General features: G+C 43.8%; 1 protein-coding gene and 2 long non-coding RNA genes across 5 annotated transcripts; 1 reads left to right on the forward strand and 2 right to left on the reverse strand.

Moving 5' to 3' along the window:
* Positions 1–32,057: 32,057 nt before the first annotated feature.
* Positions 32,058–35,006, reverse strand: LOC307217308. Its single transcript, XR_013839552.1, has 2 exons — positions 34,925–35,006; positions 32,058–32,166 (listed from the first exon to the last, which is right to left on the reverse strand). It is a non-coding gene; the product is annotated as an uncharacterized lncRNA (long non-coding RNA).
* On the forward strand, positions 34,974–105,296 carry MME (membrane metalloendopeptidase). 3 transcript variants are annotated; one of them, XM_079977854.1, is made up of 23 exons: positions 34,974–35,128; positions 48,062–48,231; positions 50,843–50,878; positions 62,679–62,840; positions 65,307–65,387; positions 67,782–67,877; positions 67,983–68,101; positions 69,421–69,486; positions 71,755–71,889; positions 73,389–73,490; positions 75,888–76,024; positions 76,131–76,224; positions 80,927–81,055; positions 84,283–84,381; positions 85,669–85,749; positions 86,302–86,405; positions 88,120–88,178; positions 93,062–93,181; positions 94,394–94,527; positions 97,311–97,376; positions 100,970–101,065; positions 102,154–102,230; positions 104,516–105,296. In XM_079977854.1, exons 2-23 carry the CDS (start codon positions 48,072–48,074, stop codon positions 104,613–104,615), a joined length of 2,253 nt encoding a protein of 750 aa, XP_079833980.1. In that variant the 5' UTR covers positions 34,974–35,128; positions 48,062–48,071; the 3' UTR covers positions 104,616–105,296. The 3 variants fall into 3 exon arrangements, with proteins under 3 accessions (XP_079833980.1, XP_079833979.1, XP_079833981.1); XM_079977853.1 differs by lacking the exon at positions 34,974–35,128 and adding an exon at positions 47,759–47,858; XM_079977855.1 differs by lacking the exons at positions 34,974–35,128; positions 102,154–102,230 and adding an exon at positions 47,759–47,858.
* A 2,582-nt stretch (positions 105,297–107,878) lies between these two features.
* LOC307217313 lies at positions 107,879–109,594 on the reverse strand. The gene is made up of 2 exons (XR_013839557.1): positions 109,251–109,594; positions 107,879–108,873 (listed from the first exon to the last, which is right to left on the reverse strand). It is a non-coding gene; the product is annotated as an uncharacterized lncRNA (long non-coding RNA).
* Positions 109,595–124,693: the final 15,099 nt, after the last annotated feature.

The following is a 124,693-nucleotide window of genomic DNA, read 5'->3' on the forward strand; positions in this document are numbered from 1 at the left end:
TCTGTGTAATCATTTCCCTACATTTAGAGAGAGTTCTTACTCTAAAAAACAAATTTGCAGAATTGCATTAGAACTGTATAACAGATTTCACTTGCCAGCTCTGTGATTCACAAAAGCAAGAATAATATTTCAAAAATCTACAAAGAAAGCCATTCATTCATAACCCAAAGTGGTATATTCTGATGTTTTATTTATAGCAGCCTCTGAGAATGAATTTATTTTCACTTCAGCAAATCCATTTTTTAAAGGCCATTGTTGCAGATGACAATATATGGGTGATGCCTTGTGCAGTGTAGGGCTGCAATCTGGAGGAATTAGAAGCCTTTCTCATGTGAGGCAATTCTAGAGTCATTGATCATATCTTTGAAAAGATGTTGAGCATCAATGAAAGTCACTCCCTGGAAGAGCAGCTTTCTTTCTTTTCATTTTTAAAGGGGCATTGGAAGAAATACCCCCTGATAAATAGAATCTCTCTCAATGCAGTTGGAACAAATTCACCTGAGCAGCTTTCATTTTCAAGGCCAGCCCTGTCATTAGGTAGACTGGTATGATGGGACAATGAGCTACTTGTGCGTAAAAGGATTAGTCCCTCGGAGTTTGCTTAACGTAGCAAAGCTCTGCCTTGAGCGGAGCCCTTGGACATGGCTCTGTTAGTCACTGGTAGAATCCGACAGTGGGCGCTTGCGGAAACGTTTCCAGCATAAAAGCTGCTTGACGGAAACGCGTCTCCTAGATTCCCTGCGTGACAGCTTCCGGCGAGGGGTGGGGGTCGCTAAAGGGAGCCTTGATACCTCCTCACTGTTCTCGCTGGAAGTGTCCCAGAGCCTCCCCTCCGACTTCCTGTCCCTGGAAGCTCCTGCTCCCCCCCTACTGGTTCCCTCTTCTGCTGCTGAATCTCTTCTATCCTCCTGGAGCCCTCCCACCACCTGTTCTTCCGATGGCAGTTCCCTGACATCCGGCATGGCCACTTCAGACAGCTGTTTTGGGGTGTCAGGAAATGACCTTAAATTATTAGTCATTTGATTCATTGATGTTGTGATTCTTAATGCCAGAGAAGGGGAGAAGCACTTGGAAGGCTGAGTTTCTGCCTGAGGTGCATTTGGATAGTTGAGAACCCTTTTAAATATTTCTTTTACTTTCTCTCTTAAGTTCTGTATATTGTAAACATATCTTACAAAATTGTCATCCTTTCTATGGAAATTTAAACATTTGGTAGAGGAAATCCCACTTCATTTTATCATTTAATTAATATGTTTTCAGTCCATTTTTCCTTCAGGAAAGTGCTGGTGTTGTGGGTGCCATGCAGCATACATGGCCCTGGAACTGAAATTTGTGGGTGCCTGGCCCCTTTGTGGAGAATTCTGTAAGTGCTCGGGCACCCAGGGACCCAGGGAGTTGGCGCCTAAAAAGTCAGGATAGAATACCTGCCATCTCACCTATCTCCCTTGCTCCCAGCAACATTCCTGGGTCATTCCATATCAAGTGATCCAACTTTTTTTTACCTCATAATTCAAACTCATAACTTTAACCTCATAACTCAGCTCTCATAACTCAAAAACTGGATGAGATGAAAAATTAAATTTTTAGAGTTAAACGTAGTTTGGATCATTCAACAAGCGTACAAAATATGAAGAAATTTGGATGCCACGAGGTAAAAAGTTGGATCACTTGATATGGAATGAACCCCCTGCAAGGTGTTGGCTTTGAGATAGTGACCGACCCAATGTAAGGTGCCCGTTTCATATGCTATTCACCCTATAACAAGGCACAAGCCAGAGGGATCCAACATTTTAGATTACAGTTTAAGTATGTAAGCCCCATCTATTTCAATGAGAGAGAACCCAATTTCAGTGGACTAAGAATAAAAAAATCCTGTGTGTGTCTACAGATGTAGGGGTGGAGGAGAAATTCAGTTTGCTCATATTTTAACGCAACCCTATCCCATTCACACTTCTCTAGGTTATATGCAAGCCAAATCACAGGTTTCCTTGCAAATTTTTCATCAGAGTTTTCTAGTCAAAGAATGTGGGCAAAATGCATTTATGCTTGGGGAAAGTGTGCATAAAAGCACAAATATCAATGGCAATAACATACAAAAATGCATTTTGTTAGGAAAAAATACTTGCAAAAAGTTCTGTGTTGGGCAAAAATTCATATTAAAAGAAAGGAATGCTAAAATGCTGGTGACTTTTCTTGATGGCTTTTTTTAAAAGAAAAACACAAACCAGTGTGGAAAACGGAGCTTCAGATTATAAAACCGAGATACTGGGAGAAACTAAAATTGAGAGATTTGTCCATCCCTAATGTAAGTTCAGCTGCATTAACTGGACTCACATATAGGGGCACGGGATTGCAACTTTCTACCTGCTTAGTCTGCATAGGATTGTGTGGTTACTTTCCCATTGTCCCAAAGTTGCAAATGCAGCATGTGTGTGTTATGTTTTCTCTCCCTGCAAGAGTTGAGGGGGTTGTGAAATTTCAACATGGCATGCCGCACTGATTTGGGGACAAAATGAAATAGGATGCTTTAAGAAAGCTAGGCTTTCCTTCCTTCACTTCCTCCAGACTTGCCTGCTGCTCTTATTCCTCCCCTTTCTCCACAATGGGATGTCAGATTGTTTTGGCTGGGAGTTGAAGTTGAACAGTTGGTACCACTGTAGCACCCTGCTTGTGGTTAACGCTTAGCTGGAATGAAATATTCAACGCAGCAATAGAGAAATTAAAATAGTAATTTATTTGTCAGACAAATAAATATGAGGCACAGTGGTATATGGTTACCAAGCTCTGGCCTGGCCTCTTGCCATTCTGGCCAGCACTTATATTTCCTTAATCCAGCCCCCTTGCTCCTCCTGTGGCTGCCTCTGTCCAATCAGCCTGGTTGAAATTCCTATTGGCTGTTTGCTAGAGCCAATCACAAAAGATACACCCATTTCCTTCTTGCCCTTTTATGGAAATCAAAAAGCTATATATTCTTCTATCTATAAATGACAAATAAGTAGTAATATATCTTACATGTGTCTCAACAAGGAATCTTAATTACCAGCTCACCTCTTGCCCTCCTTGCCCTATTGCCTTCCAAAACAGATAATTAATCTTAAATTTTTATCTTATGCATATGTCAAAGATTGAGTTCACATCAACATTGAGATCTCCTTCATTTGAAGGTTTCTAAACAAAAGGCCTGACAACCATATATTAGGAGCGCTCGATTGGCGTCTTCTGTCTGGCAAGGGGGGGCTGGTGCCTGACTTAATTTCAGGATAGTTACAACTCTTACAACTATATGAAATAAGAATCTAGCATTTCTTAAATCCTTTGCATAATTATATTTAAACTAATATATTTAATACATAAATAACCTTTTAAAAGGAAAAGAAATCTTAAAAGGATCTTAGTTTAAGAAACAAACAGCTTTTGAAAAGTCTTCTGAGAAAATGTTCTGTTTCTACCAGCTAGATGCTTTTTCACTGCTCTTGACCTTCTTTAACCTTAGGAAGAAGATATGGCTCATTTTACTATTTATCCACCCTTAATTTGTAGGGTCAGTGTAACCTTGGCTGTCAGCCTGTAATTCCCTTTTTACGACTTTGAGAATTGTTTTCTGCTATAAATCAGGGGGGCCCCTTGTCTAGGAGTAAAAATATCTTGCCAAGGTTTTTAAGCAACTGGTCTCCTGGCATAAAATATTTGAAAATCATTAAGCTTTTTAAGATACAGGCCCTGATCAAACATATAAGCTTTAATAAAAATGCAGGCTTATGATTAGATGCCTCATTCCCCCCTTTCAAGCTCAAGGACCTTCATCCCAAGTGTCCTTGATAGCTTGACCTTCATCATATTCCTGAGGTAAAGCTCTGTATAGGGCCATGATATGAGGTAGAGTTTCATTTGAAATCATCTTGCTAATTGTACTTCTAAAACATGAAATGATACATGGCACCATACATAAAACCATTATTACTACTGTCAAGAAAAACAAGCAAGACAATAGTATCCCTTTGAGTCCTGCGACATTAGGTAACCAATTGGTGAGCCATCCCATATCCCATCCTTCCCATGTTTGTACTGGGACATGTGCTATATTCTCCATCTTTGTGGCCAACACACGGATTGCCTCACCATTATCAGAAATGTTGAAGCAACAGGCATTCCCTGTCAAGTTCAAGACTCCACATAGGCCTCCCTGCCTGGCAAGTACATAATCCATTCCCATTTTCAGCTGCAAAATGGCGGCTCTACTTTCATCCAACTGTTGTGCAATAAGTCTCAAACTCTGGGCCGTTGCATTGGTTACAAGTTCCACTACTGCTTGCAATCGAATTATTCTGTTTAGATTATAAATAGGATCCCGTGCCCCTTGTATGAGCTCACCAGGATTCCATGAGGCAGGATCATAATAGGCTATAATGCGCTCTGGTGGCCAATCATCAGTACCGCTCCAACTTTGGGTACTTCCTCCTGCTATATGAGAAATGTCAGCGTTTCTTCGTGTACGCTTGGCCGAACTAGTGGGCATAATCCACATTGGTGGTAATACCCATCCCAAGAAACAAGTCCCACTCCATTTGGAAGGGAGTTTCTTGTATGCCCATTCTCCACATATCCACCACAACCATCGGGTCTGAGGTTTTTGGTACGTGGAGTGCAGAAGGCGAAATATCAAAAGGGGTAGAGAGTTCACAGTGCAGTATGTTAGATTGCCTTCTTCTGTCACAGTTATGTTCCATACCATTTTCCATGCATGAATAAAAGGAGGTGCACAGGGCAAGGTATTCCGAGTTCGATACGTAGTACCGTTTGCCCAGGTTTGACTATTCTTAATATAATCCCAAGTATAGTGGCAATGAGAAGAACCTATCATGGTAGGATCAGCTGCATCTGATGATTTATGCACACAGAATTCCCCTTGCACAGGTATAACTCGTATTGGTTTAGTTGAGTTCCATCCGGGGAAATTCTGTACTTCTGTTTGGTGTGGCATTTCGCTTACCATACCAATGGCATTTAATGGTATCGGTAATAAGGGCATACCTCCCTCTGAATCATCTGGCCCAAGAGAGCAAACAAGGCAATTAGTCCTATTTGCAACATTGGCTACCATCTCAGCTAAGCCTACCCACATATTGTGGTCATGGCGGAATCCATATTTAGCAAATTTGGTCAGATTCAAGGACCCTTCCCCTTCCCAAGGGATCAGGATTAATAATAAAATCATGTTGATGTCTAGCATATGCATTCCTTCCACAAAAGATTACCTTATTGTGATAGCAAATAAATATTAGCCCCAATATAATTCCCCCAGTGACAGAAATGGGGAACCACCAAGACCAAAACATATATCCCGAGGATCCCCAATGAGTAATATCCCTTATAATTGTTCCACAAGGGGGCAGTCAATCAATTGTATAAGAGAATCTTCCCGTCCACAGTCACTGGTTCAGACGCTCCTCAAGCTTCAGGCGTGCGCAGGTCAGCCAGCTTCCAGGTTGTGGCTGCAGCAGGCCGGTCGTCTAAATGTTGCCCGTGACCTAGCCCGTTCCCGGTAGGGCTAGATACAGGGGTTTTTGGAGAGAGTCAGTTTTAAAGGATTAGAGGGGTCACCTTTGCACGTCCAACTGCCTTCAGACTTCTTCAAACGAGAGTGATGAATCCAGGGGGTCACCTCAGCTACCTTCACCGCTGTTGGAGTAGAGAGCAAGACGGTGTAAGGTCCACGCCACTTAGGTGCAAGTGGATCGCGTTTCCACTCTTTCACCCATACGCTATCGCCAGCCTGGAACTGATGAATCGGCTCGGCAATGCTGCACGGCGTGCGCTCGAGGGCCCACCTGTTAAGAGAAACAAAAACACGGGAGAGAGATTGCACTTGTTCCTGTGTCACATGGTCTCCTATTTGTTTAAGGTCAGCTGGAATATCCTGAACAAAGGAGGGTGGCCTCCCATACAGGAGCTCAAAAGGTGACAACTTAAGTCTTTTTGTGGGTGCACACCGAACACGAAACAGTGTTATGGGTAACACATCTACCCATCCCAATCCCGTTTCCTGGGTTAATTTTGCCAATTGGGTTTTCAGAGTCCGATTCATTCTTTCAGTTTTCCCTGAACTCTGAGGCCTATATGCTGCATGCAGTCTCCATTTCACTTGTAGGACTCGACATACTTCTTGTACTACTTGATCAATGAATGCTGGCCCATTATCACTTCCAATGCATCTAGGTAATCCAAACCTCGGGATCAATTCAGTGAGGAGTCTCTTAGTTACCTCTCGTGCCTTTTCAGTTCGGGTGGGAAAAGCTTCAACCCATCCGGTAAGAGTATCTACAAACACAAGGAGATACTTGAATCCCTTAGAAGGGACCAACTCTGTGAAGTCCACAATTAGGCTTTCCATGGGGACGTATCCCACATGCTGAATTCCAGGAGGTTGTACCGGTCCCTGCCTGGGATTGTTTTTAGCACAAAGAACACATTTCTGTGAAATGCAAGTTGCTAATTGTGATAGATTAATAATATACAACTTCCGACTGAGACTCTCTCTGGTTGCAGTACCGCCAAGGTGAGTAGATTCATGATAATTTCTTACAATTGTGCCTGCTAGATGATGAGGTACATAAATCCTATTATCCGGCAGGATCATCCAACCGTCCTTCACAACCGCTCCTTCCTGTTCAGCCCACTTCCTCTCTTCTGGGGTATAGTGAGGTTTAACTTCTTCTGGAACTACCTCTGGTATGAGGGCTGCTATAAATCCTCCCACAGGCTTTTGGGCTGCCTCTCGGGCTGCTTTATCAGCAGCATGATTTCCTCTGGTTATTGGATCCCTTCCTCGTCCATGACCTTTGCAGTGCATTACAGCAATCTGTTCTGGAGCCCATACTGCTTCCAACAGGATTTCTACTTCAGGTCCATATTTCAAGGCCTTCCCGTGGGCTCCGATTAGACCTCTTTCTTTCCATAGAGCTCCATGTGCATGCAGGGTTAAGAAGGCATATTTAGAATCAGTATAGATGTTTGCCTTACATCCAGCTGCCAATTGCAGAGCTCTAGTTAAACCTATAAGTTCAGCTTTTTGTGCTGAGGTGCCAGCAGGCAAAGCTTCAGCTTCCACAACTTCCTCATTAGTGACCACAGCATATCCTGCTCGTCTGGCACCTTCATGCAGGTAACTGCTACCATCAGTATAATATACAACATCTGGATTTTTCAATGGCTCATCTTTCAGATCGGGTCTACTGGAATAAACTTCATCCATTATTTGGAGACAATCATGTGATTCTTCATCATCTACCTCTGGTAGGGGCAGCAAAGTCGCTGGATTGAGCATATTCACTACTCGTAGATGAATCCTGGGATTTTCACACAATAGGCCTTGGTATCTAGCCATCCTTGGGTTCGTTAGCCAATAACTACCCTTATATTCCATGAGTGTCAGAACAGCATGAGGTACATTCACATACATCGTCTGGCCAAAGGTAAATTTATCAGCTTCTTTGACAAGGCTTGCAGTGGCCGCTACTGCCCTTAGGCATGGAGGCCATCCTTTTGCTACTGAGTCCAATTGTTTAGACAAATAAGCTACTGGACGGTTCCAACTTCCTAATCTCTGGGTCAGGACTGCCGCTGCAATCCCATTCTGTTCATGTACATACAGCTGAAAGGGTTTTTCCGAATTAGGCAATCCAAGGGCTGGGGCCTCCATAAGTCGTTGTTTGATAACTAAAAAGGCTTGTTTCTGCTCAGGTCCCCATACAAATGGGTCCTTTTCTGCACCTCGAGTGCTTTCATGTAAGGGCTTGGCCAGACTGCTAAAATCAGGTATCCATAGTCTACAAAACCCTGCTGTTCCCAGGAATCCTCTAAGTTGTTTTCTTGTGGTAGGTTCTTTGATAAGGCAAATAGCTTCTTTCCTCTCTGGTCTCAATGCTCGTTGTTGGTGTGAGATGTCAAAGCCCAAATATTTGACCTTTTCTAAACATAACTGTGCCTTTTTCTGGGAAACTCGGTAGCCAGCTTCCCAGAGCAAGTGGAGCAGTTCCTCTGTCCCTTCTTTACAGGTATCAAAATCCTTTGCCGCTAGTATAAGATCATCCACATATTGCAGAACCACCTTTTCTCCCGGTATTGAGGGGTAACTTGTTAGATCCTTCGCCAAGGCAGTGCCAAATAAAGTTGGGGAATTTTTGAATCCCTGGGGCAATCTTGTCCAGGTTAGCTGGCCTTTTGTTCCTGTCAAAGGGTCTTCCCACTGGAAGGCAAATATAGGTTGGCTCTGTGGTGCCAGCCGGCAACAGAAGAATGCATCTTTCAAGTCCAATACAGTAAAAAATGTTGCTTCTGGTGGGATCAAACTCAGCAAGGTATATGGGTTTGGTACATTTGGGTGCAAGGTCTCGATAGCCTGGTTTACGAGCCTCAAGTCCTGTACTGGCCTGTATTCATCTGTCCCAGGTTTTCGAACAGGCAAAAGGGGTGTGTTCCATTCTGATTGGCAGGGCTTAAGCAGACCATATTTTAATAGGCGGTCCAAATGTTTCTGGATGCCCTCTGCTGCTCGCCGGGGTAAGGGATATTGCTTTACAGATACAGGGGTAGCCATAGGTTTTAGGGTTACTACAATTGGAGCTATATTCTTAGCCATTCCTGGTGGGCTATTTTCGGCCCATACTCCTGGTGGCACCTGTAGAGTTCGGAGGAGCTTGTTTAATTCTGTATCTAATGTGGGTTGGACTTGCAAGGCTGACATTAGGCGCCATGATTGTTCCTTAGGTACTGAGAGGGTAATTATTCCTGCTGCTTTTGATGGCAGTTTCATTTCTGGACCTCGAGGAGTGAAGGTGATTTGGGCCTGCAATTTGGACAGCATATCTCTGCCTAAGAGAGGTATTGGACACTCAGGTATATACAAAAACTGATGGGTTAAACGATGTCCCCCAATCTGGCATTCCAAAGGTTGGAGGAAAGATCTCTTAGCTGACTGTCCAGTGGCACTTTTAATGACTACACTTTTGGATGCCTTTTTCTGCAATAGTTCTGGGAGTACTGAGTATTCAGCCCCAGTATCAATCATAAAGTCTATTAAATGGCTCCCTAATTGAATCGTGACCGTGGGCTCCTGGAAGCCTAACTTTATGGAGTCCGGTCGTTCCTAGTCTTGGGTAAAATCCTCTTCTGCCAGTCCAATGAAATTGTCTCTACTCCGTCCTTGTCCAGGTCTCTGATATCTTCCATCTCGGATCATTCCCCGTCCCCGTCCCTGGTTTCTTGGGCCGGAGCCTGGGCCTGGGCCTGGACCTGGGCGTACTTCTTCCAACCTCAAGGGTTCAGGACACTCCCGCTTCCAGTGACCCTCCTTCTTGCAATTTGCACATTGATTCCTTCCCAGTGGTGGATTCTTTCCCCGTCCTCTCCCTCCATTTAAGGGGCGGTAATCTTGCTTCACTGCTGTGGCTAGCATTACCATCTTTTCCTTCTGCCACTTCTTCTTCTCTTGTTTCTCAGCCTCATCCCTATTCCGATAAACTCGGCGTGCAATGGCCATAATTTGGCTCATCAGCATCCCTTCCCATCCTTCTGATTTCTGAATTTTCTTACGAATGTCAGAAGCGCACTGGGCCACAAATGTAGCAGTAATCATTCTGCTGTTTTCAGGGGCTTCAGGGTCAAAAGGAGTCCATATACGATAGGCTTCCTGCAGCCTCTCTAAAAAGTCTCCCGGACTCTCATTTGGTTTCTGTTCTACTTCTGAGACTTTAGACATATTAGTGGGCTTCTGGCATGCCCTGCGGATACCTTGCACAAGTGTCTGGCGGTAGGTGGTAAGTCTGGCCAGGTGAATTGCATTGTTTGGATCCCAGTTAGGATCTTCCAAGGGAAAGTTGTCCTGAAGATGACGATCAATATTAAAAATATTTCCCACTCTGGCCTGCTCACGCAAATATATCTGTGCCTTTTCAATTATGTCTCTCCTTTCCTCAGTGGTGAAAAGAGTATTTAGGAGCTGGCGACAATCTGTCCAAGTAGGACTATGAGTATTTACTATTGAAGTCACCAAGTCCATCATAGCCTGAGGTTTTTCTGCGAAAGATGGGGTGTGTGTTTTCCAATTCATCAGATCTGTAGTCGTGAATGGAATATATTGCAGGGTCGAAGTTCGAGGTGGCCGTGGTCCGGGTTGCCCGTTGACCAGCACAGGCTCCTCAAGTGCATCAAATACTCTTCTAAGAGGGGCTACTACATGACCTTTTTCTTCACTTTGCTCTAGGGGCCTCAAATCATAGGGGATGGTATTTGTCCCAAGGCGTTCTTTTAGCAGCTTTATACGCCTGGCTGTATTGCTTGCTGACCGATCAAGGTCTCCCTGTAACTTCTGTAATATTTCTCTGGGACTTGGATGTACAGGGGTTTGGGGTAGGCAATCAGTTGTTCCACTAAAGGAGACTGTAGATGGAGGTCTATTAGGAGTCACAGGTGGAATAACCACTTCTGCTTGGGCTTTATTATAGGACTCCAATGCCTCCTGAAGATATTTATCATAATCTATCAAGGAATCAAGCTCTGTGACTCCACCCCCATTATTCATTCCAGTTTCTTGCCTTGGGGTTACAACTGGTGGAGTGTTTGGATTAGGCTCCCTTCGATGTGGAGCATAGGGTGGAGGTGGAAGCACCTCTTCCTCTGGTCCCTCAAAAATGGGTTTGAGTTTATTTGGCAAGATTCCTTTCCTAGCTTCGGCTTTTACAGCCAATAATTTGCATCGTTTGACTTTGCATTCCCTTATCCATGGAGGATTTTTATTTAATGTGCTCAGCCAAGAATCTATATATGAAAATTGTTCTGGGCACCCTCCAGTTTCTTTGGTGATATCAGACCAAAGTTTGCTTACTAAATTTATATCAAAGGTTCCCTGAGATGGCCATCCAGTATTGTATTTCGGCCATTCTAATTCACATAACGTTCTCAAGCGCTCTGGCGTCATTTTGACTCCATATGCCCCTGAGAAGGCTTTCTTAAAATTATTTAACATACATTCAAGAGGTGTATTTCCCCCCTTTGAACCCCCAATTCCCATTGTATGGCCCTGTGAAGTATCCACTCAGTCACACATACACACGCTTTGTGAGATTCCTTGCCCAGATGGAGTCGCCTCACTGGGAACCGAAGTACTACTCACTCCACACTCAGGTCAGCTACAAATTGCTCTGTACTTTCTCACACATACAATGCGCTGGATACTTCACCACACTCTACCTCCCAACCTTTCCCTACACCAGATCACCATCTGATGTACCCAGCCACCTAGCGTACTCAGTTCCCCCTTACTGAGACGCAGAAGTTTGATCAAGACTTCTCTTCCTCCCAATTAATTGGAGGGCCAAAACCCCTTTGTGCACTTACCCTTGGCTGGTTCCCCCCGGTCCGTCGCCGCCAGTGAGCAGGGTATCAGACAGACGAGTCTTCTGCGTTCCCCTGGAAAAATTTCCCAGTGCGCGCTGGGTAAGCAGTTTAGAGGTCCTCTCTCTTGTACCCTGCCCAGTAGGGCGAAGGGGCTGCGTTCCAGCAGACCACTTATCCGAGTCACAGAGGCACCATAAAATGTAGCACCCTGCTTGTGGTTAACGCTTAGCTGGAATGAAATATTCAACGCAGCAATAGAGAAATTAAAATAGTAATTTATTTGTCAGACAAATAAATATGAGGCACAGTGGTATATGGTTACCAAGCTCTGGCCTGGCCTCTTGCCATTCTGGCCAGCACTTATATTTCCTTAATCCAGCCCCCTTGCTCCTCCTGTGGCTGCCTCTGTCCAATCAGCCTGGTTGAAATTCCTATTGGCTGTTTGCTAGAGCCAATCACAAAAGATACACCCATTTCCTTCTTGCCCTTTTATGGAAATCAAAAAGCTATATATTCTTCTATCTATAAATGACAAATAAGTAGTAATATATCTTACATGTGTCTCAACAAGGAATCTTAATTACCAGCTCACCTCTTGCCCTCCTTGCCCTATTGCCTTCCAAAACAGATAATTAATCTTAAATTTTTATCTTATGCATATGTCAAAGATTGAGTTCACATCAACATTGAGATCTCCTTCATTTGAAGGTTTCTAAACAAAAGGCCTGACAACCATATATTAGGAGCGCTCGATTGGCGTCTTCTGTCTGGCAAGGGGGGGCTGGTGCCTGACTTAATTTCAGGATAGTTACAACTCTTACAACTATATGAAATAAGAATCTAGCATTTCTTAAATCCTTTGCATAATTATATTTAAACTAATATATTTAATACATAAATAACCTTTTAAAAGGAAAAGAAATCTTAAAAGGATCTTAGTTTAAGAAACAAACAGCTTTTGAAAAGTCTTCTGAGAAAATGTTCTGTTTCTACCAGCTAGATGCTTTTTCACTGCTCTTGACCTTCTTTAACCTTAGGAAGAAGATATGGCTCATTTTACTATTTATCCACCCTTAATTTGTAGGGTCAGTGTAACCTTGGCTGTCAGCCTGTAATTCCCTTTTTACGACTTTGAGAATTGTTTTCTGCTATAAATCAGGGGGGCCCCTTGTCTAGGAGTAAAAATATCTTGCCAAGGTTTTTAAGCAACTGGTCTCCTGGCATAAAATATTTGAAAATCATTAAGCTTTTTAAGATACAGGCCCTGATCAAACATATAAGCTTTAATAAAAATGCAGGCTTATGATTAGATGCCTCACCACCTGTTGCAGATTCTTTGGTCCCTGTTATCTCAGCAGCAGCCAGCAGCCCTTGGCCTTTCAAAAGCCAATTCACTGAGGAAAGATGGAAGGGGGAGTGTGCACTTGATGTTCAAACGGAATTTAGAAACTCTTCCGATTCATAGTTGGAAACTACGTAGGAGATTTCTCAGCGAGATGCAATCATTTGCTACTGGTGTTAGAAATATAATATCGGTCCAATTTTGCTTTCTGTTATGGCTAAGATTACAATAATGAAATTTGGCAGGGGGGCAGGCGGTTGGGGGGGAAACAGCCTCCTTGGATTAGCCAAGTCTGTGTTATAATGAAAATGTTGGAAATCTCTAAGTATGGGGGAAACTGTCAACACTCACAGAGGGTGGGAGAATTTGAAAATAAGTAGAAACTATGTGAGTTCTGCAACTTATATAGATTAAAGAAGTGAGATATATATATATATAATTTTAACTTTGGTTTAAGTAATATTCCCTGTAGATCTGCTTTTTAAACTATCATTAAAAATAAAGATGAAATAAAAAAATTAAAAAAAAACAAATCTAGGTAACTAAATTGTATGTCTGGGCAGGCCTGAGAAACAAAAAAAGTTTTCAGGTGGTTTCTAAAAGAAGATAGCCTGCCGAATGTCAATAAACAGGGAGTTTTAAAGGCGCTGATGCAGTAAAAGATAAACTGGGCATTATGTGGCACTTGTAAAAATGTGAGTTCTGCAGATCAAAGTGATCAAATAGGCATGTATTGGGCAATAAGATGCCTTATGTCAGTGGTTTTCAGTCAGTGTGCCCTGGCACCCTGGGGTGCCTTGAATGATGGTCAGCGGTGCTGTGGACAACACTGGTTTCTCTCCCTCTTTCCTTCCCTCCCTCCTCTGATGCCCTCTCAAGTCTCTGCCTCCCAAAGGCTTGCACAGCTGTTTGTTGCAGCAGCCCTGGCTACAAGCTCCGCAGATGAATAGTGCCTCTCTGGGGCTGGCCAGGGGGTGCTGGTTGCCAGGAGCCGAGGTGACTTTGGAGTAAGCAAGCAAGCAGGCGTGGGAGCCCAGCCAACCAGTCCACCAGCTCTTGCTGTTGGGAATGGACAGACAAGTCCCAGGCCCCTATGGGGCAGTGTGAGAAGGCACCTCTCTTTGGGGTGGGGTGGGGGCAGTTCAGAGACCAGGCTTGGCAGCAGTGGTTGCCCAGAGGACTCTCAAGGAGAGGGGAGAAGAGAGGAGGCTGAGGGAACACTTCATAAGGGAGGGTGTTCATAAAAGGGGTGAGAGGCTGCCAGCTCTGCAGGCAAGGGGTGACATAACTGGGCTCCTGAGTCCCACAGAGGTTCTGCAGAAAGAATGTAGTTGATCATGGGAGCCGTGGACTCAGAAAGGTTGAAAACCTCTGCCATAAGTAAACGACTCCCATTAAGATCGTTATATATTTTCAACAGAAAGCATTTTGCTTATTCATTTAATGCTGATCCTGTTTTTCGGTCTGCAGCTAGGTCTGCCAGAGCCCAGTTAATACTCTCAGCCTGAACATGCAAGGGCAAAAATGTGTAAGGGGCATGGCGTGCACATCTGCCCCACCCTAAATATATTTATGGGTGCTAAGTTTACTTATTCCACCCTTGAACTTCCCATGTTGAGAGGGAGGGTCTGAAGGAGGCATCTATTAGGGTGTGGCTGAACCTGACTGGAAGCTCTGCTCAGCAGTCCTGATAACACAGGACTCCCAGTTCAGGGGAACATACTTAGAAGTTTTTGAGCACTTTTGGAAGGAAGATACATCTTTACCTGCTCCACCCCTGACATCGGGCGTACAGAACCTTTCTGGTTTCTCAGGCCAGATACTTCTCAGAATCCACCTTTCAGGTCAAATTTGACAGATGGGTGAGGCTGCTCATCTGTCAATCATTTTGCAACATTATGGCATCACATGATTGACAGGTGGGCTAGGTACCCATTTGTCAAAATAATTTTTGCTTAAAAAGAAAATAGGAGGAGGCTTCCAAAAGCCTTTTCGAATCTCCTCAACTTTCAGAACAGAGGGTTTTGCAAGCCTCCCCTAATTTTCCTTTTTTTATTATTATTATTATAAGTCACTTTGGATGGGTGTTTGCCCAGAAAAGTGACCTGACTTTATTTAGACCATATACCAGTCAATTAAATCACATTGGTCTATTCCTCTCCTTCTGTTATGAATTCTGCATTTAGGACACTTTCTGCACTCTTCTATTATATTCAAGATAATTTCTAAGTAATAATAATTTAAAAATCATTTCATGTTTTCTACACTGCTAAGGTACATCTATCTCTTTCAGCTTCTTAATCTTTCTGATTTTGACTTTCTGATTGACAGTCCCCATTATTGACTGCATTCTTTGATTTTATCTCAGTTGGATTATTATAAATCCTTAGTCAACTTGCCCTTATCTCATCTTAGGTCACCCATTCAGTCTTTCATTCTTCGCCTTGTCTTACTTCTTAGCCTGCACATTTCATTATGTCACTCCTTGTTTGTTGTCTTGTCATTGGAAAACTCATCCCTTCTGCATTCCATTCAATATTGTGTTTGTTCTAAAAGGCACGCCTCTCTGTGTGAGGCACGAGAGCAGGGGTGCGACATGGTCACTCCTATGTAGGCATGGCTCCACCTGACCATTTGGGTTGCTCTCAGTTTCTCTCTTTTTTTAGTATATATATATATATTATTTTTCACCAACCACCAAAACACAAACAGTGAAACCCCCCAGGCAGCTGATACATTGGGTATACAATATTCAATAAAATACATATTCAATAATATTCAATAATAACATATTCAAATTAACCATATGTACACTTCTATACAGTGGTACCTCGGGTTAAGTACTTAATTCGTTCTGGAGGTCCGTTCTTAACCTGAAACTGTTCTTAACCTGAAGCACCACTTTAGCTAATAGGGCCTCCTGCTGCCGCCGTGCCGCCGGAGCACGATTTCTGTTCTCATCCTGAAGCAAAGTTCTTACCCTGAAGCACTATTTCTGGGTTAGCAGAGTCTGTAACCTGAAGCGAATGTAACCTGAAGCATATGTAACCTGAGGTACCACTGTATACCTTAACACTCCTCCTTCCACAAGGTTTATTTAACTTTTAACATTTTAATTGCCCCAAATTGTTCAAACCTACTCAACCTGACCATTTGGGTTGCTCTCAGTTTCTCATTCTTCCAAACTTTAAAATGAGTTCTCCATATTTCCACAGCAGTTTGCAATATTGTGTGTGTATATATATATATATATATATATATATATATATATAAACCCACAAGAAATTCAGCTGCACTGGCTCTGCTTTAAATAGTGCCTTGCCCCCAATTGTTTCAAGCAAAACTAGATGGGAAAGGAATGGCATATCATGGAAATCAACAGTCTGTTAGCAGAGAAACAGTGGGGAACATGTTACAGGTCTGGTCACTGTTCCAGTCAAACTGCTTCATCGCCCTACCCACAAATCTAACCAGACAGGTATTGATCTCCTTGAACTCTTTCTGACATTTATTATGAAATTTGCAAGCTGCCAAAGGAACCTAGGGTGGCATTTGTATATTTTGCTTCAGCTTTGCTTTTAAATCTTGATTTGTTTGCTTCCATGCAAGTACTTGAAAGGTGATAGGAAAAGAATGTGTTTGCATGTACAGTGGTGTTATGGGGTGGGGGGGAGCAGCAACCAAAAAATGGAAAACGAGTGAGGTCCCAACTGAAGAAGAATGGCAACTTAAACTGATGGAATATGCACAGTTTACAGACTTAACATATAGAACAAGAGAACAAGAGCAACATACATTTAAAGAAGTTTACAAAATGTTTATTGAATATATGGGGGGAATTGTGTACACTTGAAAACGTTGGCAGCATTAAGATAAATTCAACAGTGTAAATAAGTTTTGACGGATGTCATAATGGAATACTGAATGGTTTCGTTTACGTAAGGGATTTATGGTATGCAAAATTAACCACGGAAAGAGAAGAAGGGAAGTCATTGATACTTTAAGGTTGTTTAAATGAATGTTCTAAAATGCAAAACAGAAATTTAATTTAAAATTATACGAAGAAATGGGTGTTGGGGGCAAGGTGGTGGTGAGGTTGTGGGGGGCAAGCTCTAGGTCTGTGGCGGTGACCCTACAGGTGTGTGTGGCACCTTCAGGACTGCTGCCAGCAAGCTAAAGTTCCCTGGACCTCACCACTATCCCTGCCCTTGCCCTATCCCCATTCTGACAAATACAGTGTGACCACCATTGTGAGTGGACCATTGCCCCATGCCTCCCTCATGTGCCACTATTGTGTGTCTCTACGTATGTTTGGGTAAGGTAGCAGAGATTCAGCAGGCACCCTTTCTTCTTACTTACAGGCATCTCTCGAAGACCTTGGCCTTTGTAGCTGTTTGGTTATTATACCCAACCCATCTGGCTGGGTTTCCCCAGCCACTCTGGGTGGCTTCCAGCAAAATATTAAAATATTAAAATACAATAGTCTATTAAACATTAAAAGCTTCCCTAAACAGGGCTGCCTTGCTGCCTTCAGATGTCTTCTAAATATCAGATAATTGTTTATTTCTTTGACATCTGATGGGAGGGCATTCCACAGGGCGGGTGCCACTACCGAGAAGGTCCTCTGCCTGGTTCCCTGTAGCTTTGCTTCTCACTGCGAGGGAACCGCCAGAAAGCCCTCGGCACTGGACCTCAGTGTCCGGGCAGAACAATGGGGATGGAGACGCTCCTTCAGGTATACTGGACTGAGGCCATTTAGGACTTAAAGGGTCAGCACAAACACTTTGAATTGTGCTCGGAAATGTAGTGGGAGCATTTTTATTAGCCAGTCACATTAATGATTATCTGTATTGTTTTAAATGGTGTTTGATGTTTTAATGCCGTACACATGATGAGATATTTTATGATGCAGTGGTATAGAAATACTTGAATGAATAAACAAACAACCAACAAACTCTGCCTCCTCTCCTTTCTTTTTAATGGTGTTAAAATACCACCCCTTTTCTTGATTATCTTTGTTACATTGCTGTTCTTGAGAAACTGCTGTGGATTAAAAGTATCTAGAAGCTTTCCATTAAAATAAAAAGAAAAACCTGAGGCTCAAACCTGAGCAACTAGAAAACATAAAGCATCTTAGCATCAGTATATATGTATGTCTTCATTTAATGTCCTGCTTCCTTCCAGCATCTGACAAATTTGATTTCCTACCAATCCTCTCTTTTAACTCTTACGTTGGAAGCAATGAAAGCTCCTTACAGTTTTGTGCCCTTACAGCAGAAATTGAGGGAAAGTGGAGAGGTTTTGAAAAGAATTCCTTCAAAAGTAAAACCAGATTCACTTTATTTATTTATTTTAACAAGAGAAAAATATTGGGTTAAATTTGCCTGACTTTTCTGTATGATGTACAGTGGTACCTCAGGTTACATTCGCTTCAGGTTACATACGCTTCAGGTTACTGACTCCGCTAACCCAGAAATAGTGCTTCAGGTTAAGAACTTTGCTTCAGGATGAGAACAAAAATCGTGCTCCGGCAGTGTGGTGGCAGCCGGAGGGCCCATTAGCTAAAGTGGTGCTTCAGGTTAAGAACAATTTCAGGTTAAGAACAGACCTCCGGAACGAATTAAGTACTTAACCTGAGGTACAACTGTACAAAGGAGGCAGCAATGCTGCTGAATGCCAGTTGCTAGAAACCGCAAGAAGGGTTTCCCAAAGGCATCTGTTGTTGGAAGTACAACAGGGATCATTAAGAGTTAATTCTGTTATTGGTCCAGCAGATACCAGACTGATTCTAGCTGGCAGTTCTAGTCAGTTGAGAGTTAGCTGTCAGCAGGGGGGCCAACTTGAATAAAACATTGGTTGTTGTTTTCTGTGTTGCCGCATCCCCTCCTAGAAATCAATTGTTAAAATTAAAAACTCCAAATGTGCAGGCTTTCTTGCCCAAACCTCCTATTGCAACAAAGTCCCCTTGGATGTTGATTTGAGCTCCTTAGATGCGAACTATGCTTATTCACTGCACTGGCACTTTGCATGGGTTCCCAGGCATCCTTTGTATGAATACTGCATGTCTTCTAGATTTGACTGGGTTCTGGCTCAGCTTCAGTTCCTTCCTCTTTTATCCTGGCTATTCTTTTGTCAAAAGGTTTGTTTCTTCTCTGTTCAGCTAATAATCAGTGTGAGCTGTGCTTATGGAGGATATGAGGTCAGCGAGAGACACACCTCACTTAAGTGCAATGTATAAGCTTTAGCTATTTAACGGAAAACAATAGTTAAGCCTTTAATGGAAAACATGTCCTTTTTGTTGCCTGTTGTTTTAAGGAAAACAGGCTACAGAAATGCTGTTTCGTCTCACTTAATATGCACCCCTCACCCCCCAAAAAACAGTATTTGAAGCATGATTTATTACTTGGAAGGACATCAACCAGCAATTGCTAATTACAAAGAAAGACAAGACTTAAGCATTACGTGAGTTGTAATGAAATCCTGATGTTCCTTGCATGTACAGGTGCACCAGTTATTGTTATTGTTGTTGACCTTCATTGGCATAGGTGGAATTTCCTTCCATGATGGGGGCTGAAGCTCCACAGCTGCATTCTCAGCATGGAGACCTCCTAACACTGACAAGACTGTGCAAACATCATTATTAGCAAAGCAAGTATGGCTCTTCGAATCTGGGGCATGGTGTTCCAATGTTCCTTTTTAAAATGGCAGACGCTCAGCATTTCAGCAGACAGATTCCAGCACCTCGCGTTAATTACGTAATTTTAATATGTCACAGCGGAGCAATCAGGCACAATACTAAGCATAATCTCTGGTTGTGGAGCAGGAAATAAGGTGGTAATATAGAAGCCAAGTCAACCACAGCACAATAACAAGGGAACAAATGCGTTCTTACCATGCCAAACATAATAAAATAACAGTATCGGGACCATCTGTAACTCTACATTATCACAAAGCACGTAAGCGCTGGCAACCAGAGAGATTTGGGGAGACAGACAGTCCTGTAATAGGACTATAAAAGATAGCATCATGAGAATAAATAAATTAAAAGATGCTCTTTAATGTAAGCAAATAAATTGCGGTTAAGATGGTGCCCCAGTAAAATACATGAGGAGAATTCAAATGGTAACTAAATGGAAGAGCAGACTCCAGCTATTTTTAGTGTGGCTTCTGCATATTACAGTGTGATGCTGCAAGTATAAATAATGTTGTGGTAGCCCCAGGCTAGCACTGAAGTACAGAAGACACAAAAAAAATCCCACCTAACAAAACAGAAAGAAAAAAAGATGCTGGAAATCTCTGCCAAATGTAAACCACATATTATGCAAGTGATAGACTCGCTCGGCAGCCAGGCCAAGCAAACATTTCCTAACCTATCTTCTTTAAGCAGCAGAAAGAGAGAGAGAAAATAACTTTTCTTGGTAAAGTGCTGGTTCACTGTTTGCAACCCTTCAGAGCTAGTTGAAAAAGCTTGTCCCAGATCCTGCAAGTTCACCCGAACCACAAACTCCAACTGCCACTTGCTGACTCACACCCTAAACCACAGGCTTGGAAAACTGATAGGGACATGAGTAGAGATTGCAGTGAGAGCCAGAGAACTATCTGTCACTCTGACAAAGGGCTGCTGATTTTACCCCTAGAGAACATGCCCTGATGAGAAGCATCCAGCAAAAGTCAGCAGCAACCCTGCTGAAGAACTGGTTGGACTGAGTGTCAAACGATCCACTGAAAGAAAGGAGGTTCTAGGCAACCCCACCTCCTGTATAAGGATCTGCAGAACACACTTTCAAGGCATAAGCTGGGATCAGCTTACTGCTTTCATTCAAGCTGTTCTCCAGAGTGCTTGTCCTGAAGACGCAGGGTCTACATCTGTCCACATCCTAGGACTTCACTTCTAGCCCAAAGCGAGCCCAGCTGTAACAAGACCCTAATGAGAAGCAGGTAAGTGAGTAGGCCCCATGTCTTTCACTGAGAGTATTTGGGTGAAAATCTCTTCCTTTAGGGGGGCTGGGTGGTGCTTGTTTGTTACAGTTGGTCAACAGCAGAAGTTCACAGACAGAAAAGAAGCTCTCCAGCTGTGACATATATATCTCAGCTTATTTCAGTTTAAAGCTAGAAATGTAGCATGTGGATGTAACCAATATGAGCTGTATCCAGCTTTCTCATTCCATCAGTGCAAGGATTTCCATTTGCACAATGGAACTTTTCCACCTCCTCCATCCGTGGCCCTCCAGAAACTGTTCTGGAGGTTCCGCCAATCCTCCAGAACAGTGTAGGAAAGGGTAAAGGATGTGTGCAAGGAGATGGGGGGGGGGAGTACCATTGCACAAACAGAAATCCTTGTACTGAAAGAAGTTACTTGGATACCACCCTAAGTTTATAATACACATATTGTACGCTTGGATTAAGTGTTGTTTAAGGACTGTTCCATTATTATTATTTTACACATTTCACAATGGCTAAATAGGCTAAATAGGCTCCCAAGCAATGGGGATTGTTATGATCTCAAGCTAGGTGGTCACAGGGTTTGAGTATGTTTCTCTCAATTATGCCCCAAGAGTCATGAGCAGCTTTTCCCGAGACTCAGAAACTACAGAACAAATTGGTGCTGTCATGGTGGCCAAAAATGACATCAAAAATGTTGTGTAGAACAAAGTTGATGTATTTTTCTCCCCGGATCTGTGCAGCTGCACTGAGCACAGAAGCACGTTCGTTTTTTTTTAAAAATCACAAAACATCTCTCATCCATGCAATTCAGAGATGTTTTAAAACCACATTTTATAATCGCAATGTAAAAATAACAGGCGGTGCTGAAAGTTCTCCTTACCCAACAGGTAGCTAATACTGTCACTCTTGACAATTCTAATAACCTTGATAGAAAATGTCAGGAATCAGCCCTGCTTCTCTTACATATGAATGTCACAAGTCATTTATTAGCACAGGGGTAGCCAACATTGTGCGGGACGCAGGTGGCGCTGTGGGTTAAAGCCTCAGCGCCTAGGGCTTGCCGATCGAAAGGTCGGCGGTTCGAATCCCTGCGGCGGGGTGCGCTCCCGCTGCTCGGTCCCAGCACCTGCCAACCTAGCAGTTCGAAAGCACCTCCGGGTGCAAGTAGATAAATAGGGACCGCTTACCAGCGGGAAGGTAAACGGCGTTTCCGTGTGCGGCTCTGGCTCGCCAGAGCAGCTTTGTCACGCTGGCCACGTGACCCGGAAGTGTCTCCGGACAGCGCTGGCCCCTGGCCTCTTAAGTGAGATGGGCACACAACCCCAGAGTCTGTCAAGACTGGCCCGTACGGGCAGGGGTACCTTTACCTTTACCTTAGCCAACATTGTGCCACCCTGATGTTACAGGACTACAGTTCCCATCATCCTTAGCAACTCGCCATGCTTTCTGGGGCTGATGGGATATGGAATCCATCAACATCTGGAAGGCACTACATTACCCCCCCCCCATTAGTACCTTCCACAATACTGCCTGCACAACCAGAATTATAAATGTGACAGCAGACAGGAAAGCAGTTCTGTTTTTCACCATAGCAATCTGCTTTGGGGGATGGCATCTATATAAACTTCGTTATGAAAGCGTTCTCTTTTTAGGAGCATAGTAAGCAGCAGAATTAAGATGACAGCAGCAATTATTGCTGAGTAACAAAAATCATCAATGAACTTCAAGAGCCATTCTAAAGAAAGAAAGAAACCCGTTTACCTAGTAACTAAAAGCATGCAAAGGTGGAGGACTGTTTTGGAACTGAGTGGCACAGCACTGGTGGCACTGTGTTGAGAAAGTATGTACTGCACAGCCACCCCGTGTTCCTCAGACAATGGGGGGCACATAAAGAAAACCTTACCTTTCTTCTCCAATAAACATTCTGAGGCTAAATCTTATTTAATACAGTGGTACCTTGGTTTTAGAACAGCTTAGTTTATGAACAACTTGGAAATAGAACGCTGCAAACCCAGAAGTAGATGTTCCGGTTTGTGAACTTTGCCTTGGAAGCTGAACACGTTCCTCTTCCTGTTGAGTGTGTTCCGTTTGTAAATTGAGTCCCCAGCTGCTAATCAGAGGCTTCCTGTTGAGTCTGTCAGCTGTTGAGTCCTGAGCACCCACACAACACAGAGGTGATATTTGGAGCTTTTATTTTTGCTATTTTTTTGGTTTTTGTTTGTGTGGCTTTTTCGTTTTTTGACTGTGACTTGTTCTTCTTTTAATGGGATTGACTTGTTCCTGTGGCTTGTGGCTTCGTTTTTGTGACTGTGGCTTGTGACTTCATTTTTGTGACTGTGGCTTGTGACTGTGTGGAACCCAGTTGAGCTACTGATTGATAGATTTGTGACTGTAGAAATGGATACCCCCCCCCCATCTAAATAATGACTATCATCAGTGCACATAAACATTATTATTTTAAAAAAATTATCATCTACAATACTATCTTATTTATTTTATAGTACAGTACATTGATTATTGCTTTCATTTTATGGATCAATGGTCTTGTTAGTTAGTAAAATTCATGTTAAATTGCTGTTTTAGGGGTTGTTTTTAAAAGTCTGGAACAGATTAATTCATTTTGCATTACTTTCTATGTGAAAGCAGGCCTTGGTTTTAGAACGCTTTGGTTTTGGAACAGACTTCTGGAATGGATTAAGTTTGGGAACCAAAGTACCACTATAATACCTGAACTAGTCAGATGTCTTGGTCCCTGAACCCAGCCCCATAAACTACCCTGAGGGAGATACAAGTGAGGTGGAATTAGGTTGCCTCACTCAAGAGGAAACATTTATTACCCCCCCCCCCACGGGCTCTCTCAAACTGAGAATGCAGCTCTCCTGCCTTCCTCAGACTTGGGGGACAAATTCCTTCCAAATTGTGAAAGAAAACACCTGGAAAAAAGGTCAACACAGATAGCTTCTCAAGAAGGTGGGTCCAACAGCAGTGTATGCCTTGCTAGGCCTCTGTAAGGCCTGAGAGGGTCTGAATGCTCTGCTGAGACAACATATTCTAAGGCTTAGCAAATGGAATCACTGGGAGCTACCCAGGGTGCTGACCTGCCTTTGACGTAACTGCCTTCAGCTTTTGCCCAGACTTGAGTTGACCTGTTTCTTCCTTCCACTTCCTTTGTGACAGCAGAATGGAATATAAGAACTCGCTAGCTCTTTTTAAAAGTGCAGAATCATGGGTATGGATGTGGCCTCTGAGCAAAATTCTGATTCGCCGCACCACTGATTTCAGAAGTGGAGCATATCTCACCTGCTGGACAAACCATACAAAATGCCAGCTTTTACTTATTTCAGATATCCATAAAAATGAGATTTCCACAGACTTGGTCGCTTAGGAACTAGCCAGCCAGGTAACTATTCTCCTTTCACACTCAATTTGTACCTTCCTCGCCCTCCCCACAAATAAATAAATAAATCCAGTTTCTTTCACCCCTGCTGCCTGGTTCTTTTACATTCATTCCTTCCTCATCTTTGTTCCCAGTTGACTTTTCATGATAATAATGTAAATGAGTGTTTTCTCTCTCAAATTTCCTTCAGCACCTCCTCTGGCCCTTCCCCCTCACATGAGGGAGAGCTCCTTTCCACCCCTCAATCCTCTGGGTTTGTCTAGCTCACGGATACCTTTATTCAGCATGTGATGAGTTGTTGACGCTGGCATTAGTCTAACCAAATGGCGACAGCATGGTTTAGGGGACTGGGCAGGCAAGTGAGGAGGCCCTGGGCAAGCCATCCCACTGAAGCCCACCTGAAAGTGGCCCAAGGCCTACTAGGTGTGAGTGGGGATCCTGGCTCACAGTTTGAGAAACCCTACCCTAAGGACTATTAGGAATTATGGAACTGCTCCCCCCCCCCCCCGTGTCATATTTCCACAATTAAAACTAAATACTGCCATATTCATTATCTCTGTACATTACCTCTATTCTTATTTTTGCTTAGAATTGGGCTCTGCAAATAAATGTGACCAAATTACAGCTGTCCTTTGCATGACATGACCTGCTAATCGAAGTCATCCCTTTACGGCTTTGTCAAAGTGGGCTATTGTCAACAGAAACTCATTTCGCCCATGGTGTGTTTGTGAGGCTCTAAGGTGCCACAAGGGCTCTCAGCTGTTTTTACTGCGATTATGTTACCCATGATTATACACTGTGGTTGGAATAAGGCTCTTGATGTCATTCTCATTTTGCCCCTCTGATGTAATGAAGAGCAAGAGTATTCATAATTTGCCATTATTTAAAGTGGATGATAACTGTAAAAAAAAAAAAAACAGCACACCAATGCAACCTTCAGACACTATGTGCATTGCTGTTCTTAAGTTCATCTTAAGTTCACAAGCATTCAGTGATAGAAAATGATGTCATAAAAAGCAAACTTGCAGCTCCAAAACAGAGGATGAAGACAGATGCTGTGCCAGAGCTATGTTCATGTATGAACACACAATGTTTAAAATAAGAGCAAGCAAGAGCAACCAGAAAGGTTTTTTAGAACTCTGGTCTTCATTACGTTCTGGAATGACATATAAATGGCAATATTCAACCATATAATGTCTTTGCTCTGCTATAATATTGCAGTGTGTGTGTGTGTGTGTGTGTGTTTGTATAAGGTTTTTAAAAAAACAAAAGTGGGGACAGGAGTATGCACAGAAGTCCTGCTCCAAGCATCCCTGGTGTAAAGGTAAAAAAAGGGTAAAGGACCCCTGGATGGTTAAGTCCAGTCAAAGGCGACTAGGGGATTGCGGCGCTCATCTCACTTTCAGGCCAAGGGAGCTGGCATTTGTCCATAGACAGCTTTCTGGGTTATGTGGCCAACATGACTAGACCGCTTCTGGCACAACAGAACACCATGACAGAAAACAGAGTGCATGGAAACACCCTTTACCTTCCTGCCACAGTGGAACCTATTTATCTACTTGCACTGGTGTGCTTTTGGACTGGTAGGTTGGCAGGAGCTGGGACAGAGCAACGGGAGCTCACCCTGTTGCATGGATTCGAACCACTGACCTTCTGAATGGCAAGCCCAAGAGGCTCGGTGGTTTAAACCACAGCACCACCCGTGTCCACTACTCTATGCATAGGTCCCAACCTTCCTGTGTTGAGGAGAAAGGTGTCCTTGGTTGCATGGAAAGACCTTCTTGCATTCAAGTGAATGCAAATAAAATCTGCCTACAGAGTCCCCCCATGGGCAGGAAAAACCCAAAGGGGCTCACCTACAGAAGAAAGAAACCACCTGAGATCATTTTCCCCAGGGCCACTTTAAACCCTGGGTGGTGATGGTGAGGTATCCCCTGAAGCATGGGTAGGCAAACTAAGGCCCGGGGGCCAGATCCTGCTCAATCACCTTCTAAATCCGGCCCGCGGATGGTCTGGGAATCAGCATGTTTTTACAGGAGTAGGATGTGTGCTTTTATTTAAAATGCATCTCTGGGTTATTTGTGGGGCATAGGAATTCGTCCATTCCCCCCCCCCAAAAAAAATATATAGTACGGCCCCCCACAAGGTCTGAGGGACAGTGGACCGGCCCCCTGCTGAAAAAGTTTGCTGACCCCTGCGCCTGAAGCAATAGTTTATAGATAATATAGTTTCTTCTTAGACTTGCTTGTCTCCCCTGCTTTTCTCTATGGTTTTCAGATTTCATAATTCCAAGTGTTCTTTATGTACTGCTTTCACATGGACCAACCCCTGATGGAATGACTACTTCTGTGAGTTGGTATCTTTATCATCAGTCCCTTGGGAATATCTACTGTTCTTTCTACCCATTCCCTCTGTAGGAAGTACCTGGAACCTGGATGGATTATGGCAAACTGAAAAATCCTGCAATATATGTCTCCAAGCATCCACAATAAATCATACCTTTTTGGGGTGGGGTGGGGGTGTTAATTGTAATCAGTCAGCATGTAAATATTAAATTACTTCTTTCGTAAGTGTTTTATTTCCCCTTTTTTAAAGAAGAAAAAATGGTTTGCTTTTTCCTTTTACCCAAGAATATTAGAAAGTCTCTAATAATGCCACAATTGTGTGTGTGGTTATTTGTTATTGTTGAGTGAAAGGGGGTAAGCATTCTTCTGCTTATCAATGGATATTGTTAATACTTGGTGGATGGTTCATACTTTTTCCTTCACATCACAGGGTTAAACTGCACATGTGTATTAACAACCTATTTTAAAAGCATTTAGTTACAATAATTTAAAAGCATTTGTGCACACATGCCTACTATGAACATGATGGGTTTTTTAAAAAAAAAGAAAAAAAAACTGAAGGCAGAATCAATTCCTACCCTCCCCTTACTCCATGCATGGATAATTCCAATTATACACTATACAGATTTTCAGTGACCTTCTTTCCCCCACTACATTCTTGTGTACAGGCAGTACTATTTATTATATGACAGGTGTGGAGATTTTAAATCATCCCCCCCAAAAAAAATCTCTACTAATTTCAAAAGACTCTCTCTCTCCCTCTCTCCCTCCCTCTCTCTCTCTCTCTCTCTCTCTCTCTCTCTCACACACACACACACACACACACACACACAGAACCAATATACATAAATTTGGAAATCAGTGCAAACAACACAATTATCTGAATGAGTTAATTTGTAACACTGTGGGGACAGAATCAGTCATCTACTTCTGTAAACCTAGAATCAGGAAACAGTGCTGGGTGCCTTTAAAGTTTTTTTTTGTTTTTGTTTTTAAAGAAAAACAGAATATCTGTAACTTCTTTACTTTGGGGAGAAATTGGATGGCATTTTCATGCCTGGGAACCTCTCCTGAAGGGATTCATTCTGCCAAATTTCAGAAGGAAGGCTGCAGTGATTTCCCCACAAACTAGGGTAGCCATGTGTCCGGATTTTTCCAGACATTATTAGGATTTCAAAGGGGGAATTGACATCTGGTAGAATGTCCAAAAGTGGTGGTTTGTGCTGGATCTTAGGCAAGTCAATTGAAAACAACTTTGGGGTTTGTTTGTGTGTGTTTTTTCAAAAAGCTCAACAATGTTTGGGGTGTCTTGTTTTTAATTTTTGAAACATCACAAACGCTGCTTCTACAATTTCAGAGTGGGTAAAAAGGTTTCACTTAATCTCCCCTTGTTTTCCCCCATTCAATTAGCCTGGAAGTAGCAGACATCAGGGAGATGCTCCCAGGTAAGAAATTTACCAGACAAATTAGTCTGGTTGTTTTCCTGCTAGGCAACTTTAAAGTAGATGTGGTTGGGGAGAGAACCAAAAAAAGATTCACTGTCCATTCCCAAAAACACCAGGATTGGAGAGTCTGAGTAAAGCATTCCTTCTGATTACAAGTTTGACTAATCAGCTTTCCTCCTCCCTCTCTCCACCTGGGTTTTGCTCTACCTCACCCCCACAACCCCTCTTGCTGTCTTAGGGATGTTAGTTTTGCTTTTAGCAGAGTTGTCTGTAGTGTTTGTTACGGATGTTCAGGTTGCCAAGGCACCATGAAGTGCTTCAGGAAACCTGTTTCAGTTGTGAGTGACAGATTCCCAGTTCACTTTAAACAAGCCCTGAATCCTTCCCAAGGACCTTGCTTCAGAATCACCCGAACAGAAACAAAAGCCACATAGCCACTGGTTGGAAACAGTCATATACAGAGCAGCAGTTATGGCAGAGATGAAGAGGACAAATTCATCTGCTCATAGGAGCTTTGGCTTTTAAGGAAACCTTTGTTCTTTTACTACTCAATTTCTCATGGCACACTAGCAGTTGAAAACGGTTGCCTTGGGTATATAACGGAGAAGCAATGCACCTAAATAAGTGAACTAACAGGAACCTGGCATTTAAAGCACAACCCAGGGACTGAAATCCATGGATAAAAGTACTGAGCAGTGGAATTCAGGTCCAATTATTTCAATATGTCTTAGGCAATCTTTCATACATTGACTTGGAAGTAAGCTCCATCAACCTCACTTGGTCTTACTTCCAGGTAAAGGTAAAGGAACCCCTGACCATTAGGTCCAGTCGTGACCGACTCTGGGGTTGCGGCGCTCATCTCACTTTATTGGCTGAGGGAGCCAGCGTACAGCTTCCGGGTCATGTGGCCAGCATGACTAAGCCGCTTCTGGCGAACCAGAGCTGCGCACAGAAACACCGTTTACCTTCCCGCCAGAGTGGTACCTATTTATCTACTTGCATTTTGATGTGCTTTCGAACTGCTAGGTTGGCAGGAACAGGGACCGAGCAATGGGAGCTCACCCCATTGCAGGGATTCGAACCGCCAACCTTCTGATCAGCAAGTCCTAGGCTCTGTGGTTTAAAACACAGCACCACCTGTGTCCCTACTTCCAGGTAAACATGCTTGCAATTGCACTGCTGGGCATGTCACATTTCTGAATCGAACTCATTCAGCACCCTCTTCTGCACGTCAACTCAAAAGGGACTCCATCTATGTTCCAAGGGGTTTACAGCCAGAATCCCATCCTTAAAGCCCGTTCCTTACTCTGCAATGGATTTTCAATGTGACTTTTTACAAATCAAGAACTATAAAGGGCATTCCTTTAAAGTTATTGGATTGATAATGATTCGGGACCCCCCCCCAAAAAAAAAAGGAAATCAATAGTATTAGGGACAAATTAGATGTGCTGCTAAGTACTTTGTTCGCAATGATATCTAGGACTTTTTATTTAATAATGGGTGGCAGGAAGGACAATTTTAATTGAGGCTGCAATATGTGGGGAGGGGAAGCGTAACTCTTTATCCCAAGCTGTGATCCTTAGAAAAATTGCCTCCTGTGTTGCTGTTACAGATAATTTCTCTATTTTCGTGATACATATGTAGGCACCTCAGGGCAGGAGGAAGTGATGTTTGGAGAGTAAAAATAATTCCCCGGCAGGGTGCGTGTTTTAAAGTTGGTCTTTGTGAAGACTTTATTATTATTTATTAAATTTCTTTATTGCCCTTCATCTGAGGATCACAGGGCCTTGGCATAGGAAAGAAGAGGAGGTAGCGCCTATTGATATTCTACATATGAGGCCACTGTTAAATATTTTTTTATTATTATTTTAATATAAACTGTTTAGAGATCTTTATTACATTAGCCATTAAATGAAAAATAAAAATAAAAGAAGAGGTCACTGCTTCTCTCTCTCTCTCTTGCTTTTCTAGTCATATTCTCAGATAGATTTCCATTACCCTCTTAAATCTATGCTGGATTTCAAAACTAAGTTTTTATAAATGGAAAACTTTTTGGCCTATGTACAGACCAAAGTGGTTTTCTGGCCATTAAACTTTTTCCCCTCACTGCGTATAAATTAGAAAGCTGAGAGGGATAATAGGGGTAGGGCCTGGGGTTGGTTTTTGAAGCTGCATTAAAAAGGACATTAAGATGAGCCTTTTAAGTAGATGGGTTGGTGTAATAAGTGAAGTGGCAGTGCTTGAAAGAAACATGGTGGGTTATATATATCCCATATATATATTATATATATATCCCATATATATATATATATATATATATATATATATATATATATGTGTTGAAATTGAGATGTCTTGATTAATTTGGGGGGCATTTCTCCCTCTCCTTTTTGAAGGCAGGGGATCATGATTGTTGTCGGCATTTATAGCTTTATTAGCAGAGAATGAGATATCAGCGCTCATCTTCTTAATGGAAACATTTTGACACACTGTGGGATGTTTTTATTCCTTGCTGTTCGGTATATGAAAACGTTTTGTCACTTTTCGCACCATCCTTTTTCAGGAAGCGCCATATCAAGGCTTCTTGACTTAATTGCTGTCTATCCATCTTCATTTCACTGATGTCCATTCTGGGTCATTTGCTCATCGTATCAGGAATGAACCCAGCGAACCCTCACTCCATTTGCATTTCTGAAAAAGCAAATACAGTGGTACCTCGGGTTAAGTACTTAATTCGTTCCGGAGGTCCGTTCTTAACCTGAAACTGTTCTTAACATGAAGCACCACTTTAGCTAATGGGGCCTCCTGCTGCCGCTGCGCCACCGGAGCACAATTTCTGTTCTCATCCTGAAGCAAAGTTCTTAACCCGAGGTACTATTTCTGGGTTAGTGGAGTCTGTAACCTGAAGCGTATGTAACCTGAAGCATATGTAACCCGAGGTACCACTGTAATGGAATTTGCTACACTATATACTTGCACTAGTGATGGACTCGTGTGGTTCCTTTGTCTTTTTCAGTGGGGTAAGGGACAATAATATGGCTTGCGTGGCAATGCTTACCTCTGACTCTGGCCCTGAGCCTCACACAGATGGGGTCCTTGATTGTGTCACTGTGGATAAAATGATGATTGCCCCCATGATTGAAGGAGTCAGCACTATGCAACCTGCTGATGTGTCACACGTGTGCACGAGTGGCATGAGCACATTGTGTGGCATGCACACACATTGAGGGGGATATTGAAGGGGGCCTGGTCCCCTCCTTGAAAATTTGGGGGGAGGCTTCTTGGCCCCTACTAGATGGTGCCCCTGATTGTCCTTGCCACGCCCATCACCCTTCAGCATCTTGGAAGTACCTGAGAAAAGTCTATCTGGATAATAAAATAATAATAATAATAATAAATAACAACAACAACAACAACAACAACAACAACATTTATTTATTTATTTATTTATTTATTTATACCCCGCCCATCTGGCTGGGTTTCTCCAGCCACTCTGGGAGGCTTCCAACAGAATATTAAAATACAATAATCTATTAAACATTAAAAGCTTCCCTAAACAGGGCTGACTTCAAATGTCTTCTAAAAGTCTGGTAGTTGTTTTTCTCTTTGACATCTGGTGGGAGGGCGTTCCACAGAGCAGGTGCCACTACCAAGAAGGCTCTCTGCCTGGTTCCCTGTAATTTGGTTTCTCGCAGTGAGGGAACCGCCAGAAGGCCCTCGGTGCTGGACCTCAGTGCCTGGGTAGAACGATGGGGGTGGAGACGCTCCTTCAGGTATACTGGACCGAGGCCATTTAGGGCTTTAAAGGTCAACACCAACAGCCCATCTAGTCCAGAATCCTGTTCTCACTGTGGTCAAACAGATGTCCATGCAAGCAGGACATGGGCGCAGCAATGCCATTTGTAACTCCCAGCAATTGGTGTTCAGAGGCATGCTGCCTCCAAGAGTAAAAACAGAACACAGCCATCATGCTTAGTAGTCATTGATAGGCTTACAGTCCATGGAATTTCCCAATTCTCTTTTAAAGCCATCAGTAACTACATCTTGTGGAAATGAATTCTGTTAACCATCCATTGCATGAAGAAGGAATTTCTTTTGCCTGTCCTGAATCTTCCAATGTTCAGCTTCGTTGGATGGCCCTGGGTTCTAGTGTTCTGAAAGAGGGAGAAAAATGTCTCCCTGTCCATTTCTTCCATCCATGTAGCTAGTTTGAGGTCTGGGTGCGTATCTACACCTGCCTGATAAAGTTGCGAGTGGGCACATACCATCACTGCCATCACCACTTCCTCCATCATTCACCTGGACCATGTACAAAGAGGGAAAGGCATGAATAACCTAAGCAAGGGAAGGGATTTCAAATGCATATCAAGTAACCAAGCCCACTCTTGTGGATGGCCAATTCTAGAATAAATATCAATTGAAAGCAGCATGTTGAGGAAAAGCATTAATAATAATAATAATAATAATAATAATAATAATAATAATAAATTTATTTATATCCCACCCTCCCTGGCCAAAGCCAGGCTCAGAATGGCTAACATCATACAAATAAGACAATGCATAAAAAGTGATCAATAAATTAAGATACATCCCACAATTAATTCAAACAAATTAAAATTAAAATGGGACAAGTGGCAATCTTCAAGTTAAAATTGAAGGCAGTTACCAACTGTTTCCACTGATATTATAAGCACCTGTGAGCGGGATTGGAACCTCCTTCATGTTTGTTCTTATACAAGGAGAAAATGAGTCAGACTGAACCCTGACCAAAGGCCTGGCGGAACAGCTCCATCTTGCAGACCCTGCGGAAAGATGTCAAGTCCCGGAGGGCCCTAGACTCTTGTGAGAGAGTGTTCCACAAGGCCGGGGCCATGGCCAAAATGGCCCTGGCTCTGGTCGAGGCCAGTCTGATCTCCCTGGGGCCCAGAATCTTTAGGATGTTGTTATTTGCAGACCTTAAGGTCCTCCATGGGGCATACCAGGAGAGGCGGTCCCATAGGTATGAGGGTCCTAGGCCATATAGGGCTTTAAAGGTTAAAACCGGGGAAAGCTACATGCAAATGAGTTAACAATTAGTGTTTACCCAGCCTCAACAGCTTTGTTCTACCTCCACTGTCAGAGGTGTTGTGTCTCAGAATATCAGTTGCTGTGAATCGCAGGCAGGCAGAGTGCTATTTCCTTCATGCTCAGCTTGCAGGTTTCCCACATGTTGGCCACTGTGAGTACAGGATGCTGGTCTTAAATGGACCATTGGCCTGATCAAAGCAGGGCTCTTTGTGTGCTCAATGGGAGTTGACGCTGTAGGATTTATGTGGAAGGAAGCCCCATTATCCTCAGATGAACCTATTGGAGGGTGTTTCAGAGGGTCAGTGGCACTGCAAAAGTGGTCCACTTATCCATCAACACTCGATGGCAATCTGCCAGCTGTGGAATTACCAACAAGGCCTTCTACCTGTAGTTACAGAGAGAGATCAATAGCATAGCTGTCAACCTTCCCTTATTTTGCAGGAAATTCCCTTATTCCAGCACCATTTCCAGCTGCTATCCCGGATTGTTAAATATCCCGTAGACTGTCCCCAGGACAGGTGAGGCTGCTGATCCCTTATTTTCGAGGCTGCTGATCCCTTATTTTCAAATCTGAAAGTTGACAGCTATGATCAACAGAGATATGTAGGGAGAAAATGTTAACAGTGGGGCAGAAATACCATGAAACGCAAGAAATTCAATCTGTGGCAAATAAATTTCACAGATGTGCACAAAATGCATGGAAACTTATACCACAATAATGAATCACAAGAAAGGGAAATTAGTGTGTGCCCATAAGAAGAAGAAAAACCATCCAAAATCCAGTTATAACCAAGTGAAAGATCACCATCACTTCACCTTGACCTTGGGTTCACTGTAGTCCTTCATAGTGGTTTGGTGGGCTAACATTTGGCCACACCATATTTCACCTACCCGTGATAGATCTGGTGGAGCCTTTGAGGAAGATCCTTTGTGAGTTAGCCAACTCAGCACAACCAACCCAATTCTTAAAAAAATAAAATAGGACAGTTGTTTTTAAACTACTCTTTCCCAAAAAGTGGACTTCAAGCAGGCTCCCAGCAGAGCTCTCCCCTTTTGTATCAGAAGCATGGTGGAGAGGCCTCATAGCATTGGTCCACCTAGTAAGTGTACTGTCTACATTCACTGATGGAACCTCTCCATGACTTCAAACGTGGTCCTCTCCCAGCCCTACCTGGAGATGCTGAGGATTAGTCCTTGAACCAGGGGTGCTACACCACTGAGCTATCGTCCTTCACCCCATATGTATGGACAATGTTTGCCTGCCTGATAACGTGAGGGCATCTCCCATTCTTCACAGGCCATGGGACCAAAGCCAAACTGGAGTTCGTACTACCTGTGGCAGGGGTGCCGGGGGGGGGGTTACAGGTAAGCTCCATCCTACATAATCGATCACATGATGTGGTGCATGGCAATGCCTATCAACTGGGGGGAGGGTGCGACCTGCTCATATATTTTATGGGAGTGGGGTGAAGACCTCTTGGCCCCTAGGAGTTGGTTTCTATAACCCGTTAGGTCCCTCTTTTTCTTGGAGGGCCTGGCTAATATTGTGGGGATAGGAACCAAAGCTTTCCTCCTGGCCTCATCTGGGTTTCCCCAAAGCCAGAGAGAGAGAGAAGAGGAGGAGGAGTTGTGCGTTTTTCCTGCCCCCAGCCCAGTCTCTGCTTAGAAATCAGGATAAGAGGCAAGACCTTTTGAAAGTCCCCAGGAACAGCGGAGAGGCTGGATCGCAACCAGCCAGCGCAGCTCGCCCCTGCCTGCCTGCCTGCCTGCCTGCCTGCCTGCCTCTCTCTCTCTCTCTCTCTCTCTCCTGCAAGGAAAGAGTAAAACCCACTCTCTCCTCGCTCTCTCTCTCTGATCCGCGGCTGCCTCGGCTGGTTTGGCAATGCCTGGGTGGCTCTTCGCACGACCCGCCGCCTGAGTCCAGGGGGAGCGCCGGGAGCGCAACGCCTGCCGCCGCCCCCTCTCCGCCTCTCCATCCCGTCTCGCGGACCTGAGAGCCGCCGCTTCCCTGGAGGCTCCTGCCGGCTGACTTCTTCTCTTCCTCCTCCTCCTCCTCCTTCCTGGGTCTTCCCACGGCGGCGCCTCTCTCTCTCTCTCTCCCCCCCCCCCCCCACTCCGCTTGCGCTTTCTTCTCTCCATCGGTCGGTGATGTGTCTATTTACATCAGCCCCGAACTTCTCCCAGGAACAGCTCGGTAAGTCTAGAGAGACCGGAGAGGTAGAGTTGGCGAGCCGTGGAACAGGGGAGTGGGTGGGTACAGATGGTGAAACCCAGAAGCGGGATCCTGACTGGAGAAAGGCGAGGGGGTAGAGAAGGATGGAAAGGAGGGCAGTCCCAGCATGAAGAGCGGGGCATCACTTGTCCAGTATATCTGAGCGCAGCTTCTCTGCAGAGGAGGGAAAGCAGGAGAGGAGCCGGGCAGGTATTGGCCTTCATTCGAGCCGATCTCAGCCCTTTCATTACAGTGCAGTGCCAAGAATGGAGAAGGGTACCTCTGAGCATGTGTTGAGTGCCCCATATATCCCCCCCTTTCTCCGTGGGCTGCATCTTTGCAGTCACAATCAGCCCCCACGCCCTCTGGGATTTGAGAGCAGGAAAAAGGTCTCTTCTTAGCACACTGGAGCCTCTGCGTTTCTCTCTTTTGGGGTGGGGTGCAGAGAAAAGGCATTGCTTCCGCCAACTTATGTAGCTTCTCAAAGCACCCCATGTTTTCCTCCGGCTGTTTAGTAGCGACCTGATTCTGATTAACTTCAGCATGCATGTTGCTTCAGAGGTAGACTCACAGCATCTAGCTTACCTTCCAAACTTGGTTTCCGTGTATTTTTAATAGCGTGCGTTTCATCCTGAGCCTTAAGAGCAAGCAGAGTACTAAATTTAAGGCTTTCATTTCATTGATACCTTCTTCTTTTTTACATTTTTTCCAACAGCATCAGTAAATTAACTGCAGAGTACACGTTTTAAACTTCATTGTGTTTCAGAGCCGGTTAAAATAAGCTCTAAAACGCTCTATGCGGGGAGAGAACAGCACTGTTTGCTTTGTACATTGTTATATTTCTGTAAGCATGAAACTTTGGCTGTCCAGCCTCTGTTGTCCTAAGGCTGCAAGTTGTTGGGAGAGTTTTGGAAGAGTGTGATTGCTCTGTTTGCCCCAGAGAGTAGGATGGGCTCTCTCACCTTCCTGTGCAGTTGCTCATAGGAGTAAAAGTACATATTCACTTCTCTTCCGAAGCAGGTTTGTGTGGGTTCAAACTCAAGTTTGGTTAAAATGCAGCAAAAGGTTAGATTTACACGTACAATTCCAGTGGCTATTTTATGTGCAAAGTGGAACTTCTCATATGTCATGCTGATATCTAGTGCAGAACGCCAAGCTGATAGATTCTTGGTTAACCTAGAATCAACAGGCACTGTCCTGTAAGTGTGACATAAGAATCTGAACCAGCGGCAGATCCTGGAATTATTTATAATCATGAAGTTACTCTTCATCAATTAAAAATGAAACTTTGTTTTTCATACTTTTATTATAAATGTTTAACTGTTGCCAATTTTTAAAAGCAATCATGTACTACTTAGAAAATAAGCATTACTATTTTTTTAAAAATTGCTTCATTAACTCAGTACTAAATCTTTTTATAACAGCAACAACATATGGGCTGTTTAACATAACTTTTTCAAATCTCCCCCCACCCACAAACATTTCACTGCTTGTTGCATCACTTATTTGAATCCTATTCTTTGAAGCATTTTAAAGAATTGCAATTGCAACCTTTACTGTGGCTTTTAAGGAAATATGAAACGTGCTCAGTCACACAGCTATTTACAAAGAGAACAATAGATTGTTGTGTTTCTTGAAATATCTGATCACCAGAGTTTACTAGTGTGTGTTTAGAATACTTTATCCATCTCCCTTACCCTTGATGTTTAAATTTGCCCTGGCAGAACCCCACAAGCCGATGTTTTAATTTCCCCACCAAGAAACCTCTCGCTCTCTTTCTCATTTTTGCAATTTATTGCCTTGCCATTTATATTGTTCTTGTTGGGTATCCTATCTGAATGCATGGATGATGTTACTGAAACAGTAGTAATTGGCCCCCAGAAGTCTTGACATCTTTTTACCCAGTCTTGTTAGTGGTTCACTCTGCAGATAAGCATTCAGGAGAACGCTGAAATGAATAAAATCTGAAGTCCAGGAACAGGGAAGTGTTGCTGTGAATGCATTATCTGTTTTTATCAGTAACAAATTCAAATATGTCCTCTAGCAAACTCTATGGGAACTGGAGGTGTATGCAATTATCTTTGCTTCTTTGAAAAGTTGCCACATAACTTTCTATCAAGGGATGGTGTTTTATTTCAGAAAGTCGCTGGCCTGTTTTACTTAATCATCATTCCCCCTCCCCCCCATTTATGAGTAACACCAGGAAACCAAACCAAAAATGCCTCTTATTTTCAGATACCAATGTATTTGCTGAATGAGAACACTCCAAACTAACTGTGTCTCCTAAGGTGTCACAGTTCACAGGTCTTCTCTCAGAAGTTGTTACATTCAGTCAATGTTTGCACCTTAGATGCAGGAAGACTTGCTTCCATGCATTTAAATTGAAAGGTGAGAACCACCTTACATTCCTGTTTGACAAGTCAACTGATGACCAAGGACTGCAATCTGAATCTGTCACCATTTCAACTCTTCCAGTAGCCATACCCTTTCTCAAGGGAAGGAGTTTTTTCCAACTTTTTTTGTAACAATTCATGCCATGACCTTAATTGTCTTAGAAAGTTTCCGTTTTGGTTAGATACCATTGTATGCCAATTTCATGTCAATTTCACCTTGAGACACCACTTTCCTGCAAAAACGTTTTCTCTGAAATGAAACCCACACACCTATCTGCTATGTATGTCTTCAATACATGTCAATATGTGGCCAGAATAAATGCATTTTCATAAACTCTGAAATGTATGAATGCACATCCCAGGTACACTTTTGTATACACAAGATACTCAAACAAATGGGATTTTCCCAGAAGCATATTGCACTGTTTATGCTACCTTTAAATGTTTGACCTAAGCTTGAAACTTGAAATAAGTTTTATGTATGCAAAAACATTGTACATGGATTTCCGCTTATTTGGGTAATAAACACAAGGCTGCAATTGCTTCCCACTTGCAGCCAGACATGATTCTTGGCATTTTATAATGGAGAGTGCCCTGCTGGCAGGGATGACTAAACAACAATAGGAAGCAGAGAAGCACATACAGTGGTACCTTGGTTCTCAAACTTAATTCGTTTCAGAAGTCTGTTCCAAAACCAAAGTGTTCCAAAACCAAGGTGCTCTTTCCCTTAGATAGTAGTGCGAAATGGATTCATCCATTCCAGACTTTTAAAAACAATCCCTAAAACAGCCATTTAACATGAATTTTACTATCTAATGAGACCACTGAGCCATAAAATGAAAGCAATAATATACTGCAGTCACACAATCAATCAATCAGTAGCTGAACTGGGTTCCACACAGTCATAAAAACAAAACAAAAAGAGCTGCAAAAACAAATTGAATGTGTTGGCCTAGTGTGGGGCTCCGAGGTGAGCTTGGCTGTCTGGCTGGTGTACCGGCCACCTAGCGCACCAGCAGCCACCCTGTCAGGCCTGCTGGAGGCGGTGGCCGGCTGGGCCTTGGAGTTCCCTAACCTATTGGTATTGGGGGACTTCAACATCCATGCTGATGCCACTCCCTCCTCACAGGCTCTGGACCTGGTGTCTTCCATGGCGACACTAGGGCTCTCCCAGTTTGTTTCGGGCCCCACACATCAAGCAGGCCACATGCTGGATTTGATCTTTGGCGTCGGTATAGATGTGATCATGTTTCCTTCGATGAAGGTGCCATGGTCTGATCACTATGCTCTGAAAGCCAGGATTGACGTTCCACCCCCACCCTGCTTGGGTGGCGAGCCAATTTGGGCTCGCCCGCAGAGGCTGATGGACCCTGATAGATTCCGTCAAGCCTTGCGGGACCTTTCTCCCCCTGGCGACTCATTGACTGAGCTTGTTGAGGCCTGGAATACCCAGCTCCTGGCAGCCATCAATGAGATCGCACCTAAGCGCCCTCTGCGACCCCGCAGAAACCGGGCTCCCTGGTTTACCGAGGAGCTCCGGAAAATGAAGCGGGACCTTAGACGGCTAGAGCGAGTATGGCGGGGTGCCCGTGACGGAGCCTCAAGAACATCTTATAGGGTTTTTATGAAAACCTATGAGATGGCAGTGAAGGCCGCTAAAAAGTCCTACTTCTCGGCCTCCATTGCATCCGCTAGCTCTCGCCCGGCACAATTATTTAGTATAATTCGGTCTTTAACGTCCCTCGAAGGACAGGCAAATTTAAATAACAATTTGACACACAGCTGTGAGGCATTTGCGAGCTTTTTTGCGGAGAAGGTCTTGTTGCTCCGCCATGACCTCCCTGCCAATTTGGATACAATAAAGGAACTGGAGGCCCCTCGACTGTCCTCGGGTTCAGTATTGGACCACTTTGACTGGATATCCCCAGCTGATGTAGACAGATTCCTCCGAGCTGGAAAGCCCACCACCTGTCCTCTCGACCCGTGCCCGTCCTGGCTGATTAGAGCGTGTCCAGAAGAGGTGCGGGCCCCCCTGGGGGATATCATCAATCTGTCCCTTGGCACCGGGACATTCCCAGGGGAACTGAAGGAGGCAGTGGTGCGCCCGCTCTTAAAGAAAACATCATTAGATCCCTCAGATCTATCCAATTACCGCCCGGTTTCGAATCTTCCATTCCTGGGTAAGGTGATTGAGAGAGCGGTTGCTGAACAGCTTGGTAGGTTTCTGGATGAAACATCAGCTCTGGATCCATTCCAGTCCGGCTTCCGCGCTGGTCATGGGACCGAGACGGCTCTGGTCGCCCTAACAGATGATCTCCGCAGGCAGCTGGATCGAGGCGGGTCGGGGCTGCTGATTCTTCTAGACCTGTCAGCAGCCTTCGACATGGTCGATTACGAACTCCTGGACCACCGCCTTGCCGACGTGGGGATCCAGGGCACAGTCCTTCAATGGCTGCGCTCGTTTCTCTCTGGTCGGGGACAGAGGGTGGCGCTTGGGGGGGAATTGTCATCCCGCCACTCCTTGGTGTGTGGTGTGCCTCAGGGTGCAATACTCTCCCCGATGCTTTTTAACATCTTTATGCGCCCCCTCGCCCAGCTTGTCCGGAGTTTTGGGCTGGGCTGCCATCAGTATGCTGATGACACCCAACTCTATTTGTTGATGGACGGCCACCCGGACTCGGCCCCAGACACACTGATCAGATGCTTGGAGGCTGTGGCTGGATGGTTACGTGGGAGCCGGCTGAAGTTAAATCCTTCGAAGACAGAGGTCCTCTGGCTGGGACGGGACGACATGGGACTGAGGGGGCAACTCCCATCTCTTGCGGGGGTGCAATTAGTGCCAGCACCGTCCGTTAAGAGTTTGGGTGTAATCTTCGATACCTCCCTCTCCATGGAGGCGCAGATTGCAGCTACAACAAAGGCGGCATTTTTTCATCTCCGCCAAGCTAAGCAGTTGGCTCCTTACCTCTCTCGCCCTGACCTAGCTACTGTGATCCACGCGACGGTCACCTCCAGACTGGATTATTGTAACTCGCTCTACGTGGGGCTGCCCTTGAGACTGACCCAGAAACTCCAGCGGGTGCAGAATGCCGCAGCGAGACTCCTTACGGGGTCCTCGCTTAGAGATCACATTCATCCGGTGCTATACCAGCTGCACTGGCTCCCGGTGGAGTACAGGATCAGGTTTAAGGTGCTGGTTTTAACCTTCAAAGCCCTATACAGCCTAGGGCCCTCGTACCTATGGGACCGCCTCTCCTGGTATGCCCCACAGAGGAACTTACGATCTTCAAATAAAAACACCTTGAGGGTCCCAGGCCTCAGAGAGGTTAGGCTGGCCTCAACTAGAGCCAAGGCTTTTTCGGCTGCGGCTCCAACCTGGTGGAACGCTCTGTCACAAGAGACAAGGGCCCTGCAGGACTTGACATCTTTCCGCAGGGCCTGCAAGACAGAGCTGTTCCACCTGGCATTTGGTCAGGGCGCAGCCTGACCCCCTCCTCTGGCAATCTTTACAAAGTTTTAGTTTATGGTTGCCATCAATTTTGATTTTAATTCATTTTTATAATGTTTTATAATGTCACACTGTTTTAATGTTGTTAGCCGCCCTGAGCCCGGCTTCGGCTGGGGAGGGCGGGATATAAATAAAATTTATTATTATTATTATTATTATTATTAAAAACGCAAAATAAATAGCAAAAACAGACAGACCTCAGCATAACACTCAAAACAGAAGTGTGGCACTCAAAACGGAAGGGTAGCACTCAAACTGGAGGCATAACACTAAAAATGTAGCACATTCAGCTTCCGAAAAGAATTTACAAACCAGAACACTTACTTCCGGGTTTGCAGTGTTTGGGTTCCAAGTTGTTTGAATATCAAGGCGTTTGAAAACCAAGGGACCACTGTGCTTTCTTCTGGCTGGTTCCACATGCCTTGATTGAGTTTGTTGGCATCCATCTGCCTCAAGAGACAATGGAGTACACCTCCGTGAGTGAAATCAAATCGCTGTGTTAGCAGCACCCAAGTGACCTTCTAAGGGAGCAAGCTATCATATATGGAGGTCCTGGGCTGCCCAGACGACAAGGCTCCACTGATGTGTCCCAAAGGAAAGTAGAGCAATACGTTTGGTACCATCTTAGCTGCAGGAGTTGCCAGAAGGAGGCATACAAGGTGCCATCCAACCATCTTAAGGACTCCATCCCGGATTTGTATAGGGTTTACTCCTTAGCCTCCCCCCACAAAAAAAGATATCCCACAAGGCACCTGGTCTGAGTAAGGAACTAGGAAGCAGGAGCCAACTTCAGCCTCAACTGCCAATGCAGTGTTTGGAATCATCCATTGCTAAGGAAATGCATTTCTAAACGAATTAACCAAAAGGAATAGTGTTCGCCACCCCCACCCCCTAGCAAGTCCATATCACCTGGTCTGGCATATTTCAAAGAAGAACATGTAGGCTGCTCCAAGAAATCAGATTGAAGCAGGTGGACTGAAAATGAAAACTGAAGCTCAGATTGTTAATTTCCATTACTGCCAAACATAATAATTGCAGCTGCCTGTTTTGTCTACACTTTCGAGGGCAACTGGGGGAGGATCATTGAAGCCCTCGGAGAAATAGAACAGAACTCTAATACCTAAGCTCCTGTCTGCTTTAATTATGCCCAGGTCTTGGTGGTATAAATGAATGATCACATAAATAGACCTTTGCTAGGTGGCCTATAGTGTTCGCTTGTTTTCTTAAAAAGCTGCAGGTAAGAACAAATCAGTGGGATGCCTTTAAATAATGGAAACACTCCAGCAGTAGTATAAAGACTATCTCCCTTGGGGAAGTTATGCTGTCTTCACAAAGCACATTTGCATGTCAAAGCTGGTGATTCTTGGTGTGCTAATAAATTGCAATTTAGGAACATTAAAGCACTCACCAAACTAAGAAGCTGAGGCATTTTCTAATTCTGACTTCGTGCACTTACAAAGTTTAAGGACTACAAAGTTTAAGATCGAACTTTGTTCTTGACTGGTGTATGATAAGGACAGCTTCGGCCATCTTGCAATGCAATCCTATACATGTGTGCTCAGATTTACGAGTTCTTGAGTTCAGTGGGGCTTACTCCCAGGTGAGTACGCATACACAAGAACCATTTTAAGCCTTAAATCTTCATGCTTTAACTGGGAGATCAGTTGCCTAAAGTTTCAGCTACTTTGTCAGTGAAGAGATTTTAAAAGTGAACATCTGATCTGTTGGGTTGAGATTCAAGGGCACACTTGATTACCTTTTGAAGCAATTTTATTGTTATGGCTTATCATAATTGAGAAATAAGAAAATGTAAAAGGTGTTGCATCCTTCTAACCACATGGGCTACCTTTTAAAAACTGAATTGTCAGTGATCTTGTAAGTGATCCCCACATCTGCCTTGATGGCAAACTTATCTGAGGTTATGTGATTAGATAATTTACCCATCACACTTTGAATTTATGTCAGCTTCCTCCAATCTGGTGCCTTCCAGACATATTGGACCACAATCACCATCAGCTCCAGCTCGCGGTCAGCAATGATTGGATCTGCAACCCAAAACTAAGAGGGCACCAGCATAGAGAAGGCTGATTTATGCAGCTGTTTGGGGTGTGCAAAGTGCTTCACATACATTCAGTAATTCTTGACAGCAACTGCTGTAAAGCAGGCTGCTATGATTATCCATACATTGCAAATTAGGGTGGCCCAACTTTGACTCAGATACTGTATGTTCCAATTCAACTTCTTAGAGATTATGTGGTCACTAGAATCTGGGTATTTAGAATCCCATCACATTTCTACTTTCTATCACCAGTTAATGGGTGTGTGTGTGTGTGTCTAATAAAGTCACCCTGTAAGCTCATGCATTTCCACCTGTGCAATGGGACTTGACTTCTTCTCCCCACATGCCTCTGGTGCCCTCTCCCCTGTCCAGCCCTCTGGAGCAGATTTGAGGGGGTGCAGAGGATACATGCAGAGAGGAGAAGGAGTCGCATTGTGCTGGTGGGATGACTTCATTGGATTCACCTCTTCTGATTCATCCAAGTTCCTTAGCTAAACAGCGGCTGCACTAAATGAACACTGTTTATGAGAATTCTGTAGACTTAACTAAGTTATACACTTCCCTGAAGGGGTCACAAGACAGTACTTTTTCAGACTGCGAAATTTTAGACGCATGGTCCTCAATGCTCATGTGCGTAAAGATACATTTACCATGCATAACGAGGTCGTTTTGGTCCTGGAATAATTGAGGCTGAATTCATGTGACTAGATCACACTGGACAAAATTGGGCCTAAGTTAAAAAATTCTCATGCCCAGTAGAAGAGAGTCTGGTGGGGTGTGTGTGCTCATCTCAGCAAGGCAGGACTCTGACACACTGGCAGAATTATCATTTACTGGGATGGGGCAGGGCATGGGAGTGGTGAGATTGGGTCTGTGCAGGCAACACTGGAGGGAGAATCTGATTGGCTCTGCCAGGGCAGTCTCCACTCACCTTCACCCCTGCCCTATCCCATCCCCACACCATCTCAGGGAGCAGCAGAGATGCTGATGTTGGGAGGTGAGTGATGCATTGCTGCTCAACTGCACTCCCCACTCTTTCTTTCACAGAATGGGAGCCGATGCACATAGACTTCTGAAAGCCGCTGTCGCTCATTGGGACCCCTCAGAGCGCCAGCAATTATTATATTTTCGACATGTGAGCTTTTGTGATCCATTCAGGTGGCTGGAATATTTCACACACAATAAAAAGGCTCATAAAAATCACCGTATGGTTAAACAGAAATGCCAGCTTTTAAATGCTGCCATGCAACATTAAAGCAGCAGTCAGGGCATGGACAAGTTATGAAGAGAGGAAAAGCTGGAGGTGCTGTAGCATTGGGTGGGCTGGACTGGTGCATGAAATGATGTTTTTTCAGAAACGTTAGGTACGTTAGGATAATGGCAGGGGCAGCAATGAGATGAGCAGAAAATGATATGAGAGTCCTTATGTTTTCCCTCACATGGGGGAAAAAAAGCAGTTTGGGAGTGGAGGAGTGATTTTGAATGCCTCTGGCAACAAACCAACCAACAAAAACTTGCCCAACATTAATCTCCCTCTTCTCTCCCCGCTCTCCTCAGTTATCAGTGGGCCCTTCACTCAAGACTGCAGCCTCTGCAGCTTATTTTGGATAAATACAAAATCCAAAGGGGGGAAACCTGCCCAGCTGAGCACCATGAGAAGTTCAGAGATATTTTCTGTTTCTTCCAAGCAATCATAGTCCCACTTACCCACTAAATTCAACAGGATTTACCTTGGGGTGGTGCTGGACGGTGCAGTTCTTGCTGTATTCAGCTGTTGCTGATTTTGAAGTGATGTTTTTGATACCGTTTTTATTGCTTTTAATTTTCTTCTCCCTTATTTTTCTCACATTCATCATTTTCAGTGTGCTTGTGTGTGTGTGTGTGTGTGTGTGTGTGTGTAGTGTTGCATGCCACCCCAATCTCCAAGTACTACAAGATTTCGGGGGTTCAAGGCGCTTACCCCAAGTTCATGTTTCCTTTGGGAATGAGGGCACAGCAAAGACTGTGGTGTCTTTATGATATATTTTTTATTTACACATATAGACAACCTGAGCGTTGGAGGGGTTCACAGCATTATCACCCCAAGAGGGCCTTATTTCTCCTATAGCCACAGCTTTGGAGTCAAGCAGAAATCAAACAATGTTCTCTCTCCAATTTGCTGCATATCTTCTGGCTCACCTCACTACAACTCTCAGTTTTTGCCTTTGCCTTTTTCTAACTACAGTGGTACATCGGGTTAAGAACTTAATTCGTTCTGGAGGTCTGTTCTTAACCTGAAACTGTTCTTAACCTGAGGTACCACTTTAGCTAATGGGGCTTGCCGCCGCCGTGTGATTTCTGTTCTCATCCTGAAGTAAAGTTCTTAACCTGAGGTACTGCTTCTGGGTTAGTGGAGTCTGTATCCTGAAGCATCTGTAACCCAAGGTACCACTGTATCAGGCAACCCTCCCATTTGCCATTTCCCACAGATCCACTTCCTTTGTTCCCTTAATGGCTCATCACCCAGGTGATCACCTCAACAGGAAGTTTTGTTGTTGTTTAGTCGTGTCCGACTCTTCGTGACCCCATGAACCAGAGCACACCAGGCACTCCTGTCTTCCACTGCCTCCCGCAGCTTGCTCAAACTCATGTTAGTAGCAACAGGAAGCTTATATTGTAACACTTGCTAGATCCGGGGGGGTTAGGAGGGGTCTCTGCATACAGCCTATTTCCCCCCACACACCCTAAACTCATATATAATATAGATGCATTTTGTTGTGTACTGATGTTCTCACCCTGGGCCAGGAGGGGGATACTGTAGATAGTTATGCAAATGAAGGGTCGAAAGTAACGTTCAGTGACTGGATAGTTTGTATGCAAATGAAGGATTGAAAAGTGATGTTCTGTGATTGGATAGTTTTAGAAAGTTGCAACAGTTACAATTGTTCTGGAGCTCTATATAAGCAGGCTGACTGAGCTCCTCAGTTAGTTCTGTTCCAGCTTACAAATAAAGAGCTGCTTTGGAAGAATCGCTGTGTCGTCTGATATGTTCGCCCACAACTTAACACATTTATTGCTTTGTCCATTCAAAAATTTACAATGCAACTGACCTCAACAATAACAACAAGCACTGGAGTGTTGTCTCTTCTACATATTCAGATGAATCTGCTGTGAGGCCCATACATCGTAAGAAGCCTGACTAGTCATTCTTCCTCATGAGTGCACATCGCCCCAATGAAGCTTGTGTTTTTGTGATGGCATCAGTGGAGGCATTGCTTTAGCGATGTGTCGAATGAAGGGCGTCCATAAGACAGCAGATTTGGGGGTTTTCTGCTGCATACCCTCCAACATTCCTTAAATGAAAATAGGGACATTTCTCACTCCTCAGCAACTGACCCTCCTTGACTCCCCCCCCCCCCATTTTTGCACAATGTCAAGCACCAGGAAATCTGATCCCCCAGGGCAGGTGGCCAGGAACAGACAGACAAAGAAGCTCTGGCCAATGTCTTTTATTCAATATTCACAGAGAGAGGCTGAGAAATGCTGCCTCTTGGAGTAATGGTGTTGCTCTGAGTAAACTCCACCCCCCTCTTCTCTCCTCAGTCGTCATCAACACCATCCACCTTACGGTGGCCGCTTAGGGCCATTTGCCTACAAGCCTTTTGCTCTCCTACTTTCAATGCCCACCAGATTCTGGGAGAAGAGGGGACTGGAATGCTTTCTAGTGATAACGTGTCAGACAGCTGCTCAGGCTCTGCTCCCCTCACTTCCTTTCCAATTATTTCCCAACTCTGCTCTTTGTCTGCCTCTGAGCCATGACCTTCCTCAAACCACTTCTGTAAATCTATACTGCTTTCCTCTTCTCTGGAAGATTCAGGAGGGGGATGTGGTCTCCACCATTTACCACTTCACCAGTGGGACACAGCACACACACACCCTCCACCATCCTGAGAAAACTCCTCAGTCTCAATTTTATCTTATTCTTTGATAGAGTTACAAAAAGTAAAACACACACCAATAAATAAATGTGCTGGGCCCGGGGGTAACCTGTGAAATGCAGTCCAGGACCGGTCCAGAATCCAAAGGTTCTCTTGGAGTCAGTCTGATAGGGCCAAGGCAGGACACAAGGCAGAAAACCAGGCAAGGACAGGTACAGGATCTCAGGCAGGATCTAGCATACAGCAATGTTGCTCCTGCAACCTGGGGCAGGGTCCAACAGCCTTTTATCTTTGTCAGGGTAGCAGCCGGTCCTGATCCCCCAGTGACTCACCTCCCTGTTTCGCCTGAAGACGAGCACTCTTCCTGCGAGTACTCAGGTCTCTCCTTCTCTCAGACCTTAGTCTCTGCAGCTCGGGACATGTTGGTGGGTTACTAGACTCAGGGGCCGCCTCAGCCTGCAGTGTTGGACATTCGCTCCCACCCACCCATACAATGCCATTTGCCAGACTTGAGTTCAGAGGGAAGAAGATGTTCCCTCCCTCAGCTACTTTAGGAGTCATAAATTCTTCAGTCATTAATTGTTGAAATGACTTGAAAAATGCCAGAGAGGCAAAATGGAACACTTTTGATCATTGGCAAAGGATCAAAGATTGAAAGGTTAGGTTAATTTTTATTCAATGAGTAAGGGCTGCATTTCGCTTGCCTGTGAACTCTTGTGGCAGAGGAGTGCAATTAAAGTAGATATGTTAGCAATAAAACCAAGTGTTCCTTTGTTTTCATTCCCTTTTTTTAGCTGTTCTTCATGTGTGTAAGGACGACATTGTTCTGTGGATTGTAAGTGGCAAAATGTCAATTGGACTGTCATTTTTTTTGCCGTCATGACTAACAGATGTATTTTAACTTTTCTTCTTTAAAAAAACACCAATACTTCCTCTTCCCTACTGGAACAAAAAAAGGGTCTTAGGTAAAAGGAACTTGGAAGTTTCCATGCTTTAAGCATTTCAGTCACTGCTCTTTGTTCTCTTTCTTTGTCCCAGACTCTAGGTTATGGGCAAGTCAGAAAGTCAGATGGATATAACTGAAATGAACCTTGCAAAAGAAAAGAAAAAACTGCGATGGAGTGCTCTGGAAATCGGGCTTGCCGTTGTCGTTGCTCTCCTTGCTATCGTAGCTATCACCATGATCATTCTGTATGCAACCTATGATGGTGAGTAGAAGTGAATCAAGCTACTACTTTTGTGGCAAAAGTTATTTTAAGAACCTGAAGTTTGGGGGGGGGAGAGAGCAAAAACCACAAACACAAAATTTCATCACCTTGAAAAGGGGTTGATTAAAATACCCTGGTAAGATGCTTTTAAGTGCATCTGAACTTGTTAGCTGGGATGTTGCTGGATGTTTTAGCTTCTGTATTTAGAAGGAGCCAATGCCCTTTTTTGGGGAAGCAAGTTGACTTTACAAAGCTGTGTTGTGAGTTTTGTGTAATAACTATATGCCTAAAACGGTTCGACAAAACTTTGTTTGGGGCTGGCTTCTCTGAGAACGTTTCAGAAGCCCGTGATCAGCCTAAAATGTAGAAAATGAATTTGCTGACTTACATGCTTGTCCTATTTTTCCAAGCACTGATAAGCTTCCTTCGGAAGGAGTCACTGGAGGCTTATGCCAGATTGTAATGGATATTCATGTTGTATTTGTATATTTGCAAATATACCAGTTGATCATAGATGGTGGCCCTCTCTTTATGCATTCCATCAGGAAAACTCATGGCCCAATATCAGATCATCATAGAGAGACAGTACACACAAACAGTATGTCCCAGAGCATGGGATGTCCTTGCCTCTCTCTCTCTTTCTCTGGTTTCTGACTCAAAAGCATTCCCCAGTGATGCAGTTAACTAGAAGGTTGGTGGTTCGAGCCCACCCACTGTGATCAAGATTGCAGAGCTCTCAGGGTCCCTCCAACTCTAACATTATATGATTCTTTGAAGCTCTGCCTGGTCTCTGTTGCTTTCCACTCACATCTCGATTGCCACTTCCTCATAGATAGAGGGAGAGTGGAATAAGGATGACTCATCTTCTCCAATCACCTCCTAGCCTCCCATGGCCACTTAGCTGTAATTTCCCTAACAGAAGGCATGTCTGGCAACTTTGTCACTGGCTACTAAGGAACATGTCCAGGGACATTCTCACCCCAATGGACCTTACCTGTCCATCCCAAACACTCCAAACTCTCCATCCTGCACACAGAGCTGTTTAAAAAAAGAACAGCAGCTCTTCCGGTGAAAGCCATAAATGATCATCAAAAATGTACACAATTAGTAAAACCAAAGCTCAGTCTTACATGATCATTTCTGCTTTTACTACTGCATATGTCAAAGTGATTCCCTTTTTGCAGTTTCTATTCAAATCTCAATTTATAATCCACAAGACCAGATGGAATCAGCAGCAGAATTCATTCAGGTTTCCATCTCTCTCTTTTTCTCAAACCAAAAAAAATCAATAAAAAAAAATCAACAATTTACCATAACTTAGGAAATGTTCAAGGTTATGCCAAGCAAAATGAAGCTCAAGACTTTGGGACACCCGAGCTACATTTTCCTAAGATGTTTTCTGTTCCTGTTCCTTGTAAATTGCTTGTCCCAAATGCACAAACTGTTTTAATATTGTTATTTTAAAATTGTTGTGACCTGTCCTGGGACCTTATGGTGAAGGGGAGTTAGTTAATGTGTTGTTGTTGTTGTTGTTGTTGTTACTATTATTGTTATTGGCATTGGTTTATTAACTGCCTTCTAAATCACCATCTATGAAGGCAGTTGCCCTCCCAAGGTGGAGCTGGCGTCCGTCTGTCTCCAGAGACAATAGAGGAGTGTGCCTTTGGGGGTGAGGTCAAACTGTTGGAAGGTTGCAGTGCCTGCTGTGGCTGTAGAAGCCAATGCAGGAGAGACATGTTTTGTTGCAGCTGGGGCAGACGAAGGCGTCCGGTTGTGCTGATGCAGAAGCACCAGGGCATTTCTTCTCTCTGTGCTCCTCCCAGTAGTCATTTCTCCTCTGGTCACTGCTATGGATACACAACCTGACTGCCTGTGCCTGGGCACTCCATGGCACCCCCAGAAGAGAAAACCATAAAATTGGGGGGGGTACAGCAGTACTTTTAAACATAGAAGAAGTTAAAACACTAAAACAGATTAAAATTCGTACCAGCATTTCTAAGCATCTGGGTAGGCTTGTCTAATCTAGAACGTCTATGGCAGGCACTAAAAATAATACAGTCTGGTTGATATCAATAGGCTGGGAGTTCCCAAAGTGCAGGTGCTGCTACACTACACAATCAGGTTCTTACAAATGTGAAACAGGTACAGTGGTACCTTGGGTTAAGTACTTAATTCGTTCCGGAGGTCCATACTTAACCTGAAACTGTTCTTAACCTGAAGCACCACTTTAGCTAATGGGGCCTCCTGCTGCTGCCGTTGCGCCGCCAGAGCACGATTTCTGTTCTCATCCTGAAGCAAAGTTCTTAACCTGAACCAGTATTTCTGGGTTAGCAGAGTCTGTAACCTGAAGCATATGTAACCTGAAGCGTATGTAACCCGAGGTACCACTGTATTCTGTGGCACCAATTCTGCCAATCCAAGTGCCAATCGAATTGGCAATAGTGCCAACTCTGCTAATTGAAGTGGTCAAATGGCCAAGTATCGGGTAAGGTGATCTGTTAGGTAAACTGGTCCCAAGTTGTTAAGAGCTTTTTAAAGTTTATTAAGCGTTTTAATAACAATATAAATGTGTTTATTCCACCCCCACCCCACCCCCCGCCGCCCCATGCAGATGGTGTTTGCAAAACTTCAGACTGTATAAAATCAGGTAAGAGTTACAAAGCCTTTTTTTCTTTTTATTGTAACATTTCAACTTGTTTTCCTGAAAGTAATGTATCTTGGGGATATGAATAAAACGGCCTCTGGGTTTGCATTTCTTGAATGACTGCTTTCCCCACCTTCCACTCCCATTCAATATAGCAAACTGCTTTTAAAACTGAGATATGGTTTGTTTATTTAGAATATTTCTAGGCTGTGAAAACCCTCTCAAGCTGCTGTACAGTAGAGTGCAGCACAATATGTCTATAAGATCTTATTTAGCTGAGGAGGCACACAGAGAAGGACCTCAGAGGATGATCTGAGGGTCTGGGTTGGTTCATATGGGGAGAGGCGATCATACTGGAGATAATGGATTGCTAGGAATTAACAGGGTGGAGCTTTTTCTAAATCAGGAGTTGGTGCTTTCTTCACACACCAAAAAATAGATGGATTAGTTTGGTGTGGCTTAAGAAACATCAGGTTAGCACAGGGAACAGGGTCACAAATTGAGTACCATACATACAGCTACGTCTCCAGATCATTTGTTCATTTTATTAATTGGTGCCAATGAGAACTATCTCTAAAGCTGTGGGTTTGGGAAGTTTTTTTGTGGTATTTGGGAAGGAAGAGATAAAACTCTCCTCCTTGCTTGCTGTGGTCACTTGAAGAATCTCTCACTCTTTGCACCTGTAATTTATTAAAGAAAATTCAAAACGCTACATATTTTGCATAATATGGATGGGGATGGCACATACTCTGAACAGACTTCAGCGAATACAAAACCTTGTGATGAGATGTCACTAGAAACACACAACTCCAAGCAGAGCTGATAATGTTGCCAAATGTGGCTGATGTCCATTTTTATACCGCATAGAAGTTTTATATCCATGATACAACAACAACTTTATTATTGCATTAGCCGTGTGGCCATAGCATAATATACATAGAAATAACAGCATAAAATAGGGGGGGAGGTAAAGGTAGATATCGTCCGAGGCGAATACGAGGATAACAAAAGTGACAGGGGATTTAAAACATCGAGTGACAGAGAATGCAAAAACAGGTTCGATTGTGCGGCATATGGACTACGGCTGTGGTGTTAAAGAAGGAGTTGGTGCCGCTTTCCTCTTCATCACACTAAGCAGGAAGTTAGCTGTCATCTCGGTGATCCAACAGTCAGAATCCTGCAGAAGAAGGGACACTATCCATGATAATAAATAATAATAATAATTTTTTATTTATACCCCACCCTTCCTGGTTCAGAAAACTGGGCTCAGGGCGGCTAACAACAAATATAAAACACTTAATTGATGCTACAAAAAAAAAAAAACAACATAAAATACGGTATAAAACATATAAAAAAAAAATCAATTTCGGGGGAAATCCATCCAATAAACATTAGATGATCACCAGCGCTAGCTGGCTAAATTAGTCCTATTTGGGCCAGTGAGGAGACCAGGGGAGAATTAGCTGTGGGATCCCAGAGCGGGTTATCTTCATAAAAAGGGGAGGGGGAGGGAAGGAAGAGGAATAAAAGATCAGACTAAGTTCAAATTGAAAGCCAGGTAGAATAGTTCTGTCTTACAGGCGCTGCGGAAGGAAGTTAAATCCTGCAGGGCCCTGGTCTCATGGGACAGAGCATTCCACCAGGTTGGAGCCATCACTGAGAAGGCCCTGACCCTGGTAGAGGACCCGAGACCTCTAAACTATGATTATTCATGATTATTCTTAAGGTCCTCTGCGGGACACACCAGGAGAGGTGGTCCCATAAATACGAGGGCCCTAGGCCACAAAGGGCTTTAAAGGTCAAAACCAGCACCTTAAACCTGACCCGATACTCCACCGGGAGCCAGTACAACTGGTAAAGCACTGGGTGAATATGCTTCCATGGCAGGGACCCCGTGAGGAGCCTCGCTGCAGCATTCTGCACCCGCTTGAGTTTCTGGGATAGTTTCAAGGGCAGCCCCGTGTAGAGCAAATTACAGTAGTCAGATGGGTCTACATGGGGTCAAAAGAACCACTGATGATTAATACATTTTAATCTGAACTGTGACAGCAAAGCTGGATCTTGACTATCCAAGGTCACACTATCAGGTTTCCATGAGTCAATAGGACATAGTTGATGCAGGTATTATGATTATTTTGCTTATTAGGGGAGCTAATCTATCTGATAAACTAGGCTACTGTTTAACCTAAATTAATCTCTATCAGGGATACAAACTATTTGAACCTTTTCAGCTGTGTAAACAACTGATCAATAGGTAAATGATTGTGAGCATTTCTTTAGGACAGGGGTCAGCAAACTTTTTCAGCAGGGGGCCAGTCCACTGTCCCTCAGAGCTTGTGGGGGGCCGGACTATATTTTTTTGGGGAAATGAATGGATTCCTATGCCCCACAAATAACCCAGAGATGCATTTTAAATAAAAGGACACATTCTACTCATGTAAATACACGCTTATTCCCGGACCGTGTGATTTAGAAGGCGATTGGGCCGGATCTGGCCCCAGGGCCTTAGTTTGCCTACCCACGTTTTAGGACTTTGCAGCCACTCTGTGCTTCCTCATCTGAAAATTCCTCATGGGAGGAGATGTCTCTCCTGGTGTGTCATGCTCAGGGTTTTCAATTAAAGTGTGGCACCAAGGAAGGCTGCCGAGTTCATACCACTGGGGAGATACTTTGTAGGGTGAAATAAAGGAAACTCATCACAAACTCCCTTTAGCTGCCTAAAAAAGCAAGGAAAGGGAAACAAATAGTCTGAACCCCAGTCACGAGAACTTTGCCAACATTTTTTCTCCCCTTTAATAATGTTGCACGCCACTGCAACCCCAGTCTCTGAGTGGTGCAAGAGTCTAGGGGTTCAAGGCACTCACCCAGGGTTCATGGAAAAGGGACACCATGGAAACTGTGGTGTCTTTATGATATATGGTTTGTTTACACATACAGTGATACCTCAGGTTAAGTACTTAATTCGTTCCGGAGGTCCGTTCTTAACCTGAAACTGTTCTTCACCTGAAGCACCACTTTAGCTAATGGGGCCTCCCGCTGCCACCACGCCGCCAGAGCACGATTTCTGTTCTCATCCTGAAGCAAAGTTCTTAACCCGAGGTAATATTTCTGGGTTAGCGGCATCTGTAACCTGAAGCATATGTAACCCAAGGTACCACTGTATATTAAACCTGAGCCTACAATGAACGGGTTCCCACCATTATACCACAAGTTGGTCTTGCCTCCTCCATAAGCACAGCACTGGATTCCAACAGAAATCAAACATTGCTCTCAAAAGTTTATCTGACTCTCTCTCCAACTTGCTTCTTTACTTCTAGGGTCACTGTCACTGAATCTCAGCTCTAAACTCTGCCTCATCCTTCTGCCTTGTTCCTTTCCTTTGTTTCCCTTAATGGCCCATCACCCAGGCTATCACCTCAACACAGGAAGCTAGCCTGGTTTATACTTGCTGAATCCAGGGGTTAGAAGGAGCTCGCATACAGCCTTCTTCCACCACCACCCTCTCCCAAATTCATAACAATAATTTTTGAATGCAGTTTCTTCTCTCATTAATTGATGGTGGGTTTTGTTTTGTTTTTTTGTTTTAAAAGACATTTCCAGCACAGTACTCCATTAAACTGGTTACAGCTTGCAGCGATAATCTAGAGGCACTCATATCACAGATTCCATTTTCCTGGAACCAGTGCAAAGTGAAGCAATCTACAAAGAATTGGATAAATTCAATGTTGTGAAGAACCACAGCATTTGCTAAGTAATATATGAAAAACCTGACAATGGCGAATAATACCAGGATTTCAGATTGTGATCCATGTTCTTCTCTGTCTGCAATTATGGGGGTTTAAATTGGATTTTAAAAAAAAAAACAAAAAAAACCAGCTTACTTTTCTAATAGCCTCTTTGAATACTATCAGGCTGCAGATGGGAGTGACTGTTCCACTGGTTAAGATTCATGTATTTCTTTTCAACAGCAAACTCAAGTGCTTTCCAGTCCAGAAGTGAAGCTAGGCAACTCAAAAATACAGGAGTGGTGCTTAGGGGGTTCCTAGGGATGCAGAAATACATACATTAGGAGCTCAGCAGCATGCGGGTGCAGCAGATTGCCTGCAGTACTGTGCCAAGTGCCCACTGGCAATTGGCTGCAATGCATGGCAGTGGCGGAGCTTCATACTCCAGCACCGGGGGTCGGAGAGCAGGCGGGCGCAGGGCTGGCGCTCATCCTGGGGGCGTGGAGCACATCCTGGGGGTGTGGCGTGCTGCCTGCAGGGGCGGGGCACCCAGCGCAGGCGGTGGGGCAGCCGCGATGGCCCCCTGCCAGGATCACGCTGCAGGGGGCGGTGTGCTCCCCCCACACTCCTCTTCCTCCGCCAGTGATGCATGGTGTCTGTGCAGCCTTCTGAGACGCTACTAATCACAGCCAAGATAAATTCATGAGACTTATTCGTTCCCACCATGGGCTGTTTTTCTTTCCTTCCTGGGAGAAAAAGGAGGGGGTGGCACAAAAATAATGAAAAGGCAAACAGTGAGAACGGATTGATTAAATGTGTGGCATAAGCTGTTAGGGGCTGATTTCCTTTCTGTCCTCAATTTTCCTTCTCCCATCACCCCACACTTATTGCCATGTGCCTCAGCTGGACTTTGGGAGTGTCTCAGGATCACTCTATTTGTGGCTGTCATTCTTGGAACCAATTCTCCTGGAAGGAAGCTCTATAACACAGGAATTGTGTGATTCCCCCCCCCTTTCTGTTTACTATTTTAAAATAAGCCCAAGCCATATGCCGTAGAGGGATTGGACAATGTTGTTCTGTGCTGAGTAATCGAAAAATGAGAAAGAGATATTTGAAGCCCTTGGGTAGTTTATCGAGAAGTATGACAGTTAGTAGAGATAAATTAGAACGTTATTGGAGAGGCCTGCTTCTCTCTCTCTGTCTGTCTGTCTGTCTGTCTCTCTCTCTCTCTCTCTCTCTCTCACACACACACACACACCACATCCTCCTGTTTTTTGTTTTGTCCTGATGTCAATTTTTTTTTTGGGGGGGGGGGTTGAAATCAAGAGGTTCTACACCTCTGACATAGGCAGCTTGCCTTCTCTGCACCTCAGCAAGGCTGCCAGGACCCTGCTTAAAGAACTCAGGGCTTAAGCCTATGGCACATATTTGCATAGATTTTTCATATGATGATTTATACGTATAGATGCAAATGCAGGCAAAATTTCAGAGGGAAAGCCACCCTTGCGTGCAGAGGATAACCTGTTTGCCTGCTCAGTCTGCTGTCCAGCTGCTAACTTCTGGAGAGTGTCCACCTCACAGAGCTACAATTCCCAGCACCCTTAACCAGCTGGGAGAAATAATGTGCTTTAAATGTACGGTGTGCATGCAGCCATATCTGCAGATTTACGTTTTGACCTCCAGCTGTTGCCTTGACCATTTCTGATTGGATTTTCTGTGATTGAAACTGTGCCCGCCCACTTCCTACTCCTCAGATCTGAATGTCTTTTCACACCTTTTTCTCACCTTTGACATTGCCAAGCATATCTTCCTTTGACTCCCACCCTTATATCTTATTTGGGAGGAATCCATGTTCGTCATGGAAGAAGAAGTGGGGGGGAACCACCCAAAAAACCATGCCTGCCTTAAAATACCTCCCTCAGTGTTATTTGTTGTGGTCTCAAAGAATTAACATCTTGGCAGCGTCAACCATAAAGCTCATAAGCCATCTGTCTGCAGCTGTCACATCTGCAGAACCCTCCACCACAGGTTTTTCTGTTGTTGTACTTAAGAGAGAAGTCTTTGTAACTTGGATGAAATAGAAGGCATAGCTATTAGCTAACCAAATGTGGATGCTAGATAGTTTTAAGACTGAAAGAGCTTGATCCACTACTTAAATTGCCTAATAGGTGGTCTGCAAAGTCTACCCAGCAGTGACTCATTTTCTGTGTTGGGACATTTGCTTTGTAGACTCCATGATTATGAGAGAGACTTGCGTAGATCTAGCCTGTGTACGCACGTAGCGCTAAGAAGTAGTGTTTTCTCAATGCAGAATCCAACATGCTGCTTTCAAACTAGATTGATTCTAGATTCTGCCCTCCACAAGCCTGGGTTTGCTTACAGACACCCCATCCCTTGATTAGGTTATCCATGTCTTTTCCTCTCTGCACATGCTCCAGCTGAATGAAAAAGGAAGTGGTCACTACAATATTGGTACATGCCTATCCACAACATCACTGGGCAGGTGTGGGTGCACAGCAGACTACATTGCCAGGACCGGACCTCACCTTATATGTGCATTTAGATAGGAAAAGGAGAGAGTAGGAATGTCTCCATTTGTTTGATGGTCCTAACAGGCTAGCCACTATTCTAGCAGGTATTTCTAATACCTTATCTGTTCCATGCACTACACCTGTGATGGTGTAGGTAGGTAGGTAGGGGGTGTGGGTGGCGCTGTGGTCTAAATAATAATAATAATAATAATAATAATAATAATAATAATAATAATAAAAAATTTTATTTATATCCCGCCCTCCCCAGCCGAAGCCGGGCTCAGGGCGGCTAACAATAATCAAATAATCAAACAATCAAATAATCACACATTCTAAAAATATTTCACTATAAAAATGAAACCACAGAGCCTCTTGGGCTTGCCGATCAGAAGGTTGGCAGTTCAAATCCCCGTGACAGGGTGAGCTCCTGATGCTCTGCCCCAGCTCCTGCCAACCTAGCAGTTTGAAAGCAGAACAGTGCAAGTAGATAAAGAGTTACTGCTGCAGCGGGAAGGTAAACGGCGTTTCCATGCACTCTGGTTTCCATCACAGTGTTCCATTGCAGTGGTTTAGTCCTGCTGGCCACATGACCTGGAAAGCTGTCTGTGGACAAACGCTGGCTCCCTCATCCTGAAGTAAGATGAGCGCCACAACCCCATAGCCTTTGACTGGACTTAACCATCCAGAGGTCCTTTACCTTTACCTTTACCTTTACCTTTACCTTTACCTTTACCTTTACCTACCTAGGTAGGAGCTGAGAAGTATTTTAGTGGTCCACTATATTCAACGTTGGGACACGGGTGGCACTGTGGTGTAAACCACTGAGCCATGGACTTGCTGATCAGGAGGTCAGCGATGGGGTGAGCTCCCGTTGTTCGGTCCCAGCTCCTGCCAACCCAGCAGTTCAAAAGCACATCAAAGTGCAAGTAGATAAATAGGTACCGCTCCGGTGGGAAGGTAAACGGCGTTTCCGTGCGCTGCTCTGGTTTCGCCAGAAGCAGCTTAGTCATGCTGGCCACATGACCCAGAAAAACTGTCTGCAGATAAATGCCGGCTCCCTCGGCCAGTAAAGCGAGATGAGCGCCGCAACTCCAGAGTCGTTCGCAACTGGACTTAATTGTCAGGGGTCCCTTTACCTTTACCTTTTTTTATATTCAAAGTTGAGATGTGAACCCATCTGTTTTAATTCAGTGGGTTAGCCACTGGAAAAATGCCCCCTTTCAAAGTTATTGCCCTCCTTCCAACATGAATCAGGAGTGCACTGGCCTAAGAACACATGGTGGTACCAATGGGACTTCACATGCTAGCCTTACCCATGATGCCTCCTTCCTCACCGGCTGTAGCTTTCCTGTGCTGAGTGTGAAGGGTTCATCAGGACATGTACAGAATGTTGCACATGAGTGGAAACCCTGCATGATCAGAGTTCCCAAACCTACAGAAAATTCTAAACACTTTCTGTGAAATTCTCAGAGAGTCCCCCTTTCAAACTTTCCAATTCAATGCATGAAAGTCAGAGCTGGAGCCATCAAGGATGGGGATTTTGAAGATGGACCAAGTTCCTGCAGCTCTAGTCTTCTGAGAATGCACAGAGGTGAACACCTGAACCAAGGCTAAGATCCTTTGCGGAGAGAGAGGGCCAGCCAGGCAAACTTTTAATTTGCTATTTTAAAGCAAATCCCTAGTATTCCAGCTCTTCAAATAGACATCCATGGGTAGTAAGGCTCATTACACTCTCTTCAGATGCATTCTGAAATACCTTTCCATCTCCCGAGAGAAAATCACAAAATAATTCAAGTCACATTGCACTCCATGAAAGAAGAGAGTCCTTAACTATAATTTAAAAGGAAGAACCTCATCTTGACAATTTGAGTGCAGAGAATAGGATAAAATAAATTAGTTTTCTACAGGCAATGCTGTGCAGCAACCCAGAGGTGCGAGAGTGACAGACCCCTTGCCTAGTATGTTTCTAGGATTTCCCAAGCATTAATAAATGGGTAAACTAGGAAACCATAAAAATTGTTCAGTGTATAATTTCAAACAGGTTCATCTGTAAAACAGCAAGGCAATTAAGAGGAAAAAAAGGCAAAACCAGGTAGCAGAATAAAACCTGTAAGATTTCCTAGAGTTTAAATGACCTGAGAGAAAGAAATAATCTTCGCCCGGTACCAGAAGAGATGCAAGAGGAGGGTTGTGTACACACCATACATTTAAAGCACATTCCCTCCCCCCCCAAAAAAAAAAAATCCCAGAAACTGTAGTTTACCCCCACAGACCTGCAACTTGCAGCATCCCTTAAAAACTACAGTTCCCAGGGTTCTTTTTGGGTGTGTGTGTGTGGGGGGGGAGATGTACTTTAAAGTATGGTGTGTATGCTCCCTATGTAGAAGATAAACCTGGAGACTTTGTTTCCATGGCTGGAGTGAGCAGTTTGTTTGTTTGTTTGTTTGTTTGTTTAATTTCTATACCACCCTTCACCCAAAGATGACAGGGCGCTTTACTATATAAATGGTTTCTCCTTCAGGTGCACCCCCAAGCACGGGGCTGGCACGGGGGAAGCCCGAGCTTCCCCCAACCCCAGCCCCCAGAACAGCCTACTATCCACAAGCCTAGGGAGCCGCGCCGGTCTCCCCAGGCTTGCGGACAGCTGTGCAAAGCCCAGGTGCGCTCTTTAGCGCGCCCGAGGCTTTGGAATGCAGGTGGCTCTGCGCAACCCTCCGGAGCCCAGAGCTGCGTGGAGCCCGGGAGCGCAGACAGCTCTCTGCGACCCTCCGGAGCCCAGCCGACTTGGCGCCGGGCTCCGGAGGGTCGCGCAGAGCTGCGCGGACCCCGGGAGGGCTGGCAGCTCTGCGCAACCTTCTGGAAGCTGGCGCAGCTTGGCGCCAGGCTCCGGAGGGTTGCGCAGAGCTTCCTGAAGCCTGGAGAGCGAAAGCCTGTATTTGCCCCATAGGACGCACCCACATTTCCCTTTCATTTTTGGAGGGGGAAAAGTGCATCCTATAGGGCGAAAAATACGGTAATCTTGGTCTATGGGCAAGTTTATGCGGGAAGTCTAACTTCTGTATGAAACGATTCAAGTCACTGGCGGAATTCAGAATCAAGCATACATTTCCTGGAGCACCTCTACAAACTCGCAATGTTCACTCTTGTTATCTTGGTGCTCAAGCATTGCTTTTGTGAAGAGGGCACTTCATTAACAAAGGTTTTCTTTATAATTACAAGTATATGCAGGTTACTCATTACCTGCATCCCCAGCTAGAATCCTTGAGACCAGGCTTCCTCAACCTCGGCCTTCCAGATGTTTTTGGCCTACAACTCCCATGTTTTTGGCCTACAACTCCCATGATCCCTAGCTAGCAGGACCAGTGGTCAGGGATGCTGGGAATTGTAGTCTCAAAACATCTGGAGGGCCGAGGTTGAGGAAGCCTGCTCCAGACTGTTTGTGGATCAAATTCAATCATATACAGTCCAGTCATACCTCGTGTTGCGGCCGCTTCATGTTGCGTCTTTTTGCGTTATGTCCCACGCAACCTGGAAGTACTGGAATGGGTTACTTCTGGGTTTCGCTGCTCGCACATGTGCAGAAGTGCTAAATTGTGCTTCGTGCATGCACAGAAGTAACAAATTGCGCTTCACGCCTGCGCAGATGCAGCACTTCGAGTTGCAGGCATTTCACGTTACGAGCAGGCCTCCGGAATGGATCCCATCCGTAACACGAGGTACTGCTGTACTGAAACGTCCACAAGTAAAGTGGATTAAAGCCTTCTGTTGCCCCAAAACAGCAAATCCACTTATTTCAATTAAGGAAACATTGTTTTCCAGTTTGGAGAGTGACAAAGCAATGGACTGAAAAGTGTGGGATGAATGAATGATTAACAGAAAGACATGTAAATGTCCTGCAAACAATGAAGGATGAACCATCATTGTGATATAGGCAAATCAGAATGTTTGTTTGCTATAGATCAAACTCTAAGCTTTGTGCAATCAAATCAGGATGAATGAAGGAATGAATCAGCAGATTGTCTGGAAGAGCCCTCACTTTGGCAATCTCTCCTCAACCACCAGATGACTAACCTATTCTTATTTAGAGCCCTCAGCGAACTCCAAAAATTTAAAACAGGGATGGGGAACTTGCTGCCATCCAGATGTTGTTGGACTACAACTCCCATCAGCCCCAGCCAGCATGGTCAATGGTCATGGATGATGGGAACTGTGGTGCAGCAACATTTGGAGGGCTGCAGGTTCTCCATCTGTGGTCTGAAGATATACTATCATCATAGCTTCATTTGAAAGACCGTATTCCCTGCTCTGAACTTTAACCATGCAGTGTGCTGAGTGTTCTGCCTGCTGCTTCAAAGTAATTTTGAAGTACCCTCTTCATGTGTTATACACCTGAAAGGTAGGAGCCAGTCAAATTCCTGATCCCAGGCAGAACTGGGATGATTTAAGCAAATTTCAGTTCTAGCTGGATTGCATTGAGGCAGTCCCAGATTACTGCCGATCAGGTTGGAGTTATCCAGGGCAGTTTGGCTGTTTGTGTGTGTGTTCCCCTCTGGCAACAGGCACATAGAGGCAAAGTGCAGGGCAGGGCTAAAGTAAAGGGACCCCTGACCATTAGGTCCAGTCGTGACCAACTCTGGGGTTGCAGTGCTCATCTCGCTTTATTGGCCGAGGGAGCCGGCATCCAGCTTCCGGGTCATGTGGCCAGCATGACTAAGCCGCTTCTGGCGAACCAGAGCAGCGCACGGAAATGCCGTTTACCTTCCTGCCGGAGTGGTACCTATTTATCTACTTGCACATTGATGTGCTTTCGAACTGCTAGGTTGGCAGGAGCAGGGACTGAAGAATGGGAGCTCACCCCGTCGCAGGGATTTGAACCGCCGACCTTCTGATTGGCAAGTCCTAGGCTCTGTGGTTTAACCCACAGCGGCAGGGCAGGGCTATTTAAAGCTTTATTGAAAAAGTACCATTCAGCTTTTTGCAAAGCCTGTCACCTACCTCCCTTTCTTCCCCTCCCCGCAATCTCTTGACACTTCCAAATTGCTCTGAGTGAGCTGACTCAACCGGGGGCAACCAGGAGCTGTCTCAACCTGATTTAGCCAGATCCATCTGAACTGACCTGGTTTGGTTTGTGATGTGGGCATCAGCCAAATCTGGTGCCACTACTTGTCATCTTCTAAAGTGATCCAAGTTCGGAATCACATCAATCAGCTGTAAAGTTCCCCTCTCTGTTCACAATCTTTTTCTCAGGGTAGAATGGAAGAAATTTCGTAACTCTGTAACTGAGTAGGTTCATTGTGTTAATCATGAAAGCTATTCCCCAGTGTAGGTACAAACCAATGAATCAATCTCTGCTTGGAAGTATGCTCCACTAATTCTCAACAAAGCGTGTAGTTGCAAGGCTACCAAGATCTATAGAAAAACTTTACAAAAATGCAACTACATTTCATCCCTTTTGTATTAGTAATTCAAACGTTGTCTTGTTTTTCTTCCATAAAAACCCTCATTTTTATTTTTTATAATTTCCTTGGTGTCTGTTTCTTGTGTCAGCTGCCCGAATCATCGACAACATGGATGCTACTTCAGAGCCTTGCAAAGACTTTTACCAGTATGCCTGCGGAGGATGGTTAAAGAAGAACATCATTCCAGAGACGAGTTCCCGTTATAGTAACTTTGACATTTTGAGAGATGAACTCGAAGTTGTTTTGAAAGGTCAGTGGGATATAAATTTGTGAACGAAACATTTGGAACCATTCGGTCTTCTCTTCTCTTCCACTCCTCCAAACTTTGTGTCAGGAGGTCATGTGTTTTATAGAAGTTCTTCCATACTCCAGACTGCCTAAAATCACCCTAGTCTGTTTTCCTGTTGTGTGGATGCAAGCTTAGGAATTGTTCTGTTGTGTCTGGCAAAAGCAAACAGTGACCATTTCAGACTCGGGTGAATTTCGGTCCTAGTCTGAAGGAAGAGCACAGCATTGCATTCTGACTCTTTGAACAGCTGAATCCACTGTCCTTGTGACCCTGAAAGTGTGGGCAGCTGTCCTAGGTGTGAGAAGTAGGTGGGTTTTTTTAAGGCCAACTCAGCCGGGAACAATGCTAAATTTACTGGCAGCAAATGTTGGCCCACCTTATATCCTGCATTTAGGTATAGTAATCTAGGCATTTTCTAAACATAAGCATATGACAACTCTATCAAGATATGTATCTTTTCAAAACATAAAAAAGGAGGAAAGTAAAGTCTGGCTTGGAAGCAAACACTGTATTGGTTTGTGTCTCAAACTTCTCTTAGAACAGTGCTTTCCCATTTTTTTCCAGGCCACCACCTGCCTAGTTCCATAAACTCAACTCCAGTACCTGCTATTGAAAGTATTGTTCAGAATGCTGAACATGCATGCCATGTAATCAATAAAGGGGAAAGTCTCTAGGATTTGTACAAAGGAAGCTTCCATTATATACAGTTTCTGAAACAGGCATCACGTTCATAGTTAGTTGCATATGTTCAAAGAAGCCACTAAAGACCAAAACAACTGTTGCAGAGAAGAAGAGAGCTCAAGAAGGAGACTCTAGCAAGTTACTTTGTATGTTACGCAGTGTAATTTGACCTTGTAGCACACTGGAGGTGTTTGTAAATGTTTTATAGGCGCATAAATATGATGTTTCTAGTGCATCTGGTTACATGCATATTGTTTTTTAAAAAAGAAGAGCAGCCTGCATTCCAAATTAGATTAAATAGTTCTAGGAACACTTTCAGTGTTACTTATAGCTGTGACATCCAGCAGGGGCGCCGACTTATAGAAAATATTGGGGGGGCGATGGCCCATACCGACTTATAAAAAATATTGGGGGGGCCCAAGACCTCCAAACCGCTGCTGCTGGGGGAACGAAAGGGGCGAGCCCTGGGCTGCCCCGACCTTAAGTGAACCTGTGAGGGCCCGCCCTTTGCGGCAGCCGATTGGCTGCCGCCGTGGGTGGTGAATATTAATGAGCTAGGGGGAATCCCCACTTCTCGCGGGGCTGACGCCAGCCCCGCGAGATTGTTGATGGGTCGAGAGCCCACAACCCCACCCCCTCTCTAGATCGGGAGTGGCTTTGTTTTAACTCATTACTGAATGTATTTTAAAAGGTAACTATCGTCAAACAAGGAAAATAAAAAATACCAACATAATTTTGTGATTTTACAAAGCATAATATAACTAATAATTTTCTTAAATTATTGGGGGGGCAGAGCCCCCCCAAACGAATTTTTGAGGGGGCTCGGGCCCCCTCAGGCCCCATGGAGTCGGCGCCTATGACATCCAGTGAGGCTGAGAAGAGAGGCTAGATAAGAATGTGAAGTGGACCTTAGAACATTTGCAAACTTAAGAGGCTTCAAATTGCGCTCTTTGGTCGAAGTTGTCTGTTATTGTTACTGAAGCTGCAGTGTGAACTGATGCCTGCAGAACGGAACTGAAATATACTCAGAGTTGAGTGTGGATTTCATGCTCTTTATTCAGCTCATAGTAGTGAGGAATGGAAGTTCCCCCAAAACGTCTGCTTTATATACATTATTTACACAATGGGCCACGTGATTGGCTAATTCCGGGATTCTCTTGTAGGCCAATCAGGTTGCAGATTCATTTCCACCTGGAGCTGGATTGGGTGGCTCCTGCGGACCAATCAGACTGCTGCATTCTGGATCCTATTGTTCTAGGACCAATCAGACTGCTGCATTTTGAATCCTATTCAACTCAGTACATAACAGGAACAATTTAAATTACATTATATCAGGAGCGGGGAACCTTTTGAAGCCCAAGGGCCACATTGTCTTCTCGGCAGCCTCCCAGGGGCCACATGCCAGCAGTGAGCAGGGCTAGAGACAAAAGTGATCAGAACAACACATGGGAATTTGGCCTTGGACTGTAGGATAGTTTCTGTGCACACCCCACTTTATCCTCTGCCCCAGCAAAACACGATGCATGGTCCAAATTCCAAGATACATTTCAACCAGGCAAAGACACCTAGGAGGGTGCAGAGCAAGGCAGGTGAGGAGTATAGCTGGGGAGAGTATGTGTGGCAGAGGAAGGGGTGTGGGGGGAGTCATGAGGACACATGGAGACACCTGGGGAGGCTGCATTTGGCCTCTGGGCCTGAGTGTTCTCCAATTTTAATTTACAACATTTGATTCCCCCTTCTTTTCAGACGTCCTCGACAAGGCAAAGAGTGATGATATAGAAGCTGTCAAGAAAGCAAAAACGCTCTACAGGTCTTGTGTAAACGAAAGTAAGTTACTTTGCAAATTGCCACATGGGAGAGACACAGGCCATCCAAGGGCCCCTGTTTCCCAGGGGCAGCCCTGCAGAGCGAAGTTTTTAGATAATGTTTTGTTATGTTTTTATATATGTTGGAAGCCGCTCAGAGTGGCTGGGGTGTAAATAATAAAATTATTATGATGGAATAGGACATCCCTCTTTCCATCGAAGAAATGTTGGAGGGTATGGAGCTCTGTTCTGTGTTCTTGCAGCTCCCAGATAACACCACTCTATAGCAAAAAAATATTCTATTTGGCTCTGTGGCACCCCGGTAGGATCAATATAAACATGTCCTACAGATCCTACAGATCCTTCAGATGTGAAGGAAATAAGCAGCTATCCTATCTTTAAAAGACATCTGAAGGCAGCCCTGTTCGGGGAAGTTTTTAATATTTAATGCTGTACGGTTTTTAACACTTGATTGGGAGCTGCCCAGAGTTGCTGGGGAAACTCAGCCAGATGGGTGGGGTATAAATAATAAATTATTATTATTATTACTATGTATGAACTGTGAGGGGAGAGAGACTTTCTGTTCCTCATGAGGCAATGGCTTTTCCACCTGCCTTGCCTCAGACTATGGCTTTGAGAACAACAACAGCTACTGTGAAGAGAGGAGTTCTGGGATATTTTTTTAAAAAATGTTTTATAAGTTGTGCTTCTTTGTTTCTCAATTTGATCCTTTTACATGGTTTTGTATGTTTTGTGGTATTTTATGCATTGTGACTTGCTGTCACTTTTATTGATTATAGATTGGTAGTTCTTTATTGTGGTTGAACTGATTAATTATTATTCGCTGATGTTTAATTTTACTGTTTACTATTAGGTTCTGATGAATTGTTGAATGTTGCTTTGTTTGATATAAGCTGCTTATTTTAAAGTTATTGCAACTTTTATATTGGATCAGATTGTTACTATTAATGTTTGATGTTTTATTATGTTTTTATGTCTTGGAAGCATCCCAGAGTGGCTTGGGAAACCCAGCCATTATTATTATTATTATTATTATTATTATTATTATTATTATTATTATGGTTGGTTGCATTTATACACCGGCTTTCTGCCAAGGCACCCAAGGAACGCTAGAATTTAAAATATTAACAGGAACAAGTGGTGCAAAGTTTGATCAGACCGACTTCAGGAGCTGATGAAAATAGAGGTGTCCCTGCAGTCCTGTGGCTGTTGATGGTCCCTGGGTTTTTCCGTACAATATGATCAGTGCAGTACAGTAGAACCTATTTTAAACTAATATTAACAAAAGGATTGGCTTATCTTATTCTCTCCATGCTTCTTTATTTTATTTTATTTTATTTATTTATATACTTTAATTTCCACATATTTTATTATTCAAAAAAGCAAAAAAAAATCTTAAAAACCCGTTCCTATAGAATATTATGATATGTAAATATATTGATTGCAAATTTCAATATATCCTAGCAATATTTAGGGGGTATTTGAAAAGACCAATAGAAATTCTTAAAATAGCTCTGGCATCTCACTGTTTTGTGGTGGGTTTCAATCACATACCAGCAAATTCTGGTTGTACATTTGAAGCCCTTGCACAGCAAACCCACTTTCCCCACAGGTCAAACTTATTGAGGAAAAAAAAAGAAACTGATAGGAAAGTGTGGAATACAGCTTGCTTTGATGCAACACCATCTAACTTCCATGCAAACAAACCAGAATGAATGCTCACTAAATAGCCAACTTTGTCTAATTTCCCTGCAAACATTTCGCCCCTCAAAGAATTCTGGGCACTGCAGTTTGTTCAGGAATGCTGGGAATTGTAACTCTGAGATGGGTAAACTACAGTACCCATAATTCTATGCAGGAAAGTGTGTGCTTTCAATATGCTTTAAAGGTGTAGTGTGTACACAGCCTTAGTTGATGGGTTTCTCATGCAAGTAGCTAGCAGGATTTCTTAGGAGGGTCCTGCCAACACCTGAAAATGCATTCTTGTAGGAATCCACTCAAAACATGTGGAAACAAGCCACAATAGAAAAGAAGGGACCACAACAACTTAGCAGATATATCCATCCAGAATGAGAGAAGAGGAAACAGTAGGGGATAAATTCATATGGAAATTAACGTAAGACTTAAGTCTTAAATGGGTTTAGAATGGATACAATTGAAAGGAAGTGCTAAAAAAACCATATATTCTGCCATATTTTAACTGCTAGATATCATTTCCCTTTCTGCTTACCAATTTCCTCACCCCAGCCCCAAGAACTTTGGTCTCAAATAAATTTTGCCAGGGGATAGAAGGCCTCCGAAGAAGAAATGTGTGTGTGTGTATTTAGGCTTATTTCCATATGTCATGTGCTTTTAAGACAAGTAACTCATGGAAGTTTTTCCCTCCACCCACAAGCCGCTATTGATAGCAGAGGAGGCAAACCACTCATTGACATCTTGCCAACTTTTTCTGATTGGCCTGTGGCATCAGACTCCTGGGACGTCAGTTATGGTAGGACTGTTCTTCTCCAGCTCCATTTTCAAATACTGCATATTCATGAGGGGTAGGGTTGCATGTGTCAAAATGCTGAGGGTGAGCGTGTTTTTGCTGTTTTAGGTGCCTCGTGGAACGCAGAGAAGTCTATCGCAGAATTAAACTCTAAGTATGGAAAGAAGGTCATCATTAGCCTGTTTGTTGGTACAGATGATAAAAACTCCACGCAACATGTAATCCATGTGAGTTGTTCATGCTTAGAAAGGCCTTGCAGCTTCACACAACCACAAGCAGGTGTGAGTCCAGCAGTGGCCATCTATCCTTCACCTACAGACAGTTGTGTGGCAGTCACTGAAGGAGTGCCATGCATATATATACAACTAGCTCATGCTCTGGGAGCACATAGGCATAGCCAACATCTTGCTCTGCAGATGTTGACTCCAGCTCCTATCAGCCCCAGTCAGTGTGGCCTGTGATCAGATATGATGGAAGTTGTAGTCCACTGTGGAGTGCACTGTGTTAGCTACACTTAGTATTTTTGTTCATTTTTCTTGTTTAGCCATATTTTATTATTAAGGGAAACCTGTTTCAATCAATCATTTCATTTCAGGTTTCACGTAATGTCAGACTCCCATTTTCCCTGCAATGTACGGAATATGCTTAGTCAGGCTAAGTCAAGATGACATGATCTTCTCTGAGAATGCTGTTCAAATTCTGTAACAGCAACACCAATACTCTCACACTGTGAGAATTGACTTTTAGGTGAACAGAATGTGTGTTGCCTACAATGTGTTTGTTGTTGGGGTGCATACGAATACTAGAAAGGTGTGTGGGTCAATGCCACCTCCTCTGTATTTCCTTTCCCCCATGTTTTAGGATGGGGATATGGAACCTTTGGTCCACCATGTGCCGTTGGACTCCATCAACCCAACCCCAGCCAGCATGGCCAATGGTTAGAGATGGTATCTGTAGTTCAACAACATCTGGAGTACCACAGGCTCCACATCTCAGGTTTAGGTTCTATATTGCCTCCTTCCCCACTCCCAGTGGTAGTCCACAAAAGAGTGTGCCATGGAAGCACAACACCTTGGGGCTGACAATCACAGCCCTGTGAAGACTTGGGACGCATGTCTTGAGACCCTACATGATGCTGCCTCCCATCATTGATGATATCTCAAAACATAGCCCAAGGTGGCCATGAACAGAGGTGGCTGATAGGGAGAGGAAGGGCATCACCTCACATCCGGCCTCCCATCAACTGCATCACATTGCTTACTTGGCAGGAGACAGTCAAGGAGCAGGGAGTTCAGTGCAGGGATGGTGCTATGCTTGCACCAGGAGGACTCTGCCCTTGCACATTTGCCCTTGCACAACAACTCATCCCTACCCCTCCCAGTAAGCACAGCAATATATTTGATGGGATGACAGGTTTGTGACACCAGTGCTTCCCAGCAGCCATCTCTGTGGGAGAAGTAGGTGCCGTGGTCCCCAAACATTTATCTGCCCATGGATTGCCATTCTTTCTGTAGCCTGTGAACATCTTTTAAAATTGGTTTTATAGATCGATCAGCCTGGACTTGGACTCCCTTCCCGCGATTACTATGACTGCGCTGGAGTATACAAAGAGGTATGCTGGGACAAGGATCTCCTACAGCTCTCTCTTGAAAAGAGAGGCTCCAAAAACTGCTCGCTTCCTAACTAATTCTGAAGCCTCACTGAGGCTAATATGCCTGTAGTGTCCTAGTTTCTTTATATCTTAATTCCTTCTGTATTTAAAATGAAATTGTCCCACCACATCTTGAAATTCTTTACGTTCATATTGTCACATCAAGTTATGCCCTTTTGACACCTGGCACAGGAAATTCAATTCATTCACATGGGCCCCATTGTGCAGGAACCTACCCTGCATATGGATGAGAAGTGAGCCTGTATATGAGCCAGCACCCAGTGTGGTGGAATTGGTTGTGCTGACCTAAATCTGCCTCTCTTCTGCTAGTCAGTGTAGATAATGCTGAGCTAGATTGGCCAATGGTCTGACTCAACAGAAGGCAGCTTCCTATGCTCACTTTGAGAGTAGAATCTTTGATAAGAAGCAGAACATCCATCACAGGCACTGCTAGCCCAAGTCATTCTGATGCCTGAGTCCAAGGGCAAGATAGCACCCTTTAATTTCACATGTAGAATCCAACTGGACCCACAGTTCAGTTGTACTTCAGCACTGGTGATGGGACAGCACCTCCCATCCCATCATTCTGCCTCATGGTAGGGCCGGCTCTGATCACAGAACTTCCTACAGATACCTGAAGAAGATACACTGGTTATTTGACTACACAGGAACCATTGTTCCTGTAATGAGTATATGATATCAGCTCATCCGCTTGATGCCGCAGTCTAGAAACCACAGTTTCAGAAACTCTAATTAAGTAAGCTGCTTAGGAAATCTGCAATTTATGCAGTAGGTTTTAAGTACACATTAGGAAATATGTAATTATGCTCATAAGGAAGGACTGGTACAGCATTGTGATTGGTCTTAATTAGAGACATATAACCATTTGCCAGTTGGGTTTGTTATTATTGTTAACATTATTTTGACATGGATTGTTGTGAGTCCCTCCCACCCACACCCTGAGCTAACTATTCATTTTCCTTTTCAATAATAGTAATTTAACAAAGCTGTGACTGTTTAAAAAGATAATGCACAAGGGCAAATAAAACAGGGTGCATGTAAAATAAATTATTGTTCAGGGAAAGGGTAAAATAAAGTAGAATGGCACAAAACACTGAGAGTCAAACCAGATGTCATGTTAATCCTGCCATGGGAAGTTGGACTTCCCATTCACTCAGATGGGAGTTTTTTCTCTCCTGCAAATTGAATGCACAAGAGGCCTGATTCGACTCAGGATCACAGTAGGGGACAAACAGCTAAAGTCCCTTAGGCCAGGATCCTGATCCATATTGTGCCCCCTTTCACTGGCTATTTCTACAAGAAAAATCCTGGACTTAAGAACAAATGTCACGATTAGCATCACATCTAGTTCAGTCCTCAATGCAGACTTGTGGAGACAGCAGCATCCCTAAAGCACATTCTCTCCTCCCCATTGTATGTAAGTTCACTTACCCACAAATGGGACATCACCAGATTGTGCATTTCCCCATCCTATTTAATTAAATGAATGTAAACTGCTGGTGGTTAATTTGGGCACATTGTGTTCTTGCGCCTTTAGTCTCATACTTGTCTTTTAATGGTAGAATCACAGAACCTTAGAGTTGGAATGAATGCAAGAATCATCTAGTCCAACCCCCTGCAATGCAGAAATCTCAGCTAAAGCATCCATGAGAGATGACCATCCAACTGCTGCTTAAAAACCTCCAAGGAAGGAGAGTCTACCCCCTCTCGTGGGAGTCTGTTCCACTGCTGAACAGCTCTTACGATCAGAAAGCTTTTTCCAAATGTTTAGTCGAACTCTCATTTCTTGTAACATGATCTGCACTGAGCTAGGTTGGATAGATTGTTATTTTTTATGCTTGTTTTTCGTATTTTGCAGAGCACTTAAAAAAAAGTTGGAGAGTATTGGGACTGGAGAGAAAAAAATGTGGTGGGGTGTTTTGTTTTGTTTTTTGCACAACAGCTGCCACTGTTGCAGACAAAGGGAGGGGAAACCATATCATGGAATTCAACACAATTCATGGGAAATGTGGAGAATCCAATACAGGCATGCTGGTTTGGGTGGCAGCCCCATGCCAAGTTTATTTCTGCCCTAAGCTGCAAGAAAAAGACAATGCCTACATCGCACAAGTATCAACTTGACTGTTCTGCATAACATCCAACATGCATTTGCAAAAGTTTTTTTTTTTTTCCTTTTCCTTCCTCCCAACCTCTCCTTCCCCTTCACAGGCATGTTCGGCCTATGTTGAGTTCATGATTTCCGTAGCAAAGCTGATCCGCCAGGAAAGAGGTCTCATGATCGACGAGAACCAAATTTCCACAGAAATGAACAAAGTTATGGATCTGGAGAAGGAGATTGCAAATGTAAATAAGCTCTTCTGTTTTCATGCACACAATTAACTGTTTTCATGCACACAAAATGTTTAGTGTGGGGATCTTAAGCTGTTCTTGGAGGGTCACCCAACCCACTGGAACTGATTTTCAAGGAGAAGGCGAGATTGGTCAAAATACCCTCCCCACCTTTTTTGCTAGTGGAGCTGATGAAAAGCCCTTCTTTAATGGAAGGACACAATTAGATTCAGCCCTTTTCCTTCTCCTTCTACAAACGGATACAATCAGTGGTGCACACTATGGATCTAATGGTCTTATGTGGGGTTGGGTGGCTCCTTCTTTAGATGATAACATGTATTGGTTCACTCATTTCAAACTGGAAACCCAACCCTGCTGATTCTGTTGCATGGGCATTTTGACTTCTGTCCCAAAGTCATGCCTTGATGACACCTCTGTGTGGGGTGTGAAACACAGAACAGTCAAATACAACATTCCCAGAGTGTACATGTTTAGACATGAAGAGGGATGTTTGTCCAGCCAGTAGATAAACTTCCTGTTTCCTCCTGTGCTGGGACAAACTTCCTCTACATGTGACCGGAGATGGGCGTGACCTCACCTGTGCAGGTAACAAAAGCACAGGACTGGCCACCACATCTCTCTCTTCTCCATTTTACTTTAATCAAAGAAGCATCAGCCTGAGATGCTTCCGGCCAAGAGAGGACAAAGGAACTATCTCCCTATGGGATAGATTCCAAGTGTATATATTTTGTAACTTAAGTCTGACTTCTGGGATCCATCTGAGTACAGAACGTGTGAGTAAACTCTTTTATACTTTTATATAAGACTGTGTTGTGTCTATTCCTTTTAGGAGGGAATAAAGGGGAATTACCAGGAAACTTATTTTAGAGGCTTAAGCAAGCCTGGCAAAACATTATCTGCTGTGTAAGTTTAAAAAAAGGAGGGTGTTATTCTGCTAAATTGTAGAACTTGTTAACACAAGTTGGGAAGGATATAATTAAACAATATATCCTCTCCTGCCTCCCTGAACATTCCGAAGAAGAAGAAGAAGAAGAAGAAGAAGAAGAAGAAGAAGAAGAAGAATTGTATACTTGCTTTAGTAGACTGAAGATGCTCACAGCTACCACATGGGATGGGAGGGCAGAACAGGTGGCTAAGTGGGGGAGAAGATAATTTCCTTGCTGCGATTGTCTCTCTGGGCTCCTGGAGACAGCATCCTCCTATGTTCTCAGGGATGTAGCTTACAACTGAGAGCCTAGTTAAACAGATCAAGGGGGAAAGAGGCAGATAACTTTTCAGGATATCTATTTTTCAACAACATCATTTGACTGATAGAATTAGCTAGCTATGTGATTTCTGATTTCTGCCATATTTTAACAAGACAGCTTAAGCACCTTCAGTTATATGACTTTAGAGATCTTGGTGCCTATTTGTTTGATGCTTCTCTGTGTCTCTGTTTTTGCTGCCTCTTCCTCAAAGAATCTCCTCTGTCTCCTGCTAATTTGTTTTTCTAGGCTACAACCAAAACTGATGACAGAAACGACCCTCTCCTGTTGTACAATAAAATGACACTTGCCAATGTCCAGAAGAACTTCACTTTTGAAGTTAATAACCAGGTAAAAGATCAATAACAGGTTTTTTCACCTTCAGTGACTGGCTGTAATCAATGCAATAGTGGGACATGAACTCATCTTTTGAACTGAAAATGATGACCTAAATTTGTCAGCCTGTTGTATTCTGCCGTGAAAGCAAGAAAAAAGACAACAAAGGTCCTGATCCAATGGTGTGCATGGGGTGCCCTTTGAAACAATTGATGATCATGCTAAATAGTCAGAAGTGGCTTGTCCAGCAAGGCGGGGCTGCAGTGATGGTTTCCCAGCTGCAGCATGGCTGCTTCTTGCTAGAAATGAAGTGGTGCTGAGGTTAAGGCTTTGCAGAGCCAGTCCAGTGATTTCAATGGCACACTCATGCAGCCCCAACCTTGCCACAGCATCATATCTCTGGAAAGCGGGAGCAGGTTTCTTTACTGGAACTTATGGGATCTAAAACATACAAGCATCAAGCCAGATTAAGAATGGCTGAAGCCTTGGAACTATGCTAATTAATGAGGCTCTTTCGGCATGTATATCTTGCTGTGTAGATCAGGATCCACAGAAAATATATCAAGTGTTTCATGCTTGTTGACAGCTAGACAAAGTTTACTGGTAGGGATTGCCAAAATCTATCAAAAATGGTTGAAGTCTAGTATATATTTATATTTTTAAACCACAGAGCCTAGGGCTTGCTGATCTGAAGGTCGGCGGTTCGATTCCCCGCGACGGGGTGAGCTCCCATTGCTCGGTCCCTGCTCCTGCCAACCTAGCAGTTCGAAAGCAAGTCAAAGTGCAAGTAGATAAATAGGTACCACTCCGGCAGGAAGGTAAACGGCGTTTCCGTGTGCTGATCTGGTTCGCCAGAAGCGGCTTAGTCATGCTGGCCACGGAAGCTGTACGCTGGCTCGCTCGGCCAGTAAAGCGAGATGAGCTCCACAACCCCAGAGTTAGCCACGACTGGACCTAATGGTCAGGGGTCCCTTTACCTTTACCTTTTTCTGTTTATCTAATATGCATTAAGGAAAGATGATTAATCTGACACTTTCTGTAAGTCCAAATGCTGAGGTCCTTGGCCTTTGTGATCTATTTATAAGCCTGTCAGTTGATTAAGGGACTTTTGTGTCAGCAAACTTGCCTTTCAACCTATTAATGGTTTGGTTTGGTTTGGTTTGTTATGTGTTTATATGCAAGGGGAGGGAGAGACATTTAATCAAAAATAGAGAAAATATAAAACAAAACTAATATTTCATGGGTCTTGGGCATATTACAATACTACCTGCCGGTACAACTGTGTGGCCCCAACTTTGCTGCCACTCCATTCTGGCCACATCCAGGAAACCAACAGTGACTTTGGGGAAGGGAGGGTGGCAAGCTAAGCAGATTCATCAGATCAGGTTTGGAACTGAAATGAATTCTTATCCCTCAAAAACATCAATATTCCACATCAGCAACAGTTAGCATCTAATAGCTGAATAGCAATCTGTATTTGGCAATATACACAGCTATCATGTAGTAGTCAACATTGGACATGACATTTGCAATAATGTTCAGTAAATTTCATCACTTCTTTTACCATTTGGAGGGGAAATTGTAAACATGTTAACAGTCAAATATGATTTTTTTGTGCCAAATTCCAGTTCTCAAATTCAAATATCAAATCCTAAAAGAAAAAAAGAAATATAAAATTGCATCCAATGTTGATTTAAAAAATAATAATAATAATTGGTTTGAATCAGGGTGCCAAAATCAACTATGGTTGGATCATGTCCAGCAAGTCCCTTTGATTATCAAGAGAGTTATCACAACATAAGGGCACTTAGGATTGTTTTACAGCTCATTAACCTTAATTGAAATGAATTCAGCTTAGTTTATTGCCTGTTGACCAAGAGATTTCAAGACACGTTACTGGACAGAGGTTTGTTGTTATCTACCAAATGGGCTCCCCCCCCCCCTTGTTATCTATGAGGAATTTCTTTACAGCAGCAGTCTGGCTGTGGAGAGCCAAAAGGCAACAGGCAAAAGCGAATGGCACTTTTCATAAATGACGAGGACAGTTTTAATGGGCCAGCACTGTTTCCTTTTAAAAATTGTTGCTTTTTCAAAATTTCAATTTTTATATAATATACTTCTGATTTTCACTAGATTCCCCACCCCAATATATAATATTAGCTTGCTATTATAGTTGTGGCAAGCTATTTTTGCTTGTGAGCCATCCTAGGTGAGGTTGGCAAGATGTAAATCCAATATATAATTAAGGAATACAGAACATAACAGACATATGCATGTCTACTTAGAAAAAAAGTCTCAATGTGTTCAATGATACTTACTTCCAAATGAGTGTACAGTGGTACCTCGTACCTTACGCTTTTGTTCACATGTCATAAGTTGTACCTACTTAAAATGCATGCATTTTTCTTCCAGCAATTCAACTGGTTAACATTCATAAACCATATCATGTCAACTGTGCAAATTAATATTGGCGAAACTGAAGATGTGGTTGTTTATGCTCCAGACTATCTCAACAAGCTAAAAGCTATCCTTAATAAATACTCTCCCAGGTATGTATGCAAGATACAGTTTAAAGTTTTGCTTTTTACATTGCTAATACGTTCCACTGTTTAAAAAGAAAAGTCACCAGATTCTACTTCTTGTTTTATCATTTAGAGAAATTCAGAACTACATGAGCTGGCGATACATAATGGATATGGTAAACACTCTAAGTCGTAACTACAGGGACACAAGGAATAATTTCCGTAAGGTGCAGAAATTCATATTTTGTTTTATATTTAACATTTAAGATTTACAGTGTCTAAACTATGGGTAGGCAAACAGTACTTCTGTCTTGTCAGGATTCAGCCTCAATCTGTTAGCTGCCATGCATCCTCCAACCGCTTCCAGACACTCACACAGGACCTTCACTGCCTTCACTGGTTCTGATTTGAAAGAGAGGTAGAGCTAGGTATCATTCACATACTGATGAACACCCAACCCAAACCCCCTGATGATCTCTCCCAGTGACTGAATGTAGATGTTGAAAAACATGGGGGAGAAGACAGAACCCTGAGGCACCCCACAAGTGAGAGCCCAGGGGTCTGAATACTTATCCCCCCCCCCCACTTTCTGAACATGGCCCAGGAAAAAGGAGCGGAGCCACTGTATAACAGTGCCCCCAGCTCCCAGCCCCTCTAGACAGTCCAGAAGGATGTTATGGTTGATGGTGTCAAACGCCACTGAGAGATCCAGCAGAACTAGGAAACAGCTCTCACCTTTGTCCCTAGCCCACAGGAGATCATCGACCTGTGCAACCAAGGCAGTTTCAGTCCCATGACAAGGCCTGAATCCCGACTGGAAGGGATCCAAATGGTCCACTTCTTCCAGGCGTGCCTGGAGTTGTTCAGCAACCGCTCGCTCAATCACCTTGCCCAAGAATGGAAAATTTGAGGCTGGGCGATAGTTGGCCATATTGGCCACATCTAAAGATGGTTTTTTAAGAAGCAGTTTTGACTTAAGGATATCAGAAATGCCTCTGCCCAAGACCCTGAAGAGCCAATGTCAGTGTAGACAATGCCAAGCTAGATGATGCAGTAAGAGAGCATTGTAGGTGTTCATAAAGTGTATTGCTGGCATAAACAAGCATCTGCATTCATATCACTTGCTGGTAATGCAACCAGGTCTATGCACATCAAACCTAATATAAAATGACACCATTGGCTGTCTTGTTTCCTTTGGGCCCAATGCACACTGCAGCTATTTGTCTTTAAAGCCTAAATGGCTTGGGTCCCAAATACCTGAAGGGAGCACCTGTCCTCATGTAAATGCATGTTTTTGAAAAAACAAAACAAAACACCACATCCCTATCTATGCTCTGGCACATATAAATCTGAGCGCAACAAAAACTGCATTGGGACAGGCATGTGGAATTGATACGGGTGAGCCAATATTTAGAAAACATATTTTAAAATGTTCTCTGAAATCCCAAGGATTTCAGAGGTATCCTCCTGATCACCTAAACGGCTCTTGCAAATCACTCCAGGGAAAAAGCAGGCAGTTGTTTGTTTACCTTGCCTTTTCTCCAAGAAGCTCAAGAGGCATGAGGTTTATATAAGTCCAACTTGTCCTCTTCTTGAACTGGATAAACAGGTTTCAGAATCTATAGAGGTGAAAGTACATGTGATTGTTGAGGGTGCCCAGACATTGGCTAGATGGGGACGGGCAAAAGCTGAGCTGTGGAAATGTCGCTGTGATTAGGAGTCATGGAGTTGGGCCAGTACATCTCTAGAAGGAAAGAAAGGTCAGTATAGCTGGATAAACAAAGGCAGAGCCAGAAAACTCATATGCAATTTCTCTTCTGAAAAATGCACTGTCATTGGATTGGGACCATGCATGTTTTCAGACAGTGTATACAGAGCGGTAAATGTTACCTCTAATACAGCCTTCCCCAACTTCTTGCCCCAGGTTGAAGAAAGTTGCTCCACTAGTTCTCTGTCCAGCAAACTGGAGTTTATTTTGTTCTTCTTTAAACAGGAGATTGCACCCATAGGAGAATTGTGCATGGTGTGTGTGTGTCCACTGTAGTCTGTGTTTTCAATGGCCACTAGTGAATTGACCATAGCAGATGGGTGCTGCTTATATTATGCATTCGATTTCTAGCTTGCTACTCCATCTTTAAGAAAAAGTGCCCAAGGAAGTTAATGAAACATAGAAATACCAAATCCATCATCACTATATGCTGTATTGTGTTACAAACACAGGGCACAATCCAAACAAAGTTAAGTCCCATTGATTTCAGCGGAAAAGCGTACATGAGCCAAGTTGTCCTCTTGAAATAAGTAGGCCAAAAGGAGCTTAACTTTGGCTGGATTGCAGCCCATGTTGTCCTTATTTCGGGATCTGAGTTGTCTATATGAGTGTTTGTAGGGGTGAAACAAATTAGAAGTCGAAAGATGGCCCCACTCTGTTCAGATATTCCTTTGCAGCGCTAAATCACAGGCCCGTTGAAAAGAAAAGGGGGGGAGAGTTCTGAAATAATGCAGTCTGCAAGGGAGTTAGACTAGAGGCAGGCTGTTCTTTTCTTCCAGTTTTACTGATAACACCTCATCTCTGCCTTGTTCTTTATGCACTTATTAGGATTGAAAACAACCTATTTTTTCCCAGCGCCTTTAATTTCGTCCAAAGGGTGGAATTCATAAATGATTACTTAGAACTTCATACACAAGGTCAAGTGAACTGGCAACTGTGGAGAAAGATACAGAAATAACTATTTCAGTAGTGAGGGAAAACGACATCATTTTTGCATTCTTGCTAGCTTAATTCACTGTCCACACACTAAGCTGTAAGCCAGGCATGGGCAATGACCAATTGCTGTTAGACTGCAGCTCCCATCATCGCAGGCCATTGGCCATGCCAAATGGGGTGAACAGTTTTCTCAGCACAGGCCATGTTACCCCCATATAGCACTGGATATATTCATATGGAAAGATTCTACCGTGATCCATGAAAGGTTTTTTGAAATGCACAGGTTGTTGGCAACATGTGTGGCTGATAAAGTAGGCTCCCCAACACACACTTTTGGTGCTGTGCCATGGGTGGTAGTGGCAGCAGAATGAACGCTAACGCCTCCAATTGTGGGCGCCCTTTGCGGGACCGCGCACAGCACCCCTGAGCCACATCAGACTTACCAGCTGGTTGTGCTGGCCCGCCTTCCTGACGTCGCAGTCATTGGGGGTTCCCGCCAAACCCCGATTCAAATAATCCAATCAGTGGCTTTGGTGAAGGCGGGGCCAGCCGAGCGAACCGCAAGTGAGCAGGCTTCAGAATCACTCTGTATCCAAGCAGAAATAAGCAATAGAATTCCAAGAGTTCCCTCATACACTGTTTCAAGGTCTTGTGGCGAAACTGGACCCCAAAGAATGCTTTTTCTTTTGACAGCACACTGATGTGGTAGGAGATAATGGGACCTTAAGAGTTATTGTGGGCTACAGTTGAAAACAAAGCAATGAATGGATTCACATTTGTTTGTCTTAAAATTAAAAACTGGTGAATAAAAACTGCATTCCAGAACGTAACCATGAAATCTTCTACACTGCTATCACCCCAAAGCCAGTGTTTTTCTGAAGTCAGAATAACTTTGAACTGACCCTTCTGTAATAATAGACTTCTTTTCAAAATGTAAAGCAAGAAAACCACTGTGGTGGGCCGTGGAACGAAGAACTCAGCTTGCCAGAAGATTGCTTTGATGCTTACTAGCACGACTGTATCAGATTTCTCTACCATAGCGTAGTTCTTAAGCCTCAGCTTCTTCTCACCTAGTGCAGCAAGGTCACTGAAGGTAGAATCTGCACAGCCCAAGGATACTGCTTTCTTTGAGGCAATAGAAGGCACATGAAACAGTAGTAAGTTTCACTGAAGCTGCAAAGTTTCATCTAGCTCTAATGGTCTGCATGCAGAGCTGTGAAATTGACTAGGAGCTCTTTCTGCAGGGGAGAGATATGACAGTAATCTGTATGGCACTTGCAAACCGGTTCTTCAGGAAATTCCTCAGCCCACCTGTTGCTGGAGTTTTGAATTTGAGACTGAGTTCTGCCCTGCCAGCTTTCTCACAGGAACATATAAACAGATGAAGCTGCCTTATAACAAGACAGGTCATTGGGTCATCTAGCTGTTGTCATGGCACACTCTCCATGACTATGACTCCCATCATCTCCAACCATTTGCCATGCTGGCTACAGTAGAGTTGGAATCCAGCCATGTTTGGAGGGCACCACATTGAATACTCCTGGTCTACAATGACTGGTAGTGGCTCTCTAGGGTTTCAGACAGAGGACCTCTCCAGCCCTATGTGGAGATGTTGGGGGTTGGACCTTCTGCATGCAAAACCACTGCTCTTCCACTGAACTACCTGCCCCCAGCATCCTTAAAGGACACCAAAGGGAAAGGAAGGAACTCCTGTTGTATCAAAAAGTAGTACACAACGAACACGGGCAAAGCCAGCTGTTCTGCAGCAGTCTAGGTCACTTTGATTTTCATAGGGCTCATTCCCTATAGGATGCAGCCTTGAATGAATGGTGTCTCCACACTGGGCCCTCCATATTACCCAGAAAGTGGGTTTATATCCAGAAGAGGCTCACTGGTTGGGGCAGAGCCACTGCTTTAGCTTTCCCGCAGGTGGGTCACTGTCACTTACTGAGAAGAGGAGAAGGAGGAAGAGGAGGAGGTGGCCAAGTGGGAGGTGCAGTGCTAATGCAATGGCAGGAGCAGCAGATGGGCGGGAGAACATTTCAGACCTGCAATCATGAAGACGCAGAGAGAGTTGCATGGGCTCACTTAACCTGTGTTCCTGTTTAAATATCACTTAATGTCTATTAACACCAAGCCCTCGAGATTAATTGAAAGCACCTAGTGATGCTACAAAGTCTCTCCTCTTGCTTGTCACCAATTTCTCAAATGCTTATGCTTAATAGGTGCTTTACGGCACAACCTCGGATCCTGCTGTCTGGCGCCGTTGCGCAAACTATGTCAATGGCAACATGGAGAATGCTGTGGGAAGGCTGTATGTACAAGAAGCATTTGCTGGAGACAGTAAACACATGGTAACACTCTTAGATCATTAACTGATTATTTACTGGGTATTTAAACAGACATTCGCTTTGGATTATTGGTGGGAATGGCAAAAGCAGTGATGTTGTTGCAGCACAAAATACTTCAAGCCACTTCCCCCCCCCCCCCTAGTGCAGTGGTGAATGAGGGTGAAGTCGTAAGAGATCACTCTCTCTGTTTGGCACTCAGTAGGACAGAATTTTGGTGCCAAAAGCAGAGATGAAACTTTACATCTCGCACATTGAGGTTTTTTTTTTTGAAAAGTAGGCTTAAGAAGCTGGAAGAGACATCTTTTGGCAGACAGGCTGATGATGGGATTATGTGTCTCTTCCTGGACTGTAAGCCAAGTTATTAGCTAATAATGCAGATTAGAAGTCCTTGCATGTTGTAGAGTGAAGGTGCTAAAGAACAGTAGATTACAGGAAAGAAAATTCAGTTTAATGCACTTTGCTGAAATTGAGGAGGGGTGTGTTAATTGACCCCCCCCCCCATCTTAGAATAGATTTCCAAATACCATTTTATTTTTATTTTGTCTAATGCTTCAAAAGAAACCATTGGGGTTTGCAGCCTTCTCCTCAGGAGCAGTGGCCAAAACATGCCAATAAGAAAAATGTATCCCAGGCTAATCATGAGTCCTCATATAATCACAATTGACCTGGATCTGTGTATCCGTGAAAGAAATGGTGATCTACAGAGCTCTGTCTTCTTCCTGCTGAACAGATGGTCAATGGAAGATGGGAAGTTTACTCCCACAACTGGGGGTGGGGGTGTCTCCATAAGCAGAGCAGCAGGTATTGCCATCTGGCACTGTACCTATGAGTTTGTGGCTGGAAGGATTATATTGATTATATCGGCTTCCTGATGCAGGCAGTTACCCCTCCACCCATCTTATGGTGGGTGAATCGCCTGCATTCAGAGTATTCCTTGCTGGACTGGAGTTTGGTGAATGTGTTCCATCTTCACAAATTTCAGCAACCAGTTAAATGACTTGCCAAAGACTGGAATCTATACAACGGGCATACATACACCTAGAGAAAGGCAAGCCACAAAGGTGATTTAAAAACACCTTTGCATACATGCGTGCAGGACCGGATTTGGGTTTGATGAGACCCTAAGCTATTGAAGGTAATGGGGCCCTTTATATGTCCAGCTGTCCTTTTGTCAGCAACAAATTGTCACTGCTTTTTTGGGTTGAATATATGCTATATGGTAATTTGTGGACCTAATAGGTATCTAAAGCCATTAGCACATAACAAAATATGAATTTTATCAAAGTAATGGTTGAACTAAAATACAATTAAGAAGTATATTAATAGTGATAGTGGTATTTTAGGGAGCAGGCTAGCAGGTGGGGCCCATTACTTACATCACAGGAGCTTGCACAACACAAACCGCTGTTGCTGTATGTAGGTTTTATTTTATTTGTTTTTTATCTCATATTTTGGAAATGTACATCCAGTGTCTTTTTTCTTTAAATTTTTTGGGGGCCCCTGAGAGAGTGGGGCCCTAAGCTATAGCTTGTTTAGCTTATACGTAAATCCGGCACTGCGCACATGTGTGCCCCAAAGCATACATGTGTGGCTGATAAAGTGGGCTCCACACAAACACACTTTTGGTGCTGTGCCAGGGTATACATGTCTCATTATTAGTCTGTTGCAGAGTGAGGTGTCCCCGGGTTTACCATATGAATAAGATGGAAGGAAGCAGCTCAAGAAGGACTGGTAATTATATTTTCATAAAGGAGACTTGGAGGGTCACTTAGGACCAAACTAGATGTAACTCCAATCCTGAGAATGCATATATTGTTGCATTAATAGCAGCTGTGGGGAAGCCTAAGCAGCTTTGCAAATAGTGCCAATGGGGAATTTCTCTTTACATGAAGATGAGAACACAGGAAGATGACTTATACTGAGACAGATAATTGATCCAACCAGCTCAGTGTTGCCCAGTAGTTGTCTGTGTGGTGCCCAACAGACTCCCATCGTCCCTGACCTTTGGCCATGCTGGATCAGGTTAATAGGAGGTGGAACCATAGATGTGCACTGCTTTGCACTAACTGGCAGCAGCTCTCTAGGGTTTCAGACACAGAACATTCCCAGTCCTACCCAAAGGCACCAGGAAGTGAACCTGGGACCTTATGCATGCAAAACAGATGCTCTACCATTGAGTTACTGCCCTTCCTAAATACAAATTGTAGCATCGGAATGGTGATTCTAGTCAGGACCACAGCAGGAAGAGAAAGAATTAAGCATCCTCTGCCCGCCCGCCATCACAGTTATGAGGCTCTTCAAGCTTCCCAGCTTGGCTCCTGTTTACATAACTAAAATGTGCACATTATGGGCTTTCATGCGAGTCACATCTAGTTTGGCTCTAAACTACAAGCTGCTACAGGTTTAATAGTATTCACTTCTCACTAAGGGATACTAGCATCTATGGGACACGGGTAGCGCCGTGGTCTAAACCACTGAGCCTCTTGGGCTTGCCAATCGGAAGGTTGGAAGTTCGAATCCACACAATGGGGTGAGCTCCCGTTGCTCTGCCCCAGCTCCTGCCAACCTAGCAGTTCGAAAGCACGCCAGTGCAAGTAGATAAATAGGTACCGCTGCGGCAGAAAGGTAAACAGCAGTTCTGTGCACTCTGGCACTTGTTACAGTCCTCCATGAGCCAGTAGCGGTTTAGTCATGCTGGCCCCATGACCTGGAAAGCTGTATGTGAAAAACACCAGCTCCCTTGGCCTGGAAAGCGAGATGAGTGCTGCACCCCATAGTTACCTTTGACTGGACTTAACCATCGAAAGTCCTTTACCTTGTTTGTTACTAGCATCAGTGGTTCTGTTAGGAGGAGGCTAGGACCACAAATTCTCAGCAACCTCACCAAACTCCCCTTTCCAGGAATCTTTATTGGAAGCCATGGCAGATGAACTAGTATTTAAACCAATATAAGTCTGCAGCATAGATATACCACTATATTTTCATTTGAAGGCATAGAAATGTTTTAAGTAACAAAGGTGTTTTTTTCCCTTTTGCAATAACTCCACTCCTTGGTAACTTTGGCTTTGCCGTAATTTGACCTTGAAAAATAAAAATAGTCGTCGTTGGTCTATTTTGAAAAACAAGAGCCAATGCTTCCATCAGTGGCAACTGGGATGCAACATGCCAGAATGTCACCCATGTATGATAAAAATTGAACGATTTAATCTTGTTGTACTGTACATCCTCAGGTGCAAGAGATGATCACTCAGATTCGTGAGGTTTTTATACAAACACTTGATGAGCTCAGTTGGATGGATGCAGAAACCAAAAAGAAAGCAGAAGAAAAGGCAAGTTTTTAATTTTTATATACATTTAAAAAAAAAATAGAATTTGAAATTTGGAGGCCAATGAAAGCCTGTTACTTTCTTTATCCAAAAGAGAAGATCAGAAATAATTCATTGCAAAGAGTGGAACAGGTAGAACATTCTTCATGTAACACAGGGTTTCCCAAACTTGGGTCTCTAGCTGTTGTTGGACCAACTCCCATCATCCCTAGCTAGTAGGTCCAGTGGTCAGGGCTGATGGGAATTGTAGTCCAAAAACAGCTGGAGACCCAAGTTGTGGAAGCCCTGATGTGACATATGGGCTTATTTCATTGTCATAACAACATAGGAAGCTTCTTCATGCTGGTGCAACTAGATCAGTATTGTCTGTGTTGACTGCCAGTGACTTCCTTGGGTTTCAGGCAAATTGCTCTCCCAGCCCTTCTTGGGTGATATTATTATTACCTGCTCTTCACTAACAGGTCCCAGGGCAGGTTTGTTGTTTAGTCGTTTAGTCGTGTCCGACTCTTCGTGACCCCATGGACCAGAGCACGCCAGGCACTCCTGTCTTCCACTGCCTCCCGCAGCTTGGTCAAACTCATGTTTGTAGCTTCGAGAACACTGTCCAACCATCTTGTCCTCTGTCGTCCCCTTCTTCTTGTGCCCTCCATCTTTCCCAACATCAGAGTCTTTCCCAGGGAGTCTTCTCTTCTCATGAGGTGGCCAAAGTATTGGAGCCTCAGCTTCACGATCTGTCCTTCCAGTGAGCACTCAGGGCTGATTTCCTTAAGAATGGATACATTTGATCTTCTTGCAGTCCATGGGACTCTCAAGAGTCTCCTCCAGCACCATAATTCAAAAGCATCAATTCTTCGGCGATCAGCCTTCTTTATGGTCCAGCTCTCACTTCCATACATCACTACTGGGAAAACCATGGCTTTAACAATACAGAGGGCAGGTTACAGCCATCTAAAATTCAACATGAAAAACAGTTAAAATATATCACAGTCCCAAGAACAGAGCCATCAAAATACATATCTCATGTGTCTGAGGCCATGGCAAAGAAGAGCATCTTCAGCATACAACAAGGACAAGGAAGACTTGACTTTCCCATCGCTTCCAAAACCACTTTGGGAACTGGTATCATAAACAAAGTAGCAGTTTGCCCAGACCACCACTCATTGACTGGGTCTGGTTTGCAAAATCTAGAAGAGCAAATTGAAAAGCCTGTAGATGACTTCTCGCCATCCCTATGATGTCTGAATATACAACTTGATTCCAGTTCACCAGTGACCATGGTTTATTTTTTAGGCCATAGCAATCAAAGAAATGATTGGCTACCCTGATGAGATTCTGACGGATACTAATAAGCTGAATGCGGAATACAAAGATGTAAGTACATATGAAAAACTATTTTGGACAGCAGAGAGTGTTTAAGATTTAATGGTAGCAGGTACCAAGTGTCTACCTTGGAGGTATAAGTGAAAAGCCTTATGCCAGTGTGGTGTAGTGGTTAAGAATGGTAGACTCGTAATCTGGTGAACCGGGTTCGCGTCTCCACTCCTCCACATGCAGCTGCTGGGTGACCTTGGGCCAGTCACACTTCTTTGAAGTCTCTCAGCCCCGCTCACCTCACAGAGTGTTTGTTGTGGGGGAGGAAGGGAAAAGAGAATGTTAGCCGCTTTGAGACTCCTTCGGGTAGTGATAAAGCAGGATATCAAATCCAAACTATTGTTGTTATTATTATTATTATTATTATTATTACTATTATTATTATTATACAGTCCACGCAGCAGTTCCTCTATTCCAGCTGATGGGAGCCATAGTCCAAAACATATGGGGGGTGCGAAGTTGGGGAAGAATACTACTCGAGCAACAGTGCTCCTCTAGTTTTTCCCTACCCTCCAGCAAATAACACAAGCATTTCTCTCTCTTTCTTGTAAGCTGCACTACAAAGAAGAAGAATATTTTGAGAACATTATTCAGAACTTAAACTTTAGCCAGAAGGAAAGGCTGAAGAAGCTTAGAGAAAAAGTGGACAAGGAAGAGTACGTATTTAAATGGTTTACACTGTGAATGCAGTGCTTAAAAAATAATAATAATCTGGTTCTGGCTATTTGCAAAAGTGGCACCTGTTGGTAGCCAGAAGGGTTCATGTTAACTTCATGTTAAAGGAGATATTCTTGCCTTTGCACCAGGTCTCATGATTTTAAAACAAAGTTGGGGAATCTTGAATTCTATTCCTAGTATCACAGCAATCAGGAATTGAAATACTGTACCTCGTAATTTCTTTGTGTGCACTGTTCTTATTAAGGGACTGGAATGGAAAGCTCTTGTGGGGAGGGCAATGCACACATACAGTGGTGCCTCGCAAGACGAAATTAATCCGTTCCGCAAGTCTCTTCGTCTAGCGGTTTTTTCGTCTTGCGAAGCAAGCCCATTGACGGCTTAGCGGATTAGCGCTATTAGTGCTATTAGCGGCTTTTAGCGGCTTTTAGTGGCTTATCGGCTTAGCGGATAAGCAGATAAGCGGCTTAACGGCTTAGAAAAAGGGGGGGGGGCGCGAAAGGAAAAAAAAACCCCGCAGGAACTCGCAAGACATTTTCGTCTTGCGAAGCAAGCCCATAGGAAATTCGTTTTGCGAAGCGCCTCCAAAACAGAAAACCCTTTCGTCTAGCGGGTTTTCCGTCTTGCGAGGCATTCGTCTTGCAGGGCACCACTGTATTCTCAGGATCAATTCCCCTAAACTGTCCCCCATTGAGCTTAACTGCGGTTCAGTGGTATGTCAGCACCAATGTTAGCTGTGATTAATGCTAACTCAGGTTCCCACTAAACCAGAGCTCCTTGCAAAGGTCCAGTAAGAGTAAAACTGAATGCATGTGCTAGGGAGCAGCCTCTGTCATGATCTATGGGCATTCATTAGCATGTCGGTAGGGAGCCTCCATGGGTGCAGTGGCCTTCAGTCATGCTGCCCACCCATTTGCCCAGCTGAGCTGACAGGCAAACAAGCATACCAGGGAACTGAATGCTGAATCAGGCTTTCAGTCTTCTAACAGTATGCTATAGTGTATTCCTCCATGGCAAACCATTCATTTCAATGAGACTTAAAATTCATGAGAACATGCCAGTAGGATTTTGCCTCCTGTGACACATTGTGTCAGTGTATCCAGCTGTTAACCAGAAGGTTGGTGGTTCGAGCCCACCCGGGACCCCTGCATTGTAGGGGGTTGGGCTAGATGACCCTCAGGATCCCTTCCAACTCTACAATTTTATGGTTCTACTTTACTGGGTATTTATTTAAATGAAATTCAGATTTAGAGAGATTCAATGCCTTTCAGTTTTCTCCTCTTGCTGATGCCATCCAGTGCCGGATTTACATATACTGTAAGCTAAACAAGCTATAGCTTAGGGCCCCACTGTCTTGGGGGCCCAAAAAAATTAAAGGAAAAAAAACACCTGGATGTACACTTCCAAAATATAAGATAAAAAACAAATAAAATAAAACCTACATACAGCAACAGTGTTTTGTGTTGTGTAGGCTCCTATTTGTTATGGGCAAATGGCTTTAGATACCTATGAGGTCCATAAATTACCATATAGTATATATTCAACACAAAAAAAAACACAGTGACAATTTGTTGTTGACAAAGGACAGCTGGACATATAAAGGGCCCCATTACCTTCAGTAGCTTAGGGCCTCATCAAACCTAAATCCGGCCCTGATGTCATCCGTCATCAACATGTCTCTTCAATTTTTCATAGGTGGATAAGTGGCACAGCTGTCGTCAATGCCTTTTATTCAGCAAGCAGGAATCAAATTGGTAAGCTGAGTCTCTCTTAGAAACACTTTCTGGCCATGTGGTGAGAAACGGGTTATTTCTTGTCCCCTGTCTCAGCTCAGATCAGGTCAGAAAGTGGACTTTTTCACTTGTTGATCTCTCTGGCTTTTTCAACATGGTAGTTTATTCTGCTTTCCCGATGTTTCCCTAACTTTTGATTTCTGCACTCTGTTTGAGCTTTCACAGAATGTAAAAGCCACTTCCAGAAATATAGCAGAGTACACCATAAGTTTAGTATCCATTTCTGTGTTATATGCTTCTGGAAAAAAATATTTTCCTTTACAATATGTGAAAGCTCAAATATAATGCGGAAATTAACAGTTAGGGAACTACCAGGGAAATGCAATAAATTGCTGTAGGAACACAGTGTCCATCTCTCTACCGGCTCAGCAGATTTATGCTGTACTGCAGTATACAATAACATCAGGGACTCCAGCTCCCATCAGCCCCAGCCAGCAAGTCCAGTGGTCTGGCATGATGGAAACTGTAGTCCAACCACATCTAGAGGATGTTGCTACACCATGCCATACTATAATTTTGGTGTTGTGTGTCCTTGACCTGCAGCAGGCAGTCTTGTTATCCAAAATGCTGTCCTACTATAGACGTTCAAAAACATGTTCTGCTTCATGGTTTCTTGTCCTATTGACATTGGCCAGATGCTTTAAAGATGAGCTGCTTTAGCAAAGGAAGCATCTTTTTCATTCTTGCTTCCTTTGGAAAATATGAGAGTATCGACTTGACACACTCAACAAAGCACAAATCAAGTTGGAGGGGGATAATTTCAAAGCATTTTACTGGAGTGTGTGCTTTTGCTGAATTAATGTATTGCTTATTTATTTTGTATTCATTATACTGATGCAGTCACTACCGCCAACTGTCTGGAAGAATGGGGGAAGCCTGCAGCCTGATTCAGTGCTGGACTAAACTTGCCTTTCCGTTTTATTTGCCTCATTCTTCCATTGAAAAAAAGGGGGGGGAGATTTCTGTTCATTTCTCTGGATAAGGGGAAATTACAAGTGTGGGAGGCTGGCTTCCTTACTTACAAACAAGATGACAGGGGTGAGGTTCCCCTGCTCCTCCCCAATGCTTGGAAAGAAAGCATCAAAGCTCTCTATCCCTCTGCAATATGTTTTCTCCACAGACCACTAGTCTGTAATATTTTAGCATAGCCCTCTATACCTGAAGTGCTTGTGAATCCAGAAGTTAGCCATGTATTTATTATTTACTAGTCAGTTTTATTTGTGAGATATAGCTTTACTTTGTGTTAATATTGCATTTAGTTTTTATCTAGTTTTGAGGGAATTTTATTGAATGTCATTGTTGCATTTTTATCTAAAACACTTAGATTTTATTATTATATTTAACAGTATAAAATTAGGATAGACAGCCGGACAGACGGGCGGACAGACAGACAGACATAGAAGAAAAGCTTGACTTGTGACCCTGCAGTCCCTGCCCAGTAAAAGTGGAATTCTTTAATGAATTTTTCTGGCTTTAAGCTAAGCATTCAGCCAGGTTCAAACCAGAATGCAAGTCTTGCATGCTGAACTTTCATAGCAGGGGTGTAAAAAGAATGATGTCAGTTTTTGTGTGAGATGACCTTGCCAGCAGTAATGCTGAAATGAAAGTGATGGTTTGCAACTATTCTGGGACCATATTTTCACACTTTATTAACACGACAGAAAGTGGAATTTACCCTGAACAAGGATATCTGAGTTCACTGTGATGGACTTCTTTTTTTTCTTTGGCAATTACTCGTAGCCGAGTAAGTTTGTCTTCCATGAACAAGGTTTTAACAGTAAGTCTGTAAGTGACTGTGGAGGCCAATTCTGGATCCACACGTCCTTCCACAGTGGGGATATAGGTTTCTGGGTGGGAGTTGATCATGGTGACACACCTTGCAAACACACCTTCCTCTTAGCACGTTTCTCCCTTTCGTCCTGAGTTGAGTGTCTTCAAAGTCTATGATACGTTTGGTAAAGGCTGTTCTCCAGCTGGAACACTTGCAGGCCAGTGTTTCCTAATTTTTTTAGACTTGCCTTGAGAGAGTCTTTAAACCTATTTTGTTGACCATCAGCATTACACTTTCCATTTTTAAGTTCAGAATAGAGTAGTTGCTTTGGAAGACGATAATTAGGCATCCGAACAACATCTCCAACAAAATCCTACACTGATTCTTCTATGTATCAAATCTAGCTGCATTGGAGTCAGTGAAATTACTTATGAATGGAGACAGAATCAAGAAAGTAAGAGTCTAGACTACGGATGGGACAGAAATTCAGTTCAGTTCCCACTGAAAGGTGAATCTACCTAATTTGCACTTCCTGAAACAAGTGAACCAAAATGAAGCGATCCTTTAAAATTCACAGTTCTCAGAATTTTTCAATGCAGTTCTGCAGTCAAGGATTAACTGGGACAGGAAGTCCTCTTATACTCCTTCCTGTCCTGAAGGACCCAATAGACATTATGGGTGGACAGACTCTATCTAGGACCTGAAGGTACTTCTCCTTGAAAGCCGCCACCTGCAATTCAGGGGCTGACCATATGAAGGAGCTGAGCCCAGATCCCAATGCTTCTTCACACACCAGTTTTAGGCCTCTGGTGTCATAGGCCTAGAACTGTTTTGTTTCTGAAGAAGAACAAGCAGAATATCTTGCTTGAAATCATGGCTAAGTGAGGACAACTTTGACACAGCTGTGGGAAATTCATCCTAGTCATAGTTGGTGTGAAATTTGATGGACACTGAGGAAGAGAGCTTGGCCCTGTTGGAATAAACTGAAATAGGTTGGAATATACTTTAGGTCAAAATGAAGCTGCAAAACCTTAGGCAGCCATGAAGGGTTCTAGTGCAGCACAGCAAAATGCCGTGCTATGCAGAAGCAAGACAGAACGAAGCAGCACATTAGCAGGAATGCTTACTCATCCATTAACAAAAAGAGTTAGTTCCACTGTGCCCACATTCAGTGCATAAACATATTATGGCAAAAGTCTCTGTGGACATACTCAAGTTACAAGAATTTAGGAAATTTGGCTTCTATTCCTGGCAGTCTTTAAATGGGCAGCCGGGAAAAGAATTGCAATTCCCTCTTCACAGTTATATGGCTCGTGGATATAGGCAAACTTTTTACTAGTTAGGAAGGGGGAGCCTTGTAGGAATAATTCTCATCTCTCTGGCATTGCTTGAGATTGCTCAAGTTTTGCAAATGTTATAAGCAAGCATTGGTTTGCTATGAAGTAGTTTAGAATAAACATCTCATCCATTAGAGTTGCATTTCTCTAACAGAGTTAATAGCAGAACGTTTTGACACTTTCAAGGGCTGCAATGCAAAGTGAATCAGTTCATAAAATTGGAAAGGAAAAACAATAAGCCTATGTGTAGGGAATGGTATATTTATTTTTGTGTGTACTTTTACCCTAAACCAATGTGTGGTGGAGGTAGTATGGGATTTAACCTCAAGTCAATATAATTTTATTCCCTGAGGCAATGGTCACCTTCTGTTTCTCCATGGTAAGCTGGGTTGTGCTTGCCAATCACAGCTTACAATTTGTAAAAACCGTGGGAAATGGAATGCCTCCATGGTGTATTGTCACAAATTGGAATCAGCTCCCTTTCCTATCTAAACAACCAACGATGGCAATACCCTAATTTTTGGAGGGCCACAAGACAACAGATGGTTAGCGTGACCTTAGCAAAGGGTTGGACAAGCCAACAGTTGCTGGCTGCAACATCTGGACCAGTTCCTCTGAGAGTTGGGTGATTACGGAAGAAACATAATAGGTCCTTTTAATCAGATCCTGGAATTTCAGCTTGAAGCATTGGAGGAAAACTTATGCAAGCTATGGGACAGGAGAACTGCAATTTTGGAAAGCAGGATAGTTGGAAACAAAATACAAAACAAAAGAGTAGGCAATAGGCTGAGAAGTGGGGTTGGAATCTAGGAAGTGGAGGAAACGGAAAGGAAGGGGTGGGATGGAAAACTCACGTTGTTGAGGGAAAACAGAGGGAAAACAACACCCATGGCTTATGGACAGGAGAGCCATTGTGCTCTAGGCAAGAAAGGAGTGGGTGGGCTTTGGAAACTCATGTGCCCTGAACCTGAAGGCCCAGAAAATAGCAACTGTTTCAGCATCATGCTGAAGGGCACATCCATAAATAATATGACCTTGTGGTCAGTGCAGATCATGTAGGTAAAAGATAGTATTGGACACCTAGCATGACCATAGACATTATCAGCTAGCATGACCATAGACAGGGATAATGGGAACTGTAGTCAGTAACATCTGGGGGGGCACAAATTCCCCAGCCCTGCCCTGGTATGTCTCTCTCATTTTCATAGGAAAGACTTAGGGAGGTACGCAGCTACCATGTCCCATCAGAGCAAGGATTTCCTCTTGTACAGTGGGGTGTTCCCACTCTTCCCCACGCATGTGTCCCACATGCTCCCCAAATGTACTCCAGAGGTCCAGAGAGTTGAACTGGGGAACTCCTAGGGCAGGTTTAAGAGGCAGGTGAGGAGAGGAGAGGGACAGAAAAATCCTTGCACTAAGTGTGACATTCAATTACATCCTCGCACCATTGGCCCTACCTGCAGGGGTAACATTATTCACAGCTGCCCCCCTCCAGCCTTGGATGGCATCATGCTATTGGATCCTGTACAGTTGAGCATGCATTTGAAGGGCACCTGGTGATCAAAGAGCAAGACGAATCGGGTGGAAGGGGAAGGAGAGGTAGTTTGAATTAATCAGCCACACCGTTGGCTAAAATTTCCAGGATGTTTATTTAATTGAGCTTGTGTTTTTGCAAATAGTTTGAGCTGGTACAAAAGATTAACTTGTCATCTATGGCGTCATATCTCTTTCTGCAGTCTTTCCTGCTGGCATTTTGCAACCACCTTTCTTCAGTGCAGCTCAGCCTAAATCCTTGAATTATGGTGGCATTGGCATGGTCATTGGGCATGAAATCACTCATGGCTTTGACAATAACGGTAAGAAAGAGAAATCATGTTTCACCATTGGTATTACTTTACCTAATCTGTATGGTGCGTGAAGAGAGGCAATCCTGATTTAATTTAATCAAGCCCTGTTTCTGCTTTGCACCAGAAAAAAAATCTCTATTATTCATTTCCCAGGGGCTAAGGGTGTCTTTACATATTACCAGAAGCCCCAATTATTATTATCTTGTAAATAGCAAGTGTGCAAGGCCCTCTCTCTTGTGCTTCTTGGCATTTATTGCATTACATGATACTACCCATAAAACAGGGATGGGAACCAGTGGTCCCTATATGTTGTTGAACTCCAATTCCCATCAGCCGCAGACAGCATGGCCAATGACCAGGGATGAGGGAAGTTGTGATCTAGCAACCTCTAGAGGGCCACAGCTTCCCCACCCTTATCATAAAGCAAGAACCAAAGATTTATGCCAGCAACATAACATTTCCTCATTCACAACCAGCACCTTATTAACGAAGCAGCTGAATGAAACATCAGCCACGCCATGATGCCAAATATTCCTCTTTTCCCATCCCCCTGCATCTTTCCAAGAGGGATGATCTTCTGGTCCTGGCCAGCCACTGAACCCATTCCAAAGGAACAGTGAATGTGCAGATGGCAGCTTCCTGCCTACCACTGGATGAGCACATCATTGCCTACATTGGGAAACATGCTTGGTGAATGTTAAGGAACCCGGTTTCCTGAATCAAGCAGAGCACCTGGCTGGAATCAGATTAATCCATCAGAAAAGTCAAAGACCTTCATATTTTGTCTGATGTCACCATACATTATGATAGAACATTATACAAAATGGATTGCCGATAGTGCTGAAAGTGAGTGGTGCTGGAGTCAAGCACTGCACATTCTACTGATGTTGGCTTGGAAGTGTGTGCTCATGGTGCAAACTCTTGTTGCTAGGCAGAAGATTATCACTCAGTAGCAGATCCCCATATCTGATACTGGCCATGCATGCTGGGGCTGCTTGGTATTGGAGTTCAGCAACATCTGGAGGGCAAAAGGTTCCTCAGCCTGGTGTGTATGATCCTAGATTCAATCCTTAGGACTTTAGCCTGAGGTCATGGAGAGCCTTTCTGAGTAGGCAATATTGTTCCATGGACCACTAGTCAGCTACAGCACAAGACAATTTCATATTTTCAGTGTCTTCAAGACTATCATTGTAAATTTCTTATGTGTATATGTTATTTCAGGTAGAAATTTTAATGAGAATGGGGACCTTGTAGACTGGTGGAGTCAAACATCTGCAACAAATTTTAAGAAGCAGTCTGAGTGCATGGTAAACCAGTATGGAAACTTCAAATGGGATCTGGCTGGTGGACAAAATGTATGTCCCTTCTTTCTTATTGAAATGCTTACATTTGAATGCACATTCTTTTCTTTTATTAGATGAAACATATTCCACATGGTAATGGAGGGAGATGTTGAGAGACTGAATAGCTTCAGAAGGAAACTTAACCATGTGAACAAACCTGCTGGAGGCCAAATTTAGTTTCTATTACTATTTGTATGTTTCTTTCCTTTATGAATTCCTCCCAATGAGTCATCTCAAAGCAATTTACAATATAATGACATATATAAAACAGTTATGTAAAGGCAATTGCATATAAAAACAATTAACAATTATAAATCTAAGACCAGGTTAAAACAACAGGTCCGGTCCAGGACAGATTCTTTGAGATATCTTTGAGATAAACATTTTTGAAGACTTGTTGAAAGAGGAACACTTTTAGCAGGTGCCAAAAGCCAATAGAGAAGGCACCTGTCTGTTCTAGAATGGAAATTCCCAACGGCAATTGGACTCAAGGTCCAATTCCAACATCCTGCTGACTGGACATCCTGATAGGATGGTATCTGCAGGGTGCCCTTTCCTGCAAAAAGCATTGCTTGGTTGGGGTGAAACAATTTTTTTAGGTATCCTGGTCCCAAGCTCTGTGGGGGTTTGCAAACCAGTGCCAGTGCTTTGAACCTAGCCCAGTAGCTAATTGGCAGCCAGTGCAATTCATTCAGTAGTGGCATATTGTGATAGTAGTTGAGCCACCACACTTTGCACTTCCATAGAAGAAAGACATGTACATGGGTACAAATAACCCCTTACATTTAGATAATTTGTATTCCTAGAGGTGCCTTTGCCAAGGTTCACAGATAAAGTTGAAGAAAAAATGCTGTAGTTCAGATATATCATTAAATCATGGTCTAGTGTTATGTCTGTGAGCTTTTGGTTGCACATTAAGCCCTCCCATCTCGTCTTCCTGTAAAGCCAGGATAAAGAGATTGGCAGCATCCACTGGGCAAACCTCTCTAGGTGATTCCATCACTGAGAAGATCCTCTTCCTAGTGGTCACCCCTAGAAGTATAGGGTCTTCTCAGTGATGGAATAACCCAGAGAGGTTTGAACAAGGGAATTGGAGCAGGATCTCTCTAGAGGATAGGTTTCAAGTAGGTATATGCAGAAGAAGGCAATCTCACAAGTAACCTAATCTCAAGCAATTAAGGCTTTTGGTGGCACTGTGGGTTAAACCACAGAGCCTAGGACTTGCCGATCAGAAGGTCGGCGGTTCGAATCCCCGTGAAGGGGTGAGCTCCCGTTGCTCGGTCCCTGCTCCTGCCAACCCAGCAGTTCAAAAGCACGTCAAAGTGCAAGTAGATAAATAGGTACCGCTCCAGCAGGAAGGTAAACAGCGTTTCCGTGCACTGCTCTGGTTCTCCAGAAGCGGCTTAGTCATGCTGGCCACATGACCCGGAAGCTGTATGCCAGCTCCCTCGGCCAATAAAGTGAGATGAGTGAGATGAGTCCAGTCGGTCACGACTGGACCTAATGGTCAGGGGTCCCTTTACCCTTTACCTTTAAAGTTAAAGCCAGCAGTTTAAATTGTACCCAGAAATGAACTGGGGAGCATCAGGTGTGATATAGTTGAAACACCCAGTCCCAATCAATATATTCCTGGCCCTATTCTGGACCAATTTCAGTTCCTAGACTATTTTAAGGCCAACACACACAGCAATAGTCTGAACAAGAGGTTTCCAGAAAGTGTGGCCAGCTCATTTCTATCCAGTTATGGTGGTTCCTGGTGTATCAGCCAAAGCAAGTTAATTTAGAACGGGAAGCAAAAGCTTTCAATATCCTCCTCATGGCCTCTCTGAAGGGAGGGAAGAGAGGGGAACGTGCACGAGTCAAAGGCTCACTGATAAAGCTGAGGCTAACTGCTGCTTGGGCACGTAGCAGTAAACAATGGTTCAGTGTTGCATTCAAAGACAGCCAATTTGTGGCTAATGGGACGTGTGGATCCAGAATTGGCCTCCACAGTTACTCACAGACTCACTGGTAAGACTGTGTTCAGCTCCAAGTGATCGCCAAAGAAGACGACGACTCAAAATAGAAAACGGCAAAGAATCAGTAATTTAGCAAATCCTGTTTTGCTAAGGCTGGGGGTGATTGGAGGACATGGTAGCAGATCTCCCATGAAACCAAGTCTCTTCCATAAAGGTCATGTCATGTAAAGTCTCATTGAGCAGGGTCACATCAAGATAAAAGACAGGTTCAGGTTAAAGTAGCTGGACTTGGCAAGATGCGACCAGATACAGTCAGGCCTTAACAGCACCATGGAGAGCTCCCACTGAGCTCTGCTGGTTGTAGCTCTCTCCCTGTTAACAGTCATAGCCCTCTGGGTGTTGCCTTGTAGACTTCATATTCTACATTCCACATCTAGATGGTTGGGAATAATCCATTTTCTGACCTTCAAACCATGACTCATTGTTCTTCCAGTGTGTTCTTCCAGGAGCCAGTGTGGTGTAGTGGTTAAGAGCGGTAGTCTCCTAATCTGGGGAACCGGGTTCGCGTCTCCGCTCCTCCACATGCAGCTGCTGGGTGACCTTGGGGTAGTCATACTTCTGTGAAGTCTCTCAGCTCCACTCACCTCACAGAGTGTTTGTTGTGGGGGAGGAAGGGAAAGGAGAATGTTAGCCGCTTTGAGACTCCTGAAGGGGAGTGAAAGGCGGGATATCAAATCCAAACTCTTCTTCTTCTTCTTCTTCCAAGAATTTCATTCTGCACTCAGGCAAAAAAAAAAAAAGTAAGTAGCATTTTCATTTCTTCCTTTTTCTCTGCAGCTCAGTGGAATCAATACCCTTGGTGAAAACATTGCCGATAATGGTGGCATCAGACAAGCATACAGGGTAAGAAATGCCCATTTTCTCTTACTTCATATGGTTGTTAGTTGGTGCAGATTCGTTAAAATGTTGGGTTGTTTGGGGTTTTAATTAAAAAAAATAAATGCCACACAAGCTGCTTTATTAAACCCCTGAAGTTTAGTTACCTGGTCTTCAGGGCCTAATCTGTACTCATAAGAACATAAGAAATGGACCAACTTGTCCAGCATCTTGTTTTCACAGTGGCCAACCAGATGCCTATGGGAAACCCCAAGCACCACTTCAGTACAACTGAAGTCTCCCTCCTTATGCATGTTTCTTCACTTCAAGACTACAACCCCCATTTCCTGCTTCATCCCCAGTCTCCCGCTCCTCTCCCTGTCCTTTATTCTCCCTCTTTGATAGGAAACTTTAGAAAGAGAGTTAGGGAAAGAGAGTTAGGGAATTGTAAACCACTCTGTGATACTCAAATCAAAGGTAGTATCCAAATTTAATAAACATCTATTTATTCATTTATTGCATGTGCCACAATTCACCTGTTTTCCTGGGAGGAAGGTCCAGTGGCTGGACAGGAAAGGAAGGCAGGGAATGGGAACCTGTGACCCTCCAGACATTGCTGGACTAAAACTCCCATAATTCCTAACCATTGGCCATGCTGGGTGGTGCTGATGGCACTTGTGAGTCCAACAATATCTGAACCAGATTCTCCATCCCTGATCTAGATGGTCCAGCAATTGGGGTGAGTAAAAGGTAGATGGGAATCTACTGGTGGACCTCCGGGTGATCTGCAGTAGATCAACAAGCGTTTTTGACCACCAGTTGATTAACAACAGCAGCAACAAAATGACTCCTCCTGTGCCCTAAAAAGCCCCACTGTTGAACACAAGAAAACTTGAGGTGATAACCCAGAGTAGAGTTTTGTGTTGAGGGACAGTGAGTTCTGTTGAGTTCTGGTACTAAAACAAAAGATGCCACCATGTTCCTGGCCTCACAATTCTTTAATTCTAATTTTTATATATATATATTACATTTTTATTGGTTTTCAAATACAAAAAACAAATTTATACACTCCATACATCTTAATTACATCTTAGTTCTCTTTCTCTTAGTTCTCTCTCTCTTAGTTCTCACAATTCTTTAATTCTAAGTGTGTAGGTTTGTGCTTTTGCATCAAGCTCTGGTTCAAGGTTCCCAGAGAAAGGAAGTAGCTCCTGCAAGCCTTCAGTCTGCCCAGCCCTGATTCAAAGCAAGGGTGAGCAGCACAGTGCCCAGGTGGCTTGTTACAATACTGAAAATCCTAGGTGTCTAAAAAAAAGTGTACAGTTGGTTGCATTTGTAAATTTGCAAATGCAACATAAGTCATGAAGGGAGAAAGGGGGGCATGAGTTATGCTCCTCTTTCCCCATTGCCTCGGAATTTCCACATCCATGTATTGGCAACTCATTCATACCATGCCTCACACTTTCTGTCCTTCTAAGCTACAATTATGCTTCTTTTGTGGGATTTGGAATGCCATAAAACAAAATTACCAAACCTAATTTTGATGAGTCAAATCAACAGGGTCCCCACCAAAGCTATATACTAAGAACTTTCCAACTTTCCACAGTTGTCCAAAAATGAGGACTATAAGAGCCAACTTCTTCTACTTCTTCATCTTCTTCTTCTTCTCCTTCTCCTCCTCTACCTCCTCCTCCTCTCATTATCATCATCATCATCATCATCATCATCATTGCTATGTTTGTGGAAGTTGCTTTTAGGCTATGCTAATTAAATTCCAATTCCATGCAGACTTGCTGAGACCCTTCAGAGCAGACTTCCTCAAGCTTGGCTCTCCATATGTTTTTAGAGTATAATTCCCATCATCCCGGACCACTGGTCCTGCTAGCTAGGGATCATGGGAGTTGTAGGCCAAAAATATCTGGAGGGCCAAGGTTGAGGAAGCCTGTTCCAGAGTATTAAATATCTAAACAGCAAAATTGTGTGGGTTTCTCAGAAAGAAATTAGTTATGACATTTCCATAAACTACATGCACACAACTCAAATTTGACATGAACAAGAAACAGGGTGGTATTCAGCTAATTTTTATTCAGAGTAGACCCCCTTAGCATGAATGGACCTAACTTAGTTGTGTGTCTTGGGAAGAATGTTTCTTAATGAGGTGGGAAGCTTGGACTTTCACTGTGGCGTTAAGCAAGAATTGGGCAAATGTTGTGGTAGGTAAATAAATAGTGCTAAAAAATAAGGAAAGCAAATTCTCTCTGTGAAATACAGTTCTGATGTGAAACTTTCTCAAGGGCAGCCATGGAAAAAACAGTTCCTCCCTTCTATTCTTGTTATCTTAATTAAGAGTACAGAACACACAGTAATTATTAGCCCAATGTCCAGGACAAAGTGCATTCTAGTAAGAACCACACTGTCATTCTTTGCTTGTACTGAGATTATGGCTCTTTTATCTTTCGTTTACGTTTTTCAGAAGTTTTCCCAAGTGCGTAGTCACAGTAAAGCAAGATGAACTATCCCAACATAAGAGACATAAAAGCCATCTTCCTTCCATGTGGTTTTTATACTAGTATAATGTGATTCCACAGCATACAGGAAACCATTTTTACTAATGGGTCCCAGTGCGTTGTGAGTCATGCGATATCTCCTGCAAGGGAAAACTGACTTGCTTTTAAATTTCTCTTTATACTGTGCTGGAGGAGTTGTGTGGCATCCACATATATTCTGAAGGTGGCACTGTGCCATCTTTATGCTCACGTTGTGATCCCTTCACTCTGAAGAAGCACCCAGCAGGGATGGTGTCTGCTCATCAGCTGATGAACACAGCTGTTTTGGAATGGTCATATTGTTTTGTTTCTGTATGTTCTGTAACTTCCTGGTGAAATCCCATAACCTTTTCATACCATGTTGTCTCTGTCTTTGTCCTGCTTTCTTTGTGCTATAGCCCACCCCACACTGGCCCACAGAAATGTGGCAGCTTTGGAGAAGAATTGTAGGGCAACTAATAACGCATAATAATAATAATAATAATAATAATAATAATAATGGTAAAGGTAAAGATAAAGGAATCCCTGACCATTAGGTCCAGTCGTGACCAACTCTGGGGTTGCGGTGCTCATCTCGCTTTATTGGTCGAGGGAGCCGGCGTACAGCTTCCGGGTCATGTGGCCAGCAAGCCGCTTCTGGTGAACCAGAAGAGCGCACGGAGACGCCGTTTGCCTTCCCACTGAAGCGGTACCTATTTATCTGCTTGCACTTGACATGCTTTCGAACTGCTAGGTTGGCAGGAGCAGGGACCGAGCAATGGGAGCTCACCCCGTTGCGGGGATTCGAACCGCCAACCTTCTGATTGGCAAGTCCTAGGCTCTGTGGTTTAACCCACAGCACCACCTGCGTCCCTCAAATAATAATAATAATAACCACTAATTCACTATTATTGGATCAAGATCACGTTGGCATAATGTTCCCGGAGGTGCCCAAAGACAAGGACACGAAGTGGCAGCAACCAGAAATCTTATGATTTCTCCTTCCCTAGTTTTGCGCTTGATTCTCATCGCAGTTTGAGCTGGTTGGATTTCATGGTGGCCATCATCTCTCTTCCCTTCCTCTTCCTTTGGCAGGCCTATGAAAAGTTTGTAGAGAAGAACGGAGCCGAGAAGCTGCTCCCCGGACTCGACTTCAACCATAAGCAGCTGTTCTTTCTGAACTTTGCACAGGTATTATGCTCTGCTTGATTGAAAGCTTTGGAAATTATTTTGAGTTGCAATTTCACAGTTAAGTTGGAAACAGCAGGCTGGCTTTTCTCCTTTTAATGTGAACTGGCAGAATTGCTAAATCGAGCAGCCTTCATGGCAGCAGGGCCGAGAGGAGAGTGGCCTGTCAGATTAAGTTAATCGCAGCTAAGTGCACGGAGGCATCCAGGAGGTGAATCTGTAAAGCACAGTTAACGTGTGGTCATGTACTAGTACCAAGATGGAACCTGCTCTCTGATTTCCTGAAAGTTTCCTTCCCCATAGAAAAATGGTTCTGTTTCTCTTCCTCATTCTGGGGGGCTCTTTAGAATGTCTTTATGATTTCCATAGGCGCTGAGCTTCCCTTTCCACAGTGAGGCGGCTGAGGGTGGTGGGTGGGTGTTTTTCTTTCCAATAAACGTTTATCCCAGTGCCTTGCAGCATCCCTGCTTGAACTGTTACCTCATGACATATTCCTCTGGGCTTTAATTGAAGTGCAAGAATCTACATAGAATCATAGAATTGTAGAGTTGGAAGGAATCCTGAGGACCATCTAGTCCAACCCCCAACAATGCAGGAATATGTAGCTGTCCCGTACAGGAATCGAACTTGCAACCTTGGTGATATCAGCACCATGCTCTAACGAACTGAGCTATCCATTGCTAGATAACAGAGGCTGCCTACTGAACCCAAGTGGTTGATGCACTTGCTGATTTTGCTTCTCTAAACTAAATAATTCCTTTTAATTTTTTTAAAAAACCTGTACTGGAAATATATATATATATATATATATATATATATATATATATATATGACTTCACTTTAAAAAACAATTAGAAGAAGAAGAAAAGCTGCATGAGACACAGCCTTCCCACATCCCCACTACAGGAAAATACAGCTGAAGCTTATGCCACAATACGTTTTGTTAGTCTTTAAAGCGTGTGGCAGGTAACGTGCTACAATTGCAACATGACCAATGCTCTGAAAATCAACACGAACGTGTCACTGCTTTTAAATAATCATTTCTGCAATATTTTGTCTGTGTGTGTGTGTGTGTGTGTGTTCTTTTAAAGGTATGGTGTGGGACATACAGGCCGGAATATGCTGTCAACTCTATTACAACAGACGCCCACAGCCCAGGCCAATTCAGGTTAGTATTTTATAGACGGAAAAATACAGTAATTGTTAACTGCCTACAAGAGTGCTTGGGAAAGGAGATGTGAGGGCTCTGGCGGGGTCACAGAATCCTCTCCCTTCCTTCCCAAAACCTAGTTAGCACTTTCCCACCTTTGGGAAGGAGATACAAAGGCTCTAGGACCCTGCCAGAACCTTGTGCCTCCTTTTCAAAGCCGGTCACCTTCTGACCCACCTTTGGGAAGGCAGCACAAGGGCAGGGGGGGAGTGGATTTTGGCCTCGCACATGGCACCATATTACCCAGGTCCACCACTGACACATTCCCTGCATTCTAAGATGCTTGTTTCTAGGGCAGAAGACGTGAGTTCAAATGGCTTCCACCACATGTTTTTTAATGTCTGCTTCCTGGAACAATTTGTGTTTCATCATAGTGTGGGGACAACAACTGTCTCCACCCTTTCAACGGTACACAACAGTACTACTACCACCCAAACAGCAAATGTCTTTTTGGGTAGTAGTAGTACAGTGTGGAGAGCCACACAAAAATTTGGCCTTAGAAATGTGTTCATCGTACCTGAATGGGTTTTTTAAAAATCCAGTTTGCAAAGTATACATTGATTACCCGCCATAAGGCATCGGTTTCTCCATCCTGTTCTGAGTTCACAGGATGGTCCGGAGAAATGCAATGTTCTATTAAATCAAACTGGATTAATAATGGAAAATATAAAGATATTGTGATAGATGAGTGAATGCCTTTGTGCTGCTATTATACAATTCTGAGCCTGTGCTTTTACCTTCCTGGTATACTTCTCATCAGTATTCCTTTTATTCCGTTTTTGCAAATGCTCACTTTATCAGTATACCCTGCATAACCAAACATTTATTGAATGCATCAACTGTTCCTGAAGCTGGCCTCAGAATGGTATTTTCATGTGGGTGTGCTCTCAAGGCTTTGTTGTTGTTTTTCCAGGAAATCTCCGACTTTCTCCCTGATGCAATTATATTCCAAAATCCTACACTCAGCTGAATTTCTCAGCTACAGTGTTTGCTTTGGATAGGGCAGTTCCCAGGACATTTGCCTGGTGTGCCTTTTATCCACTTGCATTGCTGATTCATTCTTTGAGATCATTGCATATCTTTTGTTTGGACACGGTTTAGCGTTCCCTAACAAGCACTGCATTTCATTACTGACGAGACAGCTGTAAATATATACACTCCACTTTGGACAACTCATTCAGCCAATAGTAACTGTTGCAACCACTGGGTAGTAATTCCTAGTGGTGAGTGGGAGGGCATCATCACTTAAGCATTGTGGGATAGCAGCGTTCATTTCCTTCTTCCTTGGCAATCTATGCAAGGGAAAGAATGCACAGGTCTCCTGGCCTGCCTTTATGCTATATGTTCCAGCTCCCAGTTCCTAGTTGCCTTTCTGCAAAGGCAATGCCCCGTGCACAGTAAGAACCGGCTTTGGGGGGAGTGGTTTTGCAATGACAACCACATTGCAAAGATGATGGTTGCTTTTTAAAAATGTGTATTTCAGGGAACTGCTGCATACCAAGTCAAACAACTGGTCCATCTAGCTCAATAGTGACTGGCAATAGCTCTCCAGTTTTTCAGATTCATCTCTCCCAGCCTAGGACCCACGTACCTACGGGACCGCCTCTCCTGGTATGCCCCATGGAGGACCTTAAGGTCCACAAATAACAACACTCTGGAGGTCCCGAGCCTCAAGGAGGTTAGATTGGTTTCAACTAGGGCCAGGGCCTTTTCAGCCCTGGCCCTGACATGGTAGAACGCTCTGTCACAAGAGACTAGGACCCTGCGGGACTTGAAATCTTTCCGCAGGGCCTGCAAGACAGAGCTGTTCCACCTGGCCTTTGGTTTGGACTCGGTCTGACCCTTACGTTTCCCCTCCCCTTATGGTCTTGATTTATCAGCTATTTTAAAATGAGGCTGCATTTTAAATTGCATTTTAACCTGTATTTTAAATTGGGTCTCCCCCTCTTTTTCCCCTATTATGTTTTTACTGTGATTTTATTGGTGTTAGCCTCCCTAAGCCCGGCTCGGGCCAGGGAGGGTGGGGTATAAATAAAATGTTGTTGTTGTTGTTGTTGTTGTTGTTGTTGTTGTTGTTACCTGAAGGTGCTGAGGACTGAAACTAGGATCTTCTTCACACAGTGCTAAGATGCCATAGTCATCTTCCCAAAAATTGTATGCTTCCTGAGCAAGCAGCAGAAGTTGCTGCCCTGAATGTAGTTATTTATGAAGCAGAACTAACATATTCTCATCTTGTTTTAAAGGGTCCTAGGAACACTGCAGAACACAGAAGAGTTTTCTGAAGCCTTTAAGTGTACCAATGCGGAATACATGGATCCCGTGAAAAAGTGCCGCGTTTGGTGATGAAGCTACATAGAGTGGACTCGAAGGAGGAGAAGCTTTCCAGAAATCGAGAATGCTTTGAGGATGGCCGGAGTGGATTTGTCACAAAAAAGGAACGATAACAGAGACATACCAAGCGATGCATTTTCTAGAAAGGGAGGAGGAGGAGGAGGAGGAGGAGAAAACATCGCTAAGGCAGCGACTGCCAACAATTACTCTGGCGAAACTCGGGAAATGATAAATCACTGCATACTTAAGGGTTCTTCATTTCTTTTCCCCCACAATGATCTTACCATTTTAATCCTGCTTTCCATTTAGCCTGCAGATTCTATTTCACGTTTTACCCTTTCCATCGCCACGTTTTTCTGTGAAAGTGAGTCCCACCGATTTCCGTGAAACTTGTTTCCAGGAAAGCGTATTCAGCCTTAATGACCTGCCGTCCCGTGAAGGTGTTCTGATATTTATAAATCAGACGAAAGGAGGGAGCACCAAGTCACACATTAGCTTGGACATGTGTCAAGTGAGTCAAAAGCCTATGATGTGGTTTCTCACACATCTCCTATTACGGCTGGTGTGCTTCACCAAATGCTTGTGTCTCCCAGTGTGGCCTTGGGAACTGCAAGGCCTGGAGGAAAAAAGAGCCCTATAAGGGACCCTAGCAATTTACCGTTTGTAAATGCTCAAAACTCAGTGCACCCTTTTTTTATATAAAAAGTGATTTGCATCTAGACAACACCAATGGCCCCAGCCATAGTGGCAGAAAGCTTGTCACACGTAAGGAATTTCTGTTTTTACAACAAAAGACGTGCACGATCAGCAGGGAACAGGTGAGCGTTACAATACAGGTGAGATGCGGAACCATCTGTGAGATGGCAGTGCTTGCCTGCAAACATCTGCTTATGGGTGCTGCTTCTTGAGAGGTTTTGGTTGGCACTGTCCTGTGCTCTGTTTTGACATCCACAATCACTGGATGAAGGCAAAACCACCAAATAGTTCTCCTTCCTCACTACTGTTTTCATCCTCATGGGAGGCAGGTAGTGGTACAAAGCGCTTCTGACTTACATATTACATATGGCACCCTTGCCCATACAAGACGTCTTCACCCCGTGGACTCGTCTCCAAGCTTTCTTCTGTTCCTTTTCATTTTCTTTTTTCTTTTCTTTTTCCTTTTTGTGTGAAGCCATCTTCATGAGAACAACCCAAAGACGAAAGTGTAATCTACTTAAGGGATTAACTGTTGACCAAATTTATCGTTTGCTGCTTTCCAGCCAAAACCTATACTGTAGATAATTTATGAATTTTTTTTAGCGTATGTTGTAATCACTGCAGTTGTAATCAAAAACTCCTTCATGTTTTTTCTAAGATTTTCCTGCTTTTTCTCAAAACTTTTGTCTTTTTTTTTCCAAAGAAGAGGATGAAAAAGTATTTGTAATAATATATATGACCATACTTTTTATATTTAATTCTGAATTATACCGGACATGAATTGTTATATATTATTACAATGGGTGCATTTTGTTAGAGTGTACAAACCATTCAACAGATGATTAAGTCTCAACACAGAGATCTCTACTAATAAGATATACAGACTGACTGAATGGTTTTGAGAAGAACTTCTAGAAGCCGGTTCTACAAATGTTAGGACTTTCAAATGTAGCACAAAAGTTGCTTGTGATTCCTTTGAACCAACAGGACATTTTGCTTCAGTGATAATGGTGCATACGTAGGCATTTACATTATGTGGACCCTTACTAGTGATAAGTCTTTTAAATCTGCTACAATAGTTTTCAAATGCCCTCCTGCAGGTGGCCAAGGAACCTACTGCTTCTGGCACTGAAACACACAGATCTTTCCAAATAAATTACTACTTGATACCTCAGATGACTCGAATGGGTCCATTTCTGAGCATTTGAGGACTGCCTGTGCAAATTCTTTTCTTTTCAAGTTTGTCATCTGATAAAGCATTGTGATAATTAAATTTAAGCCATGTGTCCCTTATTGCCTGTACTGTTGCAGTACATCTTTGCTTGGCATGGAAAGGTGTCACACACACACACCACACACACACACACACACACACACACACACACTCATTTGACACTATTAAGTTGAAGGAAAGTGGATCTTGGAGTGTGCCCTGTACATGGGATTACACAGCTTTCTTTGGCAGAAGAACGATCAGATTCACTGCCATGATTTCTGAGATTCAGAAGCTGAAATTCCACATGCCATCATAAATCTCTTCAATGTGCCTTGAGTGATGATTTGGAAAATTTTGACTTCTGCTTGCAGTGAAGGTGTCTGGTGACCTGCTTCTATGGCTGCCCTTTTCTTTCATTTTCTTTTTCAGGCTCCACTGCCATCTTATTTTGTCAAATTGGCATGTTACACCTCTCCAGCAATACTTAGTGTGGGGTGCATCCTTAGGTCTCTGAACTTTTCTAATCTCCAAGGAGTACCAGTGTCACCTTAGTATTGTTTTGTTTGATCCTCATGCCTGTGGACAGAAACCTTCTGAGATCGAAGGCAAAGGATCCACCTTGCAGACCAGAATGGTCACTGGGGTTGATGTGTTTCAGTAATCTGCTTTAGCAGAAGTTCAGTCCAATCCAAAACAAGTTAAATAGCATTTATAAATGGGCAGAGGAACTTCCCACTAACAGCACCTCTGTCTGGCATGCAATGACCTTCAGGTTACTGAGTTGACACAGGGAACCAGGTGCATATCTTAAGAACGCCCACCTCCCTCCAAGTTTCAGACCAACTCCTCATGAGTAATTATATTTCAAGCCAACTCTCTATTTTAACACACTTGTGACTGAATGTCTGATGATTACATTGCTATAGTAACCATCAGGTAAAACATGTCCTTGAAACTCACTGTATTGTTCCAATTCAACCTAATAAGACCTAAAAAAATTATTTATTGGATTAGTTCTAGAAATTATATTTATTAGATTCAGTTCAATCCAAGAAAGGACTCAGGTCACCTTCAGACTCTCAGTATTTTGTGGGCTGAAAATTGTACATCTGCACAATTGCACAAGTGCATTATTTGTGTCACCTTGGCACAGAAAATCCATTTTTTAAAAAAAAAACAACAACACACCAATACACTGAAAAGTGTGGGAGGAACAAATGATTAATGAGAGATCATATACATATTCCTTGATCACTAGTCTGGGCAGAATGATTGGCTCAAAGATAAATGAATCTGTCAAATTAGGTTTCCCTCAGTTTCTCAATTTCCCATCTTAAATTCAGTTCTTCACATTTCCACATCATAAAAAAAAACACAATTCTTATGAAAACTCAGCAACGTTTTAGGGTGAATTTCTCCCTCACATATACATTTTTGTATGCAATTCTGCCCAGTAGGCACAATTATTCAAGCCATTTCCCATATATATTGCATTTTTGTATGCTATTTTCATGAATATATGTGTTTCTATGCACACTTTATCCTAGTATATGCACTGTTGTATGCACTGCTTGCCTGGAGACCTGCACTGCAAAATTCAGAGAAGTGTGAATTTTGAAGGATGGCTCTGTTGTGGTTTGCACCCTGTATCAGGAAGCACAAATGACATAGGTTCACATTTAAATAAGAACCGAACTAAATTCCACAGGGTGCTCATTAATTCTGGAGAAAAAGTAGCAAGTGGGGTGCTGCAGGATTCTGACCTGAGCCCATTGTTGTTCCAACATCTTTACAGTATAAATGACTTGGATGAAGGAATTTGGTGGGTGCTCATGAAATTTGCAGATGACACCAAACTGAGAGGGGTAGCTAATGCCACAGAAGACAGATTCAGAATTCAAAATGACAGGCCGGAACGTGTGCAGAGGGGGACAACCAAGATGATCAAGGATCTGGAAGCCAAGGCTTATGAGGAATGGTTGAGAGGGTTGGGTACGTTTAGCCTGGAAAAGAGGAGACAGAGATGAGACATTCTAGCTATCTTCAAATATCTAAAGGACTGTCACACACAAGATGAAGCAAGCTTGTTTTCTCCTGCTCCAATGGCTTCAAGTTACAAGAGATTCCAACCAAACGCCAGGAATAACTTTCTGGCAGCAAAGTCCCTTCCAGCTCTACAATTCTATGATTCTCCTCTATCCCTAGACATGATAAACCTCAGAGGGAATGTTGTTCAGAGTGCCTTTGAGTACTTTGGTCACACTTTATAAAATAGAGATCAAAAAGTTCCTATCAGGACAAGCAACCTGCTGAGGGAAAACATGGAAGGAGCACATGAGCCTGGGCCTTTCAGCTGCTCTGTTTCAGGTAAAGGTAAAGGTACCCCTGCCCATACGGGCCAGTCTTGACAGACTCTGGGGTTGTGCGCCCATCTCACTCAAGAGGCCAGGGGCCAGCGCTGTCTGGAGACACTTCCGGGTCACGTGGCCAGCGTGACATCGCTGCTCTGGCGAGCCAGAGCCGCACACGGAAACGCCGTTTACCTTCCCGCTGGTAAGCGGTCCCTATTTATCTACTTGCACCCGGAGGTGCTTTCGAACTGCTAGGTTGGCAGGCGCTGGGACCGAGCAGCGGGAGCGCACCCCACCGCAGGGATTCGAACCGCCGACCTTTCAATCGGCAAGTCCTAGGCGCTGAGGCTTTAACCCACAGCGCCACCTGCGTCCCTCCTTCACCTGCGTCCCTCCTCTGTTTCAACTGACCCTCAAAGCCCAAGGTTGAGGACTTGAATGAAGAGCCGGTTCATAGACTTCAGCATGCTTATTTTCTCCACATGATCTCATACACAGAATCACAGAAGCCATTTGCAGCAACGCTGGTGTGAAGCAGGTGAACCACCACACACAAACACTCAGCCAGCAGCTGCTTCTGAAATTGCCACTATATTTTCCCCATGCCATAAAGACAGAATTGGCTGTGCAATTAAATCCACTTAGTGACATCAACACTTTTCTCCACATTGTTGGTTATCTGCGTGCAAAACAGCATGAAAAAAATGTGTGCATATATGAACTAGACTGGATCTCGACACATAAAAAAGGTTTCGGGAAAACGCATTGTAAACCTCATAAAGGGAAATCACGTTGCCAAAAAATGGAACTCCACAGCGCCATCTGGTGTCAGTGTTAAAGGTACCCCTGCCCGTACAGGCCAGTCGTGTCCGACTCTAGGGTTGCGCGCTCATCTCGCTCAAGAGGCCAGGAGCCGGCGCCATCCGAAGACACTTCCGGGTCACGTGGCCAGTGTGACTAAGCTGCACTGGCGAGCCAGCACCACTGCCGCACACGGAAACGCCGTTTACCTTCCCACTATAAAGTGGTACCTATTTATATACTTGCACTTAGGGGTGCTTTCGAACTGCTAGGTGGGCAGGAGCTGGGACCGAACGATGGGAGCTCACCCCGCCGCGGGGATTCGAACCGCCGACCATGCGATCGGTAAGTCCTAGGCACTGAGGTTTTACCCACAGCGCCACCCGCGTCCCGGTGTCAGTGTTATAACGCGTTTAAAACACTTTTTCTTTACTAATGTAGCTGAGTCCCTAGATGTAAATGCCACCAACATATGGAAACTAAAGAACCATTCTGCTCTGAAGTGCAGATGCCAGGTTTATTGGATTTTCATGATTTGGTGAACTTTTGTGCAGATGAAAACAGTGATGCATCAAGACAGCAGGAAAAGCTGAGAAATCAACCTTGGGACTGAGGAACTCAGACCTCAGACAAAACATAAAGACATAAGATGCGCTTGTAGCATCAGGCTAAGGGTCCATTGACTCCAGCACTCTGTTCTCACAGTAGCGGGAAGCATGCGCTCTAGGGAGCATTTCCCACAGCAGCATGGGGGTGGGATCTGTGTGGATCCCAGTTCAGTTATTGATTGATTGATTGATTGATTGATTGTGTGACTGCGGAAATGGATAAAAGCCCCCCATCCAAACAATGACTATCATCAGTGCAGGTAAGAAATACTTTTAATTTTTATTTTTATCACCTACAACACTGTTTTATTTATTTTATAGTACAGTCAGTGGCGTAGCGTGGGTTGTCAGCACCCGGGGCAGGGCAAGTAATTTGTGCCCCCCTAACCCGTGGATTTGCGCCCCCTAACCCGTGGATTTGCGCCCCTAACCCTAACCCCCAGATGTTGCGCCCGGTGCGGCCGGCCCCCCTGCACCCCCCACGCTATGCCACTGAGTACAGTACATTGATTATCGCTTTCATTTTACGGATCAATGGTCTTGTTAGATAGTAAAATCCATGTTAAATTGCTGATTTAGGGGTTGTTTTTTTAAAAGTCTGGAACGGATTAATCCATTTTGCATTGCTTTCTATGGGAAAGCGCACCTTGGTTTAAGAACGCTTCTATGGGAAAGCACACCCTGGTTTAAGAACGCTTTGGTTTAAGAACGATTCTATGGGAAAGCACACCTTGGTTTAAGAACGCTTTGGTTTAAGAACAGACTTCCGAAATGGATTAAGTTCATGAACCAAGATACCACTGTACATTGAATTACTTAACAGTCCGTGCCATGTTTAGAATTAGCTGAAGGAAAGGTTATGGCTGCAATGTTAATTTCAGTACAACAAATAAGCATATCAAGAAAAGCAGTTGTAGTCAAATCCAGAGTTTGTAACAGGGCAGTAGGTCCCAGAGGCGCCGGGTTTTCCCCAAGATTGGCGGGGCCGGCACACATTGCGTGCTGGTGAGAGCATATGCGCTACACGCAACATCGCACACATCTCCTGACAGTGCTTAGGCTGGCACAGCCTTCCGCTAAGTCACACTGGTCCCAGCAGAATCGAGAGATGCTGTGCAGATCGGTGTGACCTCGCACCAGGCCTTGCCTTGGTGTCTCCCATGGTGCAGCCTTCTGCGATGGGCCCCTCAACACAGGGGCCGGGGTATTTGGGCCCCCTTCAAACAAATACTGAGGGGACTGAAGACACCTCCGCTCCCTCAAGTTGGTGCACCTGGTAGGTACAAACATGGGAGACAAGTGACTGAATCCTGAGACAAGGCAATCATTGCCTCTCCAACCAATTCCCACTCCCCTTCTCCTTTTAAGCTCACTCCCTGCTTGCCGCTCTGGACTACACTATATTTATTTATACATTTATACATTTATACATTTATTTATACATACATACATACATACATACATACATACATACATACCCCGCCCATCTGGCTGAGTTTCCCCAGCCACTCTGGGCGGCTCCCAATCGAGTGTTAAAAACAATACAGCATTAAATACTAAAAACTTCCCTAAACAGGTCTGCCTTCAGATGTCTTTTAGAAATAAGATAGCTGCTTATTTCCTTCACATCTAATGGGAGGGTGTTCCACAGGGTGGGTGCCACTATCAAGAAGGCCCTCTGCCTGGTTCCCTGTAACCTCACTTCTCGCAATGAGGGAACTGCCAGAAGGCCCTCGGAGCTGGACCTAAGTGGCTGAAAGATGGGGGTGGAGATGCTCCTTCAGGTATATTGGACCGAGGCCGTTTAGGGCTTAAAAGGTCAGCACCAATACTTTGAATTGTGCTCGGAAACATACTGGGAGCCAATGCAGATCTCTCAGGACTGATGTCCTGCTCACCATAGAGGGAAGGCGTGGTGTGGACTAATGGTCTGTCAGGAGATACTACAGCTTCCTTGCCTCATGATCAACAACACATTTAAAGGGATGGGTACCTTTGGTGCCCAAATAATGTACCCATGACTGGGTGGGGGGAGGCGAGCATTAGTATGTTGCCACAGTTGGTACAAGCTACTCTATTTCTCATAAATAGAGATGGTCTGCATGTAGCAAATATGTCAATCGCAAATGCAGTTGTTACTGGACTTGGACTGCCTTTGATTTATTCCCCTAATTTGCAATTTAGTTTGCAATTCAACATTTGTAATTGGTATTTGGCTCACGCCCTTTGGAGCAAGCAAGGTCACTGCTAATTAATGTATTTTGTAGGCCAATGCATGGCAGGCTAATTGCTAGAAGCGTCTCTTACAACAACAGGAAGCGGGGAGTGCAATTTTGTGCCCCAATGGAGAGGCACGCCACAGCGTGGGATGACCCCCAGATCTTCAGTGTTCTGCACACACATTTGCAAACACTTCCAGGAAATCACAGCTGCTTCGGCTGATCAGTTACTGTATCAGGCTACACACTCAATTCTCAGTTTTGACATTTGATTCATGCCACCAGAGCTGCCCAAACAAGCCGAGACCTTTGGAAAGCAGCGAAAAGTCACAGACCAAATATAACAAAATAAAAAAATTCCTTCCAGTAGCACCTTAAAGACCAACTAAGTTAGTTCTTGGTATGAGCTTTCGTGTGCATGCACACTTCTTCAGATACACACTAGACCAAATATATTTACTCTGCGTCCCATTCAGGTCTATGAGACAGAGAAGGCCTAATACTTTTCCCATGACAGGACCCGGTAATAAACACAGGGGAAACACAAATAATAGGCTGAACAAGGGACACGTTTTATTAATAATAAGGGAAATAAGAAGTGCAGGAAGCTAATTTAAAACTCAACCTTGAATGAGCCAAACCCTGCCCATTCCAAGGGGCATGACAAAGTATAGCCTCAGAGTCTGTGGCCCGCTTTATGGTGAGTAGGAGGCCTTCTTGCCCCATGCATTCCTGTAGCCCCACAACATGTGAGCCTCATGCCCTATATTCAGGTTAAAGGCCCCACAGCCCAGAGCAGCTGGTTTCAAAAGTGCCTAAGGTTGCAAACATTTCGCTTCATTAACCTTTCCCACACCTTCCTGCCAACAACGTGGCAAATAAACCTTGCAACCAAATTCACCTGTTTAACTGCATCCACCCCTAAACCTCTATGCTTCAGAATCAAATACAGAGTAGGCAAAGAAAGCTGCCCACCTCAGCCATTTTGAAGGCAGGCAAAAAATTCCTAGGTAAAGGTAAAGGGACCCCTGACCATTAGGTCCAGTCGTGACCGACTGAGGTTGCGGTGCTTTATTGGCCGAGGGAGCTAGCGTACAGCTTCCGGGCCATATGGCCAGCATGACTAAGCCGCTTCTGGCAAACCAGAGCAGCACACGGAAACGCTGTTTACCTTCCCGCAGGAGCAGTACCTATTTATCTACTTGCACTTTAACATGCTTTCAAACTGCTAGGTGGGCAGGAGCTGGGACAGAGCAACGGGAGCTCACCCCATTGCGGGGATTCGAATAGCTGACCTTCTGATCAGCAAGTCCTAGGCTCTGTGGTTTAACCCACAGCGCCACCCGCATCCCCAAAAATCCTATAATAGAAGAAAAAGTGGGCTGGGTGGGTGCAAAAGATGGTCAAAGAGGACCCTAGGGGTACAGCTAAGGAATATAAAGCGTGTGGCCACACTCCCAGATGCAGGTGACTCATTTTATTATTCTAGATAATAATCTGGATGATATTATTATTATTATTGAGGCATCTAATCATAAGCCTGCATTTTTATCAAGCTTATATTTTGATCAGGGCCTGTATCTTAAAATGAGCTTAAAGATTTTCAAATGTTCATGCCAGGCAGAAGAGCAGCTGCCTAAGAACCTTGGCAAAATGTTTTTCCTCCTAGACAAGGGGGCCCCCTGATTTATAGCAGAAAACAATTCTCAAAGTCGTAAAAAGGGAATTACAGGCTGACAGCCAAGGTTATACTGACCCTACATATTACAGAAGATAAAAAAAGAGATAAACATAATTAAGAGTGGGTAAATAGTAAAATAAAACCATGTGCCTCCCATTAAACTTGAGCCATATTTTCCTAAGGTTCAAAGGTCAAGAGCAATGGAAAAGCATCTAGCTGGCAGAAAGGAAGAGAGTATTTTGGGAAGTCTTTTTCTAAAGTTGTTTCTTTCTTAAACTGAGATCCTTTTAAGATTTCTTTTCCTTTTAAAAGGTTATTTATGTTATGTATTAAATATATTGGCTTAAATGTAATTATGCAAAGGAATTAGAAGCTAAGAAATGTTAAATCCTTATGCTAGATTCTTATTTCATATAGTTGGAAGATATCACAGGGGCCATCAGTCACCAGCCTAGCCCCCCCCCCCCCCCCGCCAAGCAGGAAACATCATTAGAGCACTGGTTGTCAGGCCTTTGTTTAAAAGACCTTCAAGAGAAGGAGATCTTTCAATGATGATCCTTGACATCTGTTTAAGATAAAAATTTAAGATTAACCATCTGTTTTGGAGGGCAATAGGGCGAGGTGAGCTGGTAATTAAGGTTCCTTGTTGAGACACATGTAAGATATATTACTACTTATTTGTCATTTATAGATAGAAGAATATATAGCTTTTTGTTTCCCATAAAAGGACAGAAGGAAATGGGTGTATCTTTTGTGATTGGTTCTAGCAAACAGCCAATAGGAATTTCAACCAGGCTGATTGGACAGAGGCAGCCACAGGAGGAGCAAGGGGGCTGGATTAAGGAAATATGAGTGCTGGCCAGAATGGCAGGAGGCCGGGCCAGAGCTTGGTAACCATATACCACTGTGCCTCATATTTATTTGTCTGACAAATAAATTATTATTTTAATTTCTCTATTGCTGCGTTGAATATTTCATTCCAGCTAAGCGTTAACCACAAGCAGGGTGCTACATTATTAGTATTATTATTATTATTAACCTGCCCTTTATCCCAAGGTCCCAAGGCAGGTCACAACAATTTAGAACAACTTACAATCACAGAAGGAGCATGGGCTCTAAAAAATATACATCTCAAGTATCGAAAGCAAATGGCTTCCCCCCTCCCAAAGAATCCTGGGAACTGTACTCAGAGAGATACAATTCCCAGAAAGCTACAGCTCCTATGATTCTTGGGGGAATCCCTGTGCTTTAAATTTATGGTGTGGATGTAGCCTTACATGTTACAACTCCCAAGCAAAAACTGCTTTCAGATCGCTCGGTGCAATAGCTATTATCCCATGGTGAGCTACAACTACTAGTAACATGCAAAAAAGAAAAGTCCACAACTGCTGGTAGCCCTCGTTGCATGGAACTATTTAAACAGCCTATACATGATGTCTAGGCACATAAATTTACACCTAGCCCAAAGCGCAAGAGATCTAAACGGATCAACAAGGGAAGCATCAACGCTTGAAATGCTCTTTGGAAAGGAGCCTGGCTCTTCAGCAGAATCTATAAATAGAGGCCAACTACAGCCCATCATCAGTTCCAAACATTCAAATGAGCCTCTTTAGCATAGTCTATAGATCACTCTGGCTTAGTACTGAAATCCATTCTGTGGGGTGGTCACTCTTATTCCGTTGTCCTGCTCCCCAGATCTCCCTTCAATGTGCCTTGAGGAGACTTGTTCAAGGTGAGTCCCCCTCCCTCTATTTCATTCACCTCGCAATTTCTTTGTGACAATGACAAATTGCCTGGGAAAACACAGAGCAACAAAACGATCCTGATAGCAGATCATTTTTCAACATTAAGAGCAAGTTATTTAACATTTGCCTTATGTTAGAAAGTCTGGAAAGGAACCACAGAGAAGCCTTACAATGAGTCATCCATGCCCTCAGGACATGCCCTGAGTACCGTACTGGACTAACATGTTCATGAGCGCAGCATAGCACCATTTAATGCATATTATGGGCTATCCTTGTGTTCATGTTATCTTATTTTGGCACCACTTCTCATCCTCCTGGGCAATAAAAGCACACCAGTGACAAATTAAATATCTATAAATTTGCTGCCGTTTCATGAAGTCCAACATTGGATGAATTATCCAGAAGTGGCCTCACTCTGCCTAATCATAGAGGTGGCCCAATTTGGGATTTTCTAAGAGGAAAGACAGACTACAAATGAATATATAATGTGCAGGCCTGGCCCAAGACTTTTTGCTGCCTGAGACCATGGCCAAGTAGACATGCAGAAGCTGACTGGGATGACAGTTGAATGCATCTTGGTGGCAGGGAATTGTCCCCCATCCGATCTGAGGGCAGCAGTTGTGGTGGATGACCCTTGCTCCAAAAAGTGTGGTCAAAATTGAAGGGTTCAGGATCTCAGACCAGACCAAGTTTCATAAAATCATACACAAACTTTACTAAAACAACACTCTACAAGAGAGGAAAAACTCCAGATGATTACACAGATTAAAAAAGAAGGTAAGAAAACAACAAACACAGACTTATCCAGTTAATTGACATAAACACTTACAATTAAACCTTAGTAGGCTGAGCAACGGGACAAGATGCTGTCGAAAGCCCAAATAGACACTTGACTGGCTGGCTGACAAGAGCTCCCACCAATCCAGGTTTTATGAGAACTAAGACCATGGGCGTTCACCTCTTCCACCTTGTGACACCGACCTTGAAGCCTTAACGGGAGACAGCTGTATGTAAGCTCATTATTTCTGAGGTTCTAGCCCATTTCCATAAACCAGTCTAAAAGGGGTGATATCACCCCAGCAGTCTAGCTTAAGGAGCAAGCAGCAAGCTAGGGAGCTCTGTCCTCTAACACCTCATTGCCACTGCTTATCCTTCCAGCATCCACCACTCAAAATGGCCACCTCATTCTTCCTAATGTTAGGGGCAGCCCTGATAGTGGTCCCCAGAGGCCTGCCATTTGGGCTGCATAATGATACACAAGCTGACCATTTAGTACGGTGAACAATGAGTGCATTGTTATAATACTAGATGGATTTTTAAAAAATTTTACATTGTAAGCTACCTTAAATCTCTACCACCTATACCAGGCTGGCGGGATGTGTGGATTAAGTGGTGGTATTCCATCAGTGGTTGAACATGCAGGTGAGCAGGAATGTTCTCGGCGGTCTGCCTACAGATGCTAATCAGTGGGATGTTCTGAGGCCAAGGATGAGATAGCCAGGGATCTGCTGGATCCCAAGCTGTTCTCATATCGTCACACAGAAGGATCAGGCCCAATCAGGCCCAGTTGTTTCCCCCACTACCATCCTAGCCCAATCTATTGTGGTGAGGCAAAGCAGGAATAGCCATAAACTCCTTGGAAGAGGGCAAAGTGTGACGCGGCAGCTAAAAAAGCCAATGCAATTCTGGGCTGCATCAATAGGAGTATTGCATCTAGATCAAGGGAAGTAATAGTGCCATTGTATTCTGCTCTGGTCAGACCTCACCTGGAGTACTGTGTCCAGTTTTGGGCACCACAGTTCAAGAAGGACACTGACAAACTGGAACTTGTCCAGAGGAGGGCAACCAAAATGGTCAAAGGCCTGGAAACGATGCCTTATGAAGAACGGCTAAGGGAGCTGGGCATGTTTAGCCTGGAGAAGAGGAGGTTAAGGGGTGATATGATAGCCATGTTCAAATATATAAAAGGATGTCACATAGAGGAGGGAGAAAGGTTGTTTTCTGCTGCTCCAGAGAAGCGGACACGGAGCAATGGTTCCAAACTACAAGAAAGAAGATTCCACCTAAACATTGGGAAGAACTTCCTGACAGTAAGAGCTGTTCGACAGTGGAATTTGCTGCCAAGGAGTGTGGTGGAGTCTCCTTCTTTGGAGGTCTTTAAGCAGAGGCTTGACAACCATATGTCAGGAGTGCTCTGATGGTGTTTCCTGCTTGGCAGGGGGTTGGACTCGATGGCCCTTGTGGTCTCTTCCAACTCTATGATTCTATGATTCTATGATTCTAATTTGTCAGTTCCTGTGCCGTTTCTTCACACAAATCTGTGAGGGGACAAAACAGCATTGAAGGAGGGAAAGATGGGCTGCTCACCTGTGCAAACCGGCCTCAGGATGTCAGAAAGATGCTTGCAGGGTTGTTTTCCTGCTTAGAGAGGTCAAATCTTGAACATTAAAAAAGAAGTTTTTGTTTACAATTGAGGGTGCTCAACATCATGAATCAATTTTCGTCACTTTTCAGGACGAAAGCAGGCAAGGCTCTGCTTTTGTTAAAATTGCCAGCCAAGTTCCTTTTGGGATTTGGTGGTGCAGAATCAGGATGCTGAATGAGAATTGCAACATAACTATGTCTTTGGTTATGGGCATTAGGAAATCAGCATGACCTTGGAGGAGGCGGGTAGCAGGATTCATACACAGATGGAGGCTGGAAAGCTAGTGCCAGTGCAGACAGAGCAGGAGGGCAGAATAAAGGACTGTTAAAGCAAGGTCGGGCTTCTACAGACTTCAGAAGTGGAAGCACCATAAAGAACACAAGATGAGCCTGCTGGATCCTGGTATGCCCCGCGGAGGACCTTAAGGCCCACAAATAACAACACTTTGGAGGTCCCAAGCCTCAAGGCGGTTAGATTGGTTTCAACTAGAGCCAGGGCCATTTCAGCACTGGCCCCAACATGGTGGAACGCTCTGTCACAAGAGACTAGGGCCCTGCGGGACTTGACATCTTTCCACAGGGCCTGCAAGACAGAGCTGTTCTGCCTGGCCTTTGGTTTGGACTCGGTCTGACCCTTATGCTTCCCTTCCCTTACGGTCTTGATTTATTGGCTACTTTAAAATGAGGCTGCATTTTAAATTGCATTTTAACTTGTATTTTAAATTGGGTCCCCCCCCCTTATGTTTTTACTGTGATTTTATTGGTGTTAGCCGCCCTGAGCCCGGCTCTGGCCAGGGAGGGCGGGGTATAAATAAAATTTATTATTATTGTTATTATTATTATTATTATTCCAGCATTCTGTTCTCACCGTGGCCAGCCTGACACTTGTGGGAAGCCTGCAATCTGGACATGAGCACAGCAGCATTCTGCCCACTGCCTGTGATTCTCAATAACTGAGACATTCAGAGACATAACGCTCTTGTTTTGCTATGAATAAGGAATCTTGTGTAGGCTTTTCTGAGAATGGAGCTGGCACAACAAGGACTGACTGTGAAAAAGTCGCTCAGCAGGCAGGTTAGTGGGCGGCAGAATAGGAAGGGCATGTGTTGTAGAAATAGCTATGGCCCCCACCTGATGCAAAGAAAATTGAAATGACTATTTTTAAAAAAAGAAAAGCCACCAGTCTTCCATGCCATTTACTGGTAGGGCAGAAAACAGGAGGACCACAGGAGGTGAGGCTAGAACCAATGACAGGCAGAGCCAACTCATCCTAGTTTGTCCTCATCTACCTCACTGCTGAGGGACGCGGGTGGCGCTGTGGGTTATACCACAGAGCTAGGACTTGCTGATCAAAAGGTCGGCGGTTCGAATCCCCGCGGTGGGGTGAGCTCCTGTTGCTCGGTCCCTGCTCCTGCCCACCAAACAGTTCAAAAGCACTTCAAAGTGCAAGTAGATAAATAGGTACCACTCCGGTGGGGAGGTAAACGGCGTTTCCGTGTGCTGCTCTGGTTCGCCAGAAGTGGCTTAGTCATGCTGGCCACATGACCCGGAAGCTGTACGCCAGCTCCCTCGGCCAGTAAAGCGAGATGAGCGCTGCAACCCCAGAGTCGGCCACGACTGGACCTAATGGTCAGGGGTCCCCCTGAATGGGTTGTAAGGAAGATGGCAGGAAAGTAGGTACTGGCTGGGACAGAGTGAAGTTGGTAGGGAAGTTCCCCATTTACCCAAATGGACCAGCATCCAAGAGATTGCAGTATAAAGACAAGATCCTGCAATTTTGGTATCTGCTCACTCCTGGATTAGGGACCTCTATATCATACCCATGAAGTGCAATCCTAAATTGTCAGAAATATATAGCTTGGGGTGAGAGGAGAAAGAGGAAAAAGTGATCCAAGGGATATAAAATGTATAATGAGAAGTTGCAATGACATAAAACAAAATACTGACAGTGTGACCATTAACAAGGTGGTTTTCGTGATATACATTATGGAAGTTCCAGGTGGGTGTGGAGAGAGATATAAATACATGGTAAGGGTTAACATACGGTTTGAGAGTGTGGAGTTGCCTTTTGAACACTTCCTTGTGATTTTATTAGTGTGGGGGGGTGCATGTGCGTGTGTGTGTTTTCAAAATTTATCTGTGTTTCCCCTCCTGTGTTTAGCAGGGCATAAGCGAAAAGCAAAACATTTTCACATCAACAAAATATTTTCTCTCTTTTCCTCACACTTCAGTTTCAGTTTATGGGGTTTTAATTATAGCCTCCAGAGTCCATAAATAAAACAGAGGGAAATGAAACGCCTCCTTGCGTTTTGCTAATTGTTGCACAGCAGCCGTTGAGTGCAAAGGCAGCGCCATCTACTGGTTGATATGCACCAGATGCATTGCTCCAAAAAGTGATATTAGAAACACGCAGCCCCACCATGTGGCAGACAGTGGCCAATATGATTACTATACCAGTCATTCAAATGGGGAAAAGGTTGCAAAGTAGTGTTGTGTTGATCTTGTCTTTCATTAAACACCATGCAAAATGGTTTGAGGTATACAATTTCTTATATAATGCTTTATATATTCCATGAGTCAGAAATCATACTGTTCAAACTGATATCATAGAATGTGTAGATAAAAGGTAAAGTTAAAGGTGACCCTTACCATTAGGTCCAATCGCAGACGACTCTGGGGTTGCGTGCTCATCTCGCTCTATAGGCCAAGGGAGCCGGCGTTTGTCCACAGACAGCTTCCGGGTCATGTGGCCAGCATAACTAAGCCGCTTCTGGTGAACCAGAGCAGCACACGGAGACGCTGTTTACCTTCCCACCGGAGTGGTACATATTTATCTACTTGCACTTGGCATGCTTTCAAACTGCTAGGTTGGCAGGAGCAGGGACCGAGCAACAGGCGCTCTCCCCGTCACGGGGATTCAAACTACCAACTTTCTAATCGGCAAGCCCTAGGCCCTGTGGTTTAGACCACAGTGCCACCCGCGCCCCTAGAATGTGTAGGCATGGGCTATAAATCAATAGAAAAAGCAGATGGTGGTCACCATAGATTAATGGTAGACACCATGGAGGCAGCAATGCTTATGCTGGAAACTGCAGGAGGAGAGAATTTATTGTACTTGCTTTTTGCTTGAGGGTCACCCACATGCATCTGGTTGACCACTATGAGACGTTGGACTAGATGGGCCACTGTCTGATCCAGAAGGCTCCTCTTATGTCAGGGGTGTCCAAACATTTTTCAGAGAGGGCCAGATTTGATGACATGAAGATGTGTGAGGGCCAATCAAAGTTGTTGACCTTTTAGGATTGAAGTTGTTGAGCTTTTTTTTTTTTTTTACGATTTTACCCCATAAAATAAACTGCCACAGGGGCTGGATTAAACCGATGGATGGCCCAGATTAGGCCCCCAAAATGGACTTTGGACGCGCCTGTCTTATGTTCTTATGGTGCCCTCCAAATGTTGTTGGACTTCAATGCCCATTCACCTCAGCCAGCATGGACTATGGTCATGGATGATGGGAGTTGTAGTCCAACAACATATGAAGGGCACCCCACTGGTTGTCCTTGCCACAGTACAGGATCAGAAGGTCCAATTGTCTTAATTTAAGAAAGCTTGTGAAAGAAAGGGGCCATAATTCAGTGGTAGAATACATTACTGGACTGCAGAAAGTCCCAGGCTGAATTTCTGCTGTCTCTAGTTAATAGATCATATTCTTCAAGTGTCCTGATTTTCCTGGGATGGTCCCAGAATTACAGAAGTCCTTTCCCCTTCCTCCTCCCTCAGCACAAGAGTGGGGAGGAAGAAACTATGATTCCCAGGAGCAGCCACAGTGGAAGTAGCCACCAACCCACCAGCACCTTGATGTGCAGTGGCTTCCAGGAACCAGAGTCCTAGGCGGCATTTGCTTCACTTCTCCTCCAATGCCTTTGGCTTCCAGGGAAGGAATGTCATGGCTCCCATCAGGCACTGGCTCATGCAGCAGTGCAGCACCAAGATATGTGCATCCTGGTTTTCATCTGAAGAATGCTGGAGGGTGTGAAATAGCCATGCTACACTCATGTCTTTATTGGAGTCAACTAAAATGTCTTGAAATAGCGAGCAAGCGTTTGAGTCCTCCAGCACTCTTCTTCAGGCTGCCTGTTAAGTGAAATAGTCACAATGGAAGAGTCTCAGCAAGCCTGCAATTTTCAACAGTCTCAAGAAAGAGTGCAGGGCATGTTTTGGAGTCTTAAACTGCAATGCAGTCCTGTGCATAGTTGTCAACATTTCCCTTTTTTTAAGGGAAATTCCCTTATTCCAAATAGGATTCCTCGCAAGAAAAGGGGAAAGTTCACAACTATGGTCCTGTGCCCAGAGAAAGTACATTTGAACTTACTACTGTTAATTAGGCTAGACTGTGCTAGGTGCATGTTATGTACTAAGCTTGGATCCTAGAACAATAGGCAAGTAGGATCCTAGAATGCAACAACTGATTGGCTTGCAGGAGAAGGCCAATCAGGCTCCAGGAAGAAGTTAATCAGCCTATTAGGCTGGTAGGATCGTAGAATGCAACAACCGATTGGCCTGCAGGAAAAGACCAATCAGGCTCAAGGAGGGAAGCAGAATCAGCCAATCAGATAGGACACATTGTGTAAATAATGTATATAAAAGACTGAGGTTTGGGGGGCAATTCTGTCACTGCTTTACAAGCTGCAATAAAGAGCATGAAATCACTACAGGACTCCGACTTAAGATTGCATTTTACACAGAGGGCTATTGAAACAAAAGGAAAGAAAAACAATGAGATGGGACAAGTGATTAGGCTGGCGTGAAGAGCCTCTCTCCATGATTATTCCACTCCATGCACTGCAACACAGCAGGTGGGCAGCACTTCTCAAACACACCAGATAGTGGGAGTCATGTTGGGAGAAAAATAGTCTTCCTGGGCAATGAGCCTAAAGTTTAAGAGCAAGGGGTTTCTGTGGGGTGGAGTCATGACTATTGATTGGAAGTCTTGTCCTGTCCATGGCATTAGTGTGGGTGTGTTTAAGGATTTCCCAGTCTACACCATAGGAATACGATAGAAGTGCCATCGAAACAAAGGGCACTGGGAATTAGCTCTCTTACCAATCTGCCTAAAATTCATTATTCTGGTTAGCCTTTAATTCACAAAAACCAAATCTAGTTAAATGTATTCCAAATTATATTACCCTTCCCACCTAGTCATGCACGCCTAGGCCCCCAGAATCCTCTGTCATATTTTAAAGATCAGGCTTCCGCACTTTAAACAGCTCTGTTTCCTAGAACTATGTTTGAACACAACTAAAGTGTCCAGAAACTTGTGGCCTTCCAGATATTGTTCGACTCCAATTCCATCAACCTCAGCCAGGAAAGCCAACAGTGAGGGCGTTGTAGCTGAGAAACATCTGGAGGACCACAGGTTCCCCATCTGCGCCAGAAGCAAATCTTAGGATACAGAATCAGAATCATAGAACAGCTGGAAGGGACCACAAAGATCAACTGGTCCAACCTCCCACAATGCAGGAATCATTCACCCCATGTGGGGCTCAAACTCCCGATCGTGAGATTGTTGTGTAGAATAACTGAAAATAAATTATCAATGATAGGGTGACTAGTTGTTCAGAGGTATAGAACACAAACACTTAACCCCATTTTTCCAACCATAACCAGGGCAAAGGAGGAATTTTTATATTGCCTTTGAAATGCTTGTTTCCATGGACGAGAAAAATGAAGCTGGTAGCAAGAGATGAACAAACAGCATTCTAACCCTAAACATCCAATTCAGTTTTAATACAAAAGTTTCTTAAAGGCTACAAAATTTCTTGGTTATTAGTTCTGCATTAAGCACTTTGCAGACAGAGTGTATATGTCATGTCTTCATTGTAACATATAATAGTTGGCACAGTATATTTAAACAAGAAATAGGCATTTCTTCCTCCAATTCCCGAAGTTCTTTTGCAAAGCCTTCTTTCCTGCAGAACAGAAACAGAAGTTAATAAATTATTGTGATGACATGAAAGCACTTCTCTGATACACGCGTGGGAGGACATACTTACCCTCTTTTAAGAGAAGACAAACCAAACCATTAATACACACCCCACAAGCCATCCAAGCAAGAGGAGGGCAGGTACAACATAAGTGGAATACGGGATTGGCTCTGAAGAAAGAAAATAAAGGTTTTATTCACATTGTGGTTGGAGACATAACATATGAAGGTCTTTAAGAGGAATATTTTGATTCCAGAGACTGGGAACCCATCAAAGGTTTAGAAAAGGATACCTCTCCCAGCCAGCCAGCCCAGTCAGGCCTGCCACCAGCAGTCAGTCAGTTCAGGAACTGTCCAAAGGTCCCA

This window comes from Podarcis cretensis, assembly GCF_951804945.1.
Source record: "Podarcis cretensis genome assembly, chromosome: 5".
NCBI lineage: Eukaryota > Metazoa > Chordata > Lepidosauria > Squamata > Lacertidae > Podarcis > Podarcis cretensis.

Coding starts and splice junctions, on each gene's coding strand:
- MME (XM_079977854.1), top strand. CDS start 48,072: ATGGGCAAGTCAGAAAGTCAGATGGATATAACTGAAATGAACCTTGCA. Junction 48,232..50,842: donor TCTGTATGCAACCTATGATG/GTGAGTAGAAGT, acceptor CGCCCCATGCAG/ATGGTGTTTGCAAAACTTCA. Junction 68,102..69,420: donor CCACGCAACATGTAATCCAT/GTGAGTTGTTCA, acceptor TTGGTTTTATAG/ATCGATCAGCCTGGACTTGG.